This window comes from Pantherophis guttatus, chromosome 7 (genome assembly GCF_059756535.1).
Source record: "Pantherophis guttatus breed Tessera chromosome 7, ASM5975653v1, whole genome shotgun sequence".
Classification (NCBI taxonomy): Eukaryota; Metazoa; Chordata; class Lepidosauria; order Squamata; family Colubridae; genus Pantherophis; species Pantherophis guttatus.
In genome coordinates this window covers 54,472,329-54,577,320 of record NC_142069.1, presented here as the reverse complement: position 1 = coordinate 54,577,320, position 104,992 = coordinate 54,472,329, and the positions used below count along the sequence as shown (strand labels likewise).

The 104,992-nt window shown below is 39.4% G+C and overlaps 1 protein-coding gene across 2 annotated transcripts; it reads right to left on the bottom strand.

Moving 5' to 3' along the window:
• Window positions 1–30,879: 30,879 nt before the first annotated feature.
• On the bottom strand, window positions 30,880–104,395 carry SCAF11 (SR-related CTD associated factor 11). 2 transcript variants are annotated; one of them, XM_034402816.3, is made up of 15 exons: window positions 103,512–104,395; window positions 94,381–94,461; window positions 93,642–93,802; window positions 88,693–88,770; window positions 88,248–88,339; window positions 84,310–84,374; window positions 82,748–82,794; window positions 74,515–74,621; window positions 73,389–73,475; window positions 72,596–72,687; window positions 66,428–69,217; window positions 63,547–63,890; window positions 59,150–59,368; window positions 43,047–43,166; window positions 30,880–33,847 (listed from the first exon to the last, which is right to left on the bottom strand). In XM_034402816.3, the coding sequence occupies exons 2-15, from the start codon at window positions 94,439–94,441 to the stop codon at window positions 33,719–33,721; spliced, it is 4,392 nt and encodes a 1,463-aa protein (XP_034258707.1). In that variant the 5' UTR covers window positions 94,442–94,461; window positions 103,512–104,395; the 3' UTR covers window positions 30,880–33,718. The 2 variants fall into 2 exon arrangements, with proteins under 2 accessions (XP_034258707.1, XP_060550683.1); XM_060694700.2 differs by lacking the exon at window positions 94,381–94,461 and having other exon boundaries at window positions 103,512–103,905.
• Window positions 104,396–104,992: the final 597 nt, after the last annotated feature.

Below are 104,992 nucleotides of genomic sequence, written 5' to 3'. Positions count from 1 at the left end.
TAAATATACATTTTTTTTAATAAAAAAGTTTTTTATTTTTTTGACAAACAAACATTTAGTACATCAGTTCTTCTGTCTTAAAAGTCAAGACTATTTTGTTAAAAAGTATAAACAAACAAACAAACAATACATCTAAATACACAACCTTCAACCTCCCCCTCCCCTCCCCCCCAACTTCCCAGAGCAAAAACAGTATAACATTAAAATAAACATAAGCTAAAATATACTAACTTACTACAAGATTCAAAACTCCCTCACCCTCTTTAACTCCTCTTTTAAAAAAAAATTATTCATCAGCCTCCCCTTTTTTAAAATTCTTAAACATTTTAAAACTTTCTTTAAAACATATCTTTTTAAGAGAAAGGAGAAAAAAAATATTATATCCATTCAGTTAATTAACCATTTTAATACTTCAGTAAAATATTCTTCACAATGTAACCTTAAAAATGCTATTAATCCATTGAATTAAATTAATTCTAACTCTTCTTAAATTCATTAAATTTCAAAACTTGCAGAAAACTATCCATTAATTAAAATTAACCATTTTTTTATTTAAAAAGCTAAAGTCCTCCCCAAAAGAAATTAATCTTCAATTCTTCCTTTCTTTTTATATTTTTTCCAATCCTTCAATGATACTTTCTCCTTCAACTTTGCTCCTCCCCCTACTTTTATTTTTGAAAATTTTTGAATATAGATTTGAGACTGATGCATCTTTGAAAATCACTCTCTTCTAAAAATCATCTCTTTCAGTTTGAAATCTCCATTTCGACTCTTCCTGCTTTTGTGCTCAGTCATTTCTTTATGGTAAAGTTTATCAGTCTGCAGGAAAGAGTCTATTTGCTGCTTTTCAGTTTGATCCATAGAAACCTCTGCCAAAACCTCTAATTCCAACATGCTAAATTCCAACGTGATCCTGACAGCCTCTTTTCCCTGCTCCAAAGACAAATTATTTGGAATTTCTTTCTCTTTTTCTTTCTCTTTTCCAGCCAGCAAATCATTGTTGTACCCCAGATAATAATTTTGAAACCTTTCAAATGCATCCAATATAGCAGAATTATAGAAATTGAAAAGTTCTTGTAAAACCTCTGCAGTTGCAGTCACAACTTGTGAAATTGCTGTCTCATATCCTCCATCCATGATGTCAGCCATAGTTCAATTTCCACTTTAAATTTATTCAGCTGTCAGGTCAATAAGTTCAAAAATTTCCACACAGTTTAGAAGTATAAAGTAGTTGGAGTCCATACCATAGTCTTTTTCATTTCACTAGCACTTTAAATCCTTTTTCTTGCCGGGTAATCCAATAGCTTTTACAAAGTTGCAGTTTTAACAATCACTTTCACTTTTAAGTTTCGTTTTAACACCCTTAAGCGCCATCTTTTTTTTCCTTTATTTTAAACGGAGTTAAAGTTTAGTACTTGCATTTTCTGTTCTCCTGATTTTGCTCTGCCAGCGTCCAGATTCAAATTTTCTCATAACATTACTCTGCTGGCGTGGTTGCAACCCCTTGTTCTGCAAAAGCAGAATCGTCCCGGATCCAGAGCAATGAAGGGCTTTCAGGGAGCTCTCACCCTGCAAGCCCCAGGCTTAAAAAAAAAAAAAGCCTGGGGGTCTAGGGGAGCTCTACCCAGACCCTTCTGCTCTTCTCTCCCCCTTTTTCCCAGGGGGGGAGTTTCGAGCCGCTAGAACAGCTGATTTTCACTGTTCTTAGCGGCAAACGGATCACGGGGCTGGAGCTCCTGAAGCAGCATCCATCGGGGATCGCAGAGCCACCGGAAGGGACAAGTTTAAATATACATTTTAGGACTTCTGGCTGACATCGCGGCAATATCAGTCACAGAGAACGGGTTCCCTGTACTGACTTCTCCCTGTTTGTGGGCTCCAAGAGGAGCCAAAGCCGCTCTGTAGAAGCAGTGAAGCAAAGAGGGGCACCCTGTGAGGTCGAGGAGAGTCACGGCTCTCCTGTCTGACCCAGGTTTTGTTTTCCCTCTCAGCCACAGCAAGAAGAAGAGGCAGCCTAAAGATGGCTGCCACAAAGCTGGGACAACCGAGGAACAACTAAGATTAGTGCTGGAGCAAAGTAAATGAACAGTGCTGGAACTGAGGGAGAGGATTTCTTTTTGCCTTAAATTTAACCCCAAGGAATAATTTAGAATTATTTGCTCAGAATGATTTGTTAAAGCAGCATCTTAAGCATTCTGAGAAAATACCAGGTAGGAAGGCGCAAGAGAGAAAAATAATAAATTTTGAAATATACAGAAAATTGGACTCTTAAACTGGGAAGATAAGGTACTGGGAAGACATTTTAAAATGCTGGAATCATTTTCTTTAAAAACTTATTCTGCTTTTATAATTGATTTACAACTAAAATGATGATTGACTAGTGGCAATACTGAAATTTAAGTTGAGAGTGCCACCTGCTGACGAAAGGAAAAATCACAAGCCTGGGAATACCTATATGAAGGACTCTGAAAATATCTATTGGATTATTCTTTTTTTTTTTATTGAAAAAGTTTTTCAAATACAGATTTTTCCCCCCTTTCCCCCCCCCAACCCCCCTCCCCCTCCCCTCCCCCTGTGGCTTCTCCAGAATAAAACCCAAATTAATAACAGATTATATAATACTTTACCATCCTTTTTACTCCACCCCCCCATATGCTGACCCTTTCTTTCTAACAATATTATTATATCCCCCTTATACTATACATTTCAAAGCAACATTCAGCTGTAAAATTATATAATAAATCCTAATTTGGCAATTTCAACTCATAATTTATCCATTTCCTCCTCCCCCATACATATATCTCTTAATTCAAATCTTTTACGTATATTAATATAACATAACGTCCCTTTTCCTAAACTAAACAATCAGTAAGCTAGCCTATCTCCACCCACTTTCCTGCAGGTCTACCATACATAATATTTTCAATATCTTTGTTCTTCTGCCCACACCACTAAAAAAATATTTCCATATATAGATAAAATCCTCAAATGACTTTAAGCTTGTAATCCATATGGTATCTTCTGTAATGTCTTTCAACTGGATTGTTAATTCCATCACCCATGTTAGGGTAACATCAAATTCTAGTTCCAACAGTATGTTCAGTATCTTCAATTACCATCTGCCCCCATCAATAATAAATATTTTCGTATATAAAAAACCACCTGAGTGACTTTATATTTATATTCCATATAGTGTCTTCTGTAATGTCTTTCATCTAGATTATTAATTCCAACCACCGTATTAGGGTAACAACCAGATCTTCTGCATGCCCCAGTCCCATAGTTCTCTTGCCTTGTAGCTCAGCATAAACTTAATCCATTTGTCAAAGAGTCCAAAATAGAAAGTTCCAATCCACTCAATTAAAGGCCATCTTCCACATCCCAAAAGCACAGCACTGCAGAGATCTGTCACTCTCCTCAAAATAGTATAAACCAATACTTTGCCTCAGCTATATTTTCATGTATTTAATCGTCTCTTAAGTAACTGGCATTACACTGTTGTTTAGTCTAAAAAATTTTATTTTTGTAGGACCTACTTCTTAACTTTTTGTGGCTTAGATCTCCATCCTGGTTGCCTTTCTAGGAGCTGTATATCAACTGATTGATTTCCATGCTGGTCTGTAACTTGATAAGTCATCACTTTAGAATCCAAAGTCACCTCTCTTGTATTTATAGGTAATCCAACTATAACCTTTGAAGGAGAATCCAAAAGCGGCTCGTCCACAAAAGCCTCTGTAACTTGTTGTTTTTCCATTACTTCCACCTCCATCTGCTTAGCCTGGGTTTCAATCTCTTGTTGATTTTGCTTTTCTTTATTCCCCTCGTGTATTATACATGGAGATGTTGAATCCATTTTAAGAACCTTATAATAAAATTCTTCCGCCTTTTCAACAGTATTTAGTTGATATCTTTCTCCTTGATATCTCAATATTATTCCAACTGGAGCATCCCACCTAAATGGGATGTTTTGTTTCTTTAGCTCAGTCACCAAAAATCCAAAATCCTTTCTATCTTTTAACATCTTGGGCAGCAACTCTTTAAATATCCAAAACTTCCTTCCATACATTTCAAGAGTGGAGTTAAAATGCACAATATCATTTCTTATTCCTTTATCGGTAAAGTAAATCACCACATCTCTAGGCAACTGCCTTTGCTTTGCCACCCAAAAATTTGCTCTGTGGGCCTTATCAATCTTACAGGATACCTCTTCAGGACTAACCTTTAAAATCCCAGCCAGAACTTCAGCAGACGTCTTTCTCAAATATTCTCTTTTATCTTCCTGTATTCCCCTAATTCTGACCGCAAATTCCATAAATCTGAATTGCATCATTATGACTTCATTTTCAATCCTTTGTTTTATATTATCTGCATTATAAGTCTTGTAGTCAGCTTCCTTTATTTTTGACCCTACTTCTGAGCTATTTTCTTGAATCATTGTTAAATCATTTTCAATTCTTTGTATTTTATTATCCAAATTATGAATCGTATAATCAACTTCCTTCATATTAGACTCTATTTCTGAATTAAACTATCCATCTTTATCATTGCATCTAAGAAACTTATCATATGTTGCTTGAATTTATCATACTTTTGTTGAACCAACTCTTTAATTTCCTGTCTAAATTTTTCAAGGTTCTGGTTCACAATCTCATCATGTCTTGCCATCTCCTCCAATACAAATTGCGTTAGATCTTTAAAGCCATTCCTCTGCATCTGCAAGCTCAAAACTTGTTCATGTGGTTTATAAATGGGGGAAACCCCCCCCCACAGCTTATCTGGCTTTGTGAGTTTTAACGCCATCCTGCCACACAAGCAGATTTTTTTTCCCTTTAAAGAAGAAAACTTCTCTCCAAACAATATCAATATCAAGTCTCTAAGAAGAAAGAAGCATGAAATAAGAATTTTTCTCTTCACTTCTAGCCAGCGCTGTTGTCTCAGTTACTTTGTAACATATTAAACTAGTCAAACGGAAGGACTTTCGCTTTCAGCTTTCTTCTCAAGCCTCAGCCAGTCGCCATTTTAAACTTTCTTTTTTTCCCCCTTCCACTCTTCTTTACTTTTAAAGTCAGTCTTAGGGTTTTTAGAAGTACTTGCAATTTAGGGTCCCAGGTCCGGATTTCATCCTACTTGTTCAGAAAGTCTGTTAGTTTTCGTTAGTTGGTCTGGTCCCATCGCCTGGCTCTGCAAAGCGCAGAGTTCTCCCGAAGCCCGGAACAGCAGCGAGGAAAATAGGGAGCCTCATCCTGCTTCCTCCCCAGAGGTAAAAAAGAACTCTGGGGACTTCACAGAGGGCTCTACCTGCCCTCGCCGGCTCTGTCTCACGTTTCCTTATGGAAACTGAGTTTTTCGAGCCGCCTTTCCGCTGTCAAAGGACCGTCTGGTGGCGATGGAAGCCAAACCGGAAGCCCCGGATTATTCTTAACTACCCCATGAATACTGGAGACTCAAATATGAAAATAAGGAAGCTATTTAATTAAAGGGACCACTGAATGTTATGCTAGAAGATTGAACCTGTAAAGGGGACGCAAAGAGGCTTTTGATAACCTCTCAGATTATTTAAATGGAACTGATTGTTTACCTATGGGATATAAAAAACTGGGATTAGTGCACTCCTTGAAAGGCAACTTAAGGACTGAATAAATAGTTCTTGGACTGCCAGACAAAAGTTGATTTTTTTAAAACAAAATAAGATGCTTTATAAGGAAGAAATGAGTGGAACTTTGAAGGAGATGGCGTTACTTTCTCCATTGAGAGTGGAGACAGCAGCCAGTGTGGGTAGTGCTAGTCCAATCAGCATGAAGGACTAAGTCTGTCAATCATTATTAGTTCCGCCCTTGTTTCCGGGCAGGCCAGCTTTTGACTCAGTCCTTCAGTGAACAGGCGTGTGGGTCTTAGTTCCTCCTGATTTCTGGCTATTTTGGCTTTAATCTGACTTTATTCTGGCTTTTTGACCTCGGATTTCCTGACTACGATTACTGGCTTTATTCCCTTATCGGTTGACTGACTCTCGGACTGTTTTTCTACATTGCATATGGTATTGTGGACTTTGTTACGTTGAAAGGCTGGACGTTCAGCTTTGTTTACCTCCCCTGGGGGTGGTTGATCGCCCTGCGCGTTGTTGGGGTCGTTTGACTCTCTAACTCCTTGGCTTCAATTTCGCTGCCTTTTGGGCTTATTTAACTGTTTTTGTTCAGCTATAGTACAGCTTTTTTGCTGCGGTGGCCATTTTGCCTTGAATTTGCCTCATCAACGTCTTCATACCTGTGTCGGCCATTTTGTTTGCCAGTACTGCCTCGGCTTCGTCATGAGGGCAGCGGCCATTTTGGATGCCCTTTTTTGGCCATTTTGTTTGCCAGTACTTCTTGGCTTCGTCGTAAGGGCGGTGGCCATTTTGGATACCCTTTTTTCGCCGCGACGCCTCTCAGCCTTACTTTTAAGCCGCGTTTGATTGACAACTCAGGCGGTGGCCATTTTGTCTCTGCCAGTACTGCCTTGGCCTCATAGTAAGGGCGGTAGCCATTTTGGAAGCCCTTTTTCACTTCTTTCTGGCCGTTTGAATTGCCTTTTATTACCAGGAGCCTTTCTGCTGGAATTTATTGCAAAGGAGAGCAACTTCCTGGCCTACTTGGAGCAGCTCTCTTGCCTTCTGGCCCTTGAAGCACTCTACTGTTCAGTTGATATTGCTGGGCCATTGATTTTGGACACTGTTGGCTTGTGGAGTTATCACGCTCCCTAATCTTTCTACAAGGCTGTAATTACTCAAGGGCTGTCTAGTGGAGTGTTTGCGCTCCCATTGTAATTTTACCACCGCTTTCTCTACGCTGCTTCCTGTGGAGTTTCCTCCGCTTCCCCCAGTGCAGCTGTTATCTCTTTTACCAGTGACATGCCCAAAGCCCTGTCTAAATCTAAACATGGCCGTAGGGCCAGTAATACTACTAATGGGCAACCTATTTCTGAACCTGTTTTGCAGCCTTCAGCCCGGGAGGCCTCTCAGGAGCCATCCCCGGTTACAATTTCAGCTCGGCCCCACCACAAGTCACATTCTCATGGCTTGACTTCAAGGCGGAGAAAAGGTGGGACAAAGTCTTGACCAAGCTCTGCAATAAGGCTTTTGCAAATATTGCCTCTGCGGTGACTGTTCCTTCCTCTGTGGTGGCAGTTCCGGTACCTGCAACAGTTCCTAGGCCTGTTACTCCGGATCAACTGTCTCTCCAGGATTGCCCTGTGACTGTCTCCACGGCTGACTTGTGGGGCTCGGAGGCCGCTCCTCCACCGGCCCCTTCAGATCCGGACACCTTGCTGGGACCTATTTTATCTCCACCTTCAGCTCCAGCCCCTGTGCAGGTTCCAGCCCAGTTGTCGTCTGAACAACTTCAACTTATGATTGAGGCCGCAGTGCAGAAATCATTGGCCGCCCGTTTCGGCCTTTCCAGCCGGGCAGGATCTGTGAGGTCCCTTTCTTCCATTTCCCCGGAAAGGGCAGCTCCTGAGATCATTCAGGCCAGGGAACCAGGCTCTCCTACATGTTCCCATGCCAGCCAGACCTCTACTGTCGTGGAGGCTGAATGCAGTGATTCAGGCCTTTCTGAGGATGAAAATCTTCCTCCAGAACAACCGTCCTTCTCTGGGCTGTTCCCACAGTCGCTGTTTAAATCTCTTTTATTCAAAGCAGTCAATATGGCTTGCTTGTCATTTCCTGTCATGGATCTGCTTCCGGCCTCCGCAGCGGGATCTTTGGACTCCATGTTTGCCGAACCTGTCAAGCCTATCACCTCCATTCCAACTCCACTGCTCTTCTTGGATGTAGTTAAGCGGCAGTGGTCTTCCCCGGCGACGGCCATCCTCCCTTTGGCTAACGACCGGAAAAATTTTCAGGTTGCCGCGGAATTGGACACTCTCCTACAAATTCCCTCAGTGGACGCTCCTATTGTTGCCTTACTTCCGAATGCTAACGTACCGGGCGATCCTGATGAAGCTCTCCGCCCTGACGAGCGTCAATCCGACTTAGTGTTGCAGAGGGCACATCAGGGTGCCGCCTGGGCCATCCATGCAGCGACCACTGCTTCCTTCTTCAATCGGACCACGCTCCTCTGGTTACGTCAGCTGCAGGACAAACTACCACCTGACGATATACGGGTCAAGCAAGACCTTAACAAAATTATTGCGGCCCTGCAATTTTCAGCGGACGCTACGCTTAATGCCTCTCGCTTTGCTTCCAAGGCTCTGGCCTCCTCCATCACGGCTCGCTGTTTGGTCTGGCTCCGTCACTGGCAGGCAGATGCCTGTCATAAATGGCGTCTCGCATCCGTTCCCTTCGGGGGGTCCCGTCTCTTTGGGGATGCATTAGAGCCCTTCCTCACCGAGAATAAGGATAAGAAAAAAGTGCTGGCTGCTGTCTATTGTAGAGGAGAATCCTGTTACAGTCCATACCCACCTCGTGCGCAATTTCGAGGTCCTGACACAGGGGGGCCCTCCTTTTTTCCCCCTAGGTTGTTTACTCCCTCTAACAGGCAACGAGGTTATCCGGATAGGTCCTTTCGGGGCAAGCCCTTTGTTTCTCGACAGCCCTTTCGAGGGGGAGGGGGTCGTTCCTACCGGCACCGTCGTTAATTGCATTTCTGATCCTCCCATAGGCGGCAGATTGGCCCTCTTTTCTGCCATTTGGGAGCGCTCCACCTCAGACAAGTGGGTCCAGGCCACCCTAAGATCAGGCCTGGCCATTGAATTCGTTTCTACTCCCCCCAACACCTTTGTGTGTTGTCCGTTTTCTCGTAATCCCGAACGGAAGTCCCTTATGGACTCAGCGGTTCAGCACCTCCTGACTATAAAGGCTATTCAGCCGGTTCCACCTAGTCAGGAAGGTTCGGGTGTTCCTAGTTCCAAAATCATCGGGGGGGGTGGAGACCTATTCTGGATCTGAAGCGGTTGAACAGGTACGTGGTGTACCGTAAATTTAAAATGCAATCCTTAAAGTCTATACTTGACGGTGTCCGGAGGGGCGATCTCCTCTCTTCCATTGACCTTACTGAGGCCTACTTGCACGTCCCTATCCTCCCTTCCCATAGGCAGTTTTTGCAGTTTTGTTATGGCGGGGTGCATTACCAGTATAGGGCCCTGCCCTTTGGCCTTTCCTCTGCTCCCTGTACCTTTACGAAGATTCTGGCTGCTCTGGCGGCTTTTCTTCGACTCCGTTCTGTTAGGCTTTTATGTTACCTTGATGATATTTTGATTTTGTCTACCTCCGCCCAGCAGGCTATCCTCGATGTTCGTCTGACTGTTGAGACCCTAGTGGCTCACGGTTTTTCAATTAACTTGGAGAAGAGTCATCTCTCGCCCTCTACTAGCTTAGTTCGTTTAGGCGCCCTTATTGACACTCTCCAGGGCAAGGTTTTTCTATCTGCCGATAGGCAGGACAGTCTGTGAAGGTTAGCCTCCCAGGTAGAAAGGTGTAGGGTCGCGTCTCCATCGCGTCTTATCGCAACTATTGGGGAAGATGATATCTGCTATAGCCATAGTTCCCTGGGCACAGCTGCACTCCAGGGAACTCCAATGGTTTCTCTTGCCATTACAGAAGGCGGGCAGAGGCACTTCTTCACGGCCGGTTCCGGTCCCTCCTGCAGTTCGCCGGTCCCTCCGGTGGTGGCGTTTCCCTGCTCTCGCTGCGGGTTGCTTCTTCCTCGAAACCCCAAGAGTAGTGGTGACGACAGATGCCAGTCTCCTGGGCTGGGGGGCCCATTGCCAGGGCCAACTGGCTCAAGGGACTTGGACGCCCTCGGAAGCTCGTCGTCCCATCAATTGACTAGAGCTACAGGCGGTCTTCCTTGCCCTGAAGGTGTTCCGTCATCTGGTCTCTGGAACTCACGTCCTGGTCCTGACAGACCATTGCTGCTAAGGCGCATCTGAACAGGTTGGGGGGCACCAGATCGAAGTCTCTTCTGGCGGTGACAATGACATTGGGACTTTGGTCAGAGCGCCACCTTTGTTCACTACGAGCAGAACACATCTCCGGGGTGCGGAACGTTCAAGCAGATTGGCTGAGTCGCCGTCGGATAGACAATGCGGAGTGGCGGCTCCACTCACGCATCTTCGAGGACCTGTCTTTTCGCTTCGGCCATCCAATAATCGACCTGTTCGCGACTCAAGAGAACGCCCAGCTCCTGCAGTTCTTCTCTCGATATCTGCACCCTCAGGCAGCCGGCGTCGACGCCCTTCGGACTCCATGGCCGTCAGGCCTTCTGTATGCCTTCCCCCTGACGTCCCTCATCCCCAGGGTTATCCGCAAAATTCCGAGCGGGCAGAAGTGATCCTTGTGGCTCCTCGTTGGCCCCGGAGACCCTGGTTTGCCGACCTCGTGTCCCTATCGGTGACCCCATCGTGGCGTATTCCCCTCGAGAACGACACTCTCTCTCAGGGCGCTCTGTCTCATCCAGACCTGGTCTGGCTCAATCTGACCACTTGTAGGTTGAGCGGAGCACGTTGAGGGCTGTGCACATTCCGGCGGATGTCATTCGGACATTACAATCTTCCCGACGTCCTTCTACAGACCGCATTTATTCTGCCACCTGGCGGGTTTTCTGCAACTGGTGTGACCAGGTCGGAATTTCGTCTCTACAACCGTCTATTGTACATATTCTAATGTTCTTGCAGAGGGGCCTTGCCCAAGGTCTCACTCCTAACACTCTACGTCGACAAATAGCCGCCTTATCTTCAGTGCTTACCTGCGGTTCCTTGTCGTCTCTGGCCCAGCACCCCTTGATCCGCCGTTTTCTCCAGGGTGCCAAGAACTTGTGCCCTCCCGTGCTACATCGATACCCTACCTGGGATCTTCCCCTGGTCTTGGAGTCACTTACGAGTTCTCCATACGAGCCGCTTCAAACCACCAGTCTCAGACTTCTCACCTACAAGGTTGCCTTCTTGGTGGCCATAATCTCGGCCCTCCGCATCTCTGAACTCGCTGCCTTATCCACACGTTCAGACCTTTGTGTATTTCATGCGGACCGAGTTGTCCTTCGCTTGGACCCTACCTTTGTACCCAAAGTCAATTCTGCATTTCATCGTTCGCAAGAACTTATTCTACCTAATTTCTGCCCCCGTCCTACTCACGCCCAGGAGCGACACTGGCACGCCCTGGATGTCAGGCGGGCGTTAAGGATCTACCTGAAGAGGATGGCTCCCTTTCGTCGTTCGGAATCGCTATTTGTATCCTTCTTACCTACCTCCCAAGGATGTAAAGTCTCATCATCTACCATCAGCCGCTGGATAAGACACACTATTGCCTCGGCCTATGACCTTCGGTCACTTCCGCGCCCTATGAGATTGACAGCTCATTCCACCCGCAGCGCGGCTACAACGGCAGCGTGGGCAACCCAGGCTCCCTTGCTCGAGATTTGTAGGGCGGCCACTTGGACTTCTCCTGGCCCTTTCATACGTCACTACAAACTGGATCAGTTTGCATCGGCGGAGGCTGCATTTGGACGCCGGGTTCTGCAAAGAGTCATTGCCAGGGAGGGTGCTGCGGCCCAGCATGATCCCATCCTAAATCAGGGACAGTGAACTTGGGTATGTCCCACACTGGCTGCTGTCTCCACTCTCAATGGAGAAGGAGTGTTGGTCCTACCTGATACGTTCCTTCTCGTTGAGTGGAGACAGCAGCCAGACCCTCCCTTTCTTGGCTGGACCTTGCGTATTTTCCTGTCTTCTCTGTCTTCTGGTATTTCTCCTTATCCCACACGCCGAGTCTGTCTTCGATTCTTCGCCAAAAGCTGGCCTGTCCGGCAACAAAGGCAGAACTAATAATGATTGACAGACTCAGTCCTTCATGCTGATTGGACTAGCAGTACCCACACTGGCTGCTGTCTCCACTCAACGAGAAGGAACGTATCAGGTAGGACCAACGCTCCTTTTCCAAACAAAAGACATCATGGAGAAAGGATTTAAAGAGATTACAGAAAAATGGAAAATACCATACGAGGGATGATGAGTAAAGACCAAGATGCCCAGGAAAGGGAGGAGTCAACAGAAGAAATGGAGGAAGAAGAAGACAAAGAGGAGACAACAATAAAAATAGCAGTGACTGATGAATTAAATCAGGAGGAAAATATATTAAGACAGTTGGATGATACTTTTGAAAGGGAGATAGAGTGACCTGGGCAGAAATTTTGGAAACTAGGCAGTGGAAGAGGGTAGAGATGGGAGAAATATTTAGATTGAACAGCCAAGAAGCAAATGCAGACAGAGATAAAGATCCAAGAGAGAATGGGAGGCAAGCCAAAAAAAGCAAGCAATTAAAGTATTGAAGTGAGCAAGAGACAATGGATAGATGATTTCTCTTTTTTGTTGTTCTGATTTGCTTTGCTTTTCTCTCTTCTTTTTTTTAGGTAGGTGACATAACTAAAAGTTACAGTAGGTAGGATAGAAAGATTTTAATAAAGAGTGTCACCCTTTTAATAAAGGGTGACATGATTAAAAGTTAGAGTAAGAGATAGAAATAAGAGAAGGGAGAATATTAGTGTACGCATTTTATATAATAAAAGCAATAACAAGAAAACATGGGATAATTGAATAATGACAGACTACAACTTAATATAAATGTGTATTATTATTAGAAATATCTAAGTTGATTGAATGTAATAACTATGATTAATTCTACTAGTTTTATTTGTATTAGAATGTATGACACCCAGCTGCCACAATGTTCATGCATTGATATGTTTGAAAAAAAAAAATTGAAAAAAAAGGTTTAAATATACATTTTAGTTTGATTGTCTGTGCTGATGTCACAAGTAAATCTAGAATATGTAGGACCTAAAACAGGGCTGTCAAACTCTCGGGCCAGATGCGTCATGTGCTGGCCATGCCTATGCCCAGTTTAGTGAAGGGGGGAAAGTCCCAATATGTCACGTGATGCGGCCATGACGAAATGAGTTTGACATCCCTGACCTAAAAAGAAAAAAAAAATTGTTTCCTGTGAGGATTCTTATTTGGAAGGAGGACAAAATGTTAAAGCCTTGCTGTAAAGGAAAACTAGGAGCTCCAACAGGACAGTTTACAGAAAATGGATGAAATAGTTGTATTCCAGAATTTCATAACCAATTTCTTTCAAACAGCTATGTCAGAGAAGGAACATCAAGAAGTATACAGCTTGAACAGTCTTGTGCCTTAGTGAGGATTTCAGTTCTCTGATTTCTCTTGAATTAAGTTCACATCTGGGAGAAATGCAATTTTGATATTGGCACCTTTATTTACTTACATTTGTTAGGCCTGGAAGTCATCTTTTGTATTGGGCCTTCAGGCCTGCCACATTTACTACTGTGGGAAATTGGAAGGCGGGATTGGGTAGAGCATGGGGTATATATAGTCATAATAACATTCCTTTGTCGGGTTCAAGGACATCTTGCCCTGCACCTGGGAGGCATCTCCATTTGGGACGGTGCTCTGATTGGACCATGTGATGGACTTGTGGGTGTTGGACAGGGACTTGAACTTTGGGTGGAGGAAACCCTGGAAGCTTTCAGATTCGGATTTCCCGAGATGTGCCAATATGACATCTCTAATAAAATGTAACTTTGAGGAAATCCAAGCCTCGGAGTTTTCTTTCTTTGGGGGTGTTACTTGGAATGCTGACATTGTTACACCAATTTATTAGTAAAGCAACTATACTGATCTGAAAACAATTTCATCCTAAGTATAATCAGTAAGTTTTACACTGGGCATCTTTAATGGAAATGAATCAGCTGATACAATATATTGGCTAGTGTGGGATGGTCAACATTCAATATAATGTTGGATTAGTTGGAAAAGTAATTTCATTGAAAATGTTCTTTATACTGCTTCATTAACTAAAGGCAATATTTTCAATTGGGCCAAAGTTATATGCCCTTCCAGCTATGTGTATAATTAAGGAATAATTAAAATAATATTTCATAAAATGGTAAATGCCCTTTCAGAATCTTCAACTTGGGACAAAGAAACAAAATTTAAGTGCCTTTCAAAATGTCAGAATAATAGGAAAGTAAGCGCTGTTACCAAATAGGTCTGTCATCTTGTCTCCTCTCTTGCAGTTTCACTTGCCTGTGGAACCTTCAACAAGGTCTCTAGATAACCAAATGGGCCAGTCACATTTTCCCAAATAGTCCATAATATAACAAGACAGTGTTGTATAGGTGTTATAGATAATAACCAACATTTTGTATTGGACTAAAAGCTTGTTGACAACTAATGTAATCATGGTAAAATTGATTGACTCTGCCATAATAGAGTTCCCTGATTAGGAATCTGGCTGCTGCATTCTGTGTCAAATGCAGCTTCATCAACAACAATTGGACATGTTCCTCCATATTGCCAAATCCAGAATGAAGTACTTAGAGAAAAGAAAAATAATAGTTTCAGAATGGCCTTTAGAGTCTTCAGACTTGAATGTTACTGAATATTTATGTGGAGATGTCAAACATGCAAGGTATCCAAGGAGAGATAATAATATAGCTGAATTAATCAATTATTAATTATTCCCAATCTTCCTCCTTCTGCAAGGAAGATTGGAAATAATGTTCCAAAACCAGGATAGAAAGAATATTAGCTACAGGAAATGTTTGAAAGTTCTTATTTCTGTCCATAACAAGTGCTGCCTAAAGGATAGTCTGCACTGCCATATTCACTGTTTTCTTACCTTGAATTTTTAAATTATTAATTTTTAAATTATACCTTCAAATTTGCGGGAAGGTCTCTTGTGTTTAGTGCCATGCAATGGTTTTCTCAAGTGTCTGCTCACTTGAAACATACAATTTTACCAGCAATGCCTAAATTTTTGTATGCAATTGTAACTCTAAGAACCTTCAAGCCATTGGGTCTTTACAAGTGTTTTAGAAGATAAGTTGATCAGGCATGTCTTACATGATTCACTGCTTTTTTATTTGAAAAGATAGAAGTTCTTTAAAAACAGTAGAGTCTAAATATTTAAATGTCATGCTCTGAATTCCTTGGAATATGGAGGATCGAGGCTCTCTTATCTCTCAAAAAGGTTATTAGCCAGACTTCTTTATGAACAATGCAGTCCTGTGGTAGACAAGGTCATTTCTGGAAGCAGGGAGATAGATGGAGCTGAAAAGTCTTCAACATGGATAGCTAAGACCTAGCAGAGGAAAGGAGATGTTGGTTAGAGAAGTGGTTGCTGTCATAAGGATGTTTTGGAGATACTGCTGAAGAAAATAAATAGAAGTCACAATGTCCATAGAAAATGATCTCACTCGACTTCCGGCGGTGACGTCATCACGAATGGGTGAGGAAACGGAGGCTCCGACTCTGAAACCTAAATTTCCTCATTAATTGCTCTTTAAGGGCATTCCCGAACTTGGAGGGATCGGGAAACGAAAGAGGAATTCGCGAAGCCCCCTGGTGTTGCGCTGTCATCAGGGAGGTCGAGCGATCAACCTCTTAAATTGGTGGAGAAGAAGTCGGCCTTATCGGCGGACAGGAGTGATGGCGCCCGCCTAGATCGAAGCAAAAAGTGGAAGCAAATCCGAGTGACTGTCAGATAGACAGTCCTACAATAGAGGCGGCAAACGGGACGCACGATCGAATCAGAAGAAGACAAGTGAGTTACAACAGCGGTGATACAAGAGGAGAAGGAAAAAAGGGGAAACAACTACAGCGTGGAAGAGAGAATCCCATAGAATGACTAAGCAAATATAAGAAAAGGAGAAATAGCGCTCGAAGCGGTGTGAGTGCGGACTTTTACAGCTGAGCAAAGGGAGCAGCCTGTGGACTCTGTGGATATAGACAAGCCGTTTGAACCTGGGAATTATAACTGATTCAAACCCCAAACATCAGAAAACTGAGTGCAGAGACTGAAATACTGGACTAAGTGGTGAATTTCACGGATACAGAAGACCTGTCTGGATTTCGAACTTTGGATTTACAAATAACTTTGGACAATAAGAACTTAAGTTAAAAAAAAAAAGATTTGAAAACTGAATGCAGAGATCCGATTACTGGGAGAAGAATTAAAAAAAAAACTGACTGAGATGGACACAGATCGCGTTTTTTTATACTGTGAAAGAACAGATTGAGAGAGGTAAAGCAAGAAGACAATAAGGACTAAAGAAAATAAAAAATTAAGTGAATTATTAATTTTGAACTGTTTAATTAATTAATAAGTTTAATATTTGAAAGAAATATATAAGTTGACAATATTTTTATAGCTATAAATTGTATTGTGAAATTGTAGTTAGACAAGAAATTATTGTTAAAGTGAAAGACTGATTTTTATACAAAATAACAGATGAGTTGACTGTATCTCTGAGATAGACTGATTGATAAAGGGGGTAATTGGAAAGATTGCTAATTAGAAAATTAAGAAAATTAAATTAAAATCTTGATTGATAAGTAAATAGATTCATACTGTGAATAAGAATTAATTGCTCAATTGGGATAACTGGCAATATAATATAATATAACTATATATAAGTTGTGCGGTATATAAGTAGTATTTGGAGGGGAAAAGAGATATTAAGGAATAACTTAATAATTGATGTTAAGGTTGGAAAGCTTTACACAAATATTAAAAATGTCTACAACATCCACCATAACAAAGACAGGGAAAAAACCTACAACCAATACGTTAGTAATGACTCCTTCCTCCTCACAACAAAAAACAATAGATAGCATGATGGGGAAAGAAAAAGAAAAAGAAAAACTGGAAATGGCACCTAATGTAATACAAGATATGTTTCAAAAGATCCAGGAAACACTGTTTCAAACACAAGAAAAAATAGCTGAAAATCAGGAAGAAATGAGAACGTTCCATGCAGAGATTAGAAATGAATTAGGAGAAGTTAAGGAAGATATCAAGACCATGAAGGATAGAATTGGGGGCATTCAAAATTCTATAGCAGAAAATGAACAGAGAATTAGGAAAACGGAAACAAAAATAGATCACGTGGAATTAAAAGTAGAAGCAATGGAACAAAAAACCCTACAACTAAACAAAGAAATGTCAGATTCCTTGGCCATGGTCGAAATGGAAAAGGCCTCATACTTCTTGCGTTTTCAAAATGTTCCAGAAAAAAAAAATGAGGATTTAGAAGGAAAGATGGTGGAGATTATTGCAGGAATGATACAAAAAGAGCCAGAAGAAATAAAAGGACAATTGGAAGAAACTTATCATGTACAAACAAATTATATAAGAAGACACAGATTGGCGAGAGAAGTCCATGTTAAATTTTTTAAAAAATCAATCCGAGATGAAGCCTATAAGAAATCTAGAGAAGAAACGGTGATCTATAATGAAAAAGAAATTATAATTTTAAAACAGATACCCCGAAGAGTAAGAAATCTACGACAACAATATCAGTTTTTAACACAACTATTGATCAAATATAAGATAATGTATAGATGGCTGCCAATAGAGGGGATCTTAATTACGTGGGAAGACAAAAAATATAAAATAGACACTCTAGAAAAGGCAAGAGAATTTCATAACATGCATTTTAGACTAGAAATAGAACAGGAAAGCAAGGAGGAAACAGATAGTAAAAGTCAAGAAGAAGAACCAATAGAAACAAATGAAGAAAAAGAAATAAGACAGAGGAAAGAAAAAGAGAGAGAACAGAGAGAAGGTGCAAAACCTAGGGAACGGATGGAAACAAGAAACACCAAAAAACAGATACAATAGGCAATGGATGAACAGATCAAACTCTTTTCGGTAAACATTAATGGCTTAAATGCCCCAAAGAAAAGGAATCAAATTTTCACAAAATTACGAAAATTAGAAGCAGATGTGATATGTCTGCAAGAAGTACACATTCAAAAAGATTATCAAAAAATCCTAGAAAACCCCAAATTAGGAAAACTATATTTATCTCTGGCCCAAAAAAAGAAAAAAGGAGTAGTGATTTACGTAAAAGAAAAAATACAATCTAAACTAGTCTATACCGATGAGCAAGGTAGAGTGGTGATGGTTGAACTAGAAATAGGAAAGAGGAAAATGTTAATTGTAGGGATTTATGCACCTAACCAAAAACTACAGGTTTTTTTTAAAGACCTACATATAAAATTAGCAGAATTAGAATATGATGATATTTGTGTAATAGGGGATTATAATGCAATAGTAAATGCAAAGAAAGACTACAAAACTGGGGAAAAAAAACAAAAGAAAAAAGAAATACTTCCAAAAGAATTCTTTACTATGGCTGAAGAACTAAACTTGGCAGACGTATGGAGGGAAACACATGAAGAAGAGGCCCAATACACCTTTTACTCCCATCCGCATAACTCCTGGTCAAGACTGGACATGGCATGGATGACCCCAAATATCAAAATAGAAGTAGAAAAAATTCAGATAGGCACAAACCAATGGGCAGACCACAATCCACTATTCATAAATTGGAAAGGGGAAAGAAGACGTAAGAGATGGACAATGAACCAAAGATTATGTAAAGAAAAAGAATTTAATTTGATGTTAGAAAAGGAAGTAAAAATATTCTTCCAGATAAATAAAATAGAGGAAACCTCTTTACAAAACACATGGGATACTTTAAAAGCATATATAAGGGGCCTAGTAATAGCATATATGAGGAAAAAGAATAAAGAGAAGAAAAAACAATTAGATAATTTAGAGAAAGACCTAAAACAAATAGAACAAAAACTCCAGGAAAAGCCCCAGAACAAAACAATAAGAGAAGAATGGGAAATGATTAAGCATAAATTGAATTTGATAAACCAAATAGAACTAGCCCAAAAAATAAAAATGGCGAAACAAAACTATTTCGAATACGCAAATAAAATGGGCAGATGGCTAGCCTATAAACTGAAAAAAGAACAGAAAAAAAGAATGATATACCAATTGAAAGATGATAAAGGAGAAATTCAACATAGTAAAGAGGCCAAAAAAGAAATTATTAAGAAATTTTATGCGAACCTATATAATCAGGGGAAAATAGAGGAAGACAAAATAAAACAGTACATAGGGAAATCAGGAATGCCAAAAATCACAGAAGAACAAAGAGTCACTCTCAATAGGCCAATAACCAAACTAGAACTAGATGAAGTACTGAAAAAGCAAAAAAACAATAAAACACCGGGACCCGACGGGCTACCGGTAGAAATATATAAAACAATGCAAGAAGTATTGGGAGAGAATATGTTGCGATTATATAATGAAGCTATGGAGAAAGCCAAAATACCAAATTCATGGACAGAAGCCATAATAACAATCATTCCAAAAGAAGACACAGATCTCCAGTTAATACAAAACTATAGACCTATTTCATTATTGAATGCCGACTACAAAATATTTGCAGCAATCTTGGCAGAAAGGATTAAATTAGTATTAAATACATATATACACCCAGACCAAAATGGATTTCTGCCGGGACGCCAAATAAAGAACAACATGAGAATAATACTTAATGCTTTAGAATATTATGAATCACACCCGGAGAAGCAGGCAGCGTTGGTTTTTCTTGACGCCCAAAAGGCCTTCGATAACCAAAATTGGAAATTTATGATTGAACAACTACAAAATATGCAAATTGGGGAAAAATTTGGGAAAATTATAGCAGAAATCTATACCAAGCAATCAGCAAGGATAATTATGAATGATGACATAACAGACAAATTTAATATAACAAAAGGAGTCAGACAAGGCTGTCCACTTTCCCCCTTACTATATATTCTATCATTGGAAATCCTGTTGAAAAAAATTAGAGAAGACCAAGGAATTGAAGGTTTAAGGATCAATAGAGAAGAATACAAAGTTCAAGCCTTTGCTGATGACTTAGTGTTTTTGACAGAAAATCCTATGGAATCTATACCTAATTTGTTCCAAAAAATAGAAGAATTTGGAGAAGTGGCTGGACTAAAACTCAATAAAAGTAAATCAAAGCTAATTGTTAAAAACCTTACGGAAATCCAAACAAAAGATTTGACATAATATACAAATTCAAACAACAAAAAAAATAAAATATCTAGGAATCTGCTTATCTACAAGAACATCAGCAATTAAAGAAAACAATTATGATAAATTACTAGAACAAACAAAGAAAGACTTAGAAAAATGGGAAAATTTACACATTTCATTCCTAGGAAGAATTTCGGCCATCAAAATGACTATATTACCTAAATTTTTATATTTGTTTCAGGTCACCCCAATTAAAATAGATAAACCGTTTTTTGAAAAGCTGAATAAAATAACATCTAAATTTATATGGCAAGGGAAAAGGCCACGAATAAAATTTAAACTGCTTCAGGATACAAAAGATAGAGGAGGAGCTGCACTCCCTGACTGGGAGATATACTACCAAGCAGCAGTACTATCGTGGGTCAAAGATTGGATAGAATTAAAGGACTCTAGAATTTTAACAATTGAGGGACACGAACTTCAAACTGGCTGGCACTCCTTTATGTGGGATGAGAAATACAAAACACATTCATATTTTAAAACACATACAATAAGGAACTCACTATTACAAATTTGGCTTAAAATTAAAAAACAACATTATATGAAGATACCAAATTGGCTAGCACCGGCTGAATCAATTAGGCACCCAAACTTAACAGATAAGACAAAAATAATTAGATATAAAGATATAATTGACTATCAAGGCAAACTAAAGACAAAACAACAATTGGAGATAGATTTACACAGAGGAATAGACTGGTGGACTTACACTCAAATACAATCCAAATATAGAGAACATATAAAAACATATGAAATTTATAATCAAAAACAAGAAATAGATAAAATTATATTAGATTCAGAAAATAAATTAATTAGTAGAATTTATAAATTTCTCCTACGCTATAAATTGGAAGAAGAGACAGTCAAAGAAACGATGATCAAGTGGGCTCAAAATATCAAACACACAATATCTTTGGAAAAATGGGAAAAGTTCTGGCCGGTAAACCTAAAGTTAACGAAAGCAACGGCGTACAAGGAAAACCAACTGAAAATGTTTTATCGGTGGCATATGTCTCCAACCAGATTGGCAAAAATACAACCTAAAAATAGCCCAATTTGTTGGAAGTGCAAAAAGGCACAAGGGACTTTCTATCATTTATGGTGGACGTGCCCGGCAGCAAAGAAATTTTGGTCTAACATCAAAAAATGGTTGGAACAAATAACAAAAACACAGATTGAAAAAGAACCAGAAACATTTTTATTAGGAATATTTAACAAATCATACCCTAAGGATATCAAATATCTTACAATCCACATATTAACTGCTGCAAGAATAACCTACGCAAGAAATTGGAAACAAGAAAAAATACCAAGTGAAACAGAAGTAATAGGGAAAATCTTAGAATGCGCTGAAATGGATAGGTTAACCAAAGAATTACAAGAAAAAGAAGAATCAGACTATTATAAAATATTGAATAATTGGTATAATTGGTTAAAAATTAGAAATATACAAAAAATATAGGGGATATATTACCGATTGATACATATATATGTAATAAAAAATATTATTAGATTAAAGAGAGGTGAAGGAATATATTATAAGTAGAATTGTAGAACGTCACTCTGAAAAAATGCTTAAGAAGAAATTACACTCTTTGTGTATATGTTGTATAAATGTTTGTTGTGTATATGTTACGTATGTCTTTTTTAATATTTATATTCAATAAAAACTATTTAAAAAAAGAAAGAAAATGATCTCACTCAGAAGACAAAGTGATGACATTTTTGGTGAGTCTTAACACAATAATGCAAAAAAAAAAAAAAGTGGACTATTTCAGGAATCATCCAGTTAAAAATCTCCCTAAAATCCCTAAAAGAGATTGTCAAATTACCCACTCCATACAGCTGGGCTTTTGCAAGCAGATGGCAGGAATTGCATTTTTGTAACCAGCTTGTGATCAGCTGATGGTTGTGGGATTTCATCATGCTTATGGCCACTAATCTCAAGTATTTGGACAGGTTTGGTGGACTCATCTCTTAATCAGTTCAAACTTTTTTTTTTTTTTGCTTTCTTTTAGGGTTAAGAACCTTTGGACTGCAAGTCTTGCTGACAACACTGGATGAGTGTGTTCAGTTCTTGAAAAAAACAGTTTATAAGTTTCAAGACTTAATTTTTTGGGGATATATAGCAAGAGGGTGATTACAGTTGGCTTTGGAAAGTTCCAGGGCTTAGGGACAAAGATAGACTTGATTTAATATTTTGAACTTGATTGAAAGGATCTTCTCCCATAAGAAAAAACTTTGAAGATTAGACATTATGCATATTTTCCACCTCAAGCTGTATAAACTTGAATGCTTAGTGGATATAAGAATATCTGATAATATATGTGTGTAATGAAGGAGAATGTGGCTTAAGGAGATCAACACACTATATCAAGATGTGCATAATTATTAGGAATAAAACTCCATGATGAAGGGAGATGGCTCCGTTAAGACTTTCCAGGAAATTTTTATTAAACCATTAACTAAGGCAGGGGTGGGCAAATGTGGAATTCTGGGAGTTGAAGTCCACAGGTCATAAAGGGGCCATATTTGCCCACCCCTGAACTAAGATATTAAGAGTGTCAGCAATGTCAAATATTTCCTCCTTCATGCCAGGAAGCTCTATTGTATTTTTAAAAAGGAACAACTCAACTAAATCAGAGTTATGTAGTTTTATTTCTTTATTGAATGAGGATTATAAGCTTTTTATAGCAATAATTGCAAAGATGATATGGCCTTCTAACTGAATTAATACATCCTGATCAGAGATGCAGGAAAGTTATTGTTACATATATTTTGAACGCTGTAGATAATATAAATCAGAAAAAGAAAGCACCTATTATTTTATTGACCCAGGAAAAGCTTTTGATTACTTAGCATTAATTTTCTTATTCATGACTTTGAAAAATACGAATTGTGGTTTAGGTTTTCTTAAATAAAAAGAAACATCTATGGTAAATGGACTTTTGTCATTAAAAAGTACTATAATGAAAAATACAAAATATGGTAGTCTCCCCTTTATTTCTACTGGCCTTAGAACCATTTATATAGGGGTTCATGGAGATTAGTTTGGAGAAGCAATCTAGGAACTGTTCAGACAACAAACACTGCAGAAACATACGTCAAGCCCAGGGAGATTGACAAATATTAGAAAAAGACTCCTAGTGCTTACAAGGAAGGGAAAATAGGCAGATTTACATGATTCTGTTATAGCTTATCTCAGTAATATATAATTCTAGTCTTTCTGTGGAGGCAGTTTACTTTGTAGGACCAACAATCAGCAACTAAGATATAATAAATCAAAATTTCAAGAATTATTAAAGCCAATTAAAATTAAATACAGATGATGCACTTAGTGATAGTGAAAGACATAGAATAATATCCATGTATCAGAAGAATAAAATGACATGGAATTTATCTGAATGTGAAATATAAATATGATATGAAAACTGCCTTTAGGAAAAACATTAAGAAAATTCATTAAGACGTGTTTCCTTTCTCAGGTGTTTGGATCCAATTTAGTGGAGTCCCCTTTAAGTTGTTAATTATAATATTCGATTTCCACATTATATTTTATATCTTGAATAGTTTTTTAAATATGTGGTCATTTTTTTCTTTTGTTGTGTTATGCCACCCAGAGTCATATTTTTAACTTTTGTGGTCATATAAATCTACTAGAATATAAATATATACAATACAAACATACATACATTACAATGATCTTTATGGAAAGCAATAAGGGTATGTATAACCATCTTCAACCATTGTTCTAAACTGCAATTAGCAAGCTTGGCAAAGGGCTAAATTTCCACCTATTGTTCCCATAAGAGCACAAGTCCAAGAAGACTGCTGGTCTGATTTCCAAGGGGGAACCCTAGTACATTGAGAGTCAAAAATTATATAATCTAAGAATCTGAATTAATGCTTTGAATTGAGTCTGAATTTATTATTCCTCATCCAAGTTCTGATGGCCTCTAAATGCTGCGTTAAAACTTCCACTGCATCCCCCATTCAGCCTAGTAAGGAATGTATAACAGGTAACATTGGCATGCTGATAATATCATAGTCCAAACTAGTGGATGGCCAATGTCTCTCTGTAGCTTTTAAGTAGATAAGGACATAAAGCCATGGATTAAATCTGACCTGTCCCTCACAGGACAACTGTTAAAATAAGTGAAATAGTACCTCCAATTCCCAATTTCTTTCATGGTTCATAAATTTAGGCTATGAAAGCCTGAAAATAACAGGCTCCCCCAGTACCTGGATGAAACGATGTATCTGGATCCGTTCCAGTCGGGCTTCAGGCCTGGGTACAGCACAGAAACAGCATTGGTCGCATTGGTTGATGATCTCTGGAGAGCTCAGGACAGGGGTTGCTCCTCAGTCCTGGTCCTATTAGACCTCTCAGCGGCTTTTGATACCATCGACCATGGTATAATGCTGCACCGGTTGGAAGAGTTAGGGGCGGGGGGCACTGTATTACGGTGATTCTCCTCCTTTCTCTCTGATCGGTTGCAGTCTGTGTTGGCAGGGGGGCAGAGGTCGACCCCGAGGCCCCTCATATGTGGGATGCCACAAGGGTCGGTCCTCTTGCCCCTTTTGTTCAACATTTATGTAAAGCTGCTGGGCGAGATCATCCGTGGTTTCGGGGTGAAGTACCATCAGTACGCTGATGACACCCAGCTGTACATCTCCACCCTGGACCACCCCAACGATGCCCTTGAAGTGATGTCCCGGTGTCTGGAGGCCGTGCGGATCTGGATGGGGAGGAACAGGCTCAGGCTCAACCCATCCAAGACCGAGTGGCTGTGGTTTCTGATGTCCCGATATAGTCAGTTGATGCCATCGCTGACTATTGGGGGCGAATCGCTGGCCCCCACGGAGAGGGCTCGCAATTTGGGTGTCCTCCTGGATTCACGGCTGTCTTTAGAAAAGCACTTGACGGCCGTGACCGGGAGGATTTTTCATCAGGTTCACCTGATTCGCCAGTTGCGTCCCTTTCTGGATCGGGACTCCCTACACACAGTCACTCATGCCCTCGTCACTTCCCACCTGGACTACTGCAACGCTTTCTACATGGGGCTCCCCTTGAGCACCCGGAGGCTCCAACTGGCGCAGAGTGCAGCCGCGTGGCTGGTTATGGGAGCAACATGGCGCTCCCGTGTGAAACCTCTCCAGCGCGAGCTGCACTGGCTCCCAGTGGTCATCCTGGTGCGCTTCAAGGTTCTGGTTACCACCTTTAAAGCGCTCCATGGCTTAGGACCTGGTTATTTATGGGACCGCCTACTACCACAAGCAGCCTCCCACCGGCCGATACGCTCTCATAGAGAGGGGCTCCTCCGGGTGCCGTCAGCTAAACAATGTCGACTGGCGGCCCCCAGGGGGAGGGCCTTCTCTGTGGGACGAGCTCCCGCCAGAGATACGGAGGATCCCGGATCTACGCACTTTCCGCCATGCTCTTAAGATTCTTCTATTCCAGCAAGCCAGCCTGGCTTAATTTTCTCCCCTGTTTTAAAATTCTTTTAAATCGAAATTTTAATTTGTTTTAAATTATTGGGATTTTTTAATTGTCTTGGGCTAAATTATTTAATCTGGTTTTAATTATATCTTTTAACTTTTGTATTTATGTATTTTATTTTGTGCCTGTTCACCGTCCTGAGTCCTTCAGGAGTAGGGCGGTATATAAATCTAATGAAAGAAAGAAAGAAAGAAAGAAAGGTTTTCAGTACTGCGTCATCTAAAGAAAGTATGAGTGGCTGTTGAAAGGCTGTTGATATTCTGGTAGATTCTGAAGAGTATCTACAAGGCCATAAAAACCTAGGCTAGACTACAAAAAAAAAGAAGTTATAACCCAGTGGTACTGAGAAGAGAATTGAGGGGCCTAATCCAAAGGGATTGTGGCTGCTCTCAAAACACTCAGGCTTTTTCGAAGTTTGGACAAAAGTTAAGCAACAGAACTACATGGAAATCCCAGCTTGGCTCTCTACACTAGAGGTGTTGGTGCATCCAAACTTCATGAATTTGGAGAAAGTAGTCACATATAAGGATATCTTAAACAAAGGGGGGAATTAAAATCTAGAAAAGAACTACAAGATTAAGGGGTAGAATTGGAATGGTGGGCATATTTACAGATTAAATCACGCCATATGAAAGATAGAAAGGAATGGGGTATTAAGAAAGAATTAATGGCGCTAGATAAAATTTTATTAGGACAAGGCGATAAAGAAAACGTATCAATACTTATTGGAATATAAAATGGCATAAGAACAAGTGAAGGAAAGCATGGTAATGTGGGCCCAAAATTTTGGGTATAATATTGATCTGGACAAATGGCAAGATTTACGGGAGAGAAACAGGAAACTAACATTAGCCACCGCATACAAAGAAAATCTGTATAAAATGTTTTACAGGTCGCACCTTCTGCCTACAAGGTTAGCAAAAATGAACAGGAATTTATCACTGCAGTGTTGGAAATGTAACTCAGTGTTAGGATTTTTTTTATCACATGTGGTGGTTATGTACAAAAGCTAGGGAATTTTGGCATCAGATAAAGACATGGTTGGAAGAGATACCAGAATTATTTCTACTAGGAAAAACAGAAGATAAATATGGCAAAGAATTGATATACTTAATGCTGCCTGTCATAACAGCAGCAAGGTTGATTTATGCGCAATACTGGGAACATGAAGGACAACCCCCCCACCCCACCCCCGGAAGAGGAAATAATAAAGAAAATCTTGGTCTCCGCAAAAATGAACAGGCTGACACTAGAACTCAAAAATAAGGGTGAGACAGAATACTACTGTTAGAAGAAATATCCTTCTGGGTTCAGCTCCAAGTGGGGAAAAAGGCACTGGAAACATGGAGACTGCTTGGAAAGATAGTTTAATAGTGGACAGGATCACATGGTTTGAGTTCCTGAACAGAAAAGGGCCGAGATGCTGAGCATGCCTTGGTTTTATGCCCTCTCTGGTTTTGAACTTTCTGGGGCCCAGGAAGAGTATCCCACTCTTTCAGCTACGATATCGGTGGATCCTTAAGGAGTAGTTCAGGCATTGGATTAAAGTCTTGTCCTGTAACCAGTCTTTCAACTACGATATCGGTGGATCCTTAAGGAGTAGTTCAGGCATTGTCCTGTAGCCACTCTAAAAGGAGTGAACCCCGTGCTACAGTGCACAGAATTATTATACGCTACTTCTGCAAAAGGCAACTAATCAGTCTAGTTATGTTGCTGCTAATTGATATAACACCTAAGATACTGTTCCAATACTGAATTCATATGTTCACACCCACAGTTTGGGAGTGGTGACTTGAGCTACGTTCCAAGTCAGTACCAAGCAGGTTAAGAAAAGCCCTCCAAAACTTAGAGGTGAATTGGACCCCTCTGTCTGAAACAATATATTAGATGCTCCGTGTAGCCTGTAGACGTGGTGCAGAAATAGGTTGGCCAAACCCCATGCTAAGCAGGTGCATTTTGTCCCCTCTTTTGACAGGGGACAAAATGTACCTGCTTAGAAAATAAATCAGTTATCACCCGTATTTCCTGAGCTTTCTGGAAGTTCCACAGTAAAATTCATGGAGATTTCTCTCCAGGGTGCTGAAGACTCCGCCACAAATTGGAGGAGTCCTGGGGTGAAATGTAAAATTTGTTACTACTGGTTCTGTGGGCGTGGCTTGATGGAGGGGTAATGTGACTGGGTGGGCGTGACCAACTTTAAAAAAAAACCTTTTCAAAGCATTTTTTCTACAACCTCTTCGGCTGAAGAGGTTACAAAAAAATGCTTTGAAAAGGCTCTGCCGATCAGGCAACTCAGCTGGGATTGTCAGAGAGGCTTTTTAAAAATGCTTTTAAAAGCTTCTCTGATGATCAGGCAACTCAGCTGGGAACATCAGAGGCTTTTCAAAGCATTTTTTTTACCACCTCTTTGGCCGAAGAGCTTGCAGAAAAAAATGCTTTGAAAAGCCTCTCTGCTGATCAGGCAACACAGCTAGGATCATCAGAAGCTCTTCAAAGAATTTTTTTATCACCTCTTTGGCCAAAGAGGTTGCAGAAAAAAATGCTTTGAAAAGCCTCTGATGATCCCAGCTGAGCCGCGCGATCATCAGAGGCTTTGTTTTTTTATTTTTAAAAGCATTTTTTCGGCAGAAGATGTTATAGAAAAAAATGCTTTTAAAAGTAAAAAAAATTGATGATCGTGCGGCTCAGCTGGGCATGGTGGGGGGGGGCGCAGGGATTTTTGCTACCAGTTCTCTGAACCACCTGCCGCCATCACAACCAGATTGGGTGATCTGGTCTGAACCGGAAGCATTTCACCCCTGTCCTGGGGTCTTCCCTTGCCATCACTTGGCTGAGGCACAGATAAGGAGGTTGCTACATTGCTTTCAATGTCTTTTTCAGAGACAGCCACCAAAACTGCCTTTTGATCAAATGCAAAGTTTTTACAAAACCAAAATGTCCAGCAACCTTGGAGTTGTGGCTCTTCCCCAAGACCATTAACCTCTGGTTCTCAGACATATATATCTTAGGCCGCACCCAGGCTAGTCCATCCGGAATGAGCAAATGTTGCCATAGTTTGGAAATAATTTGTTGTCTTTCAGAGTGGCTTTAAGTGTGGCTGTCACCTTGTTGTTGATTTGTGGTCTCTCTTTTGCTTGCTCTCAGGTGGTGACTTGGGCAACCAGTTGACTGGGTGGGAGCAGAGGTTTGACTACTTCTGCTTTAGAGCAATTATATTGAGGCATTCGAGTTAAAGCATTGGCCAAGAAGTTCTTGCCTCCTGGGAGGTAGCATAATGCAAAGTTAAAGCGGTTAAAGTATTGTCCCCATCGCACCTGCTTAGGAGATAGCCTCCATGGGATTTTTAATGTCTCTAGGTTCTTGTGGTCAGTCCACACTTCAAATGGCACTTTGCTCCCTTCAAGGAAATGCCTCCAGGTTAGGATGCCCAACACACTGCGTAAGCTTCCTTCTCCCACATTGCTCACCTTTGCTCAGTCCCTGATAGTTTTCTGGAAGTATAAGCATAGAGTTGCAGCTGGCCACTGTCATTTGTCTGTAACAACACAGCCCCCATGGCAACATCACTAGTGTCAGCCTGAATAACAAAAAGGGTATTTGGGTCAGGATATTTCAGGACCGGCTCAGCTGGAAACAACCCTTTGAGCTTCTCAAAAGCTGTCTGGCATTCTAAAGTGCATTTAAGGGGCTGGCTAGGTTTAGGCTTCTCCTCCCCCTTTTGTTTTTAATTGCTTTTTACTGGGGAGTGTGACCTGCGCAAATGATGGAATGAATTTCTGGTAAAAGTTGGCAAAACCCAGAAAGCTTTGCAGTTGCTTTCTGGTTGGGGTGGAGCCCAGTCCAGCACTGCTTCAACTTTTTTTGGGTCCATCTCAATTCCCTCATGTGAGATGCGATAACCCAAATAGTCTATTTTGGTCTGATGCAACTCACACTTGGAAAGTTTGGCATACAGTTTTGCAGCTCAGCCCCTCCTGGCCACACTTGAAGCAGGCAATGGAATGTGTCTGCAGATTGTGTGGCTTTGCCATCTCTCTCTTCTACGGGGAGAATTTCTTCCATGAAATCTGTGTAATACTTATTTAATGTTTGGTCAATTTCCACCTCTTTGACCAGAACATACCAATCGTGGAGAATGGTATGGAGTCCTCTTGAAAAGCAGGCATTTTACGGGTCGTTGTTCAGTTCATGTTTGAAACAGCTGATGATGATGTCCTCCAGCCAGTCGTTGAGTCGGCATGCCAGGTCACAGAATTCCTCAGTGTATTCTGCCACCACCCTGCAGCCCTGGCACAGAGTTTGGATGTGGTCCCTCACTGCAGCCCCCACCATGACACTCGTCCCCCATCTTCCTCCTATTGGGTCTGTTGGGCCTCACTGGTGGCAATCGTAGCATATGACTCACGTGCCTTCAGGGTTTGGAAGGCATGCATCATGAACCGTATGGCTTGCTTCATCAGTAAGTCAGCATAACCAGATTCTCTGCCTTCCTTGTCCTCATCCTCAAGCTGTTCCAGCTCCGGTTGCCTTTCTTGTTGTCAGCTTGTTGTCAGAGTCACTCCTCTGTTTCTTCCTTTCCAGTCTTTCTTCTTTCTGATTCCAATGGACCACCTGGATATTGATGAATCTCTCAGGTTCCCAACCTCATCCATTCACTCAGAGAGGTCCAGCCAAAGGGGAGGCCTGGTCAATGCTTCCCCTCAGCAGTCAGCTTCCTCCTAGTCATTGTCTTTGGCTGACATTGCGTGCACGGTCCCCATGGTAGGCCAATATGCCTCCAGGTTGACCAACTTTGCAGATTTCACCTAATGTAAGGACCTGTCCCAGCTGGTCCCTCAGAAAAGCAAAACTCTTGGCTCCATTGAGTTGAATCAAAATAAATTTTATTGAGTGTGGTTGTAGTAAAATCAGGCAAAATCTAAAAAAGCCCGCACAAGGTACAAAGCAATTATTTCATTCCCAAACCCAACCCTCCTGACAAGTTCACTGGCAGCCAGTGTGATGCCGCAAGGTTGTTTTGAGAACTCCGAGGTGCTAGGCAGATAATGGTTCACTCTCAGGGCATGATGGCCTTGAAACCAGGCTGGAACCGGCTGGGAGTCTGCTCCGTCTCCAAAGACAATCCCCTTCCCTAATTCCCAAGAAGTTACAGGAAAAGCAAAGATATGAAAAAAATGCCAGCAAGCCACCCCCCTCCAACACAATGACAGGACACCATTTGGACCTGACATTATGTTTCCATGCTTGTTTCTTAGAAAAAGAGTTTCCAAGGTATTGAACAGAGATGGGACAATACCTAGGGTACACATTGTGGATGGGATGTAGTAATTATAGCAAACCACCCAGTCGTTGAATGTGAAGTGGTGTGCACATAACAGAATTTTCTAAATTAGCACAATTTAAGAAGAGGCAGACTCGTTCCAGCTTAGTCAAAAGAATTTATTAGAAAATATTCTGAACTACATAAAACTCTTTAGAATATTGTTTTCAGTATATTTTATTCCAGCCCTATGCTACAGACACCAGAGTCTGGATATTAGCCACTGTGATCCTGATTTTAATTTTCCTATATTTAAAATGATAACACATTTAAGCCACATGCACACCAAAAGACTGGAATGAGTGCTCAGTGCACCATTTCAAGAAATATCAATTATCATTTTTTCATAGCAATTTAAAGCAGTTGGATGTTATTACTGAAATTCTTGCAATGTACTACTAAGAAATAAATATTTCAGTCAATAAACACAGGAATACAAAAATAACTTGGCTATTCTGACTAATCCTGTCAATTCCAGATGCCCTAATGAATTAATCTTTGTTGGTAAGAATGCAATCTTATAATGAAGAAATGTTCCTAAACTTGGTTACAAGCTTTCCACATATATTTGTGATAAGGCTCGTGTTGTTGTTTTAATTAAAAAATAGTATAGATTGGCCAAATTTAATCATATACATACTTCATAAAGGGGTCCAGCAAGATTCAGCATTTCAGTACTGACAAAGTGACCAGAAAAGGAAAAAATGTTGGATGCAATCACTCTACCCTAAGTGACCAGCCCCAGAAATACTTCAAGCAAAGCATGCCGACTTATGCTTGCAGTGTTTAATTCAGAAACAGATGTGACTTGAACTAACAATTACACAGTACCTCCATTCACTGTTAGTTGAAGTGCTTGTCACATAAAGCAAACAAATATCTTTCAGTTCAGTGATGTGTGCCTGAACCATCATTTAAAAGGCTGCATATTAGGGAATGTCTTTTAAAAATACTTAAGGAAGTAGGCCAATAGCGTGCTAGTCAATATCCCCTTTCATTCAGTTTGGAAATGCAGTGAAAGTTTGCAATCTGCTGCTACTATACTGGAGAGATATGGGACTAAGATATTAAGCAAACTTCCTAATCCATCATCTCACCAATAATAATTATGAAGATTGTCTCAATCTCAACAGGAATCGACTTTCTCCTTTTCAGCACTGTACTGGGTCCCTAAATTAGTTTTGCATCAAGAAGTAAACTAACTCCATGGTCAAACATAGATTTTTAAAGTCTGATTTGTGAATATGAAATCTTATGCAGACAAAAGAGATATACTCAGCAAAGAGAAAAGAAAAATTAATAATGAGCATGTAAATCAGAGAAATTTCATGAACTTCTAAAATAGACCTAAATTTAGAAACACTGAGAAAATAACACAGATGCACCAAACCAACACATAGTATACTTATGAATTCCCATCCCATCTTAAATGGTTGAGAAATACACTTAATTATAAAATGCAAATTATGAGTTTAAACAAAATTGCATTCTACAAACTTAAAGTGTCAGCAGCCAGTTTATATTGAAAATTAGCATATATGCTATTCTAACAAAAACTCTCTTCAGAAGACTAAGCATAGCACTTGACTGTAAATAAAAACAATATCCACACTAAAGACTCTATAAGATAAATATTATCTTTAGTTATACAAACAATATAGACAAAGAGTCTATATTGAGTCTGAAATAGAATGTGAATTAATAACTGTGATAGTGGTCTGCTTTAACTTCCTGGGTGATCCCTTTGTCTTGGGCCTTTCTGTGGAGCCTGCCAGAAATACAAGTGCTCTCAAGAAGACATGTTTAATTAGTTTGCCTCTCCCAGTTACACCTTTAATTGACCTAGATTCCAAGTACAACACCTGCAATGAAATGCAAGGCAATTACTGCATGAGGGTTACATTTTGTTGCAAGGAATAATCAATGCCTGTTATTTCCTTAGCTCTTCATTTATGAAAAAAAAAACAGCTGATAGCAAGAGACTGAAATATAGCTGCAATATGCTTAATGAATTACTTTTAGGTAGCAACCTTCCTCACCACCCGCTACATATACATTTAAGATCAGTATAACATTCTCCGCTTGGACTTCATGTAATAAACTAGTACAAGGTCATAATGACATGGTGTTATGAATTTGGCATGCTGCCTTCATCATAGTATAATCCTTGCTAGAATATTCTTTTATTTCACAGGCCTCAGACAACTGCTTGCTTTAAAATCAATGTCAATACTTTGTCATAGTAACTTGACTAAGATTGTTGCTTACACAATCCACCTCTTATATTCCCTCAGACATTTCAAATGGTTGGAAGATTAGAAGTATGCTGTATTGAAACATATTAAACACAAATTAAATTAGGCAAGGAATAACCCAAAGTTAAATGTAATGCAAAATACTTTTGTGTAATATATTAACAGGTTGGTTCTTCAAAGGTGAAGTGCTAGATGAAAATCTACACTATGCCTTTCAGAACTATATTGGGATTTAACACTAGCAAATCCTCAAGAGGAGAAATGAAAAGACAACACACACATACACTGAGCCTATGAAGTGAGACATTTTAAAATCATTTACTATGGTTTAAAAGAGTGGCAAGAAAATCAAAGAAAAATCTACTCCAGTCTTTTCTCTGACTCATTATTTTATTATCCTGCCCAAAATTCTGACAGATTGTGTGAATCAAAAATACTGTACGTGGCATTCAACAAACTAATTGGGAATGGTGGGTGGTGTCTTTTATTCCTTTTATTTTCTTTTTACATAGCTTTTTGCAAAAGGATAAAGTTTAAGCATTAATCTATATTTATTTATAAGAAAACATTATACACTATATTGAAAAATAATCTTATCAAAATCAGATTTCAGCCACTATTTCTAATTAAAAGTCCAAGTCAAAATTGCACTTTGCAGTCATCGTGATGGCATTTTTTTCATTCTGGATTTATTTTCTTTCCACAGAAACAGTTTCATCTGGATTTTTCTTTCGCGAATGTTTGTATTTGTCCACATAAGCTTTTACCAGATTTGCTACTTTTGCAGAATTAACTTCCCCACTTTTGCTATGGCAAACCTAAATGAAAAGTTAAAAAAAAATGTTAAAGTATTATTTAATATATCTCATTGTGGGTACAGATGAAGATAGTAATTCCTAATCTGATGACTACTGAATGTCAGGCTTCAGCAAAACTAGAGTGATTTCTGGAAAAATTCTATATCAGAGTTCTCCAACCTTTCTGGCTTTGTGGACTGGCGGGGGGGGGGGGGTATAGAGGGGTGGTTCCGCATAAGCAACTGGCAAAAACATACGCAGCTCCATTTGCTTTTGCGGCTTAGTTCCAAACAGCTCACAGCCCACTAGTGGCTGCGGCCCGGGGCTGTTCTATTTAATGCTGATAGAATATAATCCAGAAAAAAAACCATAGTGGAAGCTTGGAATGAGATGAGAGAACGCCAAATACATAATTAGACTATTCGTAGATCCAAGAATGAATGAGAATGCTGATTTTGATGAACATCTGCTTAGGAAAAAGTTTATTTCAAATACATAAAGTATGTATGTATTGCATGTACACACACACACATACACGAATACACACAAAAACATGCATACATAGAAAATAAATGAATCAAAAGCACAACTGATCTGATTACTTATGACAGCCACAGTGTGAGATATAAGTATGGCAAGAGTTCTTAATGTGGGATGGACAATCTTTGGTAACGCCAAGAGTGATTTATGGAGAAAACAGATGCTTCTTTGAAGGAACTGAAAGAGCTGGGAAAACTGTGTATAAGAGAATGCTGCAAAACTAAGAATGGGAGAAAAATACAACATAAAGATAAAACAGTTACAAAGAAGGAGTCAAGGAAAACAGGTTTAAGATTAAATGAGACAGAATTCAAAACCATTTAGACAATACAATTTTAAAAAACTGTTTTGGAAGTGGCCAAGGAGAACTAAGGAAAGTGCTTCCAATAGCGAATACAATTTTAAAAAATTGAATGAAACAGTAGTTAGGGAATGCTGGAAATATTTTAAAAAATTTGCATAGAAATGAGAAATTATATATTAAAGTGAAATTAAAAGAATACTATAAACGTTAGTATTTACAAATATTAATGAAAATGAAAATAGTATGTTGATAAATGGCAAGGACATAGATGTACACTAGATAGTGCAGTCATTTATGGAGTACCTGTGCAATTTGCTTAATATTGCATCTGTACAAAGGCTATATCTATGTGTGACCTTTGGAAGAATGCTTCCCTTATACTAAGTGAAAGACAGTAAGTGACTGAAAAAACTGCAGAGGAATTAGTTTGTTCCAATTGCCTTGAAAAGCGCAGCCTGGCCATCTTCACTTTCCTTCAAGCTTGCTGCAAGCTGCCATGGAAATGGTATGGGGAGGGAAGCAATGAGTATTTGAGAGAGGAAGTGTGCAGGAGGTAAAACTCAGATTTCTGAGAAGCAATGGGGAAGCCTTCACTCAGAGAAGCCAGCTTGATTTGTTTAACATCTCCAAGGCCAACCGTCCTGGGAATGGCATGCATAAAGGAGGAGCGATGCACCTGGACCAGAGACTTTCAAAAAATATCTTCCTGGCTGATGACTGAACTCTGGTTGTCTAACTATTGGGGTTGGGCTCTGGGGTTAGTTTCAATTTGTCTCTTTGCATGTGTTTTGCTTCAGACCTTGACTGACTCTTGCTGCAATCAATTCTTTCCTAGTAAAAGTATCCTTTTTTTGAATCTATGGAGTCAAAGGTCTTCTTTCCTAGGGATTGATTGGAGGCAGCCCTGACAGTTTGGCAGAATTCTGATTGAAATGGTATGAAAAGTGACAATGAGCAAATTTTGGTAATGCACAGGATATACAGATCAGACTTGCTCTTTATATATAAATCATTGAGATAGGCATGAATGGATGCCTATCATTGATTTAGCTAAATTTTATAATAAAATAGAATAGAGCTGGAAGGGATCTTGGAGGTCTTCTAGTCCAGCCACCTGCTCAAGCAGGAGGAACTATACAATCTCAGATAAGTGACTGTCTAGTTTCTTCTTAAAAACCTCCAGTGATGGAGCACCCATGATGTCTGAAGGCAAGCTGTTCCACTGATTAATTGTCCTTACTGTTAGGAAATTTCTCAATTCCAGGTTGCTTCTCTCTTTGACCAGTTTCCAACCATTATTTCTTGTCCTGCCCTCTGGTGCTTTGGAGAATAATTTGACCCCCTCTTCTTTTTGGCAGCCCCTCAAATACTGGAATACTGCTATCATGTCACCGCTAATTCTTCTTTTCTTCAGACTCACCAGACCCAAAATCTGCAACCATTCTTCGTATGTTTTAGTCTCCAGGCTTTGATCATCTTAGCTGCTCTTCTCTGAACTTTTTCCAGTCTCAACATCTTTTTTGTAATATGACCAAAATTGGTTGCAGTATTCCAGATGTGGTCTTACTAGGGTTTTATAAAGCGGCACTAATACTTCATGTGATCTTGATTCTATAACCCAGGATTGTATTAGCTTTTTTGGCGGCGGCTGCACATTGCTGGCTCATATTCAAATGATTATCCACTAGAACTCCAAAGTCCCTTTCACAGTTACTGTTTTTGAGCCAGGTCTCGCCTAATCTGTACTTATACCTTTGATTTTTCCTGCCTAAATGTAAAACGTTGCTTTTTTCTACATTAAAATTCATTTTATTGGATAGGGCCCATTGTTCAAGTTTGTCAAGATCTGTCAAGTTTGTCAAGACCTAATAAACTGAATTGTGTTTAATTATGGAAGGTTTTGAGCAAAAATGGAGTTGAAAGTTGGAGGTTAAATGGGTTAGGAGCTGAGTATCAGGAAAGTAAATCATGTGTGAAAATAAATTATTCAGCATTGAGGACAAGTTTTCCCCTTCCCCGATTCCCATGGCTCTCATCTTACAAGGGTTCTGCAAGTCTTTGAAGATGAGGCTTTGCTCCCAGGCATGGGGTTAAATCATTTGTTGAGCCCCTGGTGGGTTTTCTATAAGGTAATGGATGATTTTGTCTGGACCCACATGTCCGTTTCTCTTTTAATTGTTTTTCCCCCTATTTTTTACCTATGTAAAATGTCTAGATTCATTTGGCCAGGCAGCCTTCCAATTCAAATTAAATCAACGAATGTTGGAAATATGTTCATCAAGGACAGGAAAGCGTGCTATATTTTTTATACAGAAATATTTTATTGGCTGAAAAACCCAAAGATTTTTAGTATGATACAATGAGATGGCTCTTATAATTAATGTATCAAAAACCAAAGTTGACAAGAGAAATTGTCAAAGCTGACTCGCTTTCATCATTACCTGCATCAACTTCCAGCTTGCAGTTTGTAAAACAGAAATGGGAGGGGGTTTGGTAAATTCCTAGGGTAGGGGGAGGGCTAAGGAATGCATGAGAGCCTTCTACTGCTTTGAGAGGAGATACCCACCAAAGCCAAGTTCTTGGAACTACTAGCCGGTGCAGACCAGGCAGACTAGGTTTTCCCAAACAAAACTACTGTAATTAGTGGACAATAAACTGTGGGCAGCCCAGGGATGAAAAGGGGGTTTTACCTATATGGGTTTTTGCGGGAAAATCTCAGAACTGACTTTGCTTCTGCTATGCCTAAATGAATTTTTTAATAAAGTTTTACTCTTGGTAGTTCCTACATGCCAGAAGTTTCTTTTTTTTGGGATGTGCCAAAAAAATATTTATTAATTCAATTTATTAATTCAATTTGTATGTCGCCCCTCTCCGAAGACTGTGAGCTGGAACAGAGAGGTGGCGGATGTGGAGAAAAACTGCTAAGCAGCAAGAGCTAGGTAGAGTGTAGCAAGCTGGCCTTGCTCCTGCGGTTAGGAAAGTGAAAGTGGAAACCGCAAATACACTAAAAGGGTCTACACCTTTTAGGGTCTAACCCATACACTGATGGGTTAGAGCCTCTGATTCCAACCTAGCTGAGGTTTTCAGCGAGAAGGAATCACGTCATGCTCTCACCTCACTGACTGCACTATAGAGATTGTGCTATTCAAGGAAAATACTACTCAGGGTGCCGTCGGCTAGACAGTGTCGACTGGCGAACCCTAGAGGTAGAGCTTTCTCTGTGGGTGCTCCCACCCTCTGGAACCAACTTCCTCTGGGGCTCCAGTTGGCCCCTGACCTCTGCACCTTCCTCCGTGACTTAAAGACCCTGGACTGGGGGTTATTTTAACACATTTTATTGGATATTTTATTGTTGTGAGCCGCCCTGAGTCCTACGGAGATAGGGCGGCATATAAATAAAATAAAATAAATAAATAAATAAAAGCAGTTGGGTCCCTTAGGCTGTGCATGGATTATAGAGGGCTAAACTGTTTTTGTGTGAAGAACATGTACCCCCTCTCCCGTACTACCTCTCCCTGAGGAGGGACATGCTGAGTTATTTGGCAAAGGGGAAAATCTTCACTAAACTGGACTTGAGAGAGGCACAGATTAGATTAAGGAAGGGCACAAGTGGAAAACTGCATTCAATTGTTCCCTGGACTGCTACCAATTCTGAGTAATGCCCTTTGGGCTGCAGGGGATTCCTGCCATATTCATGCAGATAATAAATGAATTCTGCATGTGCATTTATACCAGGGGTGTCAAATTTGATTTCATTGAGGGCTGCATCAGGGTTGTGTTTGACCTCAGGGGGCCAGGGTGGGCATGGCCAGGGTAGCCAGCTGTGATGGCCTCCTGTAACCCTCTGCCAGTGAAAACAGAACTCAGGAGGGCTGCATACGGCCCTCATGAGATCTGTTTTCGCTGGCAGAGGTGCTGCAGGCTGGTCCTTTCCTGTTTCCAGGGCGGCCCTGCGGGCCGGACCTCAGAACCCCAGGGGCTAGGGCCGGTCCCCACGCCTTGAGTTTGACACCCCTGATGCATACAAAGGGGTCTTGGTGTAATTGGTGATATACACTGAAACCCCTGAACAGCACATGAAGCTAGTCAGGGCAATACTCAAGACACTGCAAAGAGACCAACTGTACGCAAAGCTGTCCAAGTGTGAGTTTCACAAAATTTGCTTGGACTATCTGGGGTACTGTATCTCTACTGAGGGAATGGAAATGGACCCCAGCAAAATGAAAGCCATACTAGAATGGGAGCCTCACAAATCAGGAGGCAGTTATAGAGCTTCCTAGGCTTAGCAAATTTTTACCACCAATTTGGCGGCATATAAGCCGAATAAAATAAATAAATAAATAAATAATTCATTCCCACATTCACCCAGATAGCCCTGCTGATCACCAATCTGCTGAAAACCGGGGGGGGGGGAGAAACCAAAAACCAGCCAAACCCCCAATTGGTCCCTTTACTGCCAAGCCACTTTTGAAAAACTGAAATGCTTTTTCACTGCACAGCCAGTCCTGAAGCATCCTGACCCAGAGAAGCCATTTGTAATACAGGCTGATGCCAGTGATGTAGCAATACGGGCAGTCCTACTCCAAAAGAATGCCAACGGGGAATTGCAACCTTGTGCCTACACATGTTCTGACCTAGCCTTAACAGAAGCAAGAAACAGATTCTTTGTCACGAAAACTCTTGTGAATTAATTGCATTCACCCACCGAAAAGTCCAGGCAAGAGTCCTGCAAGGAGTTAACGGCAGCAACAGACTTTACCAGTTCATTGTGATAATTGCAAGGCCGTGAGCTCCCAGCTGAGAGGCTGCAAATTAAGTTCTGGCAAGCAGTCTTTGATGCACGGAACACAATGAGCAAAACCTCCAGAAATACGAACTGTTGTCTCCTACGACAACCACTCCCCTTTCTTTCTATTTATTCCCCAGCCAGGGAGTGGCCATTCAGCGTCCATGTGTGCTTTGCTTCCCCAGTCGACTCCTTGTCCCCCGTTGTTCACCTCTCCTAACTTTTCTATACATACATGCATCTGGAACAGGCTGTTCTTTCTCCTCACTCATCTCAGCCTCCAAAGGCAGCTGCCTCTCCAGTGGCTGGGAAATGTCAGGCAGCCCTGGCTTTATCTCTGCGTCCGACGCAGAGCATCCATCAGAGCCTTCCCTAGACTCTAGAGGGTAGCAAGGTCCCATTTGAGGTCTGGACAGACCACAAGAAGCATTGAAGATCCTCCCCCCAGAAACTGTCCCCTAAGCAAGTCCGATGTGCTCAATATTTTAATTGGTTCAATTTCACCCTCCAATATCTGTCTGGAGGGAAGAACTTCCTTGCAGTTGCCCTCTCTGCAAGAAAGTGCCGCAGTACAATAGCGCCCGAGAAGCAGTAATGACTTGCATCATCCCATCTAAACAGTGTGCAGCATCGGCCATCATCCGACAACAGGCAGTGGTCCAACTAGAGCCAGCCCAGGACATAGTGCAATCCCTGAAAGACACCCTGGCAAGAGATGAGTAGTTTCAGCAGCACAAAGACAACCTATCTCTGAAGGAAGGGTTGGTGTGGAAAGGGATAAAATTATATGTCCCAGCCAGCCAACGGACCTCGATTTTGCAGAGGAGTCATGACACAAAGGCAGGACATTTTGGGTTTATAAAAACTCTTCACTTTAGTAAAGAGGCAGTTCTAGTGGCCAAAGATGAAAAGACACATAGAGGCATACGTAGCCAGCTGCCCTGTGTGTGCTTCAATGAAACAGCTACTTGGGAAGCCCCCTCGTCTACTGCAGTCAGTAGCCGAACTGATGAAGCCCTGGGAAGAGATTTTTATAGACTTTATTGTGGACTTGCTGGAAAGTGCAGGGAATATTTTAATCTGAACCATCACAGACTTATTTTCCAAGCAGGCACATATGTAGCGTGTTTCCCCCGCCTGGTCTGTGGTGAAGATGTTTGTGCAGCACATCTATCGGCTGCATGGAGTCCCAAAACACATCATTGCAGACCAAGGGGTGCAGTTCATGTCAAACTTTTGGCAGGAATTCCTCAGCCTAATTGACTCAGCACAGGGCCTTACCTCCAACTATCATCCTAGTACCAATGGAGTCTGTGAATTTATGAACTCAGTTTTGGAGCAGTACCTGAGGTGTTATGTCAACTATCAACAGACCAATTGGACTGAACTGCTACCTTCTGCAGAAGTTGCATACAATAACTCCATGCATAGTAGTAAAGGGTTTACCCCTTTCTGGGTAGCTAGAGGAGTAGAGTTTGGGCCCATGACAGAAAGGGCAGCCTTTCACAGCATCCTTGGCCAAATGGATGAAAACGTTAAAGGAAATATGGTTGGTGGTGCGCAGGGCATTGCAAAAAGCTAGGGAAATGCAGAAGAGGCAGGCGGACAAGAAAAGAGCCCCAAGGGGGGAGTTCAAGGTGGGGGATAAAGTATACATATCTACCAAGTTCCTTAACCTGAGGCAGCCTTGTAAGAAGCTGGACCCATAGGACCCTTTCAGATCATAAATCTGGTTACTGTAGAGATGCAGCTGCCAAAAAGCCTCAAGAGAGGCTTTCACTGCAGTCTGTTGAAACCTTTCCATAGCTCGGAATTAAGACCTGCTATAGAAAAAACCTTCCCCTCCCACCCTAGTTAAAGGAGAGGAGCACTATGAAACCAAGAAGATTCTAGACTCTCAGTACTATAGGGGGAAACTGCAATATTTAGTGTTATGGAGGGGTTATCCCTTAGCCGATACAGATGTGAAGGTAGCTAGATTAGTGCAGATTTCATGCTGAACATCCAGGTTGGCCCTAGTGAGGAGAGAGACAAATAATGTGAGGAGGGCTAAGGAATGCATGAGAGCCTTCTGCTGCCAAAGGGGAGATACCCACCAAGGCCAAGTTCTCAGAGCTATCATCCGATGCAGACTGTTTTCCCAAAACAAAAGTACTGAATATAATTGGTGGACAATGAACTGTGGGTAGCCAGGGGTGAAAAGGGTTTTTTACCTAAATGGGGTTTGTGAGAAAATCTCACAGCTGACTTTGCTTCTGCTGTGCCTGAAAGAATCTTTCAGGCACATCTAGTTCCTAGATGCCAGGAGTTTCTTTTTTTTGGATGTGCCAAATGGGACAGTTGATGGAGAAAACTACTGCAAGTTGCCCAAAATGGTAAAAAATGAGAACAAGTATATTATGTTGTGTACTTTAGTAGAATGTTTACTACAGGTGGGAAAATAGAGGGACAAATGTTAAGATGTGCATATGTGGCAGAAAGTTAGTAAGTACTAGGTGACTTGTTACCAGAAATAAATGTATGTTGAAAGCAGAGAAAAGGGCTGTGCATAAGAACAAAATTCTGGCCATTTGTTACCTGGAAATGAGAAACAAGCATGTCAGAAAAAAAATGGAATTGGAAAAGTTTGCTTGGGACTGGGTTCAAGAAGACTGTGGTAAGAGAGCCAAGAATGGCTGCTAAATAATGTGAACAATATAAATGTGAATGAACACTTGAACAATAATGGAAAGCAATGTTAAACCAATTTGGTCATATACGGAGACTGAATGAAGGAGGATCAATTTTTAAAAGAATAAACAAGAACACAGAGGAAGAGAGCATAAGTTGAATGTCAACCCTGAAGCTGACCTGGCCAAAGCCATCTTGGAGCTTCAGTGCTGCCACACTGGAGCGAGGGATAGGGAGGGGGGATTAGAGATAGCTGGGATTGTATAGTCAAAATAAAACTTTCTCTTGGGAACCAAGGACATTCTCACACCTGGCCAAAAGAAAGAGGAGTGATGTCACCAGACCAACAGATATTGCCTTGATTGGGCCATGTGACTGTTTCGGATTGAGGGAAAAACTTTTCCTTTAATTTGGCGAAAACCAAGGGGCCCCTTGGTTTTCATCAGATATGTGCCAATATGATATTTCCAATAAAGCTTTCCAATTCTTTGAGGAATTCACCTGCCTCGGAGTTCTTGCTTGCAATGGATCTATTACTTGGAATCCTGACACTGAGATAAAGGGAAGAACAGGAAAATAGTGATTAGATGGAGTTAATAAGAGAAAAAAGTTTAAGAATGAAAAACTATGTAGGAAACAGTACATGATTGAGGTAAAAACAAGGATAATTCACAAGGATACAATTTTGCCTTCATACCTCATTTTGCACCACATACTTTGCTGTGCTCTAATTCCTTAGCCCAAAAATGAAAAACATGATCAGTATAATGGTGATTATATGTGAGAAACAATATCTGATATACTAAATGCCTGTAACAGCTTCAGCTATATTATAGAGCTAAAGCTATTACCTCCTATGTCCAAAAGCCTGAAAGTATTAATAAAACCAGATTGCTAATCACTGATGAGATATTACTTACCTTATCAACTGCTTTTCTAACTATTTCTTTATACTCTTCTTTAGAAATATCTTTATTTTGATAGAAAGGCTTAATAGCAAGTTTTACTTCTTGTGCAGCTTTTTCTTGAATTAATAATTTCTAGAAAAAATAAAGGGTGCATCTTATTTAGGGAAACGGCACAGATACACATCAACATTTTTGAAGTGATTAATACCCAATTCAAATATGCATAAATGCTACTCTCCACAGCAGTGTAATCTCTGACTGCAAAGCAGCACCCCCCCATACTTTCTAAAATATAACAATAACATTAATGCTAGAAGAGATATATAACAATTAACAAAAATATATTACTTGGTGGGGATATTTATTATGGATATTAGATTGTTCATGTCACCTCTAGCCATAAGTGGCTAAAGATTATTCAATAACTGACTGAAACAAAACATTTGTTCGTCTAAAGAAGCTTGTTAACATGCTATTGCCTGCACAGGTGCAGGTTCCAACAATTTAGTAAAACTACTTTTACTATACCTCCATCTTTTCCTCTTTTATAAAAAAAAAACAGCTAATATAGGTAGAAGAGTGGTTTGAGAACATATTATCAAAGTAGATCTGATGTTATGTATTTTTTGTATCAGTATACAAACTGTAGAATTCTTTTAAAAAAACTTTATTAAACATAAAAAGATAAAATATCAAATCAAGTACATACGAAATACATTTATATTCACCCCATAAAATAGAAAAACAATACAAAACGAAACAAACTAGATATATATATCTATATATAGAAAGTGACTTATTACATCATTTATCTTATTGACGGTGCTTGTTGTTAATTTTATTTTCTTGTTTTCTTGTGGAATTTTACATTTATTCTTTCTTTTGACTTGTCCAATTGTACCATCTATTCCATACAGTATAATATTTTGAGTCCAACTTGTCTTTTAACTCAAATGTTAATTTAGCCATTTCTGCACAATTGTAAATTTTTTGGATTACTAGATGATCTGTTGGCAATTGATCCGTTTTCCAATGTTGTGCTAATGCCAGTCTGGATGCCGTAATTATGTGTAATATTAAATATTTTGTTTCTTTGCTATGGTTTCCTTTGATCATGCCTAATAGAAAAATTTCTGGTTTCAGCTCTATTTCCTCTGTTGTTATTTCTGTTAGCCAAGTTTCCCCCCCCCCCAGTATTTCTTAATTTTTGGGCAAAGCTACCAGACATGGAAGAATGTCCTGTGCTTGTTTACATTTCCAACAAGTTGGATTTAAGTTCTGATACATCTTCACTAACCTCGAAGGGGCCAGATACTATCTATACCACATTTTATACTGATTCTCTCTATAAACTACTGATTTTGTCATGATATAATTGGTTTCCCATGCATTTTCCCAGTCTTCTAATTGTATGTTGTGTCCAATGTTTCTTGCCCATGCTATCATTTGTCCTTTTACTAATTCCTCTGCTAGGTCGAATTCTAATAAGTATTTATAAATTTTTGATATTAATTTTTCTTCCTTGGCTTCTAACAGTTTATCTAATCGGTTCGGTTTTAGTTCAATTCCTCCTTCCTCTTGATCCTTTTTATATCTTTTTTTATCAGTAAATAAGGCCACCAGTCTATCAATATTCCTTGTTCTCTAAGTTCTTCTTGTGTTTTTAATACTCCCTGGGAATCCAATATTTCCTTATATCTTATCATTTTTTGTAGTGCCAATGTGTTGGGGTGTATTTGTGTCTCCATTGTGGATAACCATTCAGGAACTTTTATATAATGTTTGTTCTTAATTTCTCACCATGTACAGATTAGTGAATCTCTTAGTATATAATTACTGAAGTTTTTATATGTTTTGTTCCCGGTGTTCCATAAGAAGGCATGCCACCTCATCATCAAATCATGCCCTTCTAATTTTAATAGTCTTTGGTTTTCAAAATTCACCCATTCTCTAATCCATATTAGACTTGTTGCTTTGTAATATGTTTCCCATGCTGGTAAACTGAATCCACCTCTAGTTCTATCGTCCTGCAATATACTTAATTTGATTCTTGGTTTTTTCTCTTCCCACACAAATTTTGTGGTTATTCTATTCAAATTATTGAAGAATTTTTTATCTAATTTTACCGGAATTGTTTGAAATAAATAAAGGAGTTTCGGCAATATGTTCATTTTTATCGCTGCAATCCTCTCTAATAGAGATAATTTCAATTTCCCCCATTTTTCTAAATCTTCGTTTATTTTTTGAACCAATATTCCATAGTTGTTCTCCTTTATAGTTGCACTTCTGGCTGTCAAATTTATACCTAAATATTTCACCTTTTTTACCACCTGTAATCCTAATTGATTAACTAATTCTTCTATTTGTTTTGCTGTTATATTTTTCGTTAACATTTTGGTCTTATCTTTGTTAATTTTTAAACCCGCCACTTTTCCAAATTCTTCTATCTCTTTTATTAAAATTGGTCCTGTTTTTAACGGTTCTTCTATGAAGAATACAAGGTTGTCGGCAAATGCTTGGACCTTGTATTCTTCTTGTTTTACATTTTTATTCCTTTATTTGACCTGATTCTTATGAGTAAATTTTCCAATGTTAAAATAAACAATAAAGGTGAGAGTGGACATCCCTGCCATACTCCTTTACTTATTTCAAAAAATTTAGTAGTCTCTCCATTTACTAATATACTTGCTTTTTGTTTTCTATATATAGAGGCTATCATTTTTTCAAATCTCTCCCCAAATTTCATGTTTTTAATTTGCTGAGTCATAAATTGCCAATTCACCTGATCGAAAGCTTTTTGTGCATCCAGAAACACCAGTGCTACCTCCCTCTCTGGATGTACCGCATAATATTCTAATACGTTGATTATTGTTCTTATATTGTTTTTTATCTGTCGCGTTGGTAAGAAGCCGTTTTGATCTGGGTGTATTCTATAAATCAATAATTTTTTCATTCTGTTTGCCATTATATTCATGAAGATTTTATAATCAGTGTTTAATAGAGAGATGAGTCTATAATTTTTTATTTGCGTTGTATCTGCTCCTTCCTTCGGTATCAGCGACATGTATGCCTCCCTCCATGAGTCTGGTAGCTTTGCCTCTGCTTCATTATACAGTTGCAAGAAAAAGTATGTGAACCCTTTGGGATTACGTGGAGTTTTGCATGAATTGGTCATAAAATGTGCTCTGAACTTCATCTAAGTCACAACAATAGAAAAATACAGTCTGCTTAAAATAATACTACACAAACATTAGATGTTGCCATGGTTTAATTGAACATAACATGTAAACATTCACAGTGCAGGGAGGAAAAAGTATGTGAACCTTTGGACTTAATAACTGGTTGACCCTCCTTTGGCAGCAATAACCTCAACCAAACGTTTCCTGTAGTTGCAGATCAGACCTGCACAACGATCTGGAGTAATTTTGGGCCACTCCTCTTCACAAAACTGTTTCAGTGTAGCAATATTCTTGGGATGTCTGGTGTGAATCGCTCCCTTAAGGTCATGCCACAGCATTTCAATCGGGTTGAGGTCAGGACTTTGACTGGGCCACTCCAGAAGGCGTATTCTGTGCTGTTGAAGCCATTTTTTCGTTGAATTACTTGTATGCTTTGGGTCATTGTCCTGTTGCATCACCCATCCTCTTCAGAGCTTCAGTTGGCGGACAGATGGTCGTACGTTTCCCTGCAAAATGTCTTGATAAACTCTGGAATTCATTTTCCCATCAATGACAACAATCCGTCCAGGCTCTGAGGCAGCAAAGCAGCCCCAAACCATGATGCTCCCTCCGCCATGTTTTACAGTGGGGATGAGGTTTTGATGTGCCTTTTTTTCTCCACACATAGTGTTGTGTGTTCTTCCCAAACAACTCAATTTTGGTTTCATCTGTCCACAGTATATTTTGCCAGTAGTGCTGTGGAACATCCAGGTGCTCTTTTGCAAACTTCAAACATGCTGCAATATTTTTTTGGGACAGCAATGGCTTCCTCCGTGGTGTCCTCCCATGCACTTCATTCTTGTTTAATATTTTCCTTATTGTAGATGTGTCAACAAAAATGTTAGCATGTGCCAGAGATTTCTGTAGGTCTTTAGCTGACACTCTAGGATTCTAGACCTCATGAAGCATTCTGCGCTGTGCTCTTGCAGTCATTTTTACAGGACGACCACGCTTAGGGAGAGTAGCAACAGTGCTAAACTTTCTCCATTTGTAGACAGTCTGTCTTACCGTGGACACATGAACATCAAGGCTTTTGGAGATACTTTTGTAACCCTTTCCAGCTTCATGCAAGTCAACAATTCTTGATCGTAGGTCTTCTGAGAGCTCTTTTCTGCGAGGCATGGTTCACATCAGACAGTGCTTCTTGAAACCAGTAAACCCAAAACAGGTGTGTGTTTTTAAAGGGCAGGACAGCTGTCAGCAACACATCCAATATCATCACACTGATTGGAGTCAAGGCTGGCTCACTCCTGGCTCCAATTAGCTCTTGGAGAAGTCATTAGGCTAGGGACTCACATACTTTTTCCTCCCTGCACTGTGAATGTTTACATGTTATGTTCAATTAAACTATGGCAACATCTAATGTTTGTGTAGTATTATTTTAAGCAGACTGTGTTTTTCTATTGTTGTGATTTAGATGAAGTTCAGAGCACATTTTATGACCAATTCATGCAAAACTCCACATAATCCCAAGGGGTTCACATACTTTTTCTTGCAATTGTATGTTTCTAGTAGAATCCAATTCAGTGTCTCTCCTAATCCTTTATAAAATTCAGTTGGTAGACCATCTGTCCCTGGGGTTTTATTATTTTTTTGCTTCCTAATTGCTTCCTTTAGCTCTTCTATGGTAATATCTCTATTTAGTATTTCTTTTTCTTCCTCTGACAATGCTAACATTCCCTCCCCACTCAGATGATTTATTTCTTCTGTTGTCTTTCTCGTAAAGTTCTTGAAAGAATTGAATTGCTATCTCCTTTTTCTTTTTTAAGCTCTGTTGCATTTTACCGTTTTTGTCCTGTAATTGTTGGATTGTTCTTTTCTCCCTTTCTTTTCTTAATCTATAACCAACCACCTCCCTGGTTTATTTGCGTGCTCAAAATGGTTGTTTTATATATTTCAATGCCGTTATATATTTTTCCTGATCTAATATGTTCAATTTATGTTTAGCTGCCATCCATTTCCTTCTAATTTGCTCATCCCCAGGGTTGTTTTGTAATTTTCCTTCCCAATTTTTAATCTCTTCTTGTACTTTATTATATTCTTTTTCCGTCTCCTTTTTTCTTTTTGCATTATAAGCTATTGTCAATCCTCTCACATAAGCCTTTGTTGTATCCCATAAATTCTGAAGGGAGGTGTGATATTTTGTGTTATCTTTAAAGAACAATTTTAATTCCTTTTCCATTTGTTCAATATATTCTTTTTCTTTCAATATCTGTGTGTTCATCGTCCATCTACTCTTTTTCCTCAGTTGTCCTTTCCATACCAGCATTACTAGATTATGGGCCACCCAATTATTTGAAATTATTTCAACTTTTTCTACTTCTTGTATCAATATGTTGGTTACCCAGGCCATATCAATTCTAGACCAGGATTTATGGGGGTTCGAATGATATGTAAAAATTTTTACCTCAGGGTTATAAAATCTCCAATTATCAACTAAATTTAATTCCTCTACTAAATCAATAAAAGTTCTGGGTAGTATATTTTTCTTTTTTTTTATTGCTCTGATCACTTTTGTAATCCTTCCTTACATCAACAATTGCATTAAAATCGCCAATCAAACATACGTTCTCCATTTTTTTTTTAATTGCAAAAGTTTTACAATTACATTTTCACCCCTTTTTCCCCACCGCCTCCCCCCCCAGACTTCCCAACCTCCCTAACCCTCCCTAACCCTCCCCTCCCCCCAGACTTCCCTATAATATACTCATACTCATAAAAAACCCTTAATATAACACTTATATATAAACTTGAACCCCTCCCTCCCCTGTATAATTTTTCTCTTTACCTCATTACATTAAAATATTTCCAATACATTATTTTCAAATAAAAGCTATTTGATACTTTCTAGTTTGATATTTGTTCTGAACATATTCTATCCACCTTTTCCATTCCCATTCATAAGTCTCTTGTGAACAATCTTTTAAATATGCTGAAATCTTCGCCATCTCTGCAAAACTGGCCATCTTCAAAGTCCATTCCTCGATAGTGGGCAAAGCTTCATTCTTCCAGTATTTACCTATCAACAATCTTGCTGCTGTTATCATATACAATATCAATTTTGTTTCACCCAATGTAAAACCCTTAACTATACCCAATAAAAACAGTTGTGGAGAAAATTGAATTTTTTTCTTCAAAACATTCTGCATGACCCACCAAATTTTTATCCAAAAAGCCTTAACTTTCCTACAGGTCCACCAAACATGATAATACGTAGCATCCAAACATTCACATCTCCAACATTTTGGCTGAACATTAGGGTACATACATGACAACTTTTTGGGATCTAAATGCCATCTATAAAACATTTTATAGAAATTTTCCCTCAAGTTCTGCGACTGTGTAAATTTAACATTCTGAACCCAAATTTTTTCCCATGTTTCCAACATCACTGGTTCTTCAAAATTTTGTGCCCACTTAATCATACAGTCTTTAACTAATTCAGTTTCTGAGTCCCTTTCTAGCAAAACATTATAAAGCCTTTTGATATGCATTGGACCTTTCTCTCTTATATGTCTAACCAATTCTTCCTCGTGCAACATAATACCAGTTTTTTGGTCCTCTTTCCATCTCAATTGTAATTGATTATATTGTAACCAAGTTAAATTAATCCCCTCGTCCAACAGTGTCTGCAATGTCTTCAGCTGCCATCTGCCCGCATCTGTAAAAAGAACCTCTTTGTATAAAAACCCCCCGAGTGACATTATATTTGTATTCCACAAAGTATGACCAAGATCCAGCCATAGCGGTATTTTATAATCCCATTTGAGTCGATGCTTCTTCCAAACTCTCATCAAAGAGTCTCTAAGTATATGACTTTTAAATACTTTATCAACTTTGTCATCATAAAATAAGTAAGCATGCCATCCAAATTCAAGATCAAAACTTTCTGCATTCAATATTCCAGCCTTTTTACTTCCAAACCAATCACTTGTTAAAGTTAAAGCTGCTGCATCATAATATAGCTGTAGGTTTGGAAGTTTAAGACCTCCTCTTTCTGGAACATCTTGCATAATTTTCAATTTCACTCTCGGCTTCTTCTCGTTCCAGACGAACTTATTCACTCCAGATTGCCAAACTTTCAATTGTTTATCACTTTTAAGCACCGGAATCATTTGAAACAAAAAAAGAAATCTTGGCAAAATATTCATCTTAACTGCTGCTATTCTTCCAAGTAGAGACAGCTGCAGTTTTTTCCAAGTCTCCAGATCTTTCTGCACCTCTCGCCACAACACCTCATAGTTATTTTGAAACAATTTCATGTTTGATTCTGCAACCTGAACTCCTAGATATTTTACCTTAGGTACAGTCTCAAAACCTGCCCTCCTTTCAAGCTCATGTTTACGATCTTGTGTCATGTTTTTAGCTATCATTTTAGTCTTTTTTGGATTCAGTCTAAAACCTGAAACTTTACCATAGTCTTGTATAATGTCCTTCATCAAGATTATTGATTCCATTGGTTGTGATAGGGTAACAACCAGATCATCTGCAAATGCCTTTATTCTGTAATCCTCTTGCCTAATCTTTATACCTTTCAAGATATTAGAGTCCCGTATTGTATTTAGCAAGACTTCTAGTGTTAAAATAAATAAAAGTGGGGACAACGGACATCCCTGTCTTGTTCCTTTTTCAATTTTAAACTCTGTTGTCAGACTTCCATTAATAATGATCTGTGCCTTTTGCTCTTGATAAATTGCTGAAATCGCCTGTATAAATTGATCCCCAAAGTCCATCTTTTTTAAAGTCTTTAGTAGAAAATTCCAATCCACTCTATCAAAGGCCTTCTCTGCGTCCAAAAAGACCAGCACTGCAGGAATTATTAAATTGTTTCAAATATGTAAATAATTTCTTCCTTTTCTGTGCTGAATTCAACCCATTAACATTCCAAGATAAACACTTAAACGTCATCACCCTCTTTCTGGAGCAAAGAGCAAAATAATTGAAGATCATCCGAAAGCTTCGATCTCGCTCCTCCCATGGCTCCAGTCTCTTGTGCAGTACTCTTAACTGCCTCCTTGTCTTGTCTTTCCTGTTGTTGTTGTTGCTTTTGTTTAAGTAACTTAGATTGAGCTCGAGTTATACGTTGATCCTTAACTTCAATCATCCGAACCGGGTCCAAGATTGGAGAAGATTCCAGCAAGGGCTCATCCAGAAAACCTCCTTCTGCACCTTGCACTTCCTCTAATTCCTGCTTAGACTGTTCTTGCAATTCTCGTTGAGGTTGCTTCTCTTCATTCTCTTTAATCTCCAAAACTGTAGATGTACGTGGAGATGGTGTTCTTTCCTTAAGAATAGTAGTATAGAAGTGCTGTGCCTTCTCCACGGTATTCAAACTGTATCTTTCTCCCTTGTATCTGAAAATTATGCCAACTGGTGCGTCCCACCGGAAAGGTATCTGTAAATTTTGCAATTCCTTAACAAGAAAGCCAAATTCTTTTCTAGCTTTCAGCATTTTAGGAGGCAATTCTTTATAAATTCCAATTCGTGAGCCCCCCACTTGTACAGAAGTGTAAAAGGATTTTTGCAGGATATCGTTTCTTATTTCTCTATCTGTAAAATATATGACCACATCTCTAGGTAATTGTCTTTGTCTGGCCACCCAGGAGTTCACTCTGTAAATTTTGTCTATTTTGTGAAAAATCACATCAGGATTAACTTGTAGAATCTTGGCCAGGGCCTCAGAACAAACTTGTCTCAAATCCTGTCTTTCCTCCTCTCGAATTCCCCGAAGCCGTATAGCAAACTCCATTGCCCTGAATTGTATCATGACAATCTCGTTTTCAACTCTTTGCATTTTATTGTCAACATCAGCAATTTTATAATCATTGTCTTTCATCTTAACATTAACTTCTGATTTAAGTTCTTCTACTTTAAAATCAACTTTCCCAATAAATTCTGCCAGGCCAGATGCCACTTCTGATATTTTTTTGGTCACCTTGTTTTGGTTCTGTTTCACCATATCTTTAACTTCATTAATTTCCTGCATAAATTCCTGATGTGATTTTTGAAGTTTATCATCTATCTCCTGTTGAGATTTTTGAAATTTATCATCCAAAGTTTTAGAAATAAATTCTTTTAAATCTCCCACATCAAATTCTTTTTTCTGAGTCTGTAGCTGTTGAGCAGGGGGAAGCTGCGTTTCATGTTTGTGTGTGGGTGATCCCCCCCCTGTTGCCTTCCCTTCCTGCTTCTTTGAAGCCATCCTGCCACGTGATCTAGTTTTTCTAAAGAGGGAAGTTCCTTTTCCTTTCCCTCCTGCACAAAGACTTCTAAAAAAGTCCCCCAGATTTGATCAAATAAAGGTTGAAGTAAAGCAAAGTCAAGTATTGAAAAGGGAGAAATTTTCCACTTGTTTCTCTTATTACAAACAAGGCAACTTTGTAGCAACTTGGAAACTTTGTAACAAAGCAAGATAACTTCACCAATCCACACTCGCTGGCTCGTTAACTCTAAGGCTGAGCGCCATGTTTTTTCAAAGCACTTTCACTCATTCGCATTTTTCTCAGATTAAAAAGTCAACAAAGCGCTGATACTTGCGTTTCCAAGTTTCAGGATTCAGGTAGTTTCGCTGTTTATTAAAGCTGGTTCTTTTCGCTTTGAGTTTCCTGCAGCCGGCTTGTTCTGCAAAGGCAGAATCGTCCCACGTCGCCCGGAGTTTCAGCAGGTTGGGAGGGAGCCACGCCTGTTCTCTCCCCAGAAACTTCCCTGGGGGGTTACAGGGGCTCGACCTGTGCCCTGCGATCTCTACTTCATCAATCCTGTGGATTTTGAAGTTTTCGAGCCGCTTCTTCGTCTCGAAGCGGCTCTACAGGCGGCAGGGCTGGCGGAGCTTCAAAAGGCGCCGCCGTCACCGAAGACAGGGAAACCGGAAGTCACGTTCTCCATTTTTTGTTCTATTATTTTTTCATGTACTTTTTTGTAAAATTCCGTTTGTCCACTATTTGGCGCATATATAACCACTAATAAAATACTTTTAGATTTAAATTTTACCTCTATCATCAAAATTCTTCCTATTAAATCTGCATATTTCAAGTTGCTCTCTATTTCTTCTTTGCTATTCCTCTTTTCTTTTCTTCTGCTAGTATTACGAAATATTTACCTAATTTTTTGCATTGTAAATATTTTTCATCTTGTTTTCTTATATGTACCTCTTGGAGGCACACAATTGTTGTTTCACAGCTTTTCTAAAAAGTTGATGTCTTTTGATTGGGGAATTAAGGCCATTTATGTTCAATGATAGAATTTTAAGATTTTGTTCCATTCCTTAATGGATGTCTTATACGCTTTTTCTATTACTTTCTGTCTTTTCTCTTGGCCCTTGTTCTCACTCCTTCTTCCCCTTGTATTTCTCCTTCTTTCTCTTTATCTCCCTCTTCTAGTACTTTTTCTTGTTCCTCTTGTCTCTGTTTCCCTTTAGTACTCCTTTCCAGTTCCTCCCTTTTATTATTTATTCCTTCTATGCCCATCACTTGGTCGTGCAGATTTTGTGCTTTATATTTTGAGTCCACTTTTATTTTTTTCCCCTGCCACGATACCAACATTCCTTCTGGTGTTATCCATCTGAACGGTATATGCCGCTTGTTTAATAATGTGGCTAAGAACCAATATTCCTTTCTCAGTTCCCTTATTCTGTTAGGGACTTGCTTTAATGTGATTATTTCCTTGCTTCTGTAGAACATCGGTTCATTTTTCATTATTTTGTAAACAATGTCTCTCACTTTTCGTCTCACAAATCTTATGTGGACCTTCCTTGGTAGTTTATATTGTCTAGCATAATTTGTGTGGACTCTATAGACTTCATCCAACTCGTTTATTATTTCGTCCTTATCACATTGGAGGGCCTCCACAATCATTTCCGCCATCACTGATGTTAGGTCCTCCTCTCTATCTTCCACCACGTTCTGAAAGCACAGGTAGAATGCAGCCCTCTCCATCTCCAGATGTGCCACAGTATTTTCCAATTCTTTATTAAATCCCATCATTTTCTGGTCCAAAGATTCCATTTTTTTCCGGTCTGCTCTGTTTTCTTTTCTATAGCTATTATTCGTTGATCATTTTTTTGTATAATTTCTTGTACTGAGTCTATCTTTTCATCTATCTTTTGTTTTGTTTTTTTATTGAAAAGTTTTATAGAAAGTACAAACATTTTCACTCCCCCACCCTTCCCCCCTCAACCCCTCCCTCCCCTTTCCCACCCCCCTTTCCCTCCTTCCCCCCACCCCCCTCCCTAGACTTCCCAGAACAAGCACAGGGTATAGCATTCACAAATCAAAAGCTAGAATATGCTAACAAATTGTTACATTTCATATTCTCCCTAGATCCTTAACTCCTTATAATTCAAAAAACAAACATAAACTACTCAAAGTTACTTCATTCATATGCTATATGAATCTTCTTATTCGGATACTTCTTCTGTATGTAATCGATCCATCTTCTCCATTCCGATATATATCTTTCATTTGAATGGTCTTTAAGATATGATGAAATTTTCGCCATTTCTGCCAAATGCACAACTTTTAATGTCCATTCCTCAATGGTGGGTGGATCTTCCTTCTTCCAGTACTGTGCCACCAGTAACCTGGCAGCCGTTATTAAGTTCAAAACCAACTTAGTCTTTATTACAGTACAATCCATGACTATTCCCAACAAAAAGAACTGTGGTGTAAATTTAATTTTTTTTCTTTAAAATGTTTTGAATAATCCACCATATTTTTATCCAAAAAGCCTTAATTTTTTTACATGTCCACCATATATGAAAATATGTAGCATCTTTACATTCACATCGCCAACACTTAGGTTGTAGATTTGGATACATACAGGCTAAATTTTTTGGGTCTAAATGCCATCTATAAAACGTTTTATAAAAATTCTCCCTTAAATTTTGTGCTTGTGTAAATCTTACATTTCTGACCCATATCTTTTCCCATGTTTCCATCATTATTGGTTCACCTACATTTTGTGCCCATTTTATCATACAGTCCTTGACTAACTCTGTTTCTGAATCTATTTCCACTAGTGCATTATACAACCTTTTTATATGCATTTGACCTTTATCTCTTGTTTGCTTTATCAAATTCTCATCCTGCTGCCAAATACCAATTTTTTGATCTTCTCTCCATCTGGCCTGCAGCTGTCCATACTGAAACCATGTCCTAATAATTCCTTCTTCTCTTAATTGCTCCATTGGTTTTAATTGTAATCTGACTCCTTCCTTATAAAGAAGTTCCTTATATGTAATCTTATCTTGCTTTTGCTCTAAGTTTATATTCTCTATCGCGTGTCTGGGTACTGTCCATATTGGTAACTTATCACTTAATTTATATTTGTACTTTTTCCAGACCCACAATAGAGAATTTCTTAATATATGACTTTTAAAAGCCTTATCTACTTTCTTGTCATAGACTAAATAAGCATGCCAGCCGTAGACCAAACCATATCCTTCAATATTCAATATCTTTTCCTCCGTTAAATTTATCTAGTCTGTAATTGCTGAGGGCAGCGGCTTCATACTACAATCTTAAATTGGGCATTTTAAGGCCACCTCTTTCTCGGATATCTTGCATTATCTTTTGTTTAACTCGAGGTTTCTTCCCTGCCCACACAAACTTGTTTATGCCCTTCTGCCATTCCTTCAAATTTTCATCTTTTTAAGTATAGGTATCATTTGAAAAAGAAATAAAAATTTTGGTAAAATATTCATTTTTACAGCGGCTATCCTTCCCAGCAAAGACAATTGTAGTTTTTTCCAGTTTTCCATCTCTTTTTGTATTTTGTGCCATAGTGGTTCATAATTGTGCTGATATAATTTCATATTTGCAGTCATAATATAAACCCCTAAGTATTTAACCTTCTTAACTACTTCAAATCCTGTTAACCTTTCTATCTCTTCTTTCTGGCTTCTGACCATATTTTTAGGTATTATTTTCATTTTGGCTGCATTTATTTTAAAACCAGATACTTGTCCATATAAGCAGGTTATGTCCATCAAGGCTGTAATTTCATCTATCTATTGTATGTCACTTTTTACTTCTCTTTTAATCTCGTCGATATCTCTCCTTGTTTCTTCATGATTCTTGGTCATACATTCTTGCATTTTAATCATGGTCTCCTGTTATAAGTGTAGCCTGCATAGTTGGCATGCTTAAAGCGGGAGGTTGCTTATCTGATGGGAACATTCCTTCTGTTGTCCTCTGTGCTGCAGGGGAAGCCGATGATCCAATCAGTGTCGAAGTAGTTTTCTTTCCCGATTTCACAGTGGTTGTGGTGGTACTAGTCATTTCCTTTAATATTTTATACTGTTCCCCTAAGATTCTGTCTATCTCCTCCCAAATCACCATCCACTTTAGAATTCAATTTCCTTCCCTCCCTTCTCTATTCTCTTAATATAGTATAATACTAACTTAGTTAATAAAGTTCTATTAAAAAGAAAGATTCATAAATATCTTAATACTCTAATTACTAAAATTCTTATATGATTACTAAATACTAATTAATTTAATCAATTGAAAAGATCTAGTATTAACTTTAAATAATTACTTTAAATATTCAATAAGATAATATGAAGTAAATGTACAGAAAGGAGAGAAAGAAAAATAGGAAAAGGAAGAGAGAAAGCACAACAGCTATAAATAATTAATAAGTAATTAGGAAGTACTAATTTGCTAATACTAAATTTCCTCTATAAGTACCATATTTTTCGGTGTATAAGATGCACCTTTTTACCCCCAAAAAGGGGGTGAAAATCTGGGTGCGTCTTATACACCAAATGTAGCCCCGCCCATTCGCCGGCCCCCATCCTTCGGCCATTTTCGGCCAGTTCCAGGCGGCAGGGATCTGGGTCAGGGCACAGCATGAGGAGCAACCCTCCCTCTTCGGGACAGTGTGGGGGGAGGGGGAATCTGCCCAGCAGCTTTGGGGAACAAGGCGGGTGCCATGATTTGCAGCTGGTCACCCCTCTGGCCGTGCTGACTTCACTCCCCAGCAATGTGAGGAGCCGCTGCCGCCACTGCCTAACACTTTCTGCACCCAGGAGCCAAGCCGAGCTGAATGGGAGCCCCTAAAGGGAAACGTTCCTCCTTTCCAGCCATCGCTGCCCAGATTCCAAAATGCAAACCTCAAGAGTCGCGCTTCAGGTGGCGGCCAGTTCCCCTGCAATGTGCAGCGGGGAACTGGAAAGTGCTTTGGATTCGGGGAGGAGATTGTAGCACTGACACCTAAAAGTGTTTTTCTGCACATTGCAGAGCGTGTGCCCCCGTCCTCCTTCTCAGCAGACTCAACTTCTCTTTCCTCCTGGCCAGATCCGCCGCCTGTACACTTTTTTTTGTCTCTGCACACACCCCATGTTTGGAATCGGGAAGGGGATCGCGGGTCTGCCGCCCGAACCCGCAATCACATTGCTCCTCACATTGCTGGGGAGCTCCTCACATTGCTGGGGAGTGAAGTCAGCGCGGCCAGAGGGGTGACCAGCTGCAAATCGTGGCACCTGCCTTGTTCCCCAAAGCTGCTGAGCAGATTCCCCCCCACACTGTCCCGAAGAGGGAGGGTTGTTCCTCAGGCTGTGCTCTGTTCCTCCCCCCAGAGCATGCTAGGGGTCTCTTTGGGGGAAAGTGAGTAGTCCCTGCACCTCTCGCTTGCAGGAGGAAGAGGAGGGCGGCGCCACCTTAAATGCTGGTAGGCAGAGGTAAAATACTTTTTTCCTTGTTTTCCTCCCCCAAAATTAAGGTGCGTCTTATACTCCGGTGCGTCTTATACACCGAAAAATACGGTAACTAAATATATCAATATGTAGGTTATGTATATAAATAGCTATAAATATAATTATAAATGTGTGTGTGTGTGTGTGTGTGTGTATATATATATATATATACACACATACATATATATATGTGTGTGTATATATATATATATGTGTAATAATGTAATAATAATTTGCTAGCAATTAATTATAAATATTAGATAAATACAAAAATACAAAAGTTTCTCTAACAATGAATAAATATGTCAATATATAAGCTATGTATCTAAAAGTTCACAATATTTCTAGCTTTTGTATGTTCTTTAAAAAAGTTCAGATGTGCTTCAAATATAGTCTTTCTTTCTTTCACACTTTCAATTTTCACTCACAAGTAATTAAATATGGCGATCTCTAATCAGCACTGTCACTCTTGTGCGTCTTTTACTTTTTGCCAATCCACATTTCTCCTTCCATTGGAGCAGCTAAGGTAGGGGTAGAAATAGAACCTCGTATTCAGTTCACTTCTCTCTCCCAGCTTCCTAGAACACCCGTTTTCCTTGATATTTCACTGGTGTTTTTTCTGCTGGTCCGAAATTCGCCTTTTCACTTTTGCTCTCCTCGTTAATTGCCGTCCGTTTACAATCTGAGCCTTTTTCAGCCCACTGCGCCTCCGGAATCCAAATTCTTCTTCTTCTCCAACTATCTGAACAAGTTTAAAATCTTTATTTTTCTGCTCTCACTGTCACTTCTCGCACCGTACTCACTCTCTGCTTCCCGTTGTTTTCGATCAGGGCGTCAGGCCTCTGAGTCAGGCATGCCGGCTGTCTTCTTCCACGCTTGGATTAAGGGTTCTTCTTGATGTGGTGGGAGACCGCACCTCTCCATGCCTCCTCCGAAGATTCCCCTCTTTCTGCCGGTCCCACCAGGACTGAACCTCACCCTTAAAGGGCACCAAAACGCTGGAAAATTGGCACTGGGAACGGAGCGATTTTTCCCATGTTGCCTCAACCCCACATCACCGCCAGAAGTCACAAACTGTAAAATTCTTAAATCCCATGGAAAAGATTATAAAAATTGACTGATGCAAACATTATTTTCAAGGCAATTTATATCTATTTTTAGTTATTCAAAATTATTCACGTTATTCTTTGCTTTGAATTTACCTGGTCTTTTTTGGAACTATCTGCGCTGGCTTCCACTGTGACATTTGCTTTCTTTTCCATCGATTTTACAGCAGCATTTGAGGATTTGATGTTATTTGATGATGCTGTGTTACCCAAACTCGATCCCTGGATAGATTCCACAGTTCCCAGAGCTGCTGTTGGAGCAGACAAGTGTGTTGTATTCACACTGTTAGCAACATGGGAAGTAGTTGGAGCAGCCTGTTTTGAAAAGTTAAGAGAATTAAGTGTCCAACTAGTTATATGCAGTACCATTAAACAGAATTCTAAACTGCAAATGAATTAAAGGGATGCTGCTATCTCCAATATATATGCGACTTGCAGAACATAAAATTAATGGGTAAGGGAAAAACCTTTATATTATTCAAGTTGAAAGAGAGCATATTATGTGTGAAGAAAGTTGATGTTCAGCAAGTTGTATATAGTAGAGGATCCTTTTTACATTATTTCCCTTTTCCTCATTCCAATCATTTCAGGCATTTTTAATGGTGGCCTAATAAGTAATGGCCTTGTTTAGGGAGAAAATCAATTTTGTGTAAGCACCATTATGGACAATTATAAAGAGAGAAGAAATCAAGTAATGAGGCTGATTCTTGATGTAGTAGCAGCTAGCTGAAATGCTCATAAAACAACACTACAAGGCAATGTGATGAGCAGTAAATGTCATGAACTTGATTTTATACCTAGATCAGTTAACTGAAATTGGAAGAATCTTATTTTTTGACTTTACTGTCTTAAGAGTCCTTGAGACATCAGCATTATAGCAAACATTTAGACCCCTTTCCCAAGATGGCTTAGATAGTCGTCTTACCAAAAATGTTTATGATATGGCAGAATAAGCACTGGCAAGCAGAAATAAGTTGTAGTGCAGGGCTGAGCACTACAACTTATGGCCCCTTGACAACCTGTGGACTTCCACTCCCAGAATTCCTGAGTCAGCCTGAGTCAGTTTCACTCAGTTACAGCAGTTTCCATATGGTTTTGGGTCAATTACATGCCTCAGCCCAATCTACCTCTCAGGTTTACTGCTATACAGATAAAACAGATGCATGCCACACTGCCTTGAATTCCTGAAGGCACATTACGATTTATAACACATCAGTTAGAAGAATTATAAGAACAACAACAAAATCACATACAACACCCAGCTTGGAATATCACCTTTCCATGTCCGTTCTTGAAAAGAAAAAAAAAACAATCTGGATGAACTCCAGCCTGCACCAAGACTCTCCCTATACGCCCATCACAACTCTCAAATTCTCATGACAGAAGAGGAGACAACAGGTGAATGGATATTTTCCCTATTGTACCTCCACGCCAAGACTTGATAACTGTTGAAAGGCCTATATATGTGACAGCATCACAAGGGAACAGCTTAACAGTATTGTCTTTTAACGTGAAAGAATTAAATGTAAAAATATTAAAAATCCATTTTAGCAACCTCTTGAGAAATTATTCTGCAAATACCAGGGCCAGGTTTTCTCAAGAAAATAGTTTATTCTATTGATTCATTTATTTACTGCTTGGGTGCATATGTTCAATTCATTTCAAAAAATCTATGTGGCTAGTATGACCTGGTTTAAAGATGCCTTGCTTATTGTTTTAATTCTAGAAAATTTAATCAGAAAATTAAACATAGAGTAACTCTGCAAAACTAAACACTTGATCCTTTGGAAATATGAATGTAAAAGGAACTTCTTGTGAAGAAAACATCTAACAGTTAACCCCATCACACAGAAACCTAAGTTTCTTTTTCTAGAATCAAGAAATCAGTTATATGGAACCATGTTACAAAGATGATACACTGAACTTGTCAGTTAGGGCAATTTTTTCATTAGTCATAGGAATCTGGGATTTGGTAATATGGGCAAGTATAAAACCCTGTCTTTGGGCCAAGTACTGAATATTTTGCTCCTTGTGTTAGAAAACATGAGAAGTAGTACCCCACCTTAGAGTTCAGAGGTTAGCCTAGCCTCCTTAAAATCAAAATGATTCGATTGAATACACTGAGATTAAAACTCCATTTACTTGTGTTCAGATATTCATTACTGAACCACATTTGCCACTATGCTGAAGGTTTCTTACAGGTTTTCTTCAGTCCAGGAGATAGACTAGTTGCTTCCTTTATCAATTGCCTAATAGGTAATGTAACACCAAAGTTTACACCAAAAGATATGCAAACCCCCCTCCCTCTCTCTTGAAGCAAATTTTGGTGGTTACATTGTCTGTTAGAGGAATAATACTTCAATTTTTTTAAAGCCTGAAAATTGTTCAAAGCTAGTCATGCTGCTTCAGCTCAACAAAGTTTATGTGCAGCTTCTTTTGCCAAAGATTCCTGAGCAAATTGGCCAAACAAAGTATCTGATATTGGCTTTACAGTAACTTTAAACCTGGTATTCAAGGATTCCTGTTCCTGGTAAGGATTTTCAAAAGTCACAACTCTTATTACTTTAGACAGAATCATCGCTTATACCTAGGATCTCTGGGCTATTAGCTTCAGAAAGGAGAGGAACAGATACTGTAATTGGCTATGGTATTAAAATTATTTAAGTGATCATCTAGCCTTGGAAGATGGCAAATCAAGAGATCAGATTGGGCTGGGCAATCTGTAGAATTTATGTGATTAGTTGCTTATTTCCTCTTCTTTGACAAATGAAACAGGCCTTTATGATCAGACCTATAGACAGGTATTGTAAGTTGTAAACTAACAGGATACGTCTTTATTGAACAGAAACTCCAAATTGTCAAGGTTATGCACTATGATTCAGACATCCTTTTTCCATATTCAGTTAATGAGAATTGGTCCAACATATAGGGATAACATACATACTCAAGGGTCAGCAAGGGGCTATGGTGATTACCATCATATTCATGCATACCATGGGCGCAAGAGACAGGCCAAGTAGATTATATTGACAATTAGCATCCTCATATTTGAATCTCAAGAACTGTGCTTGTTGGGTGAACTGGAATGCAAAAATTGATCCAAAGATTAACTTCTCTAAGTCTAGTGAGACTAACATCCTTTTTTCTGGATATGTTCCACAATGGATCTCAAGGTTTCCATCTGGAATTTAACAATACTTAAATGTTCACCTGATTTGTGTGATTATCTACATATTAAGGAAATGATTTATGACCTTCAACAATATTTGGTTTTGGTTAGCTAGTGATGAAATGAACTTCTCTTGGAGGAGCTATGCATCTGATGTAGCCCTATGAATCATGCATTTGATATTATATGGGTCCATAGGTTTGATATTATATGAGTCAAACTCAAGGTTCTTATTAATGCTTTGGGAAACATGAAATTCTGCACAGTGATGTCTTGAATCATATGTTATCTAAGTCTCTTTCCTCGCCTGACAGTTTCCCTGAGTGATGGAATCAAGTTTGTTCTCTGCAGTAAGGCCCTGGGGAGAGGAATTTCAGGAAGAGTATGGAGGCCTGTCACTTCCCTACAAGGAGAGCCCAAGGTAGTATTTTCCATCCACTAGGATGGATAAGGGATACAGCAGTTATGACCAGGATAGCTGTGATACAGTTGAAGAAACCATGGCTATCTCTGGGGCTTCTTGAAGCATATGATAGAGTAGGGATTGTATGGCATAGTTCCCAGTGGAGCCAATCAAGAAGATTCACTTGATGAAAGGAGAAAGAAGGATTGGGTATCTGGTATCAAAGTGTCTTTCCTCTTCAGCGCTCACAGTATTCACATTCCCAGAGAACTGGAAACTGCCCTGCTGACAGTTGCAGATGGTATGCAGGTGGACATTGTTTGTGCTATTTGCATTTCCCTGGAGAAACCATGATGGAGAATTGAAGGGTACACTGGCACACTTCTAGGGCTTGGTCTACTCGATTTGTCTCAAAACATTAGCAACAACCTCTGAGACAAACAGTGCTGGCTGGAGGGCAAGTGAAAATAAAAAAGGAAAGAAAAGGTGGGGAGGGATTAATGTTTACTATAACTTGGTTTAGCCATGGAGAAGCTGGAAAGCAACCATGTTCTATAGAGCAACACAATGCAAAAAGGGGCAATAGAAGCAGAATTAGAATTTTAATTCAGGCTCAGAAATACCCATTACAGGATGTCTTGGCTCCACAATTGGGAGATATACTAAAAATAATTGCTTACTAAAATACATCTACAGAAATTGATGCTTGTAGGCATATGCAAACAAATCAACGTATATACATTTTGTTTATCCAGAGCTTAAGTATCTTGGAATAGAAGCAAATATTTTTCAGTGAGCTTCCACATTAATAAACATGGGTATTCCTAATATAATAGCCATACATACATACAAATATTTGGCATTAAAAACTTCTACATATATTAACAGTTTGGAGGGTTTTTTAACAACTAAAATAGGTACCTGCAACAGCTGTCCATCAAGTTGGGAAGCAATAAAGTTAATTTGCTGGGATGGAGGTGGTGGTGGTGGTGGTGGTGGTGGTCCCTGAGACATACTGGATGAAGCTGCTACCTGGACAAGAGGCAGTCCTGAATGAAGGTGCATGGGCACTGGTGGAGGAAGGTTAAATGGATTGTGTTGAATGTTCATAATAGGAGTAGGAACACCCATTGTATACGGGAAGATACTCATCGGTTGATGCTGTGTGTTTACTGATGTCATTACATTCATCTGAGATTGCAACACATTTACTGGTAGCTGAGAAGCATCACTTTGTTGGCTGATTTGTTCTTTGAAATTTGGATCTATCAGAGAGGAACAGACATTTTTAAAAAGAAGGTATACAAAAACATTATCCCTCCCTCCCAAAAAGTAAAGTGGTGTCCATGAACAGAAGAGAATCTTATACCAGATGTCACTTTCACTCACACTCCCCACATACTATTAAAATTAGTCCCAATATATCAAGTGCTTTAGCACATTAAAATAATATTTATTGTGGAATTAATTGGCGATTCCACACCAAATCACTTACAGTAGTCCTCAGTTAATAACCTTAATAACTTGAATATTCTATCACTATGCAATGCAATAATTAAGTGAAACATCACATGATCATGACAAGCTTATAATATTAGTCCACTGTGGTCATTAAGTGCAACACCTGTGATCATTAAGTACAACATCACATGACCATGACTTTGATTTTATTGCTATTTTCTCCATTGACTTTGCTTGTTGGAAATGGGCTGTGAAGCTTGCAGATGGTGATTATGTGACCACGGGGATGCTACAAAGGTCATAACTTTAAGGACTGGTTGTACAACTACTTTTTCAGCACTTTTGTAAGTCTGAATGGTCGCTAAACAGAGCAGTCATTAACCAAGGATTACCTGTATTAAGCTTCTATCAATAATTCAGATCCATTTTTTTGTTTTGCTTGGGACAAATCCAGGATCTGTTAGAATCAGTCTGATTTATTCAAGATTCATTCAAGTTTTATGCATATACATAGGTTTATCATACATAAGGCTATCAAGTTTTTTAAAGTTGGTATTTGAATATACATATTGAAACTCTAAGAATCAAAACTAGTTTGGGGCAGGAGGTCAGGCAGCTTAAAGACTCCACTGGAAATTAAGTATCTTAGGGACTTGTCAGTTCTGTTGCATCATAAAAGGAAATTAAATAAAACAAAAACCAGCTTTTCACAAACCATCAACAGTACACTGTATGCACAATAGTTAGGTAAGTGAATATTTTGACCATATCATTTTTATGCATATTTTCCACCTCCAAGCTGTACAAACTTGTGGATATAAGCATATCAGGTGATATGTATTGTGTAAAGAGGGAGGGTGTGTGTCCTAAGGAGATCAACACTCTATATCAAGGTGTGCATAGTTATTAGGCAGCTTCTTTTCTTCAGGCAAAATGGGCCAAAAAAGAGATTTAACTGACTCTGAAAAGTCAAAAATTGTAAAGTCTTTCAGAGGGATGCAACACTCTTGAAATTGCTAAGATATTGGGGCTTGATCACAGAACCATCAAACGTTTTGTTGCAAATAATCAATAGGGTCGCAAGAAACATGCTGAGAAAAAAAGACACACATTAACTGCCAAAGATTTGAGAAGAATCAAACATGAAGCTACCAAGAACCCATTATTCTCTAGTGCTGTCATATTCCAGAACTGCAACCTACCTGGAGTGGACAGAAGTACAAGGTGTTCAGTACTCAGAGACACGGTAAGGAAGGCTGAAACCCGACTACCACTGAACAAGACATATAAGTTGAAATGGCAAGTGTAGGCCAAGATAGCTTTTTATGGTTTTATGGACTGATGAGATGAGAATGACTCTTGACGGACCAGATGGATGGGCCCATGGCTGGATCAATAACAGGCACAGAGCCCCACTTTGACTCAGACACCAGCAAGGTGGAGGTGGGGTACTGGTATAGGCTGGTATTATTAAAGGTGAGCTAGTTGGACTTTTTCAGGTTGAAGATGGACTCAAAATAAACTCCCAAACCTACTGCCAGAAGACAAAAAGATTTCAAGCAGTGGTACAGGAAAAAGTCTGCATCTTTCAAAAAGATCATGATTTTTATACAGGACAATGCTCCACCACATGCATCAAAGTACTCCACTGCGTGGCTAGCCAGTAAAGGCCTTAAAGAGGGAAGAATAATGGCATGGCTCCCTTTCTTACCTGACCTAAACCCTATTGAAAACTTGTGAGACCTTTTTAAACGGGAGATTTACAGTAAAGGAAACCAGCACACCTCTCTGAACAGTGTCTGGGAGGCCATGGTTGCTGCTGCACAAAAAGTTGATTGTCAACAGATCAAGAAACTGACAGACTTCATGAATGGAAGGCTTATGACTCTAATTGAAAAGAAGGGTGGCTATATTGGTCACTGAGACATTTTTTTTTAAATGTTTATTTGTACCTTTTGAGTTGTTTATTATTCTCTCTTTAACAGATACAAATAAACGAGTAAGATGGGCAAATGTTAATTTTTCATTTAATTGCATAATAATTCTGCATACTAATAGTTGCCCAATAATTATGCATAGATAGATATTCTCCTAAGAAAGCCAAAACCTCACTTTTATTTTCTTAATTATTTAGGTTTGAGGTTTATTAACATTTTGGATTGGCTAAGAAAATATAGTTGTTCAATAATAAAATTAATCCTCCAAAATACAACTTGCCTAATAATTGTGCACACAGTGTATATTTGCATACTGTTTACAAATAAGTGTTTGTAAAAATGGGACTTGGGGGCTACATGTGGATTTCCACCTAGGAGTTAAGAGGCATAGGAGAAATGATTACCTTGCTCAGATGCTACTTCTTCTTTTGTCCATATAGACTGTGGGCTTGAAGAATTTTTACCTCTTCTTGAATAATAATTCTGTACATCAGCTGGTAAAGTCTTTCTTACAGCCCAGCTTGATGCAGATGTCCACCCAGATCTATCAGCAGGTGTATCAAAAGTGAAATCTTGTTCTGCTTTACGTTTAAATGGATGATGTTCTGGAAATCTAGAAGTTTCATTACCAGAACTATTTGCATTACTTGAGTGGGCTTTCCTATTTTGCCAGCGACTTTCAGCCTGCTCTCCATATGTGAAACCACCTCTACCACAGCTGCCTCTGCCACGATTGCCTCTGCCACGATTTGAATTCCAACTTGAGCCATAATTTCCACTCCACAAAGCCCCTGAATCATTGTGCCTATTTTCTTCCCGTTGCTGATTATTAAAATTCTCTCTTTCTCTATTCCGTGTTTCTGGAACTGAATTTATTCTTTCCATCACCCAGTCTGGATAATCCTTTCTGTACTGATTGGTAGAACTCTGCATATCTGCATCTTTATTTACACTATCTCTTTCACTTTTCATACACTCTGTTTGTTTCTGCTGTTCATTTCTTTTGTATCTATCACTTCCTCTGGGACTTCTCCAATTATCATTTGTCCATCGTTCCTTCCATCGAGGTGGTGAATAGCCATCCCTCTCATTTCTAGGGAATGAAGGCCCTTTACTTCTTGGCCTAGATCTGGACCTGGATCGAGATCTTGATCGCGACTGTGACCATCTCCTCCTACTTCTCCCTCTTTCATTATCTCTTTTAAATTCATTTTTATCATTAGCTCTGTCCCTATTGGGAGACCTACATTTGTGCCATGGAGGCGATTCCTTAGCTTGTGTCCGAGAAGATCTTACTCCATCTTTGATATAATCCTTTTTTGGAGAGATGGTTGGAGAATCCCTTTGTTCTCTTAAATGATCTTTTCTGGGAGAACTCAGCAGTGACTGTTTCTCTTCTTTCAGGCTATCTGTTCTGGGAGAACTGGACGGAGATGTTACAGGATTTCTTTTAGGAGATTTGGATAAAAATCTCTGACTTTCTTTGGAAATATCCCTTTTGGGAGATCGAGAGATTCTATCTTCCCCCACAATTTCCCTGTTGGGGGATGGAGATTGAGATCTTTTCCCCTCTTGCTTGGATGGGGACCAAGTGGTTGATGGAGAATGAAATCGTGATCTTCGGGTTCGTGTCTTTTTATCTGTGAAACTTTCTTTTGCTTCTTTCTTACCGGAATTTGAAAATGATACAGAATGTTTACTATCATTTTGTAAGAAATTTGCTTTCTGCTCTACATTGTCATTTGCTAATAGTTGGTCAAGCTGAGATGCATTCTGATTACTATTAAATGAGTCGTATTCTATAGATACTATCTCACTGTCATCTTTGTTAAAGTGTTTAATACTTTCAGTACATATCTTGGGTGATGTATTAGTTTCAGTTTCTGCTTTATCATTTTCAAAAGACAGATTAAGTTTATTTTCTGAGGAAACATTTATTAAGTCATTATTATTTAGATATTCATTAGTTATATATACATTTGATTCTTTTTTTTCAATTTCAACATCTTGCATACCTAAAGAATACAATGGTACTTCACTTGAGATATTATCTAGCGGCTCCTTGACTATTTCTTCTGCAAATTCAGTTATGGGTTTCTCCAATATTCCATCTATTGCTGAAGATTCTGGTTTTCTTAATTCATTTCTATGACAAGACACTAGTTTATTTGCTAATGCTTCAGATTCCAGTTTTTCCTGGAACTCATTTCTAGTACCAGCCAATAAATTATCTGCTACTGGAACAGATTCTGTTCCTCCTAGCAACTCATGTCTAGAAACAGCTGAAATATCATCTACTATTAACATGCATTCTGTTCTCCCTAATTCTTTCCCAGGATTTTCTACTATTTGATGTGTTACTATCAGAGGATCCAATTTTGCTGGCAATTCAATGGTGGGGATACCTAGTTCTGGAGACTGATGAGTAAATGTAATATTATCATCACATAATTGTTTCCCAGAAATATTTAAATCCTGATCTTGCTCAGCAGTATTTTTATAATATAACTTGTTTTCAGTTTCAGTGTCAACTTTCTCTTCACATTTTTCAGTGTTTCCCTCTAGAGGGAGCAAAGGAAGATCCTCAACACAAGAACCAGCAGCTTTTTCTAAGGCAAGTGGAGGATCTTGAACATAGGAACCAGTTTCTAAGATATCCAACGTATCTTGCCCTTCATAGCAGCATTCCTTCTTATATGCTAGAGAGTTTTCTAAGCCATTAGAAGATTCAGTGTCAACATCATTTTTATGAGTAAGGTCAGAGGTGCTATTTTCACTGTCTGCTAAATTGCCTTTGTCTAATAGCAAGGTTATCTCTGTATCATCAGGTTCATCAAAATCTATATTACTAGATGCTTTTCCATAACTCCCAGAACTTCTTAGTTTCTTTTTAGCCAAAGGTTCTTGCTGTTTAACATTTCTTTTAGCTTTCTGTTTGGAGGTTAATTTCTCCAATTCTGTAAAAGAAACAAATGAGCTACCACCACCACCGGTCTCATATCCAGTGTTGCTGGATTTTGGTGAACTCTGACACTGATATGAAGTTTCTGTTTTAATATTTCGGGTAGATCGTCTTCTGGGAGTAGTATCTGAAACCTTCCTTTTTGTTCCTCTTGTGCCAGTAGTATTGGAAGTCTGTTTTTTTTCTTCTCCTTCATGGACACATGTAACAACATGTCCTGATTTAGAAGATCCTAATATTTAAATAAAAACACTTTGTTGTGACACAGTAAAAACAATTATTATTTTAGAAATACTAACAAATTATTCAGTGAGAACAGATTAAATTATTTTATCATTGCTGTAAATTGGTTATTTTGTAGTCTTTTTCCCACCAGAAAAGTTATATTACAGTTTAACGTACAGTCAACAAAGTCACTAAACATCACTTCAGCTGATGTTAACTCCTATCCTTTGAACTCCTCTCTTATAGCACTTAGACTTATATTCAGTTCCATACTGCTTTATAGCTCTCTCTGAGCTGTTTACAAAGTCAGCATATTGCCTCCAACAATCTGGGTCCTCATTTTACTGACCTCGTAAAGATGGCTGAGTCAACCTTGAGCTGGTCAGGATTGAACTGCTGGCAGTCAGCAGAATTGATCTGCAATACTGCATTCTAACTCACGACCACAGTATAAATCACAAATGTAAATACAGGTGATCAATGAATTACGAGTGTTCTGTTAGCAAACGTTTGATGTTACACGATAAGCACCCCCTAGCATTTATGAACAAGTCCCGAAACTATAAATATTGCAGCACCACGAGAGTTGTTTGCTCTTACGAACAACTGCAGAGGCCTGGATACTCACCTTATGAAGATCTAGAGAGCCTTCACTTTCTTGGCCTTTGGTGTGTATGTAAAGAATGGAGGCCTAAAGTACCGCAATATCACACTAGATCAGTAGTGTGAGAACTCACACTATTGATCTCACGTGATCTCATGGTACTTTAGGTCTCTGTTCTCTGTAAACAAGGTCTGGATGAGAGCTGCAGCAAAAGGCTTTGCAAATGGAGGGAAGGCCTAAAACGTCGAAGCTTTCCCTCCATTGGCAAAACCTTTTGCCATCTTTGCAAAAAGCCTTTGCTGCTGAGAACAGAGAACCCAGTGGGAGCATACATTGCTCTGAGCTCCATTTTCACCAAGAAAGGCCTTTCCTCAAGGCCTCTGCTGAAGAGAAGCTCCATTTTCAAGCACCTCATTTCCTTGCAGAAAAAGTTTCCAGTCTCTGTCAGGGCAACAAGTGTTTGAGCAGCCCTCGGCAGGTTGGAAACAGAGCAAATTGGAAACAGGTTGAAAATGGAGCTTTTCACTCCAATTTCAAGCGCCCTATTTCCATGCAGACGAAGCTTGGCAGTCTCCATCAGGGCGACAACTGTTTGAGTGACCCTAGGGCAGTTGGAAACAGAGCAATTCACTCAAACACTTTTCTCCCAGACGAAGACTGGAAACTTCTGGAGTATATGGTCTCACACAAGTTCAGGCACCCATTCGCTTTTGCAGCGAATGAGTGCCTGACGTCCTGCGGGATCAGGGCACCCAGAAGTTTCCAGTCTTCAGCGGGAAAAGTAGTTGCACTTTAATGAGGAGGTTGGAGCAATGTGAGTTCACTGCCTCAAAGCCACACTTCGGGCGAACGGTTTTCCATACGGAGCCTGGAAGCCTTTGGAGGAGACTCACTGAGGCTGCCCGCTGCTCCAGAAGTGGTAGGAAGTTTTGGTGATCAGAGAAGCTGAGCAGGGTGTGCTTGTCATGTTCTCCCTGTTCTCACCATACCCAGGCAAAGAAACAGAGATACTGGAGAGGAGACAGATCTTTACAAGGTAAGTGATCTGACATGACAGTTTGGGGGGGGGCAATTGTGGGGAGCCCGAGGGATTTCAGTGGTTAGGGGGAGGCCTTGGATGATCTGAAGCAGGTGGACTGTTCCATCACTAGTCCCCCCCCCCATGGCCTTCCCACCCCGAGATACCTCATGTGCACTTAGCGAGCCTCACATTCGGTTAGCGAATGCATAGGTGAAAGGAAGGAGTGATTGCATTCAAGGTACAAGATTAACTCCCACGAATCCTCAGGTTACGATTGGAATGGGCAGGCTCCATTACATTATTTGTAATTTAAGGACTACCTGTATATAGAAGATTTGTACTGGTTTACTATAAAGCTATCTGAGCAGCTAATACCAAGCACTTTGCACATTTATGACGAAGTCTTGGACTCTTGTCAGGAGCATTCCTAATATCTGAGAACAACAAAAACTCACAACTTGCTTCCAGGAATTATATGATTCTCCAAATATGTTGTATTCAATTCACTCAAGAATCTATCCATTTCTCCTTTTATCCTCAAGGTGGAACTTCATTCCAATCATTTGTAATACTGATGTTTTCAACTCCAATTTCAAAAGCTGCTTCTTTCGTGCAGCCATTTATTCTCAAATCCCATGGAAAGAATCTCAAATATGTGAAAACACATTTATCTCTAGGCTGTTAGTTGGAGCTCTGAGCTTGGCAATTTAGTTGCAAATGTTTTGTCACCATTCAAGGAGACATCGCCAGTGCGTTTTGAATTGTGCTCGTCTGTCAGAACACAGGTTTTCAAATACCTTTTTATGAAATGCAAATTAGTCTGAATGTTGTTTGTTCGGATATTTCTGAGTCATGGTCTGATTTCAGACTGTTTGATTGACTGGCTTTTGTTGCTGGGCTGTAGTTAAGTACTGTCTGTGTGATGCAGATTAAGATTAGACTTGTTATCTGGGTGCTTCTAAATCATGGTCTGGTTTTGGCTTGTTTGATAGTTTGAGTGGCTGGCTGGCTGTTGTTACTGAGACGTGGTTCTTGTGATCCAATGGGTTATAATTTTGTTGCTGCGTAGTGAGGTGTCTGTTTGTTTGTTTTAAATGCTACCTTCGAGATTGTGGTTGATGCAATTCTTTCATTCTCAGCGTTTGGTAGATTGGGTCGATGTCAATGTGTCTGTTTACTGACGCAGTCTGAAATCAGACCATGACTCAGAATTATCTGAACAAACAACATTCAGACTAATTTGCATCTCACAAAAAGGTATTTAAAGACCTGTGTTCTGACAAGCACACAGACAAGCACAATTCAAAATGCACTGACGATGTCTTCTCAAATGGTGACGAAATGTTTGCAACTAAATTGTTAAGCTTGGAGCTCAAACCAACAGCCTAACTTCCAACCCAAGCTACTAATATTCAAACACATTTCACATTTATCTCTACTAATGTTGTGCCAAATGTATGGCATAGTTGCAAATTGTTTTATTCTTAAAAAGTAGAATGTTGTTAAAATGGGCTCTAGACCCAAAGCTGCACATTCTGTTCTATCTTCATCTCAACTTTTCATTTTAATAAAGACTTACTCAGTTTTTCATATTAAAATGTTCACACACATGCAAAATAAGAAGATATTTTTATACCATTATAATACACTGCTGAAATATTTTCATAATAATTATAATAGCAGCACAGCTATTAGATGAAGGTGATTTAATTTTTACAATGTTTTATATAAACTAAATAAAACTTACAAAAATAATTTACCAAAGTTTTCCAAAGGTGAAGTACTTATTGAAAAAACTGTTTCCAGTACAAGACAAGGTGCTATTTCTGCTTCAGAAGATATGGAAGGAATTCTGTAAAAAAAAAAAAATGAATCCACCAAAAAACAAGCATTACATGAACACATTTTTTTAAAGCTTTGCTATGTAGTCAAATTCTTTACTGGTTTCAAATACTTTGGCAACTGTAAAACACATAAGATTTGGGAAACACTTTCCGCAAATTAAGAAACCCCAATATTTTATAGTCTGATAAATTATGCAATCTTTAGCAATCATCATCTAATCTTCAAAATATCTTAACATTGAATTTATGAAATGTCCCTAAAAACAAAGCATTGTGTAAATGGAATTTAATTCATGTAATTTCCTCTTGCTTTGGTTCTGAGTTATTGATTTAATTTGCTGGTTATAAACCAAAAATAAAACAAAACAACACAGACCTCATTCACAGAGGATGAAAAGAAAAATGAAAAAGAACAAAAATGGTTTGTACGTATATGGGAAAAATACATATATGAAAGATTCTTGCTTCTTTTGAAATTAAAAAAGTTTGTTTCTTTTGAAATTAATCCTAATTAATTTTAACCATGACTGGTTTTTTGGGTGGGAATGAATCATACTTAATCAAAGCCAAATATTTCCGAAAGCACCCCGTTAAAAATGGAGGAAACCTAAATATTACTCGATTTAAGATATTGGTAACAGATGGTATAGATTAATTACTAACTCAAACATTTTTTAATAACAAGTTTCTAACCAGGCATCTATTTTACCTTGCCACTCTTGCTAATACAGAACAAGACAGCTCCAATTCTCTTCTCTTGTGTCTGATAATTGTGTCAATTTTGCTGATCTCTATACTGGAATAAATGGAAACATTTGAAAATAATTCAAATTATAATTCAAATAATTTAAAATAATTACAGACACTTCATTTTAATGTACATTTTAATACCACATATCAACTCTTGGCAACTGGCCCTAAATAGCCCAAAATTGGCTATTACCCCTAAGCGAGATTATGCAATGACTTTTTCCTTTTTATATCTTATAGCTTCTTACTGACAGGTTCTGCCTACTAAAATCCCATTATGGTTTCACAAGCCTACATTTACAGGAGAGTCCTTACTTAACAAACACATCTGGGCTGGCAACTCCATTGCTAAACAATGTGGTTGTTAAGTAAAACATGTGACTGCACCTAACTTGTCACTCAATGTTGGTTTTTCTGCAGCTATTAAATGAATCATCTGTGGTCTTAAGCACAATATCATGCGACCATAACCTGTGACTTCCTACTGGTTTCCCCACTGACTTTAATTGATGAAAGTTATCTGTGAAGGTTGCAAGTGGTGATCAGTCACCTGAAAATGCGACATCTGTCATAAATGTGCACAATATTGCCAAGCACCCAAATCATGTAATATTAAAGTCCATATACCAAGTTTATTTTTCTAATCCAATAGAATGTTAGACAGCAAGCAAGATAATTATCTAAAAACAGAACAGAACAAATTTGACAGGGAGACAGGGAGAAGCTGTTTGGCAAAAGAAAAACTGAACCCGAAAATAAGCCAGGTTAGAAACTGTGTGTGGGGCGGGGAAGTGGGGACAGAAACCAAACACATTTTCCTAATGGAATTGGGCAGTAATCTGGAATGTTTCTAACTAAACTCCCTTCCTTCTGTTCTCATGATCCAAAGAAGAGCTATTATTAAGGGTTGGAAAGAATTCCAGAAATCATATTTTTTAAATATTTGTTTTCTAGTTACCTCTCTACGATAACATATGGCAGCTTGGGATGAAAGCTAATAACACAATTTCTCCCAAAAGCAAAGAGAACTATACTAGTATTTACAATATTACAAAATTCTGGATTAAAAATAGATTCATACTGACCTTTCACTTTGATAATTAGTAGATACATCAGAGAAACTACTATTAGAAGAAAATCTATCACACCAATTACTTTTGAAGAATCTGTTCAAGCAGGTCTGTCTTCTAGGCTATAAAATAAAGTATTTATATTGGACATCCACCATAGTTTTCTTCCCTCAAAATCTAACATGCATACACACAAATCTTTCCAACTTGAAATGGAAAAGCATTTGCTTTATATTGTACTCATGGAAATGTATTTGTTTATAAAATTGCTGTAATCAAACCAATCTGAATAGTACACAATTTCCTAAACATGCATCTTTGGTTAAAAACAAGCACAAACCGGGGTTGGACTAGAAGACCTCCAAGGTCCCTTGTAACTCTGTTATTCTATTCTATTCTAAATAAATAATCAACAATATAATCAATAATTGAATTAAAAATCATAAATCCAAATTCACCATAGATAAAAACCAGAAACTGAACTATCAAACCCAAATAACAATGCATCATGCAGAGGAAAAGTTGCAATAACCTCATCTCAAGGCTTAATAGAATAACCAAAAACCAGGAAGGAGGTTATTCAAACATCAAAGGAAAGGAACAGTAACTGAAAAGGCATACTTCTGTATCCCCTTACGGATGGCAATTCAAGTAACATGAAGAGAAACTGTCCTATCAGATCATGTTGGGCAGTCAGATATTCAGAAGGTGATGTGGGTCCTGACTCCAAAAGGTATTAAAAATGACAACTAAACCCTTAATTTGAACCCAGAACCAGGTTGGTAACTAATGCAGTTCTTGTAGTAGAGATGTTTTATGGGTGCCTCAAAGTTCTCTTTAACTATCTGAACTATCAGTTTGGATCACATGTAGCTTCTGAATGCTCTTCTCTTATCACAGTCCAATAAAGAAGTGGCCAAGATTTGAGTTACAGTGAGTAATGTAACTCTTGGCCACAGCTGCTACAATCACTCGAGCAAGAGTTGCAAATCCAAGAAAATTCCCTAGTTCCCTAGTTGCAAATTCCCTAGTTGCAAATCCAACAAACTTCCCTAGTTCTTTTCAGGGCACTATGATCCCATTCAAATTAAAATACCATATTTCTCTGGAATCAGATCTGGCTTTTCAACCCAAAACACTCAATCTCTTCATTTCTACTGTCAAAGTAGAGGTTGACTCAGCCTTCCATCCTTTCTAAGGTACGTAAATTGAGGACCCAGTTGTGGGAGCAATAAGCTGACTTTGTATAAATATACAAAAGGATGAAGGCTATTGCTTAGCACATTGTAAGCCGCCGAGTCTCCGGAGAAGGGCGACATATAAATCAATTTTTTTAAAAAAAAGTGCCTTGGCACTTTGATAACATTGACAATATCACTTTTTCAGACAGGGTCAGATATAAACTTGGATATTGTTTGCATACTGATGACATCCATACTTGGGATAATGGATGGTCATTGGCTTCATGCAGATGTTAAATAGGAGTACAAAACCATCCAGCCACTATACTTCTCCATATATAGACAATTTCCAACATACTCTGAATCTTATTTTACTAGACTCTACCTGCATGAGCCCCTTCATGGATTACTGCCTTGTCATGGCAAAGGGGCTTACATAGCTCAATGAAGCTATGAGCTATGCAGTGCAGGGCCACCCAAGACCACCCAGGTCATAGCAGAGAGTTCTGACAAAACATGACCCACTGGAGAAGGAAATGGCAACCCACTCCACTATCTTTGCCATGAAAACCCCATGGACAGTACCAAAAGGAAAAAAGATATGATGCCGGAAGATGAGCCCCTCAGGTCAGAAGGTGTCCAATATGCTACTGGGAAAGAGCAGAGGGCTAGTACTAGTAGCGCCAGAAAGAGTGAAACGACTGGGCCAAAGCAGAAAGGACGCTCAGCTGTGGATGCATCTGGTGGTCAAAGGAAAGTCCGATGCTGTAAAGATCTATTCTCCATAGGAACCTGGAATGTAAGATCCATGAATCAAGGCAAGCTGGACGTGGTCAAACACGAGACGACTGAACATCGACATTTTAGGAATCAATGAACTAAAATGGACAGGAATGGGTGAATTTAATTCAGATGACCATCAGGTATACTACTGCGGGCAAGAATCCCTCAGAAGAAATGGAGTAGCCTTCATAATCAGTAAAAGAGTAGGAAAAGCAATACTGGAATATAATCCCCAAAATGACAGAATGATCTCAGTTCGAATCCAAGGCAAACCATTCAATATCACAGTAATCCAGGTCTCTGCCCCAACCACTGGTGCTGAAGAGAATGAAATTTACTGGTTCTATGAAGCCCTACAGCACCTTCTAGAATTAACACCAAAAAATGATGTCCTTATCATCATGTGGGATTGGAATGCTAAAGTAGGAAGCCAAAAGATAACCTGAATAACAGGCAAGTTTGGCCTTGCAGTACAAAATGAAGCAAGGCACAGGCTGATAGAATTCTGTCAAGATAATACGATGGTCATAGGAAACACTCTTTTCCAACAACCCAAGAGACGTCTCTACACATGGACATCACTAGACGGTCAACACAGACTATGTGCTCTGCAGCCAAAGATGGAGAAGCTCTACACAGTCAGTAAAAACAAGACTAGGAGTTGACTGTGGCTCAGATCATGAGGTTCTCATTGCAAAATTTAGACTTAAATTGAAGAAAGTAGGGAAAAGCAATAGGTCACTCAGGTATGAACTAAATTATATCCCTGATGAATATACAGTAGAGGTGACAAATAGATTCAAGGAATTAGATCTGATAGACAGAGTGCCTGAAGAGCTATGGACAGAGGTTCGCAACATTGTACAAGAGGTAGCAACTAAAACCATCCCAAAGAAAAAGAAACACAAAAAAGTAAAATGGCTGTCTGAGGAAGCTTTGCAAATAGCTGAGGAAACAAGGAAAGCAAAAGGCAAGGGAGAAAGAGAAAGATACACCCAGTTGAATGCAGAATTCCAGAGAATAGCTAGAAGAAATAAGAATGCCTTCTTAAATGAACAGTGCAAAGAAATAGAAGAAAACAATAGAATAGGGACGATCAAAGATCTCTTCAAGAAAATTGGAGATATGAAGGGAACGTTTCATGCAAAGATGGGCATGATAAAGGACCAAAATGGCAGGGACCTAACAGAGGCAGAAGAGATTAAGAAGTGGCAAAATTACACAGCAGAACTATACAAGAACGAGCTTAACATCCTTGATAACCACGATGGGGTGGCCACTGACCTCGAGCCAGACATCCTAGAATGTAAAGTCAAATGGGCCTTAGGAAATCTGAACAATAACAAAGCTAGTGGAGCAGACAGTATTCCAGCTGAGCTATTCAAAATCTTAAAAGACGATGCACTGAAAGTGCTACACTCAATTTGCCAGCAAATTTGGAAAGCTCAACAGTGGCCACAGGATTGGAAAAGGTCAGTTTACATTCCAATTCCAAAGGCAATGCCAAAGAATGTTCAAACAATTGCACCATTGCACTCATCTCACATGCTAGTAAGATTATGCTTAAAATCCTACAAGTTAGGCTCCAACAGTATGTGCATCGAAAACTACCAGAAGTACAGGCAGGATTTCGAAGAGGCAGAGGAACTAGAGATCAAATTGCCACCATACACTGGATCATGAAAAAAGCTAGGGAGTTCCAGAAAAACATCTACTTCTGCTTCCTTGACTACGCTAAAGCCTTTGATTGTGTGGACCATAACAAATTGTGGCAAGTTCTTAAAGAGATGGGAGTACCAGACCATCCTATTTGTCTCTTGAGAAACCTATATGCAGGTCAAGAAGCAACAGTGAGAACTGGACACGGAACCAATGATTGGTTCAAAATTGGGAAAGGAGTCCGGCAAGGCTGTATACTGTCGCCCTGCCTATTTAAATTATATGCAGAGCACATCATGAGAAAAGTGGGGCTAGATGAATCAAAAGTTGGAATTAAGATTGCCGGGAGAAATATCAACAACCTCAGATATGCAGATGATACCACTCTAATAGCAGAAAGTGAAGGGGAACTAAAGAGCCTCTTGATGAGGGTGGAGGAGAATGCAAAAGTTGGCTTGAAACTCAATATTAAGAAAACTAAGATCATGGCATCCAGCCCTCTCTATTCCTGGCAAATAGATGGGGAAGAAATGCAGGTAGTGACAGATTTTATTTTCCTGGGCTCCAAGATCACCGCAGATGGGGACTACAGCCAAGAAATTAAAAGACGCTTGCTCCTGGGGAGGAAAGCTATGGCAAATCTAGACAGCATTCTAAAAAGCAGAGACATCACCCTGCCAACAAAAGTGTGTATAGTCAAGGCTATGGTTTTCCCACTTGCAATGAATGGTTGTGAAAGTTGAACCATAAGAAAGGCTGAGCGCCAAGAATGGAGGCCTTTGAACTATGGTGCTGGAGAAGACTCCTGTGAGTCCCTTGGACTGCAAGGCGATCAAACTGGTCAGTCCCAGAGGAGATCAATCGTGACTGCTCTTTAGAAGGCCAGATCCTGAAAACTCAAATATTTTGGCCACCCAATGAGAAGGAAGGACTCACTGGAGAAAAGCCTAATGCTGGGAAAGATTGAGGGCAAAAGAAGGAGACGACAGAGAATGAGGTGGCTGGAGGAAATCACTGAAGCAGTAGGAGTGAGCTAAAATGGACTCCAGAGGAGGGTAGAGGACAGGAAGGCCTGGAGGAATGTTGTCCATGGGGTTGCAATGTGTTGGACACAACTTCACAACTAACAGCAACAACAAGAACAACAACCTGCATGAGAGAGCTCACATTTTGCACACAAAAGTATGCACCCTATCCTATACATTTGGTCTGAAAGCGCTACTTGGAAATCAAAGAAGCTGAAATATACGTTATAGTTAGGCCATTTCAATTAGAATGTGTTTTTTTAAAAAAACAAACACCGATGATGAATATTAGTGATCACAGATACTGTAGATATTTTAAATGTACTAAAACCCCATGATAGTTTGAATTCTCCAGTTACTTTAAGTCTTGGTTACACGTGTGTGTGTGTGTGTGTGTGTGTGTGTGTGTCATTTCATGAATGTTAGTTCAATCTTCTCTTAAAGTTCTGAATATTTTAGAATTTGAGTTATATTTCTGAAATATTATTTATCTCTTTGTTACTAAGCATCTGCATAGATCTAATGATTTGTTTAATTATTAATTTTATAGAGTATTAACATTATCAGCAAGATGCTGTGGCCTGAAAGCTACACAATGACTACACACAAGCTAAAGATATGATTTGGATTTAACTACCCCTCTTTCACTAATCAAAAAGCCCTCTCAAGGTAGAATAGCATGGACTTTGCTGAATGGCATAGACTGTAAATTAAAGATACTGTTTTAACTTGATTTTTGTAGATTTCATTTCTTTCCTCATCACTGTCAAACTGTATATCAGAATTATCCTGATCTTCTGTGATATATGTTCATCTACATCTCAAGTTACCAAAGAAAAAGATTTCATTGAACTTATGGGATTTACTTCTGACTATGCATAAAACTGCAATATTATCAAATAATAGTTTTTTAATGACAGAATGGTACATGACATTGGTTGTTGAACTGCCAGTTAGACATTATCAGCACCAGTTCTACAGCACTCAAATTTCAACAGCCTTCCAAAACAGCTAACTTTATGTCTCAAATTAAGCAAACAGAATCAATAGAGAGAAGGGTGTTTCAGTGACATCTAGGCACTGAGCCATAGAAAGTTTTGTTAAGTGATAACAAGCACCTTGAAGTTCAATCAGAAACATGTTGGTATCAATGCATTTCCTGCAGCAATGGAATTATCTAGAAGTATTTTCAGTAAGTATACGGACTATGCTCTTTGCAGCATTTGAAGCTTCTGAGTTGTCTCCAAGGGCTTGCTGATATCAAGCAAATTACAGAAATCCATAAGGAAGGTATGAAGGACATGTGTAATCACTTTTAGTGTTTCTTGTTCCACAAAATATTACAGTTGGTGCACCAACCTAATTTAACCTGGCCAAAGTTCCTGCTGGCCACTGCTTTCTAGCAGGAAACGTGACCCAAAGATGATTCCTAGATTGCAGATTACCTCTCCATGGGGCAACACCATCCCATTGAGTATCAAAGATGAAATAATCCCTGAATAGGATTCTAAATGTAAAGCCACTCTGTCTTGCTTAGATTGATTTTGATCATGAATTCCACTATAATATATCCTTCATTTAGTCTGAGATAGAGATGTCTAACTTGAGTATCATCTGCATAGCAATAGCACTTAGTGCTTTTACAGCCCTCTCTAAGCGGTTTTACAGAGTCAGCATATTGCCCCCAACAATCTGGCTCCTAATTTAACCGTCAGAAGAATGGAAGGCTGAGTCAACCTTGAGCTGGTGAGATTTGAACTGCCAAACTGCAGCTAGCAGTCAGCTGAAGTAGCCTGCAGTACTGCACTAACCACTGCACCACCTCGGCTCTTATACTGCATACTGATAAAAACATTAGGGAGATGAATGTAATAGTGTATACTGTAGTTTAACAGAGTTGAAAGGGATTTTATAGGTCTTCTAGTCCAACACCCCATCCAAGCAGGAGACCCTACACCATTTCTGACAGATGGCTGTCCAGTCTCTTCTTGAAAGTTTCCAGTGATGAAGCTTCCACAACTTCGGAAGGCAAGCTGTTCCATTGGTTGATGGTTCTCACTGTCAGAAAATTTCTCCTTATTTCTAGGTAGAGTCTCTCCTTGATCAGTTTCTATTCATTATTCCTTGTCTGGCCTCCGGGTGCTTTGGAAAATAGCTTGACCCCCTCTTCTATGTGGCAGCCCCTCAAATATTGGAACACTGCTATCTTATCTCCCCTGGTCCTTCTCTTCACTAGACTAGCCATGCCGAGTACTTGCAACTGTTCATTGTATGTTTTAGCCTCCAGTCCCCTAATCATCTTGGTTGTTCTTCTCTGCACTTTTTTTAGAGTCTCAATATCTTTTTTATAGTGTGGTGAGTAAAACTGGATGAGGTAAATTAAATGTCATATTAAATAAATCCACTTTTCTTTTCAAGAACTGTACTTTTTTAAATAAGCCATTCAATAGTTTAAATTATGACAAATCAGTTAGCATGTAGGCATTTGTATTTATTTAAAACAATTTACAAGCTGTTTTATGTAGGTATACTTTTCGTTTTAATGAGATTTCAACGAGACTTTCTTGTAATGTGTGCTATTTTAAATAGCAGTTTAAGAAATTGAAAATGTTTAACATATTTAATTTTACCATGCTTAAAAATGACATGACTTTATAAAAACAGTAATCCAAAACAAATATATTATAAATTAGTGTTTAAAACAAATCATAGATGTATTTATTTCAATTGCCCAATTTTACTTATATTACTGTATTTTTCGGACTATAAGACGCACCGGACTATAAAATACACCTAGATTTAGAGGAGGAAAACAAGAAAAAAAATAGTTTTTGGCCTCCACGTGTCCTGATTTCTCCGGCCCCCAGAAGCAGTTTGCAGGCCAAAAACTGACCCGTTTTTGGTGAAAACGGGACATATGGAGCACTGCAGAGTGATTCTGGGGGCTGGGGAGGGTGAAAACGCGACATGGAAAGGGTTTGGGAGTCCAAAAATGACCCCATTTTTTGTGAAAACAGGCCCGTTTTTTGGTGAAAACAGGATGTGAGGAGCACTGCAGAGTGCTTCTGGGGGCCGGGGAGGGCGAAAACACGACACACAGAGGGTCCGGGAGGCCAAATACACTCCTGTATTTGGTCTATAAGACGCACTGAAATTTTCACCCACTTTTAGGGAGGAAAAGTGTGTCTTATACTCCGAAAAATATGGTATATCCTTTAGTTCAGGGGTGTCAAACTGGCGGCCCACGGGCCGGATGCGTCAAGAACAGGCCATGCCCACCCCATCTCCACAAATGGGAAAACGTCGCAAAAGGTCAAATGACAGCAATGTGACACAGCAAGTTTGACACTTGTGCTTTAGTTAGATCTAATTAATATTATAAAACAGTACATTTTTCAAACTTAAGATTTCTAAATTCTTTCAAAAGTACCATAAGTTAACTTCACAATGATTAGTTTAAATGTCAACAAAACAGAAAATGCAATAGTTCAAACATATGAAGGAGACGAAAAATTTATCTAGGAACATATTAAAAGTGAAGATTTTTAAAATGAAATAATTTGAAATCTTCATTATTTTAAATATACAATATGAACAAACCTTATTTTTCTTCACTGAATTTGTAACTTCTTCCTTGTTTGCAGGATCTTTATATTTAAAACAAAAAAGAAAATATTCAACTTGATCTTTTAAGACCTATGGCAAATGTAATTGTCAATCCTAATTAATTTTAAAGAAATTCTATTGCAAGTATTTAACTACTGAAAGAACTTAAAATGCAGGGGGGGAAAAGCAGGGAAAAAGTTATCTAGAATGACACGTAAAATATATATTTCTTTCTTAACCTCTTAGTTAAGTCAATAAGCAAGCTGCAATTCAGTAATGCAGCAATTGCAAGGAAAGTTTTCTGCAAGGGAAACTTTCATGTCCTCATCACACAGCATTAAATGCCATAGCATTTAAAACCAAAATAAGAATTCTGCTGGATACCATATAAAACTAACTTAATCCAACAACTTGTTTCCACATTGCCATGACAGATATCTATGGCAAGTCCATATGTACAACAGGCACATCCAAGTTTCCCAGCAATTGATATTAAGAGGATACTTCTCCCAATACTAGAAATGTTATTATTATGAATGCTAGCTATCTAGATATTTGACATATATGGTTTCCATTTCTTTTAAAATCAACATTGTTGGTGTAATTACATGAACTATGGAATGTGAGGAAGAGTCATTTTTTTTATAACTTCAAACTATTAAACTTAATTGAATGACCCCCGATGTCAAATTATGAGAGAAATTTTTTCCCAAATATCAAATTACGAAAACCTTTATCTGAATCTTATGTATTATTCATAATCATATAGCCTCTATACAATAATTATATATATTTATATTGTCTTCCATACTTTGATTTTTTTAAGGCTACAAAGCATAGCTGAATTATAAAAGTTCAAATTAATTTTAATGGAATTAAACATGGATTTAAATGATGCCATGGTACGTATTTGGCCATTCATTTAAAATTTATCATTAGAGAAATATCTGATCCGCTTCCCAACTGGACCACTCTATTGAAACAAAAAAATTCCTGTTCCTTGAATTTTAAAATGCAGGAAATAGGTTACAAGAGTATATTGATAGTATTTTAAAAACCAAATAGGCTTTTTGAATCACAAAACTGGACTTCATGCAATTTATGAAGTACAGATTTTGCCTGATATGTCTGTCTGCACTTAGATCTGTTAACTGAAGTAGAAACACATCCATATATGCAAAAACAACCTTAAAATATGAGTATGAACAGACTTATGTGAACAAAGGATTTTGATTTTGCAAAGATTTTTGTGCTTTGGGGAAATTTGCTCAAGATATGTACTAAACTATAACTCATAAAAAATTAAGCTATAACATAATTACTTACAATTTCTGTTAACTTTTTGCTTTAACAGGCTAATATAGGAAGACTTTTAGAAACTTTAAGGTAGTGAATTTGGCAGAAAAACAAATATACTCAAAGCATTCCTCAGAACAGTTTAACTGCCCAAGATAGTTAATTAGTTAGAATAGCAAATATATCCAAAGAACAAATAACACATGGTTTGTGAAAATGTCAAAAGAAGGCCAAGAAGTTGACCAAAATGACTCACTTACTGTATTTTGGATTCCAGCTTTTATAGATTACTGGTAAAAAACTTATGCCAGCATTTTCCTGTTTTCTGGGAAAAAAACATACCAAAGATTACTTATAATTAAGTTAATTTTATGTTTGTGTATATTATTGATGTTATGTTTGTAATAATGAATCTGAGCATCTTTTAAAAAAATCTTAAGATATCTTAACAAAACTACAATCCAGAATAACGCAGACCTGGCTTGTATCACTGAGACCTGGCTGGGACCGGAGGGTGGTGTCCCTCTCATGGATTTATGTCCCCCAGGTTTCCGGATACTTCACCAGCTGCGACTCCAGGGGAGGGGCGGAGGAGTGGCGGTAATTATTAAGGAAAGTCTCAGTCCTAGGGAGGTCACCGTTCCTCAGATAGGCGGGTGTGAATCCCTTCTTTTGAAATGGGACCCTGGAGTTCAGTCAGGGCTGTTGATCACGTACCTCTCCCCCAGCTGCGTGGCCTCAGCTCTGCCCGCACTACTAGATGTCTTAGCCGAATTGGCAGTGGAACTACCCAACCTTTTGGTTGTGGGAGATTTCAACCTGCCGTCGACTAGTGAGACATCTGAGTTGGTGCGGGAGTTCATGACCTCCATGACGGCCATGGAACTAACTCAGATTGTACATGGCCCAACTCACATTGGAGGACACACACTCGACCTGATTTTTCTCTCTGGACGGTGGATAAATGACCATGGGGAGGGGACTTTATCTATCAACCCTCTGTCATGGACCGATCATTCCCTCCTTAGGCTTGACTTTCCCACCGCCATCCCCCATCGCAGGGGTGTGGAGCCGGTAAAATGGTTCCGCCCCAAGTGCCTGATGGAACCCGAAAGGTTCCTGATGGAGCTTGGGTCATTTCCCGCCTCCTTAGCTCACGATTTATCTGAGGCCCTTGTCGCAGCCTGGGAACGGGCTGTGGTGGGGGCCCTGGATCGAATTGCGCCTTTGCGGTCTCTGATCCGATGCAGATCCCGGGCGGCTCCTTGGTTCACCGCGGAGCTCAGGGAAATGAAGCGTCAGAAAAGACGCCTGGAGGGTGGTTGGAGATCCTCCTGATCCGAGTCCGACCGAACACAACTAAGAACTCATATTAGGTCTTATCTTGTGGCGATGGAAGTGGCGAAACGTAACTATTTCGCCACTCTCATTGCATCTGCAGAAAACCGCCCAGCAGCCCTGTTTAGAGTGACCCGCTCCCTCCTTAATCAGGGAGCGAGGGAGGATCCCTTGCAGGGCCGTGCTGAGGATTTTGCACAGTTTCTGCAAGATAAAATCACTCAGATTCGGACCGGGTTGGACTCCAACTGGACAGAGTCTGTTGAGGTGACAGGGGCTAGTCTTGGTGGAAACATCTGGGTTGAGTTTGAGCCGGTTTCGCTGGATGACGTGGACAGGATTGTGGGTAGGCTGGGGTCCTCCACGTGTTTATTGGACCCTTGTCCCTCCTGGCTAGTTTCGGCAGCCAGAGAGGTGACTGGAGACTGGATCCAGGCTGTTGTCAATGCTTCATTAAGGGAGGGGGTCTTCCCCGCTGCACTCAAAGAGGCGGTGGTTTGATCCCTCCTTAAGAAACCTAACCTGGACCCTGACGTTCTTAACAACTACCATCCAGTCTCCAACCTTCGCTTTTTAGCGAAGGTTGTTGAGTCCGTGGTGGCGCAGCAATTCCCTCAATTCCTGCAGGAAACTGACTACCTCAATCCTTACCAATCTGGTTTCAGGCGTGGTCACAGCACGGAAACGGCATTGGTCGCCCTAGTAAATGATCTCTGGCGGGCCAGGGATGGGGGTTGTTCCTCCATCCTGGTCCTTCTTGACCTCTCAGCGGCTTTCAATACCATCGACCATGGTATCTTGCTGCAGCGGCTCGGGGAGATGGGGTTAGGAGGCACTGTTTTACAGTGGTTCTCCTCCTATCTCTCTGGTCGTCTGCAGTTTGTTTGGGCGGGGGGTCAGGGATCCTCCCAGAGGCCTCTCATTTGTGGGGTGCCTCAGGGATCGGTTCTCTCCCCTCTGCTCTTTAACACCTACATGAAACCGCTGGGTGAGATCATTTGTGGTTTTGCGGTGAGGTATCATCAATATACTGATGATACCCAGCTTTACATCTCCACCCCTGACCACCCTAGGGATGCCCTTTCCATGATGTCCCACTGCCTGGAAGCGGTGCGGGTTTGGATGGGGAGGAACAGACTTAGACTCAACCCTTCCAAGACTGAGTGGCTGTGGATGCCGGCATCCCGGGATCTGGAGGTTCCATCTCTAACGATCGGGGGAGAAACTCTTGCTCCCTCTGATAGGGTCCACAACTTGGGTGTCCTCCTGGATTCTCGGCTGTCCTTAGAGGACCATCTGACGGCCGTAACCAGGGAGGCCTTCGCACAGGTGTGTCTTGTGCGCCAGTTGCACCCTTTTCTAGACCGGGATGCCCTCGCCATGGTCACTCATGCCCTCGTTACCTCTAGGTTGGACTACTGTAACACCCTCTACATGGGGCTGCCCTTGGGATGCGTCCGGAGGCTCCAGCTAGTCCAGAACGCAGCTGCGCGGGTAGTTACGGGGGCGTCTAGATACTCCCGTGTAACACCTCTCCTGCATGAGCTGCACTGGCTGCCGGTGGCGCTCCGGATACATTTCAAGGTGCTGGTGCTCACCTATAAAGCCCTTCATGGCTTAGGCCCGGGATACTTGCAGGACCATCTCCAGCCGCTCTCCCACCGTCCTGTGTGCTCTCACAGTCAGCCTCCTCAGGGTGCCGTCGGCCAAACAATGTCAGCTGACGGCCCCCAGGAGGAGGGCGTTCTCTGTGGGAGCCCCGACCCTCTGGAATGGATTGCCCACCGAGCTCAGGATAGCCCCCAACCTTCTTTCCTTCCGTCGCGAGCTGAAGACATGGCTCTTTCGTCAACTTAACTGATCCGTTTGGGGATACACTGTTATAATTTTAAACTGTTTTAATAGGGTTGTTGATTTTAATTTTTTTTTATTGTGATTTGTATTGGAATTTGTCATTTTGTAAGCCGCCTTGAGTGACTAGAGAGAAAGGCGGCATATAAATCGCAATAATAAATAAAATAAATAAATAAATAATCTAGTCAAAAAAAAGAACAATCAGTGACCCACTCCATTAAAAAAAATAAGCAAATAAAACTACATTTGTTCTTCTGAGCAACATGAAGGTTGATAGTACATATAATTAGGAATACAGCTATTCCCCAAATTACGACAGTTCAATTAGAGTCTGTTCAAAATTACGACCCCCCAAAAAAGTACTTACAACCTGGTCCTGAACTTAAATATGTTGCAACAACATACCGGTGGTTCACCCTTACAACCGATCACAGAGACACTGCAAAATGCCCCCTGCCTTCTCCCACCAATCCTGCCCTGCCGGGTCTCCACAGGCACTGGGCCTGCTGTGCTAGCCTCCCAGATTCTGCTCCTTCCCATCCTATTTCCCATCACTTACTTACTTTTCAAAGATCTCCAGAGTTCTAGAATTGATTGACCCACATGGCAGAAAAGCCAAAGTCATTTATTCAGATGCTGGTGAAGCTGTAAGAATGTGAGATTTAAGGAAAACAGCTTCGCCAGCATCTGAATAAAAGACTTTGGCTTTTCTACCATGAGGCCAGTATTCCTGAAGGCTTTGTTTCGGCCCAGCCTAGGCAGGCTGCAGCAAGCTCCTGCTTGCTACTTACTGGCTGGTTTGAATAAGCTACTTCAGGAATTGGGGTGTGAAAGCAGCAGCAGCAGCCAATCAATATGGAGCTTGTTTCCTTTGTCTCATTGAGCTAAACTGCAAACTCCATATTGATTGGTTACTTCATATGCAAAAACATATTAAAATTGAAGTATTTCAAATGTGAAGATGTTTTTTTATATGTAAAGAGAGTTTACATGTGGTATTGCTAACCTTTTGCAAGTTTTCATAGTTATAGGGCAATTCTTGCCCTTATTACAACTGATGATGTCATCTTTTTTGCTTATTCGTTGTTTTATTTGAACCTGCAAAGAAATGAATATTAAAAATAGTACAAGTTTTCCAATAATTTATTCTAATGTTTATTTTTTAGGAATAAATTATTAATGAACCTATAACAATATTCACTTGTTTAAACATTATTTACAAATACTGCTACATATTCAATGTATTATTTTCCACATGAACTTAAAATCAAGGTAAGAATATATTGTCAGTCTCAGAAAGAGTAAACCAAAATCTCTAACATATTAAGTTTCAAAGCAGAAGAGGAAGGAAGGCTTCATGTGAATTAAAACTATAGCTGCTTCATCTGCTTTTGTTACTGAAAACAAACACTAGAAAAACTTAATTTTATTAATTAAATCTTGGAACGTACCTTTACAGAATCTTCTGAAGTATTTAGTTTATACACAGCCTTGAACTGTTTGCGGTCCACTGGACACGAAGCTCTTGTCTAAGATTTAAATTAGTATTCAGAATTTTAAAATGAATATTTGAAATTGTTTCTTTTAAATTATAAGTACAAGTTTTGGTTATAATTCATGAGGGATATAAAACATAAACTTGAATCATATTATCCTGGTATCCACTTAGAGCTCTAAGTATTATCATTTATTTATTTTTCACATTTAATGTATACATTTTAATTTTTATATACTGTTTTTATATTCTGAAGTTTAATAGTACACTGCCCAGAGTCCTTGATAGAGACAGGCAGTTCACAAATGTAAAAAATAAATATTATCATTTACATATACTAACATGCAACTTTACATGAATAGACTGCTGCTTGAGCAATGCACCTATTATTTACTCACAGAGATAACCCACAAATGCTTGGATGATCCTTGAATTGATTTAACACAGAATGAGCAAAATTAAGAACCATTCCATGAGTAGAATAACAATATAATTCCCTCAAATATTTAGCAGTTACATAATTTCTTTTGAGGAGGTGGAAGTAAATAGTTGTTTCATTTTTATTATTTTGGAAAGCTTAAGTAACTTTTCTTTCTAGGAAAAATTGATTTTTTTGGTTAGATTCCCCCCACCCCTACATATAGTATGAGAAATGGATTCCTTATATAAAAATATATTACATGGCAAGGCTTTGCATGGCAAAGGCTTTACATGGCAAAAAACTATGGCACTTAGAATATGGTTTTTGAAGAAACAATTTAAAAAATAATTAAAATAACTTAAATAAAATTGTAGCTGTTTAAAGCATAGTATAAAAATATATAAAAACGAGTTAGTGATTAGGAAAAAAAATAAAAAAAATAATGAACTAAAAGTTGGTTTACTTGAATGATTTTTCCTATAGAGTCCTTCATATTTTAAATTTTTATTTCAACCTTTTCCTTACAGAGGTTACAAAACAATACTAACTCCTCACAAGAATAAATAACTTATGAGTTAGGGATTAATGTATGCTTTTAATGTATGTACACATATTCATTTCCTTTTTTGTTTTTTCTATTGCTTTTCTAATTAGTAAAAAAAATTAAAATTAAAGAACATACGTACATAACCACAAACACAAGTTATTTATTTGAGTGTGGTGGCAGCTAACTCCAGACTGAATATGGGATCCAGCATAGACTGCAGCATCAATTTGGCTGCAATTAATTGTAAAGAATAAGGGAGAGGACCTTGATAGAGTTACACATGAACTGTTACATAAAGAAAGAGGGCTGAAACATTCCTTAAACCCTGAAAGCACAAGAGCATTGGGAAAAGACTCAGGCAGATTCCTCTCTGATTCACTGTGGCTTAAGAAGTGGTGATGTAAAACAGAACCATGTTTGCAAGAGATTCTGCTATTTCAGCCTGTTTCAATAAAATAAATTTTTTCTATGGAGTTGATTTTCTGGTCTGGTCTACCTAGTGGGATTGAAAAAAATAGATGCATACTCAGAAATAAACTCGAATTAAAAAAAGATTTATTTCTGAACAGAAATGCTTTTACAGTAGTATTGAAAGGAAAACACTTTTGAAGTTTTCTGGATAAATTATGCAAATGATAGCTAAAGAATAACTGGAACGGTTTTGCTGTTGCTGTGATTAGAGAATGCTTAGATTGAAGCTTATGTTTTTTTGCTAACAACTAAAAATTAATATTTGTTCTATACAAATGAAAGTATTACTCTGGCATCTTATTTAACTTTCAGATTAATCCAAAATATTATAAAGAATATTATGATCCAATGTAATTTTTAATGGGACAATGATACACCTTTATCTAGCTGTTTTTTGGCAATAAAGAGGATGCGTGTCACATGGCTCAATATTTTTCCATTACATCAATCCTCTGTACAAGCTAGATATAAGTTTCTATCTGCAATATTTCTGTTTGGAACAGCATTTAAAATAATTATAGAAACTCAGGATTTTAATCTCCAACTATAAAGAAGAGAGAGTATTTCTTTAGTTCTATACAGCAAAAGAAAGGAACGAGTTTGGTGTTTATGTTTACAATAAGTATTAATCACTATTTAGTATTCATGGGACCAGAACACCTTCAGCAGTCATGTAAATATTTTAAATTAATGAATAAAAAATACAAGAGCAAGCTGCAGGGACATTGTACAATCATATGAATATTTATTCAGAATTAAATCCTACTAAGAATAGACTATGAAAAGAAGGAAATTATGATGTAATCTTGGACAGAGAGGATAAAATATAAATGCATTTATAAGCCTGTTAAGAAGATCGGAAACTCCTTTTTTATTCTTTTTCTTTCACTCCTTTTTCTTTTCTAATTTTCTCTTACTTTCTTATCTATTCACTATTTCACTAGGCCGTACGGGTCTGGATGGGGAAAAATAGGCTCAGACTCAACCCCTCCAAGACCGAGTGGCTGTGGTTCCCGGCGTCACGATATAGTCAGCTGGTGCCATCGCTGACTATTGGGGGTGAGTCTTTACCCCCCACAGAGAGGGCCCGCAATCTGGGCGTCCTCCTGGATGCACGGCTGTCTTTAGAAGAACATATGATGGCCGTGGCCAGGGGGGCTTTTTATCAGGTTCGCCTGATCCGCCAAATGCGGCCCTTTCTGGACTGCGACGCCTTGCGCACAGTTACTCATGCCCTTGTCACCTCCCAACTGGACTACTGCAATGCTCTCTACATAGAGCTCCCCTTGAAAAGCACCCGAAGGTTCCAACTGGTCCAGAATGTGGCCGCGCGGGTGGTTATGGGCGCAACTCGTTGTGCCCACGTGACACAACTCCTGCGCGAGCTGCACTGGCCCCCAGTGGTCTTCCGGGTGCGATTCAAGGTGTTGGTTACCACCTTTAAAGCGCTCCATGGCATTGGACCTGGATACCTTCGAGACCGTCTTCTGCCACCAGTAGCCTCCCACTGGCCAGTTCGCTCCCACAGAGAGGGTCTCCTCAGGGTGACATCGGCCAAATTATGTCGGCTGGCGACACCCAGGGGGAGGGCCTTCTCTGTGGGAGCCCCTGCCCTTTGGAATGATCTGCCCTCAGAAATTCGTAAACTCTCTGATCTCCGTGTGTTTTGCTGGGCCCTCAAAACCATGTTGTTCCGCCAGGCTGGGCTATCAATGTAAAGATTTTAATTGGTTTTAAATGGGATTTTAAATTTGGGGTTTTATAAATTGGGCCTATTATTTAATAATTTTAATTATTTTTAAATTTTGTCTGTCTTTGTGTTTTTAATTAGGCTGTACACCGCCCTGAGTCCTTCGGGAGAAGGGCGGTATAGAAATAAAATAAATAAATAAAATAAATAAATAAATAATATTTTCTAAAATGTGTTATTATTTTTCTTATTAAATATCTTTAATAAAAATTATATTTATAAAACAGAATTGTCCTACTGAATGAGCGCTTATTTTAAGCAATGGAAATAAAAAGTGACAAGGGATCAGTAAAAGGTATTATAGTATCTTTCAGAACAGAGGAAGATGTGATACTACTGTTTACAAGAATTGCTTTAAGAAATTAAGGCCCTTTTATACCTGTATGCAAAGAGTGTGGCACAATTTACATTTGGGCTACTCTTCAAAGAGCTACTTTAAGAATGCTGGGTATGAGAGTGAAGTTGTTTTAAAAACTGGACTTGATCTATCAATCACTGTCTATATTGCTTTTGAAATATTTTTTTATATTCCAAAGCAAACTTTCAATACATATCAAAATTTAATGCTTACAAAATACTATGCATGAGTATAGGTGGTCCTCAATTTACAAACACAATTATTGCTAAGCAATATAATATATATATATATATATATAGCAATATGGTATAAGCATACATTACTTGGATTTTATGATTTTTACCATAGTTGTTAAGTGAATCTGGCTGCCCCCACAGACTTTGCTTGTTGGAAGCTCCCTGGAAAGGTTCCAAATGGTGATCATGTGACCTTAGGACATTGCTACCATCCTAAATATATGCTGAGTGCAAATTTTAACAATTGATCAAATTTTGATCATGTGACTGCAGCGCCTCTATGACAGTCCTAAATGTGAGGACTGGTCGTAACTCATTTTTTTCAGTGCTGTTGTAACTTCAAATGGTTGTTAAAGAAATGGTGGACCTGCCCTAAGATTAGGAAATGTTGGTGGAAGATAAAAAAATGGCTGGAAGAGATAACTGGGTGGAAGATAGAAAGAAAACCAGAACTATTCCTCCTGAGTATTTTGGAAGGGAAAATGGAAAAGAATTTACAATATATCATATTGCACATATTAACTGCAAGTAGGATCGTCATAGCACAAAATTGGAAACAATCGGATATCCCCCCAGATCAAATTATAATTTTAAAAATATATGAATCGCAGAAATGGATAGATTATCCATGGAAATTTAGGAAAGGGAAGACACTGAGCATTATTTAATTTGGAATAGATGATATTCCTGGCTGGAGAGTAAAGCTGAAACGCAATATTATGTCATGAAACTGAATAGAAGTTAGTATAATTTAGATAAGGATGTAAATTAAGATAGTGATAGATAAAGTAGAATTTGTGTATGGAAGTTAATTAGGATAGAGATACCGATGTTGAAAAGCTGTTATTAGTGTTTAAGCTTTGATGCGTTTGTTTTTGTATGTTTGTTTTTGTTGTGTGTTACAGTTTTCTATTTTTTGCTCCCTTCTATTTTTTGTACTGTGTATTTTAATGTTTGAAAATTCAATAAATAATTTTTTTTAAAAAAGAAATGGTTGTAAGTTCAGGAGTATTTGTTTGGATGCCAACCAAAACAAAAAAAATATATATTATTTTTATTAAGGTTTTTTTTTTAAGTTAAGTAAACTATTTTTAAATTTTGTTTGCCACTCTTAAGACTTACTTCAGCCCATTTAAGAATGCAGGCCATGCAGAAGATGTGGTTGCAATTTTCAGGAAAGCCAACTTCCTGCTCTGCCAAGCAATTTAGACAGATTGGGCAGCGATCATCTTCATCAGATAAAAAGTCAGAGGAGCAAGAACAGTTTTCTTCATTCTCCTCATCTGTTATGAAATACATATAAGTAGATTGAAATTACTGCTGTACAGTTATACAATAAAAATACAGAAAATAAAGAAAAAATTAAACAGCTAATCTGAAATTCACTATATAGAATGAGTATGTATGTATGTATGGCCAGAACTTGATTTATTTTTAGATAACAGTACATCATTACATGGAGAAGGAATTCCAAAAAATTTAAGGAAGAACCAATTATTTTAGTTAATATGTACTGTGTTTCTAGAATAATCACCAAATGTAGACGTCCAAGATACTTTTACTGAATCATTTCCTAGTGACATATAGCCCTTTTCAATTGTTAATCTATGATAACAGAAACAATTGTAATATTTTGGGAATTAGAAAACTTCTCAACTAGAATCTGACTGAGATAATACCTCCAGCTCCTATCAACATTGTTAATTATAAGATAGGACTTGTAGGAAGTAAACAGCTAAATCCAGAAGTTTCAGAAAGATGTTAATATCAATAAAATAATGCATATATTTGATCTAGAATATCAATAGTGGAGTATTTCAAGTCTCATTTCTTTCAGAAAATCAAATAATAAGTTAGCTACCTTTTGCAGCCTGATGTTTGTCATCGTCTGCATTTTGAAAAGATTGTTTTTTATTCTTCATTTCTGCTTAAGAAATACTACCTGCAAAATAGGGCCACCAAAGGTTAAATGTTTTCTGATAAAGGTTTAAATAGACCAACATCATATATTAAATTATAATTAATTATAAAATCAACTTCAAATCATATTCGACACTATATGTTACAGATACTATTTTTATAGCAAACTATTGTATTTATAATATAAAGAAATGACACTTTTAATACTGAGTAAGAAATATATAAATTACATTGTTCCTATACATTTAGGAATATGTGTACACAAAGTCCATATAAATTTACAACTACCAAGGTATAATAATGCTTCAGATTCTCTCTTAAAGTGTAATTTGCTAAGCAGACTATAGTCATATGATAAATTTCCTTTCAGTATAAGTGCTATTGTGCCATTTTTCACAAAATATAATGACTATTATATTTTATCCTGCCTTTTTTATATGTAACTCAAGGCAGCGAGAGTACTTAATACTGTTGCTCCCTATTTTCCCCACAACAACCTCATGAGGTGGGTGGGCTAAGAGAAAGAGACTGGCCCAAAGTTATCCAGCTGGCTTAAATGCCTTACTGTGCTGTTCTACAAAGAACAATACAATACGAATGAATACAAAAATTACAGAAGTTTACTTGTTAAACTTGAGAACCTGGAAAGAAGTTAGGTAGAAAGCATATTGAAAGTGCAGTAAGGTGACAATGAATATTAATTGAGAAATATCTTATCTCGGGGGTGAGCAGGGCTTACAGATTGGATACTTCAGCATGTCATTGAGAAATGTATAAATATGAAAAAAATTATGTACTTTATTTAGAGCAGGGGTATCAAACTTGAGGCATGCGGGCATGGGGCCGCCGGAGAAACAGTGAAGGACTGGCCCATGGGGCCTCAGCCTGGCCCTGGTGTGGCGCTGATTTGCAACCTGGTGGCATGACATGCGGCCCAGATCGCAGCCAGCCTTAGAAACCCTTTGGTGTGTACACAGGTGGCGAGCATGCGGGGCCTGGCGTCCTTGGCTGCTTTTCTTTCACCCAGGACTGCCTGTCCTCACATGCTCGCCTCCTATGCACATGCCCAGAGGGCGGGGCCAAGGCGGCGCTGCAGATCTAAGGCTCGCTGCGGTCCAGCCTGGATGGATGCTACCAGGTTGCAGATCAGCACCGCGCCCGCACCAGTGTCTCCATGTCCCGCTCACTAGCCTTTCACATGTGTGCGTGTGTATGTGTACAGGGAGATATCCAGCAACAGGGGTTCCACAGCCTGCTTCAACCCAACAGGCTGACCCTCCAAGAAGCAGGGGTGGCGGTGACGGCAGCACCAGCATCAGACAGAATCAGGGGGGAGGCATGTGATGTGGACCATCAGACGTGCCTGCTCCATCCCACATGGCTGGGACAGGACAGGTGGCTGCCCGGCACATCCACCTCTGCCTCTGGCAACTGCCATTGCGGGCCGAGACAAGGTGAAGCAGGGGATAGGGTGGCTTCTGCCGGACAGCATCGGCGCGCCTACTCCATGCCGTCTGTTTTTGCTTGCAGTTGGAGAGGAGCCACTGGTCATCTCCTCAGTCCCCTCGCAGGTCTTGCCCTTGGCCCACATGTGGAGCGTGTTCCCCTCATGCACCCAACACACCTTGGCACCTCTGTGGGCCGTGCCACCACCCAGGCCACCAGTAGCTCACACAGGTCCATTAGGCCATTGCCTGGAGCACCAGGCCAACCCAGCATGAAGGAGGCAAAGCGGCCAGCTAGAAAGGTTGAGTAGAGGTGGTAGAGCACGCCAAGGCCCAGGTCTCTGCTTTTACTTGGCCTTTTTAGCTGGCCGCTTTGCTTTTTTTTTTTTAGATAATTTTTTTTATTTTTTTTAAACAAAAAAAAAAATCATAAAACACATCTTTTCAAAAAGAAACTTTTGCTCCAGTCACAAATTAAAACAAATCCTAACCAGTTATCAATTCATTTTTCTCTTTCATTTGCTTAGATGGATATTTTAAAAATATAAATCATACAATTATATTAAACAGATTAAACATTCATTAATTATTTAATTATTATTAAATTATTATTAAGGTTTGTTTGGCTGTTGAACACAGCATCTCTATTTTTGTTTTTTGGCTGTTACACGGCATATTAAGTTTCATTTTGGCTGATACCCAGCATGACCATTTGTTTGGCTGTTCAATACAGCATATTATAGCTTTTTGGCTGTTAAATACAGCATGTTCATAGTTGGTTTAACAATCTCTACTTAAACCTTTCTTTGTTGTTTCCCTCCATCTATGCATTGCTTTTCATTTAATCATATTTTTCTTTATCCTTTTTCATAGCATTCATAACATTTTAACCTTGAGACATGGTTCTTGCTTAAAACATATTTTTAAGTATATTTTTAAATTCCTTTTAGCATTTTCAATTAATCATATTCATCCTTATTCTTTATCTTAACATTTTACCATTAAAACATAGTGCTTGCATTAAACATATCTTTACATGTATTAGTTTCATTTAACATTCTTAATTTCTATAAAAGCCTCCCTTTAATTTATTACAATCATCTTTATTTTATTTTTAATCACATTATCTTCATTTCCTCATCTGCAAACTAAATTTCCTTCCATTTTCCAAGTTTTTAATTTTATTCTCCATAAGTCCAATTAAATCTCTTTTCATATTTTTATTCTGGATATAATGTATCAAATCTCTTTCTTTTAAGGCTGCGCTTAATCCTTCTTCTATTCCTACCCCAACATTCAAATTATTATTTGTTCAACTGTAGGAGTTCTATTGTAGATTCCTTTTCTTTTCACCAAAGTCCAGCTACTTGCAGTCAGGAAAGAAAATCCTCCTCCACAGTTCAGCAATTTTTTTTTTTCTGTAGAGCTCAAAGTTCTCATAACAAAGGGAGGTTACAAAGTTCCTCTTTATGCCAGATGGTGTCTCTCTCTATAATCCACATTTCCCATTAGTCATGCAAGACTCAATTTTATTTATTATTATATAACCATCCATTTTATTTTCTTCTTTTAGTTAAAAAAGTATCAAACCTTCTTTTTTTTCCCCCCTTAGTCCAATTCAAATTTTTAAAGTGTTAAGTCCTTTTACCATATCTCTAAATTAAGTCTCTCAGTTCTGTTCCAAAATTAGTTGTTTCTCGGGTCTTTGTTCTTTAAAGTTACAGTTTAAAAAATTTCCAAAGCCCCTTTGTTGCTTAGCCGCTGTTTTAGGCTAGGAGTCTTCTAGTTACTAATATACAGTTGCAAGAAAAAGTATGTGAACCCCTTGGGATTACGTAGAGTTTTGCATGAATTGGTCAGAAAATGTGCTCTGAACTTCCATCTAAGTCACAACAATAGAAAAACAAAGTCTGCTTAAAATAATACTTCACAAACATTAGATGTTGCCATGGTTTAATTGAACATAACATGGAAACATTCACAGTGCAGGGAGGAAAAAGTATGTGAGCCCCTAGCCTAATGACTTCTCCAAGAGCTAATTGGAGCCAGGAGTGAGCCAACCTTGACTCCAATCAGTGGGATGATATTGGATGTGTTGCTGACAACTGTCCTGCCCTTTAAAAACACACACCTGTTTTGGGTTTACTGGTTTCAAGAAGCACTGTCTGATGTGAACCATGCCTCGCAGAAAAGAGCTCTCAGAAGACCTACGATCAAGAATTGTTGACTTGCATGAAGCTGTAAAGGGTTACAAAAGTATCTCCAAAAGCCTTGATGTTCATGTGTCCACGGTAAGACAGACTGTCTACAAATGGAGAAAGTTTAGCACTGTTGCTACTCTCCCTAGGCGTGGTCGTCCTGTAAAAATGACTGCAAGAGCACAGCGCAGAATGCTTCATGAGGTAAAGAAGAATCCTAGAGTGTCAGCTAAAGACCTACAGAAATCTCTGGCACATGCTAACATTTTTGTTGACACATCTACAATAAGGAAAATATTAAACAAGAATGGAGTACATGGGAGGACACCACGAGGAAGCCATTGCTGTCCAAAAAAAATATTGCAGCACGTTTGAAGTTTGCAAAAGAGCACCTGGATGTTCCACAGTACTACTGGCAAAATATACTGTGGACAGATGAAACTAAATTGAGTTGTTTGGGAAGAACACACAACACTATGTGTGGAGAAAAAAAGGCACAGCAAACCAACATCAAAACCTCATCCCCACTGTAAAACATGGCGGAGGGAGCATCATGGTTTGGGGCTTTGCTGCCTCAGGGCCTGGACGGATTGTTGTCATTGATGGGAAAATGAATTCCAGAGTTTATCAAGACATTTTGCAGGAAAACGTACGACCATCTGTCCGCCAACTGAAGCTCTGAAGAGGATGGGTGATGCAACAGGACAATGACCCGAAGCATACAAGTAATTCAATGAAAAAATAGCTTCAACAGCAGAATACGCCTTCTGGAGTGGCCCAGTCAGAGTCCTGACCTCAACCCAATTGAAATGCTGTGGCATGACCTTAAGAGAGCGATTCACACCAGACATCCCAAGAATATTGCTACACTGAAACAGTTTTGTTACTCCAGATCGTTGTGCAGGTCTGATCTGCAACTACAGGAAACATTTGGTTGAGGTTATTGCTGCCAAAGGAGGGTTAACCAGTTATTAAGTCCAAAGGTTCACGTACCTTTTCCTCCCTGCACTGTGAATGTTTACATGTTATGTTCAATTAAGCCATGGTATTCTTTCCCCGTCTCACACACGCACACCAGCAGTCGACCAAGAGTTAAAATAAACCAACAGACAAGAATTTCCTTTGATAACAGAATTGGTAGCAACCCAGTGGCTGCTTGCCAACAGTTTTTACTTACAAAGGGAGGTTTATCTCCTCCGACCGAAAACATCGAAGTCCACAAAAGCCAAAGAATAGTCAAGTCCAGTCCAAAAAATCAGTCCAAGCAGAGCATATAACAAAGTTCCAGAAATACAGAATGACTTGCTAGCTTTCAGTTTTGTCCATCACAAAGCCTGAATGGCCACCACACCCCCTTTTATCCCCTGTGGGGTGTGGTCCAGTGACTCAGCTTAATTTCTGGCACGCCTCCTTCTCTGCTGCGTGCGCTTGTCTTTCCGACGCTGTCGGGGATCCAGCCAAGACTTATCTCCGTCGCTGTCTAACTGCGGCTGCTCGGAAATGCCTGGCTCCTGGCCTATCTCTTCTCCTGCGGAAGACACCTGAGGCATTGCCAGAGAGGAGGGTCCTGGAGAGGGAGGCCTTGCCAACTCCTCTCCTTCACTTTCGGAGTCTTCTCCCTCCGATAAGACGGGCTCGGAGGTCAGAGTCACAACACATGGCAACATCTAATGTTTGTGTAGTAATATTTTAAGCAGACTGTGTTTTTCTATTGTTGTGACTCAGATGAAGTTCAGAGCACATTTTATGACCAATTCATGCAAAACTCCACGTAATCCCAAGGAGTTCACATACTTTTCTTGCAATTGTAGCTCCAAACGTTGTTACAAGCCTGGGCTGTTGTCACTCACCCGGCTTCAAAAGTCTCCGTTTTACTTCGTTTTCCTCCAGCACTTTTCTTGCCCAGTTGTCCCAGCTTCGTGGCAGCTGCCATGGCTGCCGCCCCCTGCCGCCGACTCACAGAGGGTTGCCTCTGACCTCCGAGGAACTTGCCTGTTCCTCTCGGTCTTCCGAGGCGCCCCTCTTCTTCCCCCGTCCCTGCAGGACAGGTTCGGTCCGCAGACCCATCGGCGGCGGTTCGGCAGCTGGGGTTTTCGTGGGACTCATCAGAGCCCGCTATTTCCCCAACTGTCTCGCCGTGACATCAACCGGAAGTCCTGCTTTGCCTTCTTCATGCTGGGTGGATCTGCCGAGTGGTGGCAGTAACAGTCCATAGAGGGACTGAGGGGAACGTGCTCCACATGCAGGCCAAGGGCAAGACCCATGATGGGGTCGAGAAGAAGATGACCAACAGCTGGTAACAACGGGCTCTGGAGCCACAGAGTGCACCAGCTGAGGGGCCGGCAGGCTGCTACTGCAGCTGGAAACCATTGGCCTTTGCGCCCAAAGGGCAGCGAGAATGAGGTGGCTGACGGTTTCCGGATGCAGCTGCCCCACCCCCTGCATTACTTCATCCCACGGGACAAGCCCCCTGCCCACCACCCCACCCACCGGAGATCCCTGGATTTCCTCTCCAACTCTGCCCAGCCCCTACAGGTGCCCCCCATGAGAGCGACATCGAGCTGGCCACACCCCTGGGCCATTCCCAGTCAGCTGTGACCACCTCAGCCATGCCCCTCCCCCCTCCTGGCAAATAACCACAATGCTGATCTGGCCCTCAATGTAATTGAGATTGACACCCCTGATTTAGAGAATAAGTAGTTGTTAAGCAAAACGTCAAGTGAGCACTTCACTTACTAATGACAATCCTAGTTGTAGCCATTAAGCAAATCATTCAGAATTATTAAGTGAAATATCATGTGATTGTGACTTGCTCTTTCCTGCTGGCTTCCTTATTGACTTTGCTTGTTAGAAGCTGTCTAGGAAGGTCACAAATTTATTTATTTATTTATTTATTAAATTTATTTTAATAAATAAATTTATATATTAAATTTATTAAATTTATATCCCGCTCGTCTCCCCGAAGGGACTCAGGGCGGTGAAATGATGATCAAATGACTACAGGATGCTGTGATAGTCATAAATGACCCAAAAGCTCCCTACATCAATTAATAAATTGATGAAAGGACATTGTAGTAGTATGAGGAAGAATATAGAGAGAGGTATATGATCTGGCCAGTATAACTTGAACTTTTACTTATTATTTTGCTGACTATTGTTTCCTCTTTTCTATACTGCATGTTGTTTAACCTGAAATGGAACAGAATGCTTGGTATGTAACTATGTGAATGAGAATGGTCAATAGGACCATAGTCTCATGGTGCTACTGGATCCAAGTTTCACTTCTAGATTTCAAAAAAACAATCTTAACATTGGCAACTATTTGTGGCATGGGGATATAACTCAATGCTTTCTTCAAACAAAAAGTGAATATTTATAATTCAGCCCATAGACCTACTTCTGCAATGTATATGATGTGGAATGCAATATTGAAGGATCTGATCCTAATAATTTGTTTCACTACTTTACCAGCTTTACATAATTTAAAGTGCTTTGAGTCGAAGAAGGGGGGGAAACTGCCTCATTTGTAGGCGTCAGCCACACCTGCTAGGGTTGCTATTGTGGTCAGGAAGGCTCAGAAGGAGGTAGCTGCGGTGCGGGGGGGGGGGGAGCAGGAGGCTTTTCAGCAGGCACAGCTGATGCCTACAAATGCAGTGCTGCCCCTCCGCTTTTCAACCCCGAAATTCCTGAATAAAGTTGGGGCGGCCTTTGAGTGCCTGGACAAAATCTGCAACAAGAGGCAAGTTCACTTACTCACTTACAAAGTTTACTTATTCCTACCACCAGCTACTATGTGGCTACCATAGTTAGAGGAATTTATAACAATATTTGCTCTATTGCTGATATTCAGATAAGAATATAATTAGAAAAGCTCCAGAAATACTAACTATAGATGTTAAGATGTAAATCAAATATACCAAACTGGGGAATTCTGCAACAGTAATTCCTATCACATAAATTAGCACTGTGTAAATGTCTATCTATGCATGTTTAGAAAAAACTCTGAACATAAAAATATATATCATTAAACTGCACTCATCCACAAAGCCCATGAAAATATAATTTCATTATTTGAACTAGACAATTAAAGTTCAAGTGGCTTACAATGCTTGCATGCTTACAGTATACAAATTAACTGAGCAAACCATGATTCCCTGCTGCCCTTATCTTACACTGAAAGACTCAAAATATATGAACTGACATCTTTCATGTATAATCTTTAATACAGTAAGATCAATAATGTCACTGTGTATTCTATAACTTCCTATAATAAAAACTCTTGGATTGTCATGCAAATCACATCCTACACATTAGGGAATCTATGCTTAAATATGCTAAATATTTACATTAATTGTCAAGAATCAATTCCCTCTAACAGAAGTATCTCAATAAAAAGAAACCAAAAGTTCACTATCACTTTTCTTATATCCTTATCCTCAAAACTCCTGAATATCATTCTTTAACATTACCTTCTGAATTTTCCTCTCAGGCTTACTGACTTACTTTGTCCCATCAAATAATGGAAACACTATTCAGCAATTCTTTAGATGAAGGTAAAAGAATATATTCTGTATTCTCTGAAGTGTAACATTCATTGTTCTTTTAAAACCAGAAGTCATTTCTTGTGACTTGAGTAACTGCTATCCATGCGGAAAGGGATAAAATATGGATAGGCATTTCTCCCTCCAGATTTACAATTAAGATTTAAAGGATCTGCCTAACCTTTCTCCCTTAAAAAGCAAACGACCTTTTTCAAAGGCTTATTTTTCCTTGAGGAAGACATTTCATTTCTTATCCAAGGAGCTTCATCAGTTGTGACTGTTCTTTTTCCTCAAGGAAAAACAGGCCAGTTGCCTTTTGAAAAAGCACTTTTGAGAGAACTAGTGGCCTAGATGACAGAATCTCCATAGACTTTCTCCTTCAGCCACCTCACAGAATCCGTTTTCAGACGCTCAATCTTCACAATCTTACTGTTGTGCAAAATCAGGGTGACTGCACGTAACCAGTTGTAAACAAAAGAAATCTCAGGCTATCTTAAACACTTCACTAGAACTAGTTACCACCCTCGCTCTCAAGTATCGGAGGTCAGAGTCTGGCATTTGATTGAACCCATCCGCCCCCGGCAGTCTGCGCGTAACTTTGTTACAGACGTTCGTCAAACGAACAAAATCTTCGCCGACTGCGTCGAAGCAATAAGACTATGTTACCAACAACGCCATTGTCCAGAAATGGCGTTTTTCAGGGATCTCCCACTAACGAGATTATCTGACGACTATCCGTGCGTCGGAGGCTCTCCGGGTGGAGCCGGGCCTACTTTCCCTCAAGTCTGTTCACGAGAAGCGGCGAGATCGCAGGCCTCAGGACAAGCCTTTGTCTCTTCACTCCAGCACACGAATACACACACCCCCTCCCCCACATCGAGCCCTTACCTTTCTCGTCACGAGCACCGAGGCCGTCTGACTAGACGGCACCTCCGAGCGAACGAAGCAAACGGCCAGTCTCCGTTAGTGCGGCCTCGACATAGAGAACCTGGGCCGTGGTGTCTCCGTGGCGCCCTGCGATCTCAGGGTGAAAAAGGCCTCACGCGGCAGCAGGAAAAGGAAGCAGGCCGCTTCCCAGCGCGTTCGCTACAGAGCCCGCTCCCGTAGTCACCCGTCCCTCGGCTGCAACGATAAACGGAGAGCAAAACGTCCCGCTGGCCTGAAAGAACGCCGCTCGGAGATAACACCCAATCACCTTTCGAAGAAGAGGAACAGCGTGATCGGCTGGCAGGCGCGCGACGCTACCTGCCAAAGAGATACAGCCAACCGGCCCCCGTTACCCAGAGGCATTCTGGGAAGGTCCTCCAGGCGCCTGGCAGAGAGGATGCGGAAGACTTATGCAGCGGCGAGCGCAGAGCGTACTCTCCAGCGCCTCCAAAGGAAAGAGGACCGTGTCCGTAAATTCCGAGCTAACCATGCCTTCAGGAAGTGACCCGGTGCTCATCCGACCTGAGTTGATCTCGAAAAATGTAGCGGGATCGGTAGGATCCAAGGGTGAAGTTTAGGTTACGGATTTCGAGGCAGCAGCAAACCTTTCTTCTCGGGGCCTTAAAAACGGCATGAGCAGGTCTCTCTAATCCCTCAGAGGTTGATACCGAATTGAAGAAGGTTTTACTTTCTCATCTGACCTGTTAGTGAACTCATCTTCCCCAATCTTGAAGTCAACGTTCAATGTCTTGTTTCAATTGAAAGTTATTTCTTTCAGGAGTTTGAGCTCAAAGGGAGTGGCCGTTGTACCCTTGGAGGAGTGAATTTGCATTTGCATCTCCCATGTCTATGTGTGATGCTATTCCTTAACTAACATCACACTTCCATTGTGAAGTCATTGCCAACCTTCCTTCTCTTCCAAGTTCATAGGGAGAGAAGAAAATACTAGCTGCTGCCATAACAAATGATTTTGTGTCCCATGTTTTTTCCCAGGAAAGACTGGTGTTTTTGTAATGTGAGGAGGGTGTGTCTGTCCTGCTAGTTTTAAGGAAGGAAGGCTTCTATTATTGCTGCCACTTCCAGTTACAAAATACCAAAATAGGAAGCTGATGAACTGAAAAACTAGTTCAAGGAGAGAGCTGACAATCCCAACAAAAGAATCAGCTACCAAGATTGAAAAATTGGGTTCTCATGGTGTATAAAACTGATTTATTTGGCCAAAGTATTTTTTCTTCAAGAAATCCCACTATATTCAAAGAAATTAGTCTAAATTAGCATGTTTCAGACTGAGATCTTGGAGTATAATTCTGTATTTATCTGACAAATTGCTTGAAAATGAATGTATGACACATGCCATGATTTCAAACTATCAATTCTCATTCTAATAGTTATAAGGAGAGAAATCATACTACTATATATACCTGACATCTTCCCTAACACCT

Excerpts from the sequence above, each read along its gene's own strand:
- SCAF11 (XM_034402816.3), bottom strand. The coding sequence starts at position 94,441 with ATGAAGAATAAAAAACAATCTTTTCAAAATGCAGACGATGACAAACAT. Across the intron at positions 82,795-84,309 it reads AAGCTGGAATCCAAAATACA|ATCCTGCAAACAAGGAAGAA; the intron begins GTAAGTGAGTCA and ends TTAAATATAAAG. Across the intron at positions 72,688-73,388 it reads GTATTAGCAAGAGTGGCAAG|AATTCCTTCCATATCTTCTG; the intron begins GTAAAATAGATG and ends TTTTTTTTACAG.